Source organism: Aquarana catesbeiana, linkage group LG03 (assembly GCF_042186555.1).
Source record: "Aquarana catesbeiana isolate 2022-GZ linkage group LG03, ASM4218655v1, whole genome shotgun sequence".
NCBI lineage: Eukaryota > Metazoa > Chordata > Amphibia > Anura > Ranidae > Aquarana > Aquarana catesbeiana.
Window position 1 is genome coordinate 18,122,159 of NC_133326.1, and position 119,908 is coordinate 18,242,066.

At 43.8% G+C, this 119,908-nt stretch overlaps 1 protein-coding gene across 1 annotated transcript; it reads right to left on the reverse strand.

Annotated features, from left to right (window-relative positions):
* Positions 1-56,478: 56,478 nt before the first annotated feature.
* On the reverse strand, positions 56,479-109,908 carry UBAP1L (ubiquitin associated protein 1 like). Its single transcript, XM_073618342.1, has 5 exons — positions 109,712-109,908; positions 103,144-103,875; positions 102,147-102,329; positions 97,890-97,991; positions 56,479-57,553 (listed from the first exon to the last, which is right to left on the reverse strand). Exons 1-5 carry the CDS (start codon positions 109,841-109,843, stop codon positions 57,419-57,421), a joined length of 1,284 nt encoding a protein of 427 aa, XP_073474443.1. The 5' UTR covers positions 109,844-109,908; the 3' UTR covers positions 56,479-57,418.
* Positions 109,909-119,908: the final 10,000 nt, after the last annotated feature.

The following is a 119,908-nucleotide window of genomic DNA, read 5'->3' on the forward strand; positions in this document are numbered from 1 at the left end:
AGTCCTTATTATACACTTCTAGGAAACCTAAGGACAATACAACCACACGCATTATAACCCGATATTGTGGCCAGCACTCACAGGTAAGGAGAATCATGGAAAAATATTGGCACCTCCTAAGTATGGACCCTGAGATTGGGCCACATGTTTCAGACCAACCGTCTATTACATATAAGAGGGCCAAATCGATAAAGGACCAACTGGTCCATACTGAGTTTGCAGTTGGTGGTAGAAAAGATCCATGTAAATACCCCGGTACCTTCCGTTGCGGGGGATGTAATTATTGTCAGTTTATGCAAACAGAAAAACGAGTACGCTTACCGAACGGTACTATTTTCAAACGTAGGCAAAACGCCAACTGGAGAACACAGGGAGTTGCATATCTCCTTACCTGTGAGTTTGGCTTTTTCTACGTGGGTAAAACCATACAGGAATTTTGGAAGCACGTCTACAGACATATTTTGAGCACGGAAGCATGCAACCCAGAACTACCATGGGGAAGACATGTTAGAGATGCCCATAATGAGAAATTCTCTCTGATTTAATTGCTCATACTGGATAGAGTACTAAAAAATGACTCCAATCCGAACTAAGATGGATTTTCGTCAAGATTTTCGTCTTGGAGCCACATCACCCCCAGGGTTGAATGGGGCCACCAATTTTAAACCCTTTCTAGAGGGTTTTACCTCGGGGGGTTGACAAAGATTAGATTTGGGGTAATCATCCACTATGTGCAATGTATGAAGTTTAGGACCACAGTAACTTTGTTTGTATTATGACAGCAGCTTCAACTCTGCCCGATTCTAAATTGGTTCATTCTACACGTATATTTGTTCATCTCAACACCTATACATGTATTTCATACTCTTACGCCTTCCTTTTCTTTCTCTATCTTTTCTGGTTTCTCCTCTCTTTTTTTTTTGTCTTCACTCTCCGTTTTTGGTTTTTCCAAATGAATATTGCCCATCCATTTAATCAATTATATTTTGATTAATGTACTTTATAATATTCACTAATTTTATTTTTTTTTTCCTGTGTGTTGCCTTTTAAGAATAGGTTGCATGTATCCTGCATGATCCAAGGATCGGTTTTTAAATATGTAATTTATTCCAGTATGCTCCATCCGGGGTCCACCCTTCCCATATCCGCTCCGATCCCTCGGCTCTTCTGGGCTCCCACCCAGTGCACCCAGGCCACCCATGCAGCATCTTTGTTTACTGAGCTCAGACTTGCAATATAATTTCCATGGTCACATCTATACATCCATGTTCTGCTTATTGTAGCAATCATGGTATATACATGTTATATATATTTATTTTCATCTTGGTTATTTGGCATACTTACTTCGGCTAGTGGAAAATTCTTCTTTTGACTGATGATTCAATATCTGTGCAAGTAGCATTTTTGGCTGTATTTTAAGTTGTTGTCCCATATAATCTACATATACACCTGCTTCTTTGCCCAGCAGCCACACCATTCAGAATCGAAGGACTTCTCTGCTGCACCTCAGGCCTGCTAAGTCCGTTCCACTTTCTGACCTCACTGGGCGTCCTTCTGTTGAACCCCGGTGATGGTAAGTGGTCTTTGGCGCATGGGGTACCCCTGGATGGACTTGCCTGTTTTTAGTTGGTACAGCTCTATGTGGCTAATATGTGATCTTCCATCGTCAACACGTAAGTCAGTTTTTGGGCTTGGTTTCTACAATAGACAAAGACCATAATGTTTTTATGTTGATATGCTCTATCTGTTTATGTAATAATCCATTTAAAACTTTATTCATTTGCATTTTTAGTATGAATGCTTTCATCCATTGATACACCCCTGAAGAAGGAAGCAATTTCTGAAACGCGTTGGGTGTGGCGCCTACACTTCATCTCTACTACGTGGTGTCTTAGGACCCCTTACAGCGTTCAGCCATTGTGCCAGGTTGATGTGTAACTGTATTAGCCACGTTGTTCTCAGCAATAATTTATTGTTTGTCATTTATCTTTGAACTACATATAGTATAATAAATTTCTATTTTTGTATATAATACGCATATTGTTTATTGGTGATTTATCACCATCTGGGCCTTTAAAATCCCTCAAGGGGGAACCTTGCTCTTTGTATCCCAGAAGAGTTGAAGCTGCTATAGCTGCAAAGGTTGAGCCAACTTAGTATTGGACCCTATGTACTAGGACTGTGATGCCAACCTGGGGGTCCTAGTAAATGATAGGCTCAGCAATGACAAGCTGCTGCTAACAAAGCAAACAGAATATTGGCATTAAAAAGGGGATCAACTCCAGAGATAAAACGATAATTCTCCCACTCTACAAGACTCTGGTCCGGCCGCACCTGGAGTATGCTGTCCAGTTCTGGGCACCAGTCCTCAGAAAGGATGTACTGGAAATGGAGCGAGTACAAAGAAGGGCAACAAAGCTAATAAAGGGTCTGGAGGATATTAGTTGTGAGGAAAGGTTGCGAGCACTGAACTTATTCTCTCTGGAGAAGAGACGCTTGAGAGGGGATATGATTTCAATATACAAATACTGTACTGGTGACCCCACAATAGGGATAAAACTTTTTGGTGGAAGGGAGTTTAACAAGACACGCGGCCACTCATTAAAATTAGAAGAAAAGAGGTTTCACCTTGAACTACGTAGAGGGTTCTTTACTGTAAGAGCGGCAAGGATGTGGAATTCCCTTCCACAGGCGGTGGTCTCAGCGGCGGTGGAGCATCAATCGTTTAAAAAAACTATTAGATAAGCACCTGAACGACCGCAACATACAGGGATATACAATGTAATACTGACATATAATCACACACAGAGGTTGGACTTGTGTCTTTTTTCGACCTCACCTACTACCCTGTTTCCCCAAAAATAAGACCTAGCGTGATTGTCGGTGATGGCTGCAATATAAGCCCTACCCCCAAAATAAGCCCTAGTTAAAGTCCTTGTAGGTCTTTTTTTCAGGGTAGGGCTTATTTTCGGGGAAACAGGGTAGGGCTTATTTGGGGGGGGGGGGCTTATATTGCAGCCATCACCGACAATCACGCTAGGTCTTATTTTCGGGGAAACAGGGTATATAACTATGTGGATGTAAAGACAGGCATCCCAATACTTTTGACAATATAGTGTATATATTTTTTTATTTGATATTTTTTTCCCCCACGAAAGAGTACCCTTTCGTAATCTTATTTTTTGAATGTAAAGAATGCTTATTTATCAACATGCTGTTACATTTCATAAATGATAATGTATTTGGAGAATGCAAACCTTCTATATGGCCCAGCAGCTGACTATTCATCACTGCAGTCCATCCTCCCCCCCCCTCCCTATCCATCACTACTAAAATAACATCCAATGGCGTGCCTTTGATCCCGCCACCAAGGTCATATGTCTTCTTGCTGGATCTCCTTCAGCTCAGTGAAACCTAATAACATCAATTCAGGAGGAGGCGGCTGACTTTAAAACTTTACAAACACTTTTTGAAGTTGCCTGTTACTGCGGTTTTCGCTGTGCCAGATAGCAATGTATCAGATGACTTGGGTTATCATACAATTGTATTTTACTGCGTGATCCAGAGCTGGGATAGGCCACCATCTGGTTTCTATTAAAAGCTGGAGATTGTGTGCCCCATAAGGGGTTAAATGGATCAATGTCAATGACGCCGTGGGTTTCCCAGGCCCGTCTATTCTCAGAGGGACACAAACAAATATATCTGTGAACAGCATTCCCCCCGTCCTCACCCAGTCCTGTTGGTCCCCGTTTCTTTACTTCCTAAGAAGAAGACTTTTGCTGGTATGGGCCAAATCTAGTTGTGCAAATGAAAATTAAAGCCAGATTTATTTTTTTATTTTTTTAGGTCACTCTTTCTGCTGCACTACATTAAATACTTTAATGCGTGCGATTAATAAAAAAATCAAAAATTTGATATCCTGTTTTTTTAATTCACTCACGTTTGTTTTCTTCATTCCAGAGCGCTTCCATCTTCACTGTGGGCATGCGAAGCCCACTAGGAGTCTGTTCCGGGATAAGGTGCTGCTGGCTACCCAGCATGCACCTCCCGATCTCACGCGTGCGCAGTGTGTACACAGGGCGATTATCTTGTTGCCATAACAGCGGGCGTCGACGGAGTGCCCGCCCCGTTGTTATGGCAACGAAGATAATCTAATGCCGCGTACACACGGTCGGACTTTTCATCTACAAAAGTCCGACGGACGCCGACGGACTAAAGCTGGCTGACAATCCGATCGTGTGTGGGCTTCCCCAGACTTTCAGTGGACTTTTCCAGCCGCAAATCTGACGGACTTTAGATTTGAAACATGCTTCAAATCTTTACGTCGTAACCGGACCCAGAAATCCGCTCGTCTGTGTGCTAGTCCGACGGGCAAAAACCCAAGCTAGGGCAGCTATTGGCTACTGGCTATCAACTTCCTTATTTTAGTCCGGTGTACGTCATCACGTACGAATCCGTCTGACTTTAGTGTGATCGTATGTAGGCAAGTCCGTTCGTAAGAAAGTCTGCCGCAAGTCTGCCAAAAGTCCGCCAAAAGTCTGACAAAAGTCCGTCGAAAGTCTGTCGGACAGGCTGTCGGACTTTTGTAGCCGAAAAGTCCAACCGTGTGTACGCGGCATTACACCACGCGATGCCCACTGACTCCTGGGAGCGATGACAAACATCTCCCAGGAGCCAAGGCGCGGCAGGATATGACCTACGGCGCTGCGGCCGAGGAGGCAGGAAATGTACCAAAAGTTCTGGACAGCCGCACACCGGGAGAAATTTCAAGTGTCTTTAGTAAAGGAACTGAATCAGGAAGTACACAGGACACCACAGCGAGAAAGTACAGGAAAGCATCTGACGCGTTTCACACTTATGCTAAGTGCTTACTCATAGCCTTGGCCGAGAAGAGGCAGATTACAAGGGAGACCCTAGCAACAAGGCAAAAAAGCAACAAGGCACACACAGTAAGTTAAAAAAAAAAAAAAAAAAGACAAATGTTGTTAGACTTACAGCAAGGGACTCATTCAGATCTTGTTCAAAATATGGGCGGAACTCGGCTTTAAAGTGGTTAAAAACCCTTAAATCTACCCAGTAAAGTGACTTCCTACATAATCTGTATCTGTCTATCTGCAGTCTTCTCTTCTCTATATCTGTTCAAAGTCCAGAATTTCTAAAGCTTGTCTCAGCTGTCAGAAAAAAAGGGGGTGCAGAGCTTAATTTACACACTACACAGCTCAGTGAAAAGAGCTCTGGGAGCTGATTGGAGGAAGGAGACATACCCTCCTTCACACAGCAGGAACAGAGCTGAGGCTGTCATTTACAAGCTGTGTGCTGGAGCTCCCTCCCCCGTCATCTTTTTTTTTCTCTTGGTGTCAGGAAAACTTATCAGAAGTGACTCATGCAGATAGCAGAGGAAGGAGGCAGCAGACATAAATGACACTTAGTGCTCTGGACTGAGACAAGTACACACTATAGAGGGATAAGCTTTGTTCATATTTCATATCTGAGGTTTACAACCTCTTTAACCACCTCCCGCCCACCGTATTGTAAAATGATAGGTGCAAGGTGGTCATATGATGTCCCACTCTTGCGCGGCGATCAGTGGTGCGCTCTGTCCCTGGGGACACAGCGCATCACCAATCTTGGTAAAGAGCCAATGACGAGGCTCTTTATCCATGTGATCAGCTGTGTCCAATCACAGCGTGTGAGAAGGGGAGAGGCGATCAGCGACATCTCCACACAGGGGAGAACTGTACAGATATTCAGGGCACTGATCATCAGTGCAGCCCCAACAGGGCCCATCAATGATGCCAATTAGTTCTGCCTTTCAGTGATCATCAGTGCCTGCTCCTCAGTGCACATTAGTGCCGCCAATCAGTGCCCATCAGTGATGCCAGTCAGTGCTGCCTTTCAGTGCCCATCAGTGCCTGCTCATCAGTGCCCATTAGTGCCGCCAATCAGTGCCACCTATCAGTGCCACCTATCAGTGCCCATCAGTGCCACCTATCAGTGCCACCTCATCAGTGCCCTTCAGTGGCGTCTCGTCAGTGCCACCTCATCAGTGCCCATCAGTGCTGCCTCATCAGTGCACATCAGTGAAGGAGAAAAATGACTTATTTACAAAATTTTATACCAGGAATTAAGAAAAACGTTTTGTTTTTTTTTTAGCAAAAAATAAAAAACCCAGTGGTGATTAAATACCACCAAAAGAAAGCTCTATCTGTCTAAAAAAAAAACTATAAAAATTTTGTGGGTACAGTGTTGCATGACCAGGCAATTGCCATTCAAAGTGCGACAGCGCTGAAAGCTGAAAGTTGGCCTGGGCAGGAAGAAGGTAAAAGTGCCCGGTAGGCAAGTAGTTAAAGTAGAATTCCAGCTTTAATATCACTTTGGATGGTTTGTTCTGTCCAAGCTGGCCTAAATTAATTATTTCCATTACATAATGATGTGGCCTCGGTGTGCACACTGCATTAGCTACCTACAGTAAGTGGCGTTGTGTTTCCGGCACCAGTACAGGCAATTTCCCGCCTGCTGACGGATATAAAGAGAGTTGCGCCAAGTGCTTCTCCACCATTCAGGAGAAGTGTTATATTTTTATTATTGAGTACAAGGCTTCCTCTGATTGGCCGAGGTGGAAATCGTGGCATCATCCAGTCACCTCTCCACTGCAGCCAATTAGAGGAAGGCTTGTAGCCCTTAAAATATATACAAGCCGCTTGGTAATTTGGGTTCTCTATTCTGCGCGTTTACTTCAAGAACAATCTCAGTCCCTCTGACACACCTGGTCGAGTGAAAGTTACTGCACTCACTTATAGGAATACATGTGTAGATACCTTTAACTTGGCTGTGAATTAGCAGTCGGAAATAGATACAAGACCCTTTAGTGATAAATAAACTCAATGTATTGGTACAGGTTAGAATTAATGGGGGTTTGAGCATAAATGAACAAAAGGTAGGTTCAGACACAGTCCCCTAGACAGTTTATTCACTATGCCAAAGTAACTTAGAATAGAGTTCTGTACCACTGGACTGGGATTAACACATGAATCATCAATAAACAGTGCATATAAGCATTAGCTGCAATGTGAGTAATAATACTATAACTAGTCCAGAGTGCACTCTAGGAGAATGGCTAAGATATTGTACAATTTCCAGTGAAAGGACCTCTTTGCATTAGCAATAGGTGAGGGTCTCTGTGTAACAGCTGTAAAGTGACAGTCTTAATTTTTTTTAGCCGGCTAGTGTTGGGGCCCAGTTGTACCATTGGTGCACATAAGAATAGTCCCTGCCGGCAGCAGCAAGGCTGCTAGATGGCTGTATGGTCAGTTCCTAAAGTGGTCAGTCTCTCCCCACAGAATATCCCCACAGCACCAGCTCACCACTCCCAGCGATGTTGCAGCTCACCTTCCGGTCACCCACTGTGATTACTCCATTCTCTTCTCTGCACCCAGGTGACTCTGGCTGTCAGAACACCTGGACTCAGCACTCCAGATCCTGCTCAGGCTGCTGATAGTCAGCAATGATGGTGTCATGAGAATAACCAAAAGGAGAACAGGCAATATTGCTGCCTGATTACTTTTGTATGACCCCGGCTTGTTCCTTTTCCTGCTATTTGCCTCCGCTCCTGACTGATCAACCATGCATGACCCCTGGCCTGGTTTCTGATCCTATTTCCTGTCTTGCCCTGCTGCCAAGTAGGCCTGGGACTTCTGAGCGCCACCTGCCCTGTAGTGCATCCTGCTTGTTACTGCCATTATCCAGGTTCCATTTACTCAGCTCTTCAGGCTACCACAGCTGGCAACCCATGATTCTTTGGGTACTGCATTACCTTTATTACCCTCAGGGGTCCTCTGCACTCAGCCGCTAGGGGAGCCCTCTCAGCACTTTGGCCTTCAACCAGGTATGTGACTAATGGTGCACAGTGGACAGTGATGTGCACTCTCTGGGCTTCCTTATGTCAAGAGGAAGCTGTGTTCTGTACAGCATGAGAAAATGCAGCTCTTTCCCCTTATCCTGGCAATCTCCTTCTGGGAAATGCAGTTCAGAAGCTCTTGATTACAATAGAGTCTCTCCTCTGGACTACAGTTCCCACAGTGCAGTGTTGCCTGACACAGTCTATTGAACTCTTCCTGCTCAGCAGCTCCCTCCTCTGGCTGATATAGCGGTTAACCAGTTTAGCACCGCAAGACAGAGATCAGCTGCAGCCAGTGTTTCTCTCACTCTCCACTCTTAGCCACACACCTGGCTACACATATGTAAACCTTGTAATTCTGTTTCTATGCATATATTGGTCTATTGCCTGATTTTCAAAATAAAGAGTTAAAAAAAAAAGTAAAATGTTTTAATATAAAAAATCTTGGCCATGCAGTGGCAATCATAATTGTGCTGGAGTGTGCAGTGGCAAAAATAAATATCTGATCCCCTGCAGATTTTGTTAAGTTTGCCTACTTACAAAGAAATAAAGGATCTATAATTTTTTATCACAGGTATATTTTAAATGATAGAGACAGAATATCGACCAAAAATGCAGAAAAAAAAAAAAAAACACATGATACAAATGTTATAAATTGAGTTGCAGTTCAGTGAGTAAAATAAGTATTTGATCCCTGTAACGAAACCCCGAGTATGAAAGAGGTTAAAGCCATTTAGGACATTCCATTTCCGAACACAAAGGCAGCTACCGAACACTCCAAACACTCAACCCCCCACCCTTGGAAAACAGGGAGGGTTAAACCGTCCAATGACAAGGGACACACAGGTCAGGTGTGTATAACTTCTCATCAGTAAACAGTCTTATCAGCAGGGAGAGCTGTTGGAGGAATCCCCCCCCCCCCCTCCCTCCATAGAGATACACATCCTATGATATCCAAGGCAGACAGACACAATATAACATTGGAATACAGCCCCACCCCAAACTAGCACAGCAAATAGTACACAACACAATGAGACAGCACACATTATATATACATATATACAGCATTGAGTCTGACTAGCACAGATCATAGTGGGGTTCTCATTCTCATTCACCCTGTGCCCCTATTAGTGACTCCCGTAACAATCCCCTACCAACCAACAATAATTCTGGCTCCCACAGACTGGCTACAGTAGGTGCTCATGTGGTACACAGATTAGTAGACATGTGCACAGCCAAAAAATTTGTTCTTTTTTGTTTTCGTTTCATTAGTTTATTATTTTTTTCCTTTTTTGGGTCATTCGTTATGATCGCGATTCGTAAATTTGTTCATTCGTAAATTCGTAAATGCGTTCATTCGTACATTCGTAAATTTGAACATTCGGTCATTCGTACATTCGTACATTTTTACATTTGTACATTCATAAATTCGTAAATTCGTAAAATCGTACATTTGTAAATTAGAAAATTTGTAAATTCGAAGTTTGAAAATCCAAAAACCCCAAAAATTCAAAAATCTGAAATAGTAATTAACTACTAAATTATAGGTATTTTAATTTCCTTTCAAATTTGACTGTCAGTGAACGTAACAAATACGAATTTATCCGAAGTTACGAATTATCCAAAACAAATGCTGCATCTAAACAAATGGAACGGAACAAATTAATAATAAATAATAATATTAAAATGTTGTTATTATTATTATTGTTATTTATTATTATTAATTCATTACGTTCCATTCCGTTTTTTCGGATCATTCATAACTTCGGATAAATTTGTATGTGTTACGTTCACTAACAGCCAAATTTGAAAGGAAATTACAATACCTATAATTTAATAGTTACTAGTAATTACTAATAGTTAAATTATTATTAGTTAACTATTATTTCAGATTTCCGAATTTTCGAATTTACAAATTTACAAATTCACTAATTTACTAATGTACGAATGTAAGAATGTACATTCGTAAATTGCGAATGTACGAATGTACGAATGCCCGAATTTACGAATGTCCAATTTTATCGAATTCACGAATATTCAGAAAAATTTGTTAAACGGGTTTTCGTTAATTCGGATATTCCCGAATTAACAAATTTGTCGAAATTTGTTAAAAAACTAATTCGGAACGAAACAAATTGCACATGCCTACAGATTAGTCCTGTCAGTTTAGGAAGGTGCTCCTAATGACAACTCGTTATGTGTTGTATCTCTTTCTTCCATTCAAACCTCACCATCGTGAGCAAGACCTGTCAAAGGACAATAAAGGACAAGATTGTAGACCTGCACAAGGCTGGAATGGGTTTCAAGACCATCAGCAAGAAACTTGGTGAGGAGAAAACTGTTGGAGCGATTATTTGCAAATGGAAGAAATACAAAAAAAACATCTGTCACCCTCAGTCTGGAGCTCCATGCAAGATTTCATCTCATGGGGTAAGGATGATCATGAGAAAAGTGAGGGCTCAGCCCAGAACTACACGGGAGGAACTTGTGAATGATCTCAAGACAGTTGGGACAACAGTCACCAAACAAACCATTGGTAACACAATACGCCGCCATGGATTGAAATCCTGCAGCGCCCGCAAGGTCCCCCTCCTCAGGAAGTTACATGTACAGCCCATCTGAAGTTTGCCAATGAACATCTAAATGATTCAGAGAAGGATTGGGAGAAAGTGCTGTGGTCAGATGAGACCAAAAATTGAGCTCTTTGGCATTAACTCAACTCACTGTGTTTGGAGGAAGAAAAATGCTGAGTGTGACCCTAAGAGCGCCATCCCTACAGGCAAGCCTGGAGGTAGATACATTGTACTTTGGGGCTGTTTCTCTTCTAAAGGTACAGGCTACATTGAGGGGCCAATGGATGGGGCCTTGTATTGTATAATCTTGGATGAGAACCTTCTTCCCTCAGCCAGAACACTGAGGGTTGTGGATGGGTCTTCCAGTGTGACAATGACCCAAAACATATTGCCAAGGCAACAAAGGAGTGGCTAAAGAAGAAGCACATTAAGGTCGTAGAGTGGCCAAGCCAGTCTCCAGACCTTAATCCTATAGAAAATTGATGGAGGGAGTTGAAACTTTGAGTTGCCAAGAAACCTTAGGAATTTAGAGAAGATCTGTAGAGAAGAGAGGACCAAAATCCCTCCTGAGATGTGTGCAAACCTGGTCACCAACTACAAGAAACGTCTGACCTCTGTCCTTCCCAACAAGGATTTCTCCACCAAGTACTAAGTCATGTTTTGCTTGGGGATCAAATACTTTTTTTACTCACTGAACTGCAACTCAATTTATAACATTTGTATCATGTTTTTTTCTGGATTTTTGGTTGATATTCTGTCTCTAGCATTTTAAATAAACCTAGGAAAAAAATTAGACCCTTAATTTTTTTTGTAAGTGGGCAAACTTAAAAAATCTGCAGGGGATCAAATAATTATTTTCCCCCACTGTATATAATACGTCTACTGGTAGCACGATGTTACTGGAACACAGTCAATATAAAACATATGCATCATTTAGCACGGTAGAATTGCAACAGACCTGCGTTTATGACATTCAATGAGTTCTTAAATCTGGCTCGGAGATTTGGAAGCTTGACATTCCAGAGGAAGTTACTGATAGGTCAGTCAGCAGGAGAGAGGTCGTGGGAATTATCATTTTTGTGCCATCATATTGCATGTTTATTTAGGTTCCTAAAGCATGTAAGTATATTAAAACATATTTAGGATTTGCAGCATTGATATAGGGTATCTCATTCCCCTAAACAAATCCCCAAACAATTTTAAACTGATAAAAGAAGGTTTTATATTTTTGGAAATTATTACATTGACTTGGGTAGTCCTACTGCACTTATACAAAGAGGAAGGAATGCCCAAGGGACTTTGTGAGACACAGTAGAAAATATACAAAATGTGCGGAACATTTAATTACTTTTGATACATACTATTAAAAATAATTCTTGTAGACATAGGTACATACACATGTACATGGGGTTACATAAATCAAGGTATAACTGACAGTCCAAGGTGTAAATGTATATATGATAAATTTCTCTACGCGCTTTGTGAGACAATGCTCGCTTCCTCAGGAGATACATATATAAACGTCTGCAATTAAAGACAAGGTTGTTAAAGTGGAGTTCCACACAAAAATGGAACTTCCGCTTTTCGGAACCCTCCCCCCCTCTGGTGTCACATTTGGCACCTTTCAGGGGGGAGGGGGGTGCAGATACCTGTCTAAGACAGGTATTTGCACCCACTTCCACGGGAGTCTATGCCTCTTCCTGTCCCTCCGCGCTGTCTCCTGGGAAACACACAGGTCCCAGGAGATAGCGGGGACCAGTTACGATGCGCAGCGCGACTCACGCATGCGCAGTAGGGTACCGGGAAGTGAAGCCGCAACGCTTCACTTCCTGATTCCCTCACCTAGGATGGCGGGGGCAGCTGCCGAGAACCGAGCGGGTTCTTGGCGTCGGCTGCCGACATCGCTGGACCCTGGGACAGGTAAGTGGCCATTTATTAAAAGTCAGCAGCTGCAGTATTTGTAGCTGCTGGCTTTTAATATTTTTTTTTTTAGGCGGTTTAGGTGGACTCCCTCTTTAAGGATCAGAGCAGGAAGGGAAAGGAAGGAGGAAAGGGGAAGGGAAAAGGTGATGGGAGGGAGAAAAAACGGAGGAAGGGGAGAGGAAACAGGCAAAGAAGGGAAAGGGAAAACCAAAACTTACAATTGTGTATATTAGTCCCTTTTTTATAGTTCTTTTTTTATAGTTCTTTATTGAGATTCAATATACCGGTAATAAAGAAATGTCACCAGCAGTTGAATACAGTAATGAAAATACACATTAATGCGATACATACAATGTTTAAATATATATAACCATCTCAAACATTTTATCCAATATATATTAGCCCGACAAAGTAGACAAAAGGAAAAAACAAATACCAAAACACAAAAAAAAAAAAAAAGAAAAGGAGAAGAGAATAAAAGAAAATTCCCAAGCATCCCCCCTCATGTGTTACTCGTGGACCCCCCCTTTCTATATTTTAATTAATACTATTTGCTGCTTATTTACATATTCTATACTAATAGATAACATGAAAAAAAAAGGCTACCCATCCCAATACGCATTTTCAATCGATTACTTAACCCCCCAAGATGCACCAGTGCTATACTCTGAAGTGGACCATATCCACCGTGAAGAAGATCAAAGGGCGCTTATCCCCCCCGAATAAAAAAAGAGAAACAAAAAAGAGCGTATAGTGCTTCCACTTACTGTACAAATCAAGTGGAGCACTACACACAAAGTGTAATTAGGTTTCCCCCCTGAGTGCAAAAAATTAATAATAAAAAATCCCTTTATTTATATCCACTCTTATGACACAAGAAACACATTAAAAATAAATAAATAAAAAAACCAAAAACCCCCAAACAATTTTGTAAATTGTGAACAAGGTGAGGAGTTCCTCAGGCTCTACGTGAGGGGAAAAAAAAAAAACTCCACCACAAATATCAGGTACATTTATAAAGCGAGTATACAGATTTACAAAATATCTTAAATTAATAAACAGCAGTAAAGGCCTCTAATCCATGGAGATCTCTGCCAAGTAATACATCCAACCTTCCCATATGTTTTTAAACCTTGTTGGTCTCTAATGCCTTTTACACTCGATAGGATTTTCCGACAACAAAATCCATGTTTTTTTTCCGACGGATGTTGGCTCAAACTTGTCTTGCATACACACGGGTCACACAAATGTTGGTAAGACATTTCCGAACGTCAAGAACGCGGTGACATACAACACATACGACGAGTTGAGAAAAATGAAGTTCAATAGCCAGCGCGACTCTTCTGCTTGATTCCGAGCATGCGTGGAACTCTGTGCGTCGGAATTGTGTATACACGATCGGAATTACCGACAACGGATTTTGTTGGCGGAAAATTTGAGAACCAGATCTCAAATTTTGTGTGACGGAAATTCTGATGGAAAATGTCCGATGGAGCCTACACATGGTCGGAATTTCCGACAACAAGCTCCTATCAAACATTTTCTGTTGGAAAATTCTATCGTGTGTATGGGGCATAACTGTAATGCCGCATACACATGATCGGATTTTCCGAAAACAAATGTTGTATGTGAGCTTGTTGGCGGAAAGTCCGCCCGTGTGTGCGCTCCATCGGACATTCCGACAACAACAAATGTTGGCTAGCAGGTTCTCAAATTTTCCGTCAACAAATTTTTGTTGTCGGACTTTCCGATTGTGTGTACACAAGTCCGTCGGACAAAAGTCCAAAGTACAAACACGCATGCTCGGAATCAATGCCCACCAAACACCACATTAGCAGAAGGAGCCCAAAGGGTGGCGCATGACTATTGAACTTCCTTTTTATCGGCTCGTCGTACGTCTTGTACGTCACTACGTTCGTAATTGTTGGCCAACATTTGTGTGACCGTGTGTATGCAAGACAAGTTGGAGCCAACATCCTTCGAACAAAATTCCACGGTTGTCGGAAAGTCCGATGGTGTGTACGGGGCATAACAATCCACCGTTTAGCCTCCAAAAGTACATTAACTTCTCTTTTCCAGTCCATCAAGGTATGACACATGGTCTGTATCCAAAACCTAGGTATTAAGATTTTCGCTGCGTTTAATAAGTGTGGAGTAATACTTTTTTTTTAATTTAATGGAGGGGGGCATCCCATGAAATAGAAAGTGTAAGGGTGAATTTTCTATGGGTCTAAGAGTCATCCACGGGGCTATCGCCTCCCAAAAAAGGTTTGATCTCAAGACACAACCAGCATACCCTGTTTCCCCGAAAATAAGACCTAGCGTGATTGTCGGTGATGGCTGCAATATAAGACATACCCCCCAAATAAGCCCTAGTTAAAGTCCTTGTAGGTCTTATTTTCAGGGTAGGGCTTATTTTCGGGGAAACAGGGTAGGGCTTATTTGGGGGGTAGGGCTTATATTGCAGCCATCACTGACAATTACGCTAGGTCTTATTTTTGGGGAAACAGGGTAGATGGAGGAATGTGCCCCGTTGCCCACAGCCCCTCCAGCAGTTTACATCTGCTGTTGGGTACATCTGTGCTATTTGGACAGGTGTCCGATACCATCTAGAAACAAATTTATAAGACATCTCTTGTATGTGAGAACCTATAGAGGTGAAGTGAGTTGATTTAATCAGTCTTAGTATGACCCATCTCTCTCTCCTATTCTCTAATAAAATAGGGAACTGAGGTATCCTGGGCACAACGCACCAGTCCATACATTCAAGATAGCAAATGTTTAGATTCTGGAATATAGACACAGAGGGACTCAAAAGTAGTGAGAGAGCTTAAGGGCCTCACTCATGGTTTTAGTCTATTGAAGAAATCTGCCAATTGCCGATATCTCCAAGAGATTAATGATATGTTTCCAAATTGCAAAATCAGCTCCACGAGAGGAGACAGAGTGCCCAGTGGAGCAAACACATGTGGTGTTCCCATCAGAGCCCCATGTGCCCAAAAAGCCAGACTCTTCCCCGGGGAGAAATCAAGGATACCCTCCCAGTGGGGCCAGAGGAGATGTGTGAGGCGCGTATTTACCCAGTATATTCAGCCTGTCTCATAGAGACAAGGATGTCCGAGTTAATGGGGATGTCCATTCTGAAAGACCCCTAAAAGCTATAGGGATCCAGGGTGCCCCTGCCAAATTCCCACCGCCAAAGTTTTCTCCAAGGGGACCCACAATGTACTCGACTGATCATGACACCAATTCACAATACGCACTAAGGACATAGCCCTTTAATATAAGGCAATGTCCGGGAGTCCTACCCCCCCCCCCCGTCCGATTTATGTCTACACAGAATATCATGAGCCAGTCTAGGATGTTTTCCATGCAATGATCAGGAATGCCCTACATATGTGTATAATAGTCCTAATGGACTTCCAAACCAGGGTAAACAGTCAAGTGGATTCTTGGTTTCCATAAGTCTCCCCATTGGGAAGGAAAACAAAAGAAGATCCCCAAACGGTCCATATAGTTCTCCCCGGGGGCTGTGGATGGGAGAGGGCCATCCAGACAGGCCAAGGTCTAAGGAAATGACCAGGTTTCACGATGGTCAGGGATGTACAGATACTGAAAGTTGGAAAACAGCAACAGTAAACCTCAGTGAAAGGGGGCAATTGTACTTGTTCCAAGTAGCAAACTCCTAAACATCACACCTCACGTGTGATAGTGTAAAAAAACAACCCGGTGTAGGCACATGCAAATACATAAAAAAGAAAAAAAATGTGTGACAAAAGTGGCTAATGGTAAAAGTATAAACTCCAAACAAAAAAAGGGAAATGGGGCACTTTCCCAGAGGGGGATTGTGCATGGGTGTGATGGATGATATGTGGACCTCATCAGGCGTCTACCTTGGGGTGGAATTCATATAAATATTTAAAAAAAATGAATAAAATGAGTGATGTATTTAAAAAAGGAGACAAATAAATGTCCATTATTAAGAAATAGAGTGGAATTGGTGGCCATCAAATGACCCATTAGTGAGTGAAGCAAGCTGGAAAATCCATCATGAAAGTAATATTGCCCTAATAATGTGCAGATATTGGTGGTAAAATACCATGCAATAATAAAAAACAGATACCCAAACAGTGAAGAAAATAAACAAAACCAAACCCAAGTTGCGTTTTTGGTGTGGTTTTTTTAGTTACATGTCTTTTTTATAGTTGACCACCCACCCCTTCACTCCTTTAGCCTCTGAGACTCTACTCTTTCGTGGTTCTCCTTCTGCCCTTCTCAGTGCACCTTCAGTGTCACCTACAATGCCATCTCCTCTTCCTCACTTTCTGGAGGGGTCCCCAAGAGTCTGTCTTCAGACCCCTTCTATTCTTCATCTGCACTTCCTTCCTGGGTCATTGGATAACCTCCCATGGCTTTCAGTACATCCCCTATGCCAGTTTACTATCCTTAAGACTTTACTGGACTGTGCCCAGTGGGAGTAAACAATGCCCGATCTTTGGTATTAGGGGGAGAAATAGTTGGTGTCAGTTGGAGGAATAGTGCCCCATATGTGTTGTCAGTGGAAGGAATTATGCCCCATTGTTGGTATCAGTGGTAGCAATAATTCCTAAAGGGCTGGATAAAGGCAAGCAAAGGGCTGCAGTTTGGAGACCACTGCTCTATGCCAATGACACCTAGATCTATTTCTCTACTACTCAGCTCACCCCTTCAGTCTCCTCATGCATCATTCATTCCATATCACTAAGGGTGTCACACCACTTCCTCAAACGTAATCCTTCAAAAACTGAGCTCATAATATTTGCTCTTTCTCGTGTCCCCTACTCCGACTTTACAGTTGAGATCAGTAGTATAACTAAGAGTCTCTCTGCTCCACAGGCCAGGGTACTAGGTGTAATCTTAGAGTCTGACCTATCTTTCAGGCCCCACACATATAATCGCTGTCAAAATCTTGACAATAACCTCTGCACATATTCAAAACTTTGGCCCTTCTAAGAGAAAAAAAAATGACACCGCAAAGCTACTAATCCACTCCCTGGTTATCTCTCACCTTGACTATTGCACCTCCCTTCTCATTGACCTACCTTTACACAGGCTACCTTTGTACAGGCTGTCACTAGCTACATCCCCAACCTCATCGCAAAATATCACCCAACTTGCATTCCTCTCTTCTCCTTCTCCCTAGGTTCCTCATTGACTCCTCCCATGCTCACCTCTAGGACTTCTCCAAAGCCTCTCCCATTCTCTAGAACTCCGTAACCCAAACTGTCCAGCTATGTCCTACTCTGTCCACCTTAGGTCAAAGCCTGAAAACTCATCTCTATCGAGAAGCCTATCCCACATCCACCTTAAAACTGTTTTGCTCCTTTTTCCATCAGCTCATCCCTCACAGTTATTACCTTTTGTATCACTTGCCCTTCCCTTTTAGATTGTAAGCTCTCGCCAGCAAGGACCCTCCTGATCCTCTTGTAAAGAATTATAATATAACTGGACTGTGTCCCCTTAACTTTGTAAAGCACTTCACTGTTTCCTCCAGGTACTCCGGATTCCTCCAACACTCCAAAGACAGTCTGGTAGGTAATTGGCTCCTGTCTAAATTGGGCCTAACATGTGTATGTATGAATGTGAGTTAGGAACCTTAGATTGTAAGCTCCTTGAGGGCAGGGACTGATGTGAATGTATAATATATGTAAAGTGCTGTGTAAATTGATGGCACTATCAGGGGTGGCCCATGCATTGTGGGCACAGGGGCGACGCCCCCCCAACCCCTGCCGCCGCCTCCCTATCCATGCGTCCGGCCCCTTTCAGGATGCCGGATGCATGTTCTCCTATGGCAGCATTGGAGGGTTTTTTTTTTTTTTAAGCACCTTGATTAGAGTCTGAAGCTCTAATAGGCTTAAAAAAGGGTGGGCTCGGGGCGCAGAGAGTGCTCCCTGATCCCACCCTGTTATGTGACCATAGCAAATAAATTTTCGCTATTTTTTACACCACAGTGCCTCCCCGCCAATCAGGAGGCAGGTCAGAAAGACCTGTTTCCCGACTGGCCAAAGCACCGGGCATCCTATTGGATGCCCGGCGCTTTGGTGGAAGAGACACACAGGGGAGGAAGCTGGAGGATCGGACTCCTCCGCCGCCACTGCTGACACAGGAGACACAGGAGGAGAGGACCCAACAGCCCGAAATGGAGGAGGAGACGCACGGGAACCATGGAGGATGCAGGAGCCATCGCCTGCCCATCCCACAGCTCACTGCCGTCACCCGGATGGGGTAAGTGCCAGTCTGATGGCGGGCGAGCGGGGGGGGTCACAGTGGCTGTATATTATGGGCACAGAAGCTGCATATGGTGGGAACAGAAGCTGCACATGGTGGGCACAAAAGATACATATGATTGGCACAGAAGCTGCATATAGTGAGCACAAAAGCTGCATATGGTGGACACAGAAGCTGCACATGATGGGCACAATGGCTACATATGATAGGCACAGAGGTTGAATATGATGGGCACAGAAGCTGCATATGGTGGGCACAGAAGCTGCATATAATGGGCACAGAGGCTGCATATGATGAACACAGAAGCTGCATATGGTGGGCACAGAAGCTGCATATGATGGGCACAGAGGCTGCATATGATGGGCACAGAAGCTGCATATGGTGGGCACAGAGGCTGCATATGATGGGCACAGTGGTTGCATATGATGGGCACAGTGGTTGCATATGGTGGGCACAGTGGCTGCATTTTATGGGCACAGTGGCTTCAATTGATGGCACAGTGAGGCTGCAATTGATGGGTTTTTTTCAGTGTTTTTCAGAGTTTTTCAGTTTGTTTGTGCCCCCCCCCCCCCCCCAAATTTTGAGCACCAGCCGTCACTGGGCACTATATAAATACCTGAAATAAATAAATAAATAATGGCCTTTGCTGAGTAACTGAAGGAATATGTTAAAACATCCAGACTGCAGCTTGAGCGCAGTGGAGGATGGAAAGCAGAACAGTTATAAACTTTTCTATTTTAAATTCTAAAGGAGAAGTACAGCCAAATCTCGTTTGGCTGTACTTCTCCTGTGGATTACAGGAGTGCAGTTCGTTCTACACTCCTGTGACCCGTTTTCAGCAGACAGCGGGCTTCAGCTGGTCCAGGCTTGGGAAAGATCGCGACCATATAGTCGTGATCCGCCCACATGACTGGACTTGCACGTGGCTCAACCTGAGAGCCTGAGCCGGCTGTTCCTGCCCCCTCCACAGCCCAGCGCTCCAGTGAGTGGGGGGGGGGGGAGGGCAGAGAGCCGGTGGCTGGCAGTGTTAGAGCTGGCGGTGGGCCAATGCTGCATCCATCTAGGTAAGTATGATTAAAAAAAAAAAAAAAAACAACCCGATACTTCTCTTTTAAAGGATATTACTATTAAGCTTTCAGCGCTGTTTTACATATACAATTGCGCGGTCGTGCTACACTAAATGTACCCAAACAAAATTTTTATTATTTTGTTCCCACAAAAGCTTTCTTTTGGTGGTATTTGAACACTGCTGGGGTTTTTATTTTTTGCTAAACAAATAAAAAAAGACCGACAGTTTTGAAGGAAAAAAAAGTTTTTTTAGTTTCTGTTATAAAATGTTGTAAATAAGTACATTTTCTCCTTCACTGGTGGGCACTTATGAGGCTGCACTGACGGGCACTGATAAGGTGGCACTGATGAGCATAGATGAGGTGGCACCAATGAGGTGGCACTGATGATAGGCACTGATATGCGACACTGATAGGCGGCGCTGTTGGGCACTGATAGGTGGCACTGATATGCAGCACTGATGGGCACTCATAGGTGGCAACGATGGGCACTGAAATGCTGCACTGATGGGTACTTATGGGTGGCACTAATGGGCACTGATGGGCATGGATGGGCACTGATAGGTGGCACTGATGGGCTCTGATTAGTGGCACTAATTAAATGGCACTGATGGGCATTGCTACTATTGAGGCACTGGCAGGTATTGCTGGTGGGCACTGATTGGCACTGATTGGCATCATGTGTGGGCACACATTGTCACCCATGGCCACCAGAGGTGCCATACCTGGTAGTCATCAGCCGTGGCCATCCCTGGTGGTCCTGAGTGAGCATCCGCGCGCGCGGGGGGGGGGGGGGGGGCTGCGCTGATAAACAATCAGCACAGACCCCCCCTGTCAGGAGAGCAGCCGATCGTCTCTCTTCTACTTGCGTCTGTCAGACGCGAGTGAGGAAAAACTGATAAACATCTCTTCCTTTTTACATCATGATCAGCCGTGATTGGACACGGCTGATCACGTGGTAAAGAGTCTCCGTCAGAGACTCTTTATCTAGATCGGAGTTGCGGTGTGTCAGACTGACATGCCGCATCAACAATCGCTGCGATGTGCGCCCCCCCCGGGGGCGCGCGACGGCTAGTTATCCTGATCACGTCATATGACGTCCGGTCAGGATATCGCAACCACTTTGCCGTCGTCATTCTGCTATATGGCGGGCGGCGAGTGGTTAAAGGAAGGACACATTCATTAACCATGTGAATATCTGACTTCCCGTCCTAGGGTGGCAACTCTCACTTACTCCACTGTATCGATGGCGGAAACCATGATTGTCACCTGAGGACAGAACTGCCAACCAGGGGCGTTGCTAGGTCTACAAAAGATCTGGGGCTAGAGCCCATAGCAGCGTAGTAAAGAAAGTCATACGCTTGGGCGGGCATACACATGTATATAATATACGTGTGTGTGTGTATATATCCCCAGAGAGCCCCCCCTTACAGGAGGGTCCTCAGAGAGCCTCCCCCTTGCATCAGGGTCCCCAGAGAGCCCCCCTTACATTAGGGTCCCCAGAGAGCCTCCCCCTTGCATCAGGGTCCCCAGAGAGCCCCCCTTACATTAGGGTCCCCAGAGAGCCTCCCCCTTAAATCAGGGTCCCCAGAGAGCCACCCATTTACATCAGGGTCCCCAGAGAGCCTCCCCTCCCCTCCCCTTGGGGACCCCTGCAGAGACTCAGGGCTATGGGCCCTAGATTCGGGGCTATAGCCCCAAAAGCCACCCCCTAGCGACGCCACTGCTGCCAATACATCTAGCACTCTTTATTTTATGGTGGGAGATGGATGGTACAGAAGATAGCTTAGAGGGGGGGATAGCATTGTTGTATCAGTTTAATTCACAGAAAGCTATAAAGACGCTGCATTTCGGGCAGAACACAAAGTATTTTCTGTACAAGCCTGAAAAACAAAAACGAATAGACACGTGCGATTCATTTTGCTACGAATAGAAATACGGACGAAACTTTCGTTATTCGGAGATTTGGATGTATCCAAATTTCTCACTCACAAAAGTAACGAATTTTAACTTATCTGAAATAAATTATAACGAAACAAATTAATGTAACCAAATAACAAATTTTAAAAATTTGAAAATTAATTTGAATTCAAAATGGAAACATATTGCAATAAATACAGTAAGGGATAACAGTAAAATAAGATGAAGATAAGAATGGAAAAGAATAGAATAGAAAAAAAATAGAGCAGAATAAAACAAATATAGCTGTCTTCCGAAATTCGAAAATTGATTAGAAAATAAGGAATATACTAAACAAATCTCAAAACACAAAATAAATCTGAAAATATGAGACAAATTCCAAAAATTAATATTTATAATATAACCAGTGGCGTAGCGTGGGGGGTGCGAGGGGGGCGTAGGCCCCGGGCGCAACATTTGGAGGGGGCGACATCCTGCTCCAGTATGTGTCACCCTCTCTCCATACAGCTAAATCCTATGTTCTGTGACCCCGCGCTCCGGCCGCCATGATAATTCTCAGGCCGGCCCCTGGCGCCCTGTGATTGGGCGAAAGGGGTCATGTACAGTAGGTGGGGCTGGCCTGTCCTCAATCGCGGTGGAGTGGGGCTGGCCTTCGTTGTGGCCGTCGTCTTCTCCTGCTCCTCCTCTCTGGCCCGGGTCACCAATCATGTCGGCCGTCGCGGAAGGCAGTCTGTGGCCGCTGTCTTCTCCTCCTCTCCTCCTCCTCCTCTCCGGCCCGGGTCACTGATCATCATGACCCCGTCGGCCGTCGCGGCAGGCAGTCTGTGGCCGCTGTCTTCTCCTCCTCTCCTCCTCCTCCTCTCCGGCCTGGGTCAATGATCATCATGTCCCCGCTGGGGCAGGCAGTGTGACAGTCAGCGGCGCAGAGGCAGAGCAGATGGAAGAAAAAAAGGTAAGAGACTCACTCGGCCCGGGGGGAGTAGATATGGTCTGGGGAGAGGGAGCAGCCAGAAAGTAAGTGTATAGTGTAATGTATAGTGTTGTAGGTAGTGTATAATGTATTGTGTGTAGTGTATTGGTCTGTGGGTAGAGTGTTGTGTAGCAGTCAGTATGTAGTGTATTGAGTAGTAGTGGTCTGTGGGTAGTGTATTGTGTAGTGGTCAGTGTGGTGTGTGGTCAGTGTGTAGTGTAGTGTAGTGTAGTGGTCAGTGTGTAGTGTAGTGGAGTGTAGTGGTCAGTGTGGTGTGTGGTTGGTGTGTAGTGTAGTGGTGTGTAGTGGTCAGTGTGGTGTGTAGTGGTTAGTGGTGTGTAGTGGTTAGTGGTGGTCAGTGTGTGGTGTGGTGATGTGTGGTTAGTGGTGGTCAGTGTGTAGTGGTCAGTGTGGTGTGTAGTGGTCAGTGTTGTGTGTGTGGCGGCAACCAGGTGAGGAGTACAAAGACAAGTGTGTCTTGTCTACAGTCAAGCATGGTGATGGGAGTGTCATGGTCTGGGGTTGCATGAGTGCTGCCGGCACTGGGGAGCTACAGTTCATTGAGGGAACCATGAATGCCAACATGTACTGTGACATAGTGAAGCAGTGCATAGTTACATAGTTACATAGTAGGTGAGGTTGAAAAAAGAAACAAATCCATCAAGTCCAACCTATGTGTGTGGTTATATGTCAGTATTACATTGTATATCCCTGTATGTTGTGGTCGTTCAGGTGCTTATCCAATAGTTTTTTGAAACTATTGATGCTCCCCGCTGAGACCACCGCCTGTGGAAGGGAATTCCACATCCTTGCTGCTCTTACAGTAAAGAAAAACCTTAAACCTCTTTTCCTCTAATTGTAATGAGTGGCCACGTGTCTTGTTAAACTCCCTTCCGCAAAAAAGTTTTATCCCTACTGGGTCACCAGTACGGTATTTATAAATTGAAATCATATCCCCTCTCAAGTGTCTCTCAAGCATGATCCCCTCCCTTCAGAGACTGGGCTGCAGGGCAGTATTCCAACATGATAACGACCCCAAACACACCTCCAAGACGACCACTTCCTTGCCAAAGAATCTGAGGGTAAAGGTGATGGACTGGCCAAGCATGTCTCCAGACCTAAACCCTATTGATCATCTGTGGGACATCCTCAAATGGAAGGAGCAGGAGCGCAAGGTCTCCAACATCCACCAGCTCCGTGATGTCCTCATGGAGGAGTGGAAGAGGACTCCAGTGGCAACCTGTGAAGCTCTGGTGAACTCCATGCCCAAGAGGGTTAAGGCAGTGCAGGAAAATAATGGTGGCCACACAAAATATTGACACTTTGGGCCCAATTTGGACATTTTCACTTAGGGGTGTACTCACTTTTGTTGCCAGCGGTTTAGACATTAATGGCTGTGTGTTGAGTTATTTTGAGGGGGCAGCAAATGTATATAATTCATTTCAGTCAGACTATAAGATTTTCACAGTGCTTCATAAAGGGATTGCAACCTCATATGCCATAACGTGTTGTGCAACCTCCCTCTCATGCTCGGTTGTTTGTTAGCAGGACTGCATTTGGCTCAGGGAGAGAGTGGCATTCAGAATCCAGGAACACCTGACCTGACTTTTCTGTAGGCACAGATCCAGGGATATTCAGAAGATGGGGTGTTGGGAACTGTAGGGATTTCACTTGAGGGTCAGTAAGGAGGTGAATGCCAGGATGAAATATTAACCGCTTCCCGACCAGCCGCCATCATTATACTGCGGCAGATCGGCGCGAATCTTCGTAGCTGTATGCGGACTCCTTTAAGCGGGATAGCAGGCGTGCGCTGCACTGCGGGGGGGGGTGCCAATGCTCGTGACCACGCGCGATTGCGGGCACGAGAGGCAGAACAGGGACATATCCCTGTTCTGTTCTGTGAGGAGAGGAGATGCAAATCGTGAGTTCCTAATAGCTAGGAACCGTGATCTCTCATCTCCTATAGTCAGTCGGGAGTCACACTGAGGGAACACACTGAACCCCTTGATCGCCCCCTAGTGTTAACCCCTTCCCTGCCAGTGACATTTACACAGTAATCAGTGCATTTTTATAGCACTGATCGCTGTATAATTGTCAATGGACCAAAAAATGCATCAAAAGTGTCCAATGTGTCCGCCATAATGTCTCAGTCTTAATAAAAATCACAGATCGCCGCCATTACTAGTAAAAAAAAAAAAATAATAATAAAAATGCAATAAATCTATCCCCTATTTTGTGGACGCTATAACTTTTGCGCAAACCAATCAATATACGCTTTGTGTGATTTATATTACAAAAAATATGTAGAAAAATACATATCGGCCTAACAAAAGAAAAAAATTACCTTTTTTTTAAAAAAAAATGGGGATATTTATTATAGCAAAAAGTACAAAATGTTGCGTTTTTTTTTCAAAATTCTCACTCTTTTTTTGTTTATAGCACAAAAAATAAAAACCGCAGAGGTGATCAAATACCACCAAAAGAAAGCTCTATTTGTGGGAAAAAAAGGATGTCAATTTTGTTTGGGTGCAACGTCGCATGACCGCACAATTGTCAGTTAAAGCGACGTAGTTCCAGATCGCAAAAAATGGCCTGGTCATTAAGGGGGAAAATCTTTCGGGGCTGAAGTGGTTAAACCACACATTTTCCTGTTAGACTAAAGTGTAACTTTCCTTCCCCTCTGTAGGCTGGAGGTAACGTATACTCCCTATAGTACAATCTTGTAGTCCCTAGAAAGAAACGGTAATCTCTTTGGCCTCAGGCAGACATATACGCTAGCAATGACGTACCGAGCCATGAATGTGCTGCTTTGATTTTCTTTTGTATATAATCTCTCTCAGTCTCTGTATATATAAATCAGGGGTCTATGTATACTTAGATTAGAAGAACTGTGTAGGGAGGATAAGGACCAGATTTGAGGGATTTCCTGATGTGATTGTGCAGGAAGCCACACTTCACTATGTACAAGGTACTTTAATCTTTATTAGTTTAGTGTCAGGAGGGTATAACTGGCTTTTTTTGCATATTGCAATTATTCAACATTCAGACATTCAAATATAAAGTGCATCCGGAAGTATTCACAGCGCTTCACTTTTTCCACAATTTGTTATGTTACAGCCTTATTTCAAAATGGATGAAATTCATTATTTTCCTCAAAATTCTACAAACAATACCCCATAATGGAAAAAGTGTAGCATGTATCTCACTCTAGCAGCTGCTCCAGTTTGATGTACGTGTTCCACTAGCGCTGTATTTTTTCCTATACACAATACCCCATAATGACAACATGAAAGAAGTATTGTTTTAAATCTTTGCAAATTTATTTTAAAAAATAAATAAAAAATCACATGTACATAAGTATTCAAAGCCTTTGCGCAATACTTTGTTGAAGCACCAATTACAGCCTCTAGTCTTTTTGAGTATGATGCTACAAGCTCGGCACACCTATTTTTGGGCAGTTTCTTCCATTCTTCTTTGCAGGACCTCTCAAGCTCCATCAGGTTGGATGGGGAGCGTCGGTGCACAGCCATTTTCAGATCTCTCCAGAGATGTTCATTTGGGCCCTGGCTGGGCCACTCAAGGACATTCACAGAGTTGTCCTGTAGCCACTTGTTTGCTATCTTGGCTGTGTGCTTAAGGTCGTTGTCCTGTTGGTGGATGAACCTTTGCCCCAGTTTGCTGTACAGAGCGCTCTGGAGCAGGTTTTCATCAAAGATGTCTTTGGACGTTGCTGCATTCATCTTTCCCTCGATCTAGTCTCCAAGTCCCTGCCACCGAAAAACAATACCACAGCATAATGCTGCCACCACCATGCTTCACTGTAGGGATGGTATTGGCCAGGTGATGAGCGGTGCCTGGTTTCCTCCAGACATGACGTTTGCCATTCAGGTTAAAAAGCTTAATCTTTGTTTCATCAGACCAGAGAATTTTGTTTCTCATGCTCTGAGAGTCCTTCAGGTGCCTTTTGGCAAACTCCAGGCAGGCTGTCATGTGCCTTTTACTGAGGAGTGGCTCCGTCTGGCCACTCTACCATACAGGCCTGATTAGTGGAGTGCTGCAGAGATGGTGGTTCTTCTGGAAGGTTCTCCTCTCCCCACAGAGAAACGCTGGAGCTCTGTCACCACGGGTTCTTGGTCACCTCCCTGACTAAGGTTCTTCTCCCCTGATCGCTCAGTTTGGCCGGGTGGCCCGCTCTAGGAAGAGTCCTGGTGGTTCAAAAATTCTTTCTGTTAAGGATGATGGAGGCCACTGTGCTCATTGGGACCTTCAATGCTGCAGAAATGTTCCTGTACCCTTCCCCAGATCTGTACCTCAATACAATCTTGTCTTGGAGGTCTACAGACAATTCTTTGGACTTCATGGCTTGGTTTGTGCTCTGACATGCACTGTTAACTGTGGGACCTTATATAGACAGGTGTGTGCCTTTACAAATCATGTCCAATCAACTGAATTTACCACAAGTAGACTCCAATCAAGTTGTAGAAACATCTCAGGCCGGGTTCACACTGGTGCGACACGACAGCCGTCCTACTTTGGATCCGACTTTGCCCTGCGACTTGAAGCCGACATACGTCCTACTTTCAGTGAACGGGGATCCAACTTGGATCCCCGCCACTACCAGGCACTGTGTTTGGTATGAATCCTGAGGGGGAACTCCACGCCAAATTTTAAATAAAAAACCGGCATGGGTTCCCCCTCCAAAAGCATACCAGGCCCTTCGGTCCGGTATGGATTTTAAGGGGCACCCCGTACGCCAAAAAAACGGCGTGGGGGTCCCCCCCAAATCCATACCAGACCCTTATCCGAGCACGCAGCCCGGCCTGTCAGGAAAAGGGGTGGGGACGAGCAAGCGCCCCCCTCCTGAACCGTACCAGGCCGCACGCCCTCAACATGGGGGGGTGCTTTGGGGCAGGGGGGCACCCTGTGGCCGCCCCCACCCCGAAGCACCTTGTCCTCATGTTGATGAGGACAAGGGCCTCCTCCCGACAACCCTAGCCGTTGGGTGTTGGGGTCTGCGGGCGGGGGGCTTATCGGAATCCGGGAGCCCCCTTTAATAAGGGGGCCCCCAGATCCCGGGCCGCCACCCCATGTGAATGAGTATGGGGTACATCGTACCCCTACCCATTCACCTAGGAAAAAAGTGTCAATAAAAAAAAACACACTACACAGGTTTTTAAAGTAATTTATTAGACAGCTCCGTGGGTCTTCTTCCGACTTCGGGGATCTCTTCCTTCTTCTCCGCACTCTCCAGCCTCTTCTCCGCGCTCTCCAGTTCTTCTCCCGCTCTCCGGTGCCTTCTGCCGGGCTCCTCTGCTATCTTCTGCTCTTTTGCCGGCTCTTTTGCTAACGGTGGCCCAGTTTTCTCCGCCGTCTTCTTCCCTCTTCTATTCTTCCAATGTTGACACGACGCTCTCTCCCACTGTAACTTCATGTGCGCGGTCCGCAACGACTTATATAGGGATGGGGCGTGGTCACCGGGTGACATCACCCGGTGACCACGCCCCTTATGACGTCACAGTCCTGGGGAATGATGGGACTGCTTATACTTTTATTTTTATTAAATTTGCAAAGATTTCAATCAAACATCTTTCATGTTGCCATTATGGGCTATTGTTTGTAGAATTTTGAGGAAAATAATACATTTAATCCATTTTGGAATAAGGCTGTAACATAACAAAATGTGGAAAAGGTGAAGCGCTGTAAATACTTTCCGGATGCACTGTATATCAACCCAGATCATTTTTTTAATTTTAGATTTGAGTAAGGAATCATATAGTTACATAGTTACATAGTAGGTGAGGTTGAAAAAAGACACAAGTCCATCAAGTCCAACCTATGTGTGTGATTATGTGTCAGTATTACCTTACATATCCCTGTATGTTGCGGTCATTCAGGTGATTATCAAATAGTTTCTTGAAGCTATCAATGCTCCCCGCTGAGACCACCGCCTGTGGAAGGGAATTCCACATCCTTACCGCTCTTACAGTAAAGAACCCTCTACGTAGTTTAAGGTTAAACCTCTTTTCTTCTAATTGTAATGAGTGGCCCCGAGTCTTATTAAACTCTCTTCTGCGAAAAAGTTTTATCCCTATTGTGGGGTCACCAGTACAGTATTTTTAAACTGAAATCATATCCCCTCTCAAGCGTCCCTTCTCCAGAGAGAATAAGTTCAACGCTCGCAACCTTTCCTCATAACTAAGATCCTCCAGACCCTTTATTAGCTTTGTTGCCCTTCTTTGTACTCGCTCCATTTCCAGTACATCCTTCCTGAGGACTGATGCCCAGAACTGGACAGCATACTCCAGGTGCGGCCGGACCAGAGTCTTGTAGAGCGGGAGAATTATCGTTTTATCTCTGGAGTTGATCCCCCTTTTAATACATGCCAATATTCTGTTTGCTTTATTAGCAGCAGCTTGGCATTGCATGCCATTGCTGAGCCTATCATCCACTAGGACCCCCAGGTCCTTTTCCATCCTAGATTCCCCCAGAGGTTCTCCCCCCAGTGTATAGATTGCATTCATATTTTTGCCACCCAAATGCATTATTTTACATTTTTCTACATTGAACCTCATTTGCCATGTAGTCGTCCACCCCATTAATTTGTTCAGGTCTTTTTGCAAGGTTTCCACATCCTGCGGAGAAGTTATTGCCCTGCTTAGCTTAGTATCGTCTGCAAATACAGAGATTGAACTGTTTATCCTATCCTCCAGATCGTTTACAAACAAATTAAATAGGATTGGTCCCAGCACAGAACCCTGGGGAACCCCACTACCCACCCCTGACCATTCTGAGTACTCCCCATTTATCACCACCCTCTGAACACGCCCTTGTAGCCAGTTTTCAATCCAGGTACTCACCCTATGGTCCATGCCAACGGACCCTATTTTGTACAGTAAACGTTTATGGGGAACTGTGTCAAATGCTTTTGCAAAATCCAGATACACCACGTCTACGGGCCTTCCTTTATCTAGATGGCAACTCACCTCCTCATAGAAGGTTAATAGATTGGTTTGGCAAGAACGATTCTTCATGAATCCATGCTGATTACTGCTAATGATACCGTTCTTATTACTAAAATCTTGCATATAGTCCCTTATCATCCCCTCCAAGATTTTACATACTATTGATGTTAGGCTAACTGGTCTGTAATTCCCAGGGATGTTTTTTGGGCCCTTTTTAAATATTGGTGCTACATTGGCTTTTCTCCAATCAGCTGGTACCATTCCAGTCAATAGACTGTCTGTAAAAATTAGGAACAACGGTCTGGCAATCACCTGACTGAGTTCCCTAAGTACCCTCGGATGCAAGCCATCAAATCGATAAAACCCCTACCAGGTTTTTGTTTTTGCTTCCTGGACCCTGATGGAGAGATTTCCCTTTACTTCCTATCCCGGAAACACAACAGTAAATACAAGGATATTTGTACCAAATTTGAACCAAATTCCCATCTTAGAGAGTTGTCATAAGAACAGGTTAAGGATTGCACTGATAGCAACTCAAAACTTTTGGATTTTCCATAACTTTCTATTTCAGTGACAATGGTCAGAATAGAGAGGGAAGATAAATTTCCCTGGTAGGGACACAGGCTCTATAAATCTATAAATCTATAAAATCTAACAAACGATTTGTTGGTTCGATAGCACCACATACAGCTTTAGACACATCTCTCAAGTTTAACCACCTCAACAATACCAGACACTTTTTACCACTGTCACACTTTGTATGATAATTGCGCAATCATGTGACACTGTAACCAATTGACATTTTTAGTTTTTTTTTTCTTTTTAGACAGATTGAGACGAAAATTTAGAAAAAAACAAAACTTTTTTTCTTAATTTCCATTATAACATCTTGCAAATAAATAAAAAATGTACTTAATAAAAAATCTTTCTTTATAAATTTAGGCCAAAATGTATTCTACTACATCTATTCATCCAAATCAGGGTTTATTATTTAGTCTGTGAAGTAAAAAAAAAGAGACAAAGATAAATTATTTCAGAATTTTTTCCACCTTTAATGTGACCTATAAACTGTACAACTCAGTTGAAAAACAAACTAAAATCTTTTAGGGGCTTGTGGTTGCATAAGTGTGCACACCCCCTTATAACTGGGGATGTAGCTGTGTTCTGAATTAAAGTGTAAGTAAACCCCCCTATCGTTTTCAGCCAAGGAAGCTGCCATCTTGGCCTCTGTTTAGTCTACAACTTCCATGATGCTGCACATGTGATCAGTTATGACACCAGCCATTGGATGGTTTGACAGTTTGGTTGAGAGCACAACCAATGGGAGTGTAACATGTTCGAAGTGTGCCGGAAACTGTTTTATGGATGGGTTTACTTCCGCTTTAAGCAATCCCATTCAAACTCATATTAAATAGGAGTCAGTACACATCTGCCATCATTTATAGTGCCTCTGATTAACCCCAAATAAAGTTCCGCTGTTCTAGTAGGTCTTTCCTGACATTTTCTTAGTTGCATCCTACAGCAAAAGCCACGGACCGCAGAGAGCTTCCAAAGCATCAGAGTCATCTCATTGTTAAAAGGTATCAGTCAGGAGAAGGGTACAAAAGAACTTTCAAGGCATTAGATATACAATGGAACACGGTGAAGATAGTCATCATCAAGTGGAGAAAATATGGCACAACAGGGACATTACCAAGAACTGGATGTCCCTCCAAAATTGATGAAAAGACAAGAAGAAAACTGGTCAGGGAGGCTGCCAAGAGGCCTACAGCAACATTAAAGGAGTTGCAGGAATATCTGGCAAGTACTGGCTGTGTGGTACATGTGACAACAATCTCCCGTATTCTGCATATGTCTGGGCTATGGGATAGAGTGGCAAGACGGAAGCCTTTTCTTACCAAGAATCCAAGCCCCATTAAATTTTGCAAAAACACATCTGAAGACTCCCAAAAGCATGTGGGAAAATGTGTTATGGTCTGATGAAACCAAGGTTGAACTTTTTGGCAATAATTCCAAAAGATATGTTTGGCGCAAAAAACAACACTACACATCACCAAAAGAACACCATACCCACTGTGAAGCATGGTGGTGGCAGCATTATGCTTTGGGTATGTTTTTCTTCAGCTGAAACAGGGGCCTTAGTCAAGGTAGAGGGAATTATGAACAGTTCCAAATACCAGTCAATATTGGCACAAAACCTTCAGGCTTCTGCTAGAAAGCTGAACATGAAGAGGAACTTCATCTTTCAGCATGACAACGACCCAAAGCATACATCCAAATCAACAAAGGAATGGCTTCACCAGAAGAAAATTAAAGTTTTGGAATGGCCCAACAAGAGCCCAGACCTGAATCCGATTGAAAATCTGTGGTGTGATCTGAAGAGGGCTGTTCGATTTTCAAATATATATATATTTGAAAATCGATCAATCCTGATGTACTGACAACATTTCTTGAGGCCCTAAAATGTCAGGACAGTACAAATATCCCCCCCAAATGACACTTTTTGGAAAGTAGTTTTTTGAAGTTGTATTTTTTTGTCACTTTTTTGGAAAATAAATAAATAAATAAAAAAAAAATCACCATTTTTTTTAACATACTACCACAAGTGCAGTACAGCATCATCATATGACTGGTGTGGTGGTGATCAGGGAGAGTGACAGGTGACAACATGTAAAAAAAAAACAAGAAATGTAAAAAAAAAAAAAAAAAGATTTTTTTTTTTTTTACAAGTTTTTTCTTTTTTATTACAATTATAATTTTTTTTTTTACATCCTGTGACCAGAGCAGTACAGTGTTACCATAAGGACACCGTGCTACTCTGGGGAGGTGATCAGGGTTTTATTTTTTTATTTTTGCACACTGTGATTGCTTATAACAGTGATAATAACTGTTATAAGCAATCATTTTTACAATTGTACCATGTGATCACTGTGACTGTGGAAGCCATTTATTGTGCACAACAGCTGTGATTGATCATAGTGAACACATGGTACCACCAGCGGTACACTGATTTGTCATTCGGTGTGTCAGGTGGACACATTAGGTGACAGATCGCGCTGCAGCGTCGCTCGTGGGGTGGTCCTGGGAGGAGGTCATATGGTGTCCACCCAGCGTGGCAACGCTCCCATTCTGCCCTCATTGTACTATGGGCCGGGCAGGAAGTGGTATGGTAATGGTAAACATGCGCAATTTGTTTCGTTCCAAATGAGTTTTTTAACGAATTTCGACAAATTCGTTAATTCGCAAATATCCGAATAAACGAAAACCCATTTTTACCGAATATTCCAAAATTTTGAAATTCGTAAATTCAAAAATTCGAAAATCTAAAATAATTAACTAATAATAACTTAACTAATACTAACTATTAAATTATAGGTATTGGAATTTTCTTTCAAATTTGACTGAACGTAACGAATACGAATTTATCCGAAGTTACGAATTATCCGAAATAACGAATGCTGTAGCTAAACGAATGGAACGTAATGAATTAATGATAATAAACAACAACAATAAAAACGTTTTATTATTATTATTATTATTATTTTTATTGATTATTAATTTGTTCCGTTCCATTTATTTAGATGCGGCATTCGTTATTTCGGATAATTCGTACCTATAATTTAATACTTAGCTATTATTAGTTCAAAAATAGAAAACTGTGTCACCGGCGCAAAAATTTAAAATAATTAATAAAAAAAATTAAATAAAATAAATAAAATAATGATCTGCTGCAGTTAAAAAGTCCTATACCATAGATTAGGACATTTTTGGATTTTCTTTCTTATTTTCGGATTTTCGAATTTTCTAAATTATGAATTGAGATCATAACAAATGACCCGAAAAGAAACCAAGAAAAAAACGAATGAAATGCAAACTAAAACGCACACATTTTTTAGAAGTGCAAATGTCTAGGTAATGGTAATTTAGAACTAAATGGCTTGGTTTGTTAAATGTCTCCCATAGCAGCGCCTAGTTCCTTATGCCCATTTTTGAACTATAGTTTGCCTGCTGGGCAGAATTTAGTAACAAGCACCCCCCAACCACCCCCCAACCACATAGACATAGACATGGGATTCTCTGCTAAGCTTGAGGTCCTTGAATTTTGAACAGGATTCAACAAACCCCAAGCAAATTGAACCCAGGATGATTCACCCATGATCCCTAGTAATTATAAAATTATCATTTCACAAACAGTAAAAATAGATTCACAAACTGCTGTCCTAAATTCCCTAAAACATTTTGTTAAGATTTAGACTTTAGAATACTTGGTCCATTCATTGGGAAAACATGCAGAGGACATCTGGTGACCTGAAACGTTCTGCTTGTTACTGTGGGACTCAGCTTCCTCTAGATCCTGGGAAATAATGCTTTAAAGGGAACATACTTCCCAATCTCCAAAGGTTTACCTTCACTTTTTTCTTTCCAGCAAGGGATAAGAATATTTTGGCTGCTGTATAATATACTTGTTTTGCAATTGGAAATTAGATATGTACAGAGTGCAGGATTGAGGGGTGAGACATGTACGGAGAGTAGGATTAAGGCGTGCGCTATGTACGGAGTGCAGGGTTCAGGGGTTAGCTGTGTATGAAGTGCAGGGTTTAGGGGTGAGCTGTGTATAGAGTGCAGGATTGAGAGGTGAGCTGTGTATAGAGTGAAGTGTTTAGGGGTGTGTTGTGTATGGAGTGCAGAGTTTAGGGGTGAGCTGTGTATGGAGTGCACGGTTTAGGGGTGTGCTGTGTATGGTGTGCAGGGTTTAGGGGTGAGCTGTGTATAGAGTGAAGGGTTTAGGGGTGATGCGTGTATGGAGTGCAGGGTTTAAGGGTGTGTTGTGTATTGAGTGCAGGGTTTCAGGGTGAGTTGTGTTAGGGGTGAGCTGTGTACGGAGTGCAGGGTTTAGGGGTGAGCTGTGTACGGAGTGCAGGGTTTAGGGGTGAGCTGTTTAAGGAGTGCAGTGTTTAGGGCTGAGCTGTGTACGGAGTGCAGGGTTTAGGGGTGAGCTGTGTACAGAGTGCAGGGTTTAGGGGTGAGCTGTGTACAGAGTGCAGGGTTTAGGTGTGAGCTGTGTAGGGAGTGCAGGGTTTAGGGGTGAGCTGTGTACGGAGTGCAGGGTTTAGGGGTGAGCTGTGTACGAAGTGCAGGGTTTAGGATGAGCTGCGTATGGAGTGCAGGGTTTAGGGGTAAGCTGCGTAAGGAGTGCAGGGTTTAAGGGTGAGCTGTGTACAGAGTACAGGGTTTAGGGGTGAGCTGTGTAAGGAGTGCAGGGTTTAGGAGTGAGCTGTGTAAGGAGTGCAGGGTTTAGGGGTGTGGTGTGTATGGAGTGCAGGGTTTAGGGTTGAGCTGTGTACGGAGTGCAGGGTACAGGGTTGAGCTGTGTAAGAAGTGCAGGGTTTAGGGGTGTGTTGTGTACATCCAAGTTGCCCCCCCCAGTACAGAGCTCTCCTCCCCCCAGATTCCAATTTGGAGCTCACCCCCCATTAATAGACAGCATTCCTCTGGCATCAATCCCCCTTTTTCAATACACCGGATTCCAAGTCCTCACCACCAGCTAAAAAACACCAGAGTGGAGCTTAAAGAAGAGCAGCTGCAACTTACTGCAAGTCCGTGGCTTGGAGCAGCTTTTGCCCGTGTACATCCCCCAACCCCTCCCCTTTCTGCTCTCTCCTCTCTCTCTGCTCTGTATAGAGATCGAGGGTATGTTTTGTAGAGCAGGGAGGGATGTGTACGGCCGCCGGGAGGAGAGTGCTGTCACTTGTTAAATACAGAAGCAGCACTTCTGTATTTACAAGTGACAGTAGCAAGCAGCTCAGCAACCAGCGCCAGATCCCGGAGGTGGAGGAACTCGGCTCAAATATAGCTGGTGGGCAGCTGCTTTGGACCCCTCAACAATGGCGGGGCCCTGGGCAGATGCCCCTTTTGCGTTAAAGCCCATGATGTGTAAACACATATCAATGCTAGTGGAAAAAGGTCACCTTGAGGACTGCTGGGATATATATATATATATATATATATATATATATATATATATATATATATATATATATATTGCTGTCCCCTCAAAATAACTCAATACACAGCCATTAATGTCTAAACCGCTGGCAACAAAAGTGAGTACACCCCTAAGTGAAAATGTCCAAATTGGGCCCAATTAGCCATTTTCCTTCCCTGGTGTCATGTGTCTCGTTAGTGTTACAAGGTCTCAGGTGTGAATGGGGAGCAGGTGTGTTAAATTTGGTGTTATCGCTCTCACTCTCTCATACTGGTCACTGGAAGTTCAACATGGCACCTCATGGCAAAGAACTCTCTGAGGATCTGAAGAAAAGAATTGTTGCTCTACATGAAGATGGCCTAGGCTGTAAGAAGATTTCCAAGACCCTGAAACTGAGCTGCAGCACGGTGGTCAAGACCATACAGCGGTATAACAGGACAGGTTCCACTCAGAACAGGCCTTGTCATGGTCCACCAAAGAAGTTGAGGTCACGTGCTCAGCGTCATATCCAGAGGTTGTCTTTGGGAAATAGACGTATGAGTGCTGCCAGCATTGCTGCAGAGGTTGAAGGGGTGGGGGGTCAGCCTGTCAGTGCTCAGACCATACGCCGCACACTGCATCAAATTGGTCTGCATGGCTGTCATCCCAGAAGGAAGCCTCTTCTAAAGATGATGCACAAGAAAGCCAGCAAACAGTTTGCTGAAGACAAGCAGACTAAGGACATGGATTACTGAAACCATGTCCTGTGGTCTGATGAGACCAAGATAAATTTATTTGGTTCAGATGGTGTCAAGCGTGTGTGGGGGCAACCAGGTGAGGAGTACAAAGACAAGTGTGCCTTGCCTACAGTCAAGCATGGTGGTGGGAGTGTCATGGTCTGGAGCTGCATGAGTGCTGCCGACACTGGGGAGCTACAGTTCATTGAGGGAACCATGAATGCCAACATGTACTGTGACATACTGAAGAAAAGCATGATCCCCTCCCTTCGGAGACTGGACCGCAGGGGAGTATTCCAACATGATAACGACCCCAAATACACCTCCAAGACGACCACTGCCTTGCTAAAGAAGCTGAGGGTAAAGGTGATGGACTGGCCAAGCATGTCTCCAGACCTAAACCCTATTGAGCATCTGTGGGACATCCTCAAACGAAGGTGGAGGAGCGCAAGATCTCTAACATCCACCAGCTCTGTGATGTCATCATGGAAAAGTGTTAGAGGACTCCAGTGGCAACCTGTGAAGCTCTGGTGAACTCCATGCCAGTGGTGGTGCGTCCATAAGGATGCATGGGCGCTGCCCCCTCTCTCCAGCCACCCCCCTCTGTGTAGAATGGATAGATTCATGCATTGCATGAATCTATTCATGGCCGCTGTAGACACCCCCTATTTAGGTGTCCGGACAATTTTTGGTCACCGGCACCTGAATTATAGTGGCGGGGGGGTGTTTTTGATGTACCTGAGTAGAGCCATATGCTCTAATATGTAACACTGAAACGCCTCTCAGTCAGTCAGGAGGAGCGGATCTAATACCCGTCACCTGATTGGCTGAAGGCACAGGCGTCCTGATTGGATGCGAGCAGAGGAACGGAAGAGGAGAGGACAGAGAGCCATGGAGGACACAGGAGCTCACTGCCGTCACCTGTTGCATGTCCCATAGCTCGCTGCCATCATCCGTCACCAGGATGGGGTAAGTGTGTGCCAGTCAGACGGCGAGCGGGGCGGTGGGGTCACAGAGGCTGCATATGATGGGCACACAGGCTACATATGATGGGCACACAGGCTACATATGATGGACACAGAGGCTACAGATGATGGACACAGAGGCTACAGATGATGGGCACACAGGCTACATATGATGGGAACACAGGCTGCATATGATGAGCACAAAGGCTACATATGATGGGTCACAGAGGCTGCATATGATGGGCACAGGCGCTGCAATTGATGGGCACACAGGCTACCTGTGATGGGCACACAGGCTACATATGATGGGCACAGGCACTGCAATTGATGGGCACAGTGGCTGCATTAGATGGCACAGTGAGGCTGCAATTTATGTTTTTTTTTCTCAATTTTTCAGTTTGTTTGCACCCCCCAAAAATTTGGAGCACCAGCCGCCACTGCTCCATGCCCAAGAGGGTTAAGGCAGTGCTGGAAAATAATGGAGGCCACACAAAATATTAACACTTTGGGCCCAATTTGGACATTTTCACTTAGGAGTGTACTCACTTTTGTTGCCAGTGGCTTAGACATTAATGGCTGTGTGTTGAGTTATTTTGAGGGGACAGCAAATTTACACCGTTATACAAGCTGTACACTCACTACTTTACATTGTAGCAAAGTGTCATTTCTTCAGTGTTGTCACATGAAAAGATATAATACAATATGTACAAAAATGTGAGGGGTATACTGACTTTTGTGAGATACTGTATAGACAGTAAATTTTTTTTCCCCCCATTTATCTTTCTTTTTTACTATTTATCTTTCCACAGACATTTTAAATTCATGGCTAGGTATAAAATGACATTTGGAATAGAATCATATGGCTGGTTTTTGCTGTTTTTGCAGCAAATAGATGATTTGGGGGCTCTGTTAATATGAGAGGGCATTCGAGGTAAGCAGGAAACATAGTAAGACATGGGGATTATTGTGCTGCTTGTGTCATTGGGAAGTCATTGGCGCTGCACAGAGGCTGCATTCATTGTAGTGCTGAAGAGGCACACAGCCCTGCACTGGGAATGCGGCCTCTATATTTAGCACGGAGGACTGACCTATTCCGGGCGAGAAGGTTCACTGCACAACTGAAACTCCACTGACACACACAGCTCCATCGCTCCCTGCTCTGCCCCATTTCCATGGACATTCTCAGGTCCTGGATACCTCTTCCTGGATTTTCCTCCTCCATAAAAATATTTTAGACCAAATCTATCATTTTTCTTTTTCATTTGCTCAGTCTTTATTTCACTCAGTCAATTATTTTAATTGTTTACGATAAATGCAGAACAGAATTAATGTTTTTTAGTAGTAATATTTAACTATTTTGCTGCCTGAGATATACAGTAGGGACGGAAAGTATTCAGACCCCCTTACATTTTTCACTCTTTGTTATATTGCTAAAATCATTTTTTTTCCTCATTAATGTACACACAGCACCCCATATTGACAGAAAAACACAGAATTGTTGACATTTTTGCAGATTTATTAAAAAAGAAAAACTGAAATATCACATGGTCCTAAGTATTCAGACCCTTTGCTGTGACACTCATATATTTAACTCAGGCGCTGTCCATTTCTTCTGATCATCCTTGAGATGGTTCTACACCTTCATTTCAGTCCAGCTATGTTTGATTATACTGATTGGACTTGATTAGGAAAGCCACACACCTGTCTATATAAGACCTTACAGCTCACAGTGCATGTCAGAGCAAATGAGAATCATGAGGTCAAAGGAACTGCCTGAAGAGCTCAGAGACAGAATTGTGGCAAGGCACAGATCTGGCCAAGGTTACAAAAATAATTCTGCTGCACTTAAGGTTGTAGAAAGTTGTAGAAAATCAGCCATCACTGCAGCCTTCCACCAGTCGGGGCTTTATGGCAGAGTGGCCCGACGGAAACCTCTCCTCAGTGCAAGACACATGAAAGCCCCCATGGAGTTTGCAAAAAAACACCTGAAGACGTCCAAGATGGTGAGAAATAAGATTCTTTGGTCTGATAAGACCAAGATAGTATTTTTGGCCTTAATTCTAAGCGGTATGTGTGGAGAAAACCAGGCACTGCTCATCAACTGTCCAATACAGTCCCAACAGTGAAGCATGGTGGTGGCAGCATCATGCTCTGGGGTGTTTTTCAGCTGCAGGGACAGGAGGACTGGTTGCAATCGAGGGAAAGATGAATGGCAGGTGTGTGGCTTTCCTAATCAAGTCCAATCAGTATAATCAAACACAGCTGGACTCAAATGAAGGTGTAGAACCATCTCAAGGATGATCAGAAGAAATGGACAGCACCTGAGTTAAATATATGAGTGTCACAGCAAAGGGTCTGAATACTTAGGACCATGTGATATTTCAGTTTTTCTTTTTTAATAAATCTGCAAAAATGTCAACAATTCTGTGTTTTTCTGTCAATATGGGGTGCTGTGTGTACATTAATGAGGAAAAAAATGAACTTAAATGATTTTAGCAAATGGCTACAATATAACAAAGAGTGAAAAATTTAAGGGGGTCTGAATACTTTCCGTCCCCACTGTATTTTTTTTTTTTTTTTTTGCACACATGTTAAAATGCACATTTTAGGCCTGAAGATTAGGTAAAACCCCACAACTGTATATATTTTGTGAAAGAAGAGACCCCTGAAAATGGTAGTAGTTCCAATTTTTTGCAAAACAGTTCAAGTATGGAGGGTTGCTTAACCACTTAAGAACCGAGCCTCTTTCTGAGATTTGTTGTTTACAAGTTAAAAACTATTTTTTTTGCTAGAAAATTACTTAGAACTCCCAAACATTATACTTTTTTTTTCTAACACCCTAGAGAATAAATTGGCGGTCATTGCAACACTGTCTGTCACACCGTATTTGCGCAGTGGTCTTACAAGCGCACTTTTTTTGGAAAAAACACACTTTTTTGAATTAAAAAAAAAGACAACAGTAAAGTTAGATCATTTTTTTTTATATTGTGAAAGACAATGTTACGCCGAGTAAATTGATACCCAACATGTCGTGCTTCAAAATTGCGCCCGTTCGTGGAATGGCGACAAACTTTTACCCTTAAAAATGTCCATAGGCGACGTTTAAAAAATTCTACAGGTTGCATGTTTAAACTAACAGAGGAGGCCTAGGGCTAGAATTATTGCTCTCGCTCTACCGAATGCGGTGATACCTCACATGTGTGGTTTGAACACCGCTTTCATATGTGGGCGCTACTCATGTATGCATTTGCTTCTGCACGCAAGCTCATCGGGACTGGGTGCGTTTAAATTTATTTCTTATTTTTACACTGTTCTTTAAGAAATAAAAAAAGTGTCACTTTTATTCCTATTACAAGGAATGTAAACATCCCTTGTAATAGGAAAAAAGCATGACAGGACCTATTAAATATGAGATCTGGGGTCAAAAAGACCTCAGATCTCATATTTACACTAAAATGCAATAAAAAAAATAAAATAAAATTTTGTCATTTAAAAAAGTACAAAAAAAAATGTCCCTTTAAGAGCTATGGGCGGAAGTGACGTTTTGACGTCTCTTCCACCCTGCATTGATATGGAGATGGGTGGGGGCCATCTTCCCCTCACTCGTCTCCATGTCACACAAGAGCGAAGATCCAATTGCCTCTGCCACTGCCGACGACTCCGGGGTGTGCTAGGAGAGGAGATTGGAGGGGGGGGTTGGAGCAAGGTTTGTGCTAGGAGTGGGGATTTGGGAGCAGGGGGGTTTGTGTTAGGAAGGGGAATTTGGGGAGTTTGTGCTAGGAGGTGGGATTTCAGGGGTTTGTGTTAGGAGAGGGATGTGCTAGGAGTGGGGATTGGGGGGGTTGGAGTGGGGTTTGTGCTAGAAGTGGGAAGGAGTGTGCTAGGAGAAGGAAATGGGGGGGGGGTTGTGCAAGGAGGGGGGATTTGGGGGGGTTGGAGTGGGGTTTGTGCTAGGAGTGGGGATTTAGGGAGGTTGTGCTAGGAGAAAGAAGTTGGGGGGGGGGGGTTGTGCTAGGAGGGGGGATTTGGGGGGGGTTGGAGTGGGGTTTGTGCTAGGAGAGGACATTTGGGAGAAGGGGGGTTTGTGCTAGGAGTGGGGATTTGGGGGGGTTTGGAGTGAACTGATGGTAAAAATGAAAATACAGTGGTTAGGTGGGGGTAGGATAGTCTTCTCTGAAGAGGAGGGTTCTCAGGGATCGTCTAAAAGCTAATAGAGTAGGAAATAATCCGACAGGTTGGGATAAGGAGTTCCAAAGGATTGGATAGGCTCTGAAAAAGTCCTGGAGGCGAGCATGGGAGGTGGTAATGAGGGAGCTAGACAGCAGTAGGTCTTGAGAGGAATGAAGAGATTAGATTGGTATTTTGAGACTAGGCTAGTGATGTAGCTGGGGGCAAAATTGTAGGTTGTTGTTAGTATTTTGAATTTAATTTGGTGAGCGGAAGCCAGTGGAGGGATTGACAGAGAGGGGTAGCAGAGACAGAGCGATTGGTAAGGTGGATGAATCTGGCAGGAGCATTCATGATGGATTGAAGAGGTGATAGACTATGTAGAGGTAAGCCAATGAGGAGGGAGTTGCAGTAGTCGAGGCGAGAGATGACCAGCGAGTGAATAAGGAGCTTTGTTGTGTCATTAGTTAGAAAGGGGCCTATTTTGGAGATGTGTTGCTCAATTTTTTCCATGCTCTGTGGAGCCGGTTCACATATCTCCGCTGCGGCTCCGGTGCAAATTTGGACAAGGGTCCTCTGCGTCTTTTGGTCCAATTCAGGTCCGAATTCAGCCCAAAAATTTGCGCTGAAATCGGACCTGAAACGGTGAACGAGGACGCTCCGGACCCCTCCTGTGAGCCGCATGCTCTAATAGTGTGAACCCAGCTTGAGGGAATGATTGCAAGACAACAGAGATAAGGGCTTCTTCTGTGTTGCTCTCTTTCGTCCATGCTGTGTACAATATTGACCCCAAAGAAAGGAGTGTACCCATTCCCAAACTTCAAAGGCTGGATAAGGCCTGGACTGTTATATATCCTATGTTTTTGATAAGCATTCAGAGTCCTCTGTGCTGTTTTTCTGCCTTAGAGGCTTCTGATGATGTCTCTAAGACAATGAAGAAGAGGACCTCTTCTGTGTTGCTTGCTTTTGGCCTTGCTGTGTGCAGTATTGACCCCAAAAGGAACGGGCGTGGCCATTCCCAACCTTCATAGGCTGGATAGGGTCTGGACTGTTATATAGCCTATGTTTTTGATAAGCATTTGGAGTCTTCTGCACTGCTTTCCTGCCCTAGAGGCTTCATGGAAGAACCTGGGCATATTTAGCAATAAATGACACTATCACCGATGCAATGGGGTATCAAATTGTATATTAAAAACCATTTTAGCTGGTCTTCTGTTTTATGGGTGTCAAAGAGTGAACGTTCATCTCTGGAGGGCAAAATGGGCTGCTCTATATACCAAATAATTGCAAGACAACAGAGTAGAGGACCTCTTCTGTGTTGCTCATCTTTTGCCCATGCCGTGTTTTTGACCCCAGAGAAAGGAGTGTACCCATTCCCAATCTTCATAGACTGGATAGGGTCTGGATTTTTATATATCCTATGCTTTTGGTAAGCATTTAGAGTCCTCTGTGGTGTTTCCTGCCCTAGAGGCTTCTGATGATGTCTTCAAGACAGTACTGAGCCCCTAGACAGGAGTGTACCCATTTCCAACCTTCATGGGCTGGATAGGGCCTGGATTGTTATATATGTAGCGCTGGTAGATTTTTTAATCTTGTGGGTTACTTGTTAGAGGAAGTTAGATTTGCCTCTGTTCCAGCTTGGCTGAGTTGCATGTGGTTCCACACTGTGCCGGTGGGTGTTGTTGTCACCATCGGCTGGTGTTGGAAAAGCAACGTTTTGAAGCGTATGAGTGCTCCTCTGTCCCGGAGACAACTCGGTGGAGGTGGTCCTCCGGGTTGCATTCTGGGAGAGGGTAGTTATGGGACAGACGCCATGTTCAGGGGTTCGTTTTCAGCCACCTGCTGGCCCTCCTGGCCGACAGGTATGTGTTAAGAGTACCACCTCATGGTCCTCCGTTCCGGAGGCCCACGTCGCTGCGGCGTGTGGGTGGGCCCAGAAGCCTGTCTGGGGCTTACCACAGCAGCAGAGGAATGGTTCTGAGCTGTCTATCCTGAGTGAAGAAGCTGGACAACCGAGAAGATCCCAGGGGAGGACCCGTCATGGAAGGATCATGCAGAGTGCTGGTCTGGAGAGGGGCCTGGTGACTGGGTTGGAGGACGTATCCTGAAGTGATCTTACTGCATAGTACTGCCGGGTTGGCTTAAAGGTTCAAGTACTGTGTCTGACATTCATTGCAAACCAATACATCCTGTGGCAGAGGAACGTATGGGTTTCATTCCAAACAAGTCTGTGGCAGAGACTTTTGTTCGTGCTGCGTACTGGCTGCTAGGCAAGTAAGAGAGGCCTATCCAGGCGGGCAAAGATTGGGTCCCACAAGGGGGAACGCATTCAACCATTCAACCGCAAGTGTTCAATTCCAGAGAACGTTCTAAAGAATACTAAGGAAAGGTATTTGAGCTTCCCTGCAACTTTCCTTCTGCCTCTTTCCTGCTACTTCCTTTATTATCTGTTCATTAAAGCATTGGAAAATCTACTCAAGTGTTAGTGTCTACTTCGTCCAGAGGTAAACTCAACGCAACCCTTGACCCGGTGCCGGTGAGGTGTCAGGAGTGAAGGTAACAGCCCGCTTTAAACCAGCAGCTCCACCAAGAGTTAGTGCTACATGTGGGGGCTCGTCCGGGATTTGTTAGCCATCAGTTCTTGTAACCTGGAGAAGTGTTTCACCGAGAGTTTTCGGTGAGAGCTGGACTTTGTCATTTTCTCAGGAGAAGAAGAGGTTAAAAGTTGCAGGACTTTATTTCTGGCGGGCGCCAGTAAAAGCCCGGGAGCTACGTGATCAGAAGAACAAGCGGGAGGAGCCTACCCTACTTGATACCGCGTGAGACGCGTGTATGTGTTTGGCGCCAGAGAAGAAGAGAGGCCTCGTGATCGGGCTGAGAAGATCAGAGTGTGGCCATGTCTTTTCCAGCGATGCAGCCAATTATGGGACCAAGAATGTTCCCTGCGAGCACCGTGTCGAGTACTGTGCTGACCAGAACTCTGCTTACAGATACCGGTATTCGTCTGAAGCCGCAGGGGAGGTTTGTTCTCTATACCGTCGGAGATATCGAAGGGCTGGGCATGATTTGCCACAAATGTGAAGGACTGGCCGTACATCTCCGTCCATTTGGTCGCTGCCCGCAGTGTGGAGAGTATTTGTTTGTGGTGGAGCAACCTACCATGTCGCCCCGTGCTTACCGTATGGACTGGGCTACAGGTGTTGCCACAGTAGAAGCTGCTACTCCTGCTGAAAGAGAACGGCAGGCCGTGACTTTGCCTGTTGTTGCTGAGAATGTTCCGGAGAGAGACATTGCTGTTACTGATTCATCAGCGGACATTGCTTTGATTTCCGCATCCACTACGCCTATCTCTGTTGTACCTGTCCAGAGGAAGGTGGGATATTTGAAGGCTTCCCGTGGCCGTGGCCGAGGCCTACCCCAGAGACTACCCGAACCGGATCCAACAAAGTCCACGACAGGAACGGGTGAGCAATTAACGGGGAATGTATCTGGGACTGCAAATAAATATCTGCCAGCAGAAGAGCTGGGAGATTCGGAGATCGAATCCATGTCGGATCTCTCCGGTGATGATGAGCTATTTGAGACTGTCACAAGAACTGTTATGGGCCCAAGGCGAGGATGTCGCCTCTGCTTTGACTTTCCCTGAATGGACAGCCCTGAGTTCTGGGAAGACATACAAAAACCATGATAGTGCAAGGGCCTGCCGGATTGCATACAAATAGAAACTCTTAAGGTTTGACCTCATATTATATGGTTTTGGTAAATCTGAAGACAAAAATTGGCAGAAAATCTAATAGTGTGTATGGGGCTTCAATCTTGTTAGACCTTGATGGCAAGATCCTCTGCTGAATCCACTTGCTCAAGACTTTTTGAGATGGTTTTGCTACCATTGTGAGATTCTTTCTTAATTTTTTTACCGCAAATAGTGCAGCAGGGGTATTGAGACTCCCGTTTTTAACTGCTGCTGCAGGTCTTGAGCTGAGAACTTTGACAGAGAACTGCTGCTAAGTTTTGTTCCTTCATCGGAGCAGTCTACCATCACATGTGTCTCTGGTCTGTTACATTCCAGCCTTGCACCACCAGTATGTTGAAACTTGGTGTTAATATGTTTTACGTCTGACAAGTGTTTATACCATATAAAATAGCAGCAGATATTCCTATTTACTGCCCAGTTCACTGAAAAGTCTAGGCCGAACAGCCCGCTTCGTTTTCAGGTGGGAAAGAGGTCAGGCTGCATTTGCTGTGCTTCAAGCTTCTGCAATCTTAGAGTTCATACAATGAAGTAGTGACTTCATCCTGGCAAGAGGGATGCAGAGACTGGACTGGCCATATAAGGATCCATTATCCTTAAAATAACATTCTTATTATGGGCTAATGTACTGTACTTAAGCACGACCCATCATCAACATAATCACCTTCAAATATTAACTCTAGCCTTGCAGTATAGGATATGTTCTTGTGTATAATACATCCATTTCAGATGCCCAGCCTCCAACATCTGGTGTAAATGCTGGGCTATTTAGCATAAATTCCCATATTATACAGATTATAGTGTTATTGAAAAAAGTAAAAATGTGCATATATTATTTGTTTTTGCACTGGAGCCTGCAAAGCATTGCAACCATGATCAGAAGATTGTGCATGCAATGTACAGGCTCCTGCAGACTGTCCCTCCAGCTCCAGATCTATATTAAGTATGGACCTTCAGTTCCGGAACTAAGCAGTGGACAACAAGTGCGTTGATGTCACCAAACTTGTGATCTTGTGATTGGCTGGGAGACAGCAGGTATATTGTGGTTGGCTGGGTATTAGCTGGTATGTTTTGGTTTGCTGGGTTACAGCGGGTATGTTGTTATTGGCTGGGTGACAGCTGGTATCTTGTGGTTGGCTGGGTAATAGCAGTATCTTGATGTTGGCTGGGTGTTAGCTGGTATGTTTTTGTTGATTGGGTTGCAGCGGGTATGTTGTGGTTGGCTGGGTGTTAGCTGGTATCTTGTGGTTGGCTGGGTGACAGCGGATATCTTGTGATTGGCTAGGTAATAGGGGATATCTTGTGATTGGCTGGGTAATAGTGGGTATCTTGTGGCTGGCGTATGTTGTTATTGGCTGGGAGACAGTGGGTATCTTGTGATTGGCTGGGAGACAGCCGGTGTCTTGTGATTGGCTGGGAGACAGCGGGTATCTTGTGGTTGGCTGGGTGTTAGCTGGTATGTTGTGTTTAACTGGGTGAAAGCGGATATCTTGTGATTGGCTGGGTAATAGTGGGTATCTTTTGGTTGGCTGGGTGTTAGCTGGTATGTTGTGGTTGGCTGGGTGACAGCGGGTATCTTGTGATTGGCTGGGAGACAGTGGGTATTCCTTAATTGGCTGGGTAATAGTGGGTATCTTGTTGTTGGCTGGGTGTTAGCTGGTATGTTGTTGTGGTTGGCTGGGTGACAGCGGGTATCTTGTGTTTGGCTGGGTGACAGCGGGTATCTTGTGTTTGGCTGGGTGACAGCAGGTATCTTGTGATTGACAGGGAAACAGTGGGTATCTTATGATTGGCTGGGAAACAGTGAGTATCTTGTGGTTGGCTGAGTGACAGCAGGTATCTTGTGATTGGCTGGGTAATAGTGGGTATCTTGTAGTTGAATGGGTGTTAGCTGGTATCTTGTGGTTGGCAGGGTGACAGTGGGTATCTTGTGGTAGGCTGGGTGACAGCCGGTGTCTTGTGATTGGCTGGGAGACAGTGGGTATCTTGTGGTTGGCTGGGTGTTAGCTGGTATGTTGTTTTTGACTGGGTGACAGAGGGTATCTTGTTATTGGCTGGGAGACAGTGGGTATCTTGTGATTGGCTGGGTAATAGTGGGTATCTTGTGGTTGGCTGGGTGTTAGCTGGTATGTTGTGGTTGGCTGGGTGACAGCAGGTATCTTGTGATTGACAGGGAAACAGCGGGTGTCTTATGATTGGCTGGGAGACAGCGAGTATCTTGTGGTTGGCTGAGTGATAGCAGGTATCTTGTGATTGGCTGGGTAATAGTGGGTATCTTGTGGTTGACTTTGTGTTAGCTGGTATCTTGTGGTTTCTCAGGATGACAGTGGGTATCCTGTGATTGGCTGGGAGACAGCGGGTATCTTATGATTGGCTGGGAGACAGCGAGTATCTTGTGGTTGGCTGGGTGACAGCAGATATCTTGTGATTGGCTGGGTAATCGTGGGTATCTTGTGATTGGCTGGGTGTTAGCTGGTATCTTGGGGTTGGCTGGGTGACAGCTCATTTGCCCCTCTTTCCGGTTTGATGTATAGACCCTTATAAAGAAGCGTACTATACATCCAATCACTAAATCATTGAATTCACTAATTTAAAAAGTCAACATTAAGAACACTAGTGGTAAAAAAAAAGAAAAACCTTGCAGGCTACAACAATCATTTTTTGCATATCAGCACTTCCTGGTCCACATAATTGGTGCATCACAAGAATGTGTCCTTTGTCTACTGTATATACTTTACACTGAAAGGTGTTCCTCTTTCTCATCTTAGAAAGTTGGCAGGTTTGCCATGAAAGAGGAAAACAGAAATGGTGTCCACAGTGGACTTGTAGCTGCTATGGGCATCCTCAGATATATCTCAGAGTATACAACTCATCCTTTAGTTTAGAGGTCCCCAACCCCCAGGCCCTGGACTGGCACCGGTCCGTGGCCTGTTAGGAACTGGGCCACACAGCAGGAGGTGAGTGGCGGGCAAGCGAGCAAAGCTTCATCTGTATTTATAGCCAATCCCCATTGCTCGCATTACAGCCTGAGCTCTGATTCCTGTCAGATCCATGGCAGCATTAGATTCTCGTAGGAGAGCGAATCTAACTGTAAACTGCGCATGCTAGGGATTTAGATTTTGCGCTCCTTATGGGAATCTAATGCTTGATGATCTGAGGTGGAGCTGAGGCGTTGATGAAAGTGTTGGGGGAGCAGCTGCAAATACACATTATCGTTTGTGAATAAGTCAGGTGAATCGGCTTAGCCTGTGCTAGAAGAGGATCAACTGCTTCAGTTCGGAAATGATGGTGGCCTTAAAAGTATGTCTGAGACAATTTCAAATCTCCATATGTTCTGTATTAAGGTCAAGGTGGAATATCCTGAGATTGCCAGTCAGCAACATGGGTACAGGAACAAGCCAAGTCTGAATATGGAAGTACACAGGATCAAGTCACAGGCAGAAGGAACTGACGCCCACTCAGCAATGATTCAGAACCCTGTATGGCTTTAAATAGGCCACTGGGCGCCAAACATGCTTGCTCACGTTCATGGCCTTAAAAAAACATGGGAGCTAGAAACTTGCATGCATCTTACATACTAAGGAGGAGAACAGCTAAGGGAGAAGGATCTGGGTGTTCTGGTAGATCGTAGACCTAATAATAGCATGCAATGCCAAGCTGCAGTTTCCAAAGCGAACAAAGTCCTTTCTTGTATTAGGAGAGGTATGGGCAGCAGAGAGAGAGACATAATTTTGCCCCCCCTGTACAAATCATTAGTAAGACTGGAATATGCAATTCAGTTTTGGGCAGCGGTTCTTAAAAGGGATATCGGGAAACTGGAGAAAGTGCAGAGAAGGGCAACCAAACTGATAAGAGACATGGAGGAGCTCAGCTATGAGGAAAGATTAGAGGAACTGAATTTATTCTCTCTTGAGAAGAGGAGATTAAGGGGGTACGTGGTCACCATCTACAAATCCATATATGGTCCATATAGTGAACTTGGTGTTGAGTTATTCACTTTAAGGTCATCACAGAGGACAAGGGGGCACTCTTTATGTCTGGAGGAAAAGAGATTTTATCTCCAAATACGAAAAGACTTGTTCACAGTAAGAGCTGTGAAAATGTGGAATAGACTCCCTCCAGAGGTGGATCTGGCCAGCTCAGTAGATTGTTTTAAGAAAGGCCTGGATTCTTTCCTAAATGTACATAGTATAACTAGATACTAACATTTATACGTAAATTTGATCCAGGGGACATCAGTTTGTCTCTTGGGGGACCAGGAAGGATTTTTTTCCCCTGCTGGAGCAAATTGGGTCATGCTTTATTGGGGTTTTTTTTGCCTTCCTCTGGATCAATTGTGGGTATAGGATTGTATCATTTTTTTTCCCCTTGTATTGGTTGAACTGGATGGACTTGTGTCTTTTTTTCAACTAGACTAACTATGTAACTATGAGCATGTGCAGCACGCTAATGCTCATGCGCACATGCTCATATAGATGCTTGCAGAGCCCTAATTCTGTGCACAGTTCTATGGATCGTTTTGCGTGCCTTGCCCATTCCTTTGGGCATGGGCTTGAGCATGGTTTTTCTGACACAACCCCCCCCCCATCACCCAGAACACCCAAATTCTTCTCCAGCGTTGACTCCCTCAGTTGTACTCCCCCTAGTATGTAAAATGCGTGCATGTTTCTAGCTCCCATGTTTTTTTAAGGCCCAATAACGTAAATGAATAAAGCAAAGCAGTTTCATTTTATTAAAAGAAAGCAGTGATTGCCCCATATCACTCTTGATTACAATAAAGCAAATGGTGGTGGGCTGTGTTCATCTGGTGGGACAGGATGTGTGTTGACATCAGTAATAACTTCCCAGAAAGCTTCTGTCACTTACCATGAGATCTGTCATAGAGATGAAGATCACAGCTGAACAACTTAATGTTTCACATGCTTAACTTGACAGACAGTAACTGAATATCATTATTTATTTTGCATTAAGGACCGAGTTCATTTAAATAGCACACGAAAAACACTTATTTACAGTGAGTTACATATAGTTACATAGTAGGTGATGTTGAAAAAAGACACAAGTCCATCAAGTCCATCCTATGTGTGTGATTATATGTAAGTATTACATTATATATCCCTGTATGTTGCGGTCATTCAGGTGCTTATCTAATAGTTTTTTGAAACTATCGATGCCCCCCCGCTGAGACCATCGCCTGTGGAAGGGAATTCCCCATCCTTGCCGCTCTTACAGTAAAGAACCCTCTACATAGTTTAAGGTTAAACCTCTTTTCTTCTAATTTTAATGAGTGGCCACGTGTCTTGTTAAACTCCCTTCCAGGAAAAAGTGTTATACCTATTGTGGGGTCACCAGTACGGTATTTGTATATTGAAATCATATCCCCTCTCAAGCGTCTCTTCTCCAAAAAGAATAAGTTCAGAGCTCGCAACCTTTCCTCATAACTAATGTCCTCCAGACCCTTTATTAGCTTTGTTGCCCTTCTTTGTACTCGCTCCATTTCCAGTACATCCTTCCTGAGGACTGGTGCCCAGAACTGGACAGCATACTCCAGGTGCGGCCGGACCAGAGTCTTGTAGAGCGGGAGAATTATCATTTTATCTCTGGAGTTGATCCCCTTTTTAATGCATGCCAATATTCTGTTTGCTTTGTTAGCAGCAGCTTGGCATTGCATGCCATTGCTGAGCCTATCATCTACTAGGACCTCCAGGACCTTTTTCATCCTAGATTCCCCCAGAGGTTCTCCCCCCAGTGTATAGATTGCATTCATATTTTTGCCACCCAAATGCATTATTTTACATTTTTCTACATTAAACCTCATTTGCCATGTAGTTGCCCACCCTATTAATTGTTCAGATCTTTTTGCAAGGTTTCCACATCCTGCGGAGAAGTTATTGCCCTGCTTAGCTTAGTATTGTCCGTAAATATAGATACTGAACTGTTTACCCCATCCTCCAGGTCATTTATGAACAAATTAAACAGGATTGTTCCCAGCACAGAACCCTGGGGGACCCCCACTACCCATCCCTGACCATTCCGAGTATTCCCTATTTATCACCACCCTCTGAACTCGCCCTTGTAGCCAGTTTTAAATCCATGTACTCACCCTATGGTCCATGCCAACGAGCCCTATTGTGGACAGTAAACGTTTATGGGGAACTGTGTCAATTGCTTTTGCAAAATCCAGATACACCACGTCTACGGGCCTTCCTTTATCAAGATGGCAACTCTCCTCCTCATAGAAGGTTAATAGAATAGGTTTGGCAAGAACAATTCTTCATGAATCCATGCTGATTACTGCTAATGATACCGTTCTCATGACTAAAATCTTGTATATAGTCCCTTATCATCCCCTCCAAGAGCTTGCATACTATTGATGTTAGGCTAACTGGTCTGTAATTCCCAGGGATGCATTTTGGGCCCTTTTTAAATATTGGTGCTACATTGGCTTTTCTCCAATCCGCTGGTACCTTTCCAGTCAGTAGACTGTCAGTAAAACCTAGAAACAATGGTCTGGCAATTGCTTGACTGAGTTCCCTAAATACCCTCAGATGCAAGCCACCTGGTCCCGGTGATTTATCAATGTTAAGTTTCCCAAGACTAATTTTAATTCTGTTCTCTGTTAACCATGGAGGTGCTTCCTGTAATGTGTCATAAGGATAAACACTGCAGTTTTGGTTACTGAAGCCCCCCGATTCCCTTGTGAAGACTGAGGAGCAGAATAGTTTCAATACCTTCGCCATCTCCCCATCCTTTGTAACCAGATGTCCTTCCTCATTCTTTATGGGGCCAATATGGTCTGTCCTCCCTTTTTTACTGTTTACATACTTAAAGAATTTCTTGGGATTTTTTTGCTCTCCTCCACTATGTGTCTTTAGTGTTCTATCTTAGCCGCCCTAATTGCACCCTTACATTTCTTGTTGCATTCTTTATAAAGTCTCAAGTAGGGGCCAGCTCCTCAACCAAGCCCAGCAAGCAGACTCGAATGGAGGGGGAAAGGTTCTGTCCGGAGACCCATTGTATAACCGAACCACATCCTCCCAGTATTGTGCAATGGTTGGGCAAGACCAAAAAAATGTGAATGAAATCACCTCTAGAGTGAGAGCATCTCCAACAGTCTGGAGGTGCGTTTGGAGCCATTTTGTGTACCCTGTGTGGCATATAATATGCTCCATGTACAATTTGAAATTGGATAAGGCGGTCTCTGAGGGAGACAAGTTGTCTAAATACGAAATCCCACATATTCGACCAGTTGTCCCCATCAAGATCTGGTATATCTACCAACCATTTATTCCATAGAGCTTACAATTCATTGAGTGCAACATAGCAGAGGTGGTTGTAGAGGAATGACATAGGTTTCGATGAGCAGTCAGTTTGCACAGTCTCCTCGAGAGTTGACATAGAGTGTTGCACTGAAGGGTCAGAACATTGGCTACTAAAGTCATGGGATAATTGCCAATATCTAAAATAGTAGGAGGATGGAACATTATATCTCAAACAGATAGAAGGAAATTAAAGCAGTTTACCTTGCTCCACAATGTGCGACAATGTTTTTATTTGTAATTTGGTCCAGGAATGGGGATCCGGGAGAGAATATAAGTGGGGTAAGGGAACTCCATCATTAGTGTTACTTCTTCCAGTGTGATTTTAAGCACAGGTCTTGTCAGCAGCTGGTCTGTGCTTGTAATCACGTTGAAGAAATACCATTAAAAGGAGCAGTTCCCTTTTTGTTAATGTACATTGTTTTCAATCCCAAGCTCTGATGAAGGTAACATTTTTGGACCCATGAAGCGTGTTGGCTACTCTTTTGATTGTCTCCGAGGCCTTTATTGGGAAAAAAGTTATATCTGGGCCTTTTAGCTGCCCGTCCCAGGTCCAGATCACCTATATCAGATATTGCAAACCTTGGCACCCCAGATGTTTTAGAACTACATTTCCCATGATGCTAATGCCGGCTGCAGTGTAGGTGAGCATCATGGGAAATGTAGTTCCAAAACATCTGGGGTGCCAAGGTTCGCCATCACTGACCGATATCAACATTAATACCTTAAACAAGATAGCAATACCAATAAAAAATTTTACAGGTTGCTATTTTTCAATTTACCTAGCTAGGCAATTATAAGCTTAACATAGGTTTTTTTTTTGTTAATCTTTATTTATGTTTTACGTACATACAGGAAAAAGAAAAATACAGTACAGAACAATGAACGCATAGCCTGAATGTAAAAATACACATAAACGTAGTGTTTTCTGATACATGCGTACAAAATAAGGGCATTTTATGGAGCAAGAAAAGGAGCTCAGAGGATACAGGCAATGGGACGTCTGACATAGAGCAGGACCTGCGCTTCAGCATAAATCTATCTTGCACAGGACTTAGCATTTCCTCCAATTCCCCTCCCACCTTGGGGAAATCAGTTGGATAAACTGTTACAGGTGGTGTCCATATACTGATCTCGAGACCTTACCCAGTGGTAATATCCAGTATATATAAATTCCACAAGCTGCCATTTATCTGGATTCAGGCTCCTCAATATAGGCTTTTTTTACCATCCTCTGAACTCCTTTTCTTGCTCCACCTTGCTATTTTTTTGTTCCATGATGGTGCAATGCAGTACAGATTGGGCCCCTCTGTGTTTAATGGATGCTCCCCCCCCCCTTTTTTCATCATGTACCAATAGGATCCCCTGAAAAAGCTAAAGGCGAAACGCGTAGCGATCCATTGGCATTGAAATTTCGTATGCTTGGCCTTTAGCCAGAAGGGATCTTCCAGGACTAGCTGGCTTACCAGTCTCTAGGCCACCCGATTTCCCTGTTTCAGCTTCCTTATCTGTTCTCTTGCATGAGACTGAGAGTGAGAGAGTGTACTTTTTCAGACCTGTTCTTGTATTTATTTTTTTCTTACTACCATGTGTGTTTTTAATGTGATTTAACCACTTCAGCCCCGGAAGGATTTACCCCCTTCCTGACCAGAGCACTTTTTTGTGATACGGCACTGCGTCGCTTTAACGGACAATTGCGCGGTCGTGCGACGTTGCACCCAAACAAAAGTGACGTCCTTTTTCCCCCACAAATAGAGCTTTTCTTTTGGTGGTATTTGATCACCTCTGCGGTTTTTATTTTTTGCGCTATAAACAAAAAAAGAGCGATAATTTTGAAAAAAAAAAAAAAAAGCAATATTTTTTATTTTTGCTATAATAAATGTCCCCAAAAAATATATAAAAAAACTTTTTTTTTCTCAGTTTAGGCCGATATGTATTCTTCTAAATATTTTTGGTACAAAAAAAAATCACAATAAGCGTATATTGTATTGGATTGCGCAAAAGTTATAGGGTCTACAAAATAGGGGATAGATTTATAGCATTTTTATTATTAATTTTTTTTATTAGTAACAGAGGCGATCTGCGATTTTTATCGTGACTGTGACATTATGGCGGACACATCGGACATTTTTGACACCATTTTGGGACCATTGTCATTTATACAGCGATCAGTGCTATAAAAATGCACTGATTACTGTGTAAATGACAATGGCAGGGAAGGGGGTTAAACACTATGGGGCGATCAAGGGGTTAAGTGTGTCCTAGGGAGGTGTTCTAACTGTGGGGGGGAGGGGCTTCCACTGACATGACAGCAATCACCGCTCCCGATGACAGAGAATAGTAGATCCCTGTCATATCACTAGGCAGAATGGGGAAATGCCTTGTTTACAAAGGCATCTCCCCGTCACGATCGCGGGCCCCCCAGCGGACATCGAGTCCGTGGGACCCGCGGGCACGGTCACAGAGCACGCGGCACGCCCACAATGCCGCGATTTAAAAGGGATGCACCTGTACGCCCATTTGCCCAGCCGTGCCATTGTGCCGACGTACATCGTCGTGCGCTGGTCAGCTAGTGGTTAAATAAATGATATATTTTTACCATAGTACAAATAGGGTGAAATGTGCAGCGCTTATGTGATCATATAAACCATGACAAATAATATTAGTACAGAAAACTTGAATAATAAATGATGTGCTCAAAAATACTCCAAGCAGTCCTCTATTATGACATGTGATGTCTATAAACAGAGTAACTGGACGTGTGATGTCCAAAAAAGAAAAAAGTCAGTGACAAGCTTCAGTCATGTGTGATGATAATCCTCAACCACATGTGGATATAATATAGTGACAGTCTTTAACTTCAAATAAGTATGATGTAATAACAGTTAATAGTGGGTCCACCACCAAAGACACCAGAAGCTGCTTACCAGAGGGATTGAACTCAAATAGGTGTACACCTAGTGAGTCAATCAAGCTTTGTGGTATAATATACCAAGGGGATCAGATGCTCTATCCAGATATGACCTCCAGATGGACCTCCGAACAAGTGTAAGGTATGGATGGACTCAGTAGATATAGGCAGTCAGCCCCATAATTAAAAGAAAGAGGAAGGCATATAGTGTAACTCCGTATGGAAATTTTAATACATAAAAAGCAAAGAAAATACACTCACGTGTTAAGCAGTAAAATCAAGCGCTTGTATAAAAGAAGACAGTGGTCTCAGCATATCCTTCCGACGCGTTTCGACTTAGAAGTCATCATCTGGGGTGAAACGCGTCGGAAGGATATGCTGAGACCACTGTCTTCTTTTATACAAGCGCTTGATTTTACTGCTTAACACGTGAGTGTATTTTCTTTGCTTTTTATGTATTAAAATTTCCATACGGAGTTACACTATATGCCTTCCTCTTTCTTTTAATTATGGGGCTGACTGCCTATATCTACTGAGTCCATCCATACCTTACACTTGTTCGGAGGTCCATCTGGAGGTCATATCTGGATAGAGCATCTGATCCCCTTGGTATATTATACCACAAAGCTTGATTGACTCACTAGGTGTACACCTATTTGAGTTCAATCCCTCTGGTAAGCAGCTTCTGGTGTCTTTGGTGGTGGACCCACTATTAACTGTTATTACATCATACTTATTTGAAGTTAAAGACTGTCACTATATTATATCCACATGTGGTTGAGGATTATCATCACACATGACTGAAGCTTGTCACTGACTTTTTTCTTTTTTGGACATCACACGTCCAGTTACTCTGTTTATAGACATCACATGTCATAATAGAGGACTGCTTGGAGTATTTTTGAGCACATCATTTATTATTCAAGTTTTCTGTACTAATATTATTTGTCATGGTTTATATGATCACATAAGCGCTGCACATTTCACCCTATTTGTCATTTTTGCAACTTTATCCACTGCTGTGCTGGCTGCTTTAGTTTTTTTTTTTTTTTTTTGAGACAGCGCGGTATATATTTGTTTATAACCATAGTACAAGACCATTCCTTTTTCCTATTTGGGATCATAGTGGCAACCTTTAAAGTCCGTTTTCCTCTTTTTTCTTCTTTTTTTTCTGTTTTTGCTCAATCATTATTGGATGTGGTGCCACGCGCTGCAATATATGTCTCAAACCTCTTTCGTTCTTTATGGGACCACCAGTGTAGTCATAGGCAGGGGCATCGCTAGGGGGTGGCTTTTGGGGCTATAGCCCCGAATCTGGAGCCAATAGCCCCGAGTCTCTGCAGGGGTCCCCAAGGGGAGGGGAGGCTCTCTGGGGACCCTGATGCAAGGGGTAGGCTCTCTGAGGACCCTAATGTAATGGGAGCTCTCTGGGAACCCTGATGTAAGTGGGGGGCCCTCTGGGTACCCTGACGTAAGGGGGAGGCTCTCTGAGGACTCTGATGTAAGGAGGAGGCTCCCTGGGGAACCTGATATAAGGAGGCTCTCTGGGGACCCTGATGTAAGGGGGCTCTCTGGGGACCCTGATGTAAGTGGGGGGCTCTCTGGGGATATATATACACACACACACACGTATATTACTGTATATACATGTGTATGCTCGCCCAAGCGTATGACTTTCTTTACTACGCTGCTATGGGCTCTAGCCCCAGATCTTTTGTAGACCTAGCAACGCCCCTGGTCATAGGTATCACTCTTTGACCATGTATATGGTACAGTAGGAATATATGCTATTGTGGGTCACCCATGTTTTTCTCCATGTGCATCCGAATGTAGTCAAATGCTTTCCATGTTTATCGTTGGGATGTGGAAATGCTCCTACAAGTTCAGCTAGATGCATCTCTTTATAATTTTAAGCCTAAAACTTTTTGTAACACACCATTTTAGAGGTTTCTGAGCTAGAAATACAAAATAGAGTCTATTCCGGTGACCGGTATACCTCTCTTAGGCTACACCTTGTTTTGCTTTCACTGTGCTCTCATCATGAGTTCCTCTAGGGATCGATCTCTGTGATTGTCATAAACTAAGAGAACTTCCTTGATGTCTTCCTGCTGAAATCCCATGTCATGGAACTGAAGTAAGAGGCGGAGGTATTCAGCAGCCTGCGGAAGACACAAATCAGACATTTGTAAGGTTTTTGTGGCAGCTTACATCCATCTGTATTACTGACCTAAAAGATCTTTCATGACTATTGGTAAGACAGATGCAAGCTGGCCTCATACCTTTGCACATACCCTACTATTATGTTTACCATCTCAAATAACCAGACCCGTTTGGAGTAAACTTGGCCGTACCGGCCATTTTATTAACAATAAACCATAAACATATTATTTGCAAACAATACTTTTTCAGATCAATCGTAACCATGTTGTAGATCTTTGAAGGCACTGAAAAGACCCCAAATTTATATCGTATCAGTGTGACACACCAGGTCCCCGGTTGCAGCAGGCCGACTCGGGGACAATACCAACTCTTCAACTTCCAACGCTGATACCCATATCCAAATACCCAGTTAAACCTCAGTTAACTGGCATCTTCCCGAGGATCCCATACCAAGATGGTTCCCCACTATGCCATACTGGTCTTCATTTTAGAAGACCTCCAAAGATCTCAACCGCCATAACTTACAACAATAAATGCCAAATGTTCCAAATATAATAATACAGACAACAGGGCGGGAGGGTGTGAGCTGTTTCTTCGTCCGGTGACCTCCAACTGACCACCGGGCACTGGACCCTCCCTAACTATGCTGCATACTATTCTGGCCACCCCCTCTATGCTGACCAACTCAAAACACCCATTGAACCCTTAATTGGCAAGCTGGTCCTGCTACTCTGTCCTGCACCTATTCCTGCGTCTTTTGCTACGGGCTTCTCTTTGTTGAGTGGAGCCATGTGCAGAAAGCTACAAAGTTGTCCAATTTATTTCCAAGACTTTCAGGATAGGCTGGAGTTCTGTTCTACAAGTTAGCCAACTAATAAAAAAACTGCCGCAGGAACCGGTGTTGTTCACAGTTGCTGGTGAGCATTTAACATTCGTCCACACTTGTGCGATTTGTTGCACGTTTGCTGAAGCGCAACAACACCGCGCAATAAGCCATTTCTTATTCTGTTCTATGGGGCCCGTTCACACTTATGCGCTTGTCTGCAGTACAATTTTGGAAGAGCTGCAGGCACTACTTTAAGTGCAGGATGGGCCCATAGATGTAGCACCCTATTCCGCAGCTGAATAATCATACAGCCCTGGCCAATCCCTGGGGGAGAGGTGCCCAGATGGTGACTGGGAGTCTGTATAAATACTCAAACTTGGAGCAGCCTGGTCTTTTTCCCTGAGGAGATCACAGCCTAGGGGCGCTGTTAGCCTCCTGGGCCATTCTGCCATGTGCCTGCTGGTTATCGAGGCATCTGTTGGGCTACCTGGAGGCCTGTTTTGCTGAGAGATGCTGAAGCTGACTGAGGGGCTGTTGTCTGAGAATCTAGTTTGGTACCACGGGGTGAAAGTGTCTGGAAGGAGGCGACCAATAATCCAAGGACATTAGTGAGTACAGACTGGTGAGAGAGATCCTAGAGACTGTGTGCAGTTGCCATCCCTCTTAGGCAGGCCATTGACGGTGGGAATTTCTTTATTGCAACCACGAGTTGCAGGAAAGAAAATCGACACGACTCCCCCATCAACACAGACAGTGCTGACAGGGGAATCCCTCCTGCCGGTGACATTGTATTCTCCTGGTGGGGATGGGGGTGGGGGGCGGCCACCCCTGCCGGGAGAAGACAGCGATTATTGCTAGTGGCTATAGCAGCCGCTAGCGATAATCGCAAGTGAAATCGGCAGTCTGGTTGGACGCAAGTTGATCGATCGATCAATTTTTGTACATTCAATCTGCCCATACATGGTTCGAACCGTCTATGGCCGGCCTTATGCTAGACCGGGTTTAACCACTTCAGCCCAGGAAGGATTTACCCCCTTCCTGACCAGAGCACTTTTTGCGATTCGGCGATGCGTCACTTTAACTGACAATTGCGCGGTCGTGCAACGTTGTACCCAAACAAAATTGACGTCCTTTTTTCCCCACAAATAGAGGTTTCTTTTTGAGGTATTTGATCACCTCTGCGGTTTTTATTTTTTGTGCTATAAACAAAAAAAGAGCGCCAATTTTGAAAAAAAAAAGCAAGATTTTTTACTTTTTGCTATAATAAATATCCCCAAAAAATATATAAAAAAACAAATTTCTTCATCAGTTTAGGCCGATATGTATTCTTCTACATATTTTTGGTAAAAAAAAAAAAATCGCAATAAACGTATATTGATTGGTTTACGCAAAAGTTATAGCGTCTACAAAATAGGGGATAGTTTTATGGCATTTTTATTGTTTTTTTTTATTATAAATGGCGGCGATCTGCGATTTTTATCATGACTGCGACATTATGGCGGACACATCGGACACTTTTGACACCATTTTGGGACCATTGTTATTTATACAGCGATCGGTGCTATAAAAATGCACTGATTACTGTGTAAATGACACTGGCAGGGAAGGGGTTAAACATTAGGGGGCGATCAAGGGGTTAAGTGTGTCCTAGGGAGTGATTCTAACTGTGGGGGGGTGGGCTACCACTGACATGACAGCGATCACTGCTCCCGATCACAGGAAGCAGTAGATCTCTGCCATGTCACTAGGCAGAAAGTGGGAAATACATTGTTTACATAGGCATCTCCCCGTTCTTCCGCTTCGTGACACGATCGTGGGCACCCGGCGGACATCGAGTCCATGGGACCCGCGGGCACTGAGCATACGGCGGGCGCGCGTGCCCACAATGCCGCAATTTAAAGGGACGTACCTGTAAGCCCATTTGCCCAGCCGTGCCATTGTGTCGACTTACATCGCTGTGCGTTGGTCGGCTAGTGATTAAAGGTGACGTTGTGTCCCATGTCCTGAAGAGCTCAGTCTATTTAATTCTTGGTGACAGGACTTTGCTCAGATGTCCAAATAGGAAGATTAATCTCCTTAAGTTGCTACTGCGGGGTTCAGCCCATCCTTTACTTGTGCAAGGACTTGGCTAAAGTTCAGTGGTAGGGCATTGGAGTATCCTACCATTACCCACTACCTATCCAAGTTCTTATTAAAGCATCAGAAAAAGGTTTGCCTTTAGTTCTACTTTAACCACTTGCCGACCAGCCGCCGTCATTATACTGCGGCAGGTTGGCACGGCTGAGTGAATCGCCGTAGGTGTACGTCGGCCGCTTTAAGAGCGATAGGAGCGATGCGTGTGGCCGGCGGCCGTGATGTCCGCCGGCCACCCGCGAACGCTCCTCAGAGAGCCAGAAGGATCTGTGTATGTAAACAGACAGATCCCCGTTCTGACAGGGGAGTAGAGAGAGATCTGCTGTTCCTAGTGATCAGGAACAGCGATCTCTCTCTCCTCCTCCAGTCAGCCCCCTCCCCCCCCACAGTTAGAAACACCTCCCTAGGGAACACTTAACCCCTTGATCGCCCCCCTAGTGTTAACCCCTTCCCTGCCAGTGATATTTATACAGTAATCAATGGCTATTTTTAGCTCTGTATAAAATGTCACTGGTCCCAAAAAAGTGTCAAAAATGTCAGATCTGTCCGCCGCATTGCAGTCCCGCTAAAAATCGCTGATCGCCGCCATTACTAGTAAAAAACAAATAAATAATAAAAATGCCATAAATCTATCCCCTATTTTGTAGACGCTATAACAATCAATATACGCCTATTGCAATGTTTTAAATATTTTTTTAACTTTTTAAAAAATATGTAGAAGAATACATATTGGCCTAAACTGATGAAGAAATTTTTTTTTTTGGATATTTATTATGGCAAAAGGTAAAAAATATTGTTTTTTTCTTTCAAAATTGTCACTCTTTTTTTTGTTTATAGCGCAAAAAAATTAAAATACCACCAAAAGAAAGCTCTATTTGTGGGAAAAAAAGGACCTCAATTTTGTTTGGGTACAGCGTCGCACGACCGCGCAACTGTCAGTTAAAGCGACGCAGTGCCGTATCACAAAAAATGGCCTGGTCATTAAGGGGGCAAATCCTTCTGGTCCTTAAAGTGAAATAAAAAAAAATAAAAAAAATAACAAACATATCATACTTATCTCCACTGTGCAGCTCGTTTTGCACAGAGTGTCCCCGAACCTCCTCTTCTGGGGTTCCCCGGCGGATCTCGCAGCTCCTCTCCACATCTAATAACCCCCTCAGAGAAGCGCTTCCCCGAGGGGGTTACCTTGCGGGCCCGCTCCCGAATCCAGCATTTGCTTCCATAGAGGCCGAATGCAGAACTCGGCCCCGCCTCCCCCGGCGCTCGCATAATTGGGTTTGATTGACAGCAGCGGGAGCCAATGGCTGCGCTGCTATCAATCTATCCAATCAGCAGCCGAGAACCCCGGGCAGAGAGACAGCGTGTCCCCGCCAGGTCAAGTTCCAGGGCTCAAGTAAGTAAAATAGGATGCATTAAGGTGAAAAACATGAGAAAAACATGAAGGTTGCTTAACCACTTAAAGGGGTTGTGAGGTTTACAACCCCTTTAAGTGGTTAAACAGGGAAATAAAATATTGGCCAGATTACGGTTGAAATAATTAGCCAGGATTAGAACAAAAAGGATATTTTTATGCATACAGTTATAAAATGTAACAATTATATGTCATATTTATCTCTTTATAAAGGAGAGTAGAGTTTTCCCTTACATTGTACCTTAAAAACAAGCAGAAAAAAAAAAAAAAGCAAACAGTGTGCACTCCGAGTATCCCGCTGTTCCATATTCCCAGCTTTTTCCATCTTAAGACATTAAACATTCAGATTGAAGCCGTGCCTCATATTTGAACGCGGCCCAAGTTACCCCCACCGCCCCTACCGCCCCCCCCCCTGCACACTATTTTAAGGCACCCTGCTAAAAGCTCTGTCTGGAAGGATTTCGCTCCAGAGAGATTATCTGCTTTGTTGTGTAACTTATTAAATCAAGATGAGGACTAGACAGTTAACTCTTTTAAGTGCTACATGGTTATACTGACTACAAAACTAAAACCAGACCTCGCTGGGGTGCAAATAATGGCACATACTGGTTAAAAAAAAGACTGTCAGTCACACACACAGAGGAGCGCTAAGATGGTGCAAGTACCATTAAAATAGAACTATAGGCTAAAACTTTTTTACATTTTGCATAGAGTAAGGGAGGGTTATAACCCCTGTCAGATTTTTTTTTTTTTGCCATCTGTGTCCCATTGTGGAGATTTCCCTTCACTTCCTGTGCCATAGCCAAACAGGAAGTGAGAGATAATCCCTACAAATAGAGGGAATTCCTTGGGGACCCCCAGATAACCAAGACTAGTGTCCCCATTGGAAGATTCCCCCTCTATTACTTTTCTGGGGACAACTCAAAATTTGGGATTTTCTTTTACATTCAGTTTTAACCACTTGCCGACCACACGCCGCAGATGCATAGCTCCCAACTGTCCCTGATTTGGAGCAATGTCCCTCTGTCCCTCATTCCTCCTCATTTGTTCCTCATTTTGCTCTGATCCATATAGTTGTATATAAAATGCATTTATTTTATCTTTCAAAAAGTGTTTCCCAGTGCTAAACCTTTCATCCAAATTCTAAATTGCTGCATTTGTAGATTTTAAAAAGCCAATATAAAGGAATAGTAGTGGTAAAAAAAAAAAAAGCCCTTGTGTATTTAGTTAACCGTTTGTTTTTTTTAGCTAATTCTCCTTTAAGGGGGTGTGGCAGGGGGTGTGTCCAATGCCAAAATACATTTGCTAGTAGGTGTCCCTCATTCCCATCTCAAAATGTTGGGAGGTATGCAGATGTACTGCGACAAGGTGGCTCGGCTGCGCAAATCGCCGTACCGGTACGACGATTCGTGCACTAGCTTTCTTGGGGTTGCGCGCACACTCTGATTGGCCAGCGGGGGAGCCAGTCAGTGGGGTCCGGCAGACTCGATGTCCGCCAGCCACCCACGATCGTTCCCAGCAGAGACAGAACGGGGATCTGCCGAAGTCAATGCCGTCTTTAAGGCAGGGCAAAAGGGGCAGCTGCCCTAGGCCCTGTCATTGTTGTGGGGCCCAAAGCAGTTGCCTCATACTTGCCAACTACCACAGTTTAAATTCCCTTGTCCCTTGAAGTTTTAGTCCTGTGCTGTGTCCAGATATCTCAGTGTGAAGTGCTGCTACTAATGCTGTCCAGCTCTGCCCTATTGTGTACAGATGACCCACCTGCAAACCCTGTGTTTACATGTAAATAACCATCATTCATATGTAAATAGCGGCAGCATTTTATTGTAAATAACTGAGGCTGGCGGCATTGATATGTAAATAAAGGCGGCATTCATATGTATATCATGTCCCTCTGCAGTGAGAAGATGATGTGCTGTAACCTCTAGCAACCAATCAGTGAGCAGTATTACTGTACAGTAATCTTTAGCAACCAATCAACAAGCAGAAATCATGTGCTGTAACCTCTAGCAACCAGTTAGTTATAATGATATGCTGTAACCTCTGGCAACCCATCACAATCGCTGCCTGATCTGATACAGTAAACTGATTTTAAGTCTAGCTGATATTTTTTTGTATGTCTCAGAGCAGGTGGAGAGCAAAATTGCATGGGGGGGGGCCCAAGAAAATTTTTGCCCAGGGTCCAATCAATATCAACGATGGCCCTGGCCGAAGTAAACAAGGCAGATCTCCGTTCTCTCAGGGGATGACACTAAGACGGATCTGTGTGTTTCCCCAGGCAGCCCATCCCCCATACAGTTATAAAACACAAACAGGGAACATATTTAACTCCTTGATCTCCCCTGATGGTAAACCCCTTCCCTGCCAGTGTCATTAGTACAGTGACAGTGCATATTTTTTAGCACTGATCACTGTAATAGTGTCACTGGTTCCCAAAAAAGTGTCAAAAATGTCAGTTAGGTGTCCGATCTGTCCGCCGCAATGTCGCAGTCCTGCTAAAAAAAAAAAATCACTGATCGCCGTTATTACTAGTAAAAAAATAAATAAATAAAAATGCCATAAATCTATCCCCTATAACTTTTGCGCAAACCAATCAATATATACGCTTACTGGGAATACATAGTAGAATACATATTGGCCTAAACTCATGAATACATTTTTTTATTATTATTTTTTTTTTTTGGGATATGTATTATAGAAGTAAAACATATTGGTTCTTTTTTTTTCCAAAATTGGCAGCCTTTTTTTGCGATTTTTTTTTTTTACCAAAAATATGTAGAAGAATACATATTGGCCTAAACTGATGAAGACATTTTTTTAAATATATATATATATATTTATTATAGCAAAAAGTAAAAAATATTGGGTTTTTTTTTCAACATTGAAGCTCTTTTTTTGTTTATAGCGCAAAAAAAAAAAAAAAAAAAAAAAAAAAACGCAGAGGTAATCAAATACCAACAAAAGAAAGCTCTATTTGTGGGGGGGGAAAAAAGGAAGTCAATTTTGTTTTGGGTACAACGTCGCACGACCACGCAATTGTCAGTTAAAATAACGCAGTGCCGTATCGCAAAAAAAAGGGCCTGGTCATTAAGGGGGTAAATCCTTCCGGGGCTGACGTGGTTAATGATAATGGTAAACAGGACACATAGAGGGTGAATCTCCTTAACAGGGGCGCACACAGCAATAAAAACCCAACAGGTGTTCTAATCCCTCTGCATTCTATCCAAAATTGTAAAAAAAAAAAAAAAAATTTCCTTAAGAGCCCTTGCACACTGGGGCGGTTTGCAGGCGCTATTGCGCTAATAATAGCGCCTGCAAACCGCCCCGAAAGTGCCGCTGCTTTCATTCCAGTGTGAAAGCCCCCGAGGGCTTGCACACTGGAGCGATGCGCTGGCAGGACGGTAATAAAAGTCCTGCCAGCAGCATCTTCGGAGCGGTGAAGGAGCGGTGTGTATACCGCTCCTTTACCGCTCCTGCCCATTGAAATCAATGGGACGGCGCGACTATACAGAGGCGCTTTGCGGTGGTTTTTAACCCTTTCTCGGCCGCTAGCGGGGGGTAAAACCGCCCCGCTAGCGGCCGCATACCGACGGTAAAACGCCGCTATTAATAGCGGCGTTTTACCGCCGACGCCGCCCCCCGCCCCAGTGTGCAAGGGCTCTTAGTTATACTTTAAATTCCCAATAAATCTCTTTCTTATCAGGACTTAAAGGTCTCCATGATTAAGATCAAAGCTTGGAAATCAAAATACATTAGTCTGATTTAGTGCATGACCACTGATCTGCCAGTCTGCAATGTATGAACAGGTATGTGCCAGGTCCCAGTCACTGACAGCTCAGGGTCTCTCTCTCTGCCCGTGTACAAGTGTGCCTGATGATGTCTATCCCTAGAAGATGCCTCCTGACCAAACTCAAATAGGAGTCTCCGTATCCAATACACCTAGGCAGGGCTTTTTTTCAGCGGGAACGCGGGGGGAACGTAGTTCCGGCACCTCCAGCACTGAATGTATGTAATAGCATAGGGTGTGGGGTGTGCTGGAGGGTCGATTGATGTTGGCTGCTAGGGGGATCTATTGTCACTGGTGGGGATCTGATTTTGTGTGAGGGTCTATTGTTGCTGATGGGGGATCTATTGTTGCTGGGGGGTCTTATGTTGCTGGAAGAGATCTACTGTTGAGGGAGAGGTCTATTTTTACTTGCTGCCGGAGGATCTTTTGATGCTGGCTGCTGGGAGATCTGTTGTTGCTGCTGGGGGGGGGGGTCTAATGTTGCTTGGGTGGATATTTTATTACTGGGTGTGATATTTTGTTGTGGGTGGTTCACTGTTGCTGCAGGGAATCTATTGTTGTTGGGGTGGAGTCCATTGTTGCTGGGGGAGTCTATTGGTGTGTGGGGATCTATTGCTGGGATTCTATTGTTGCTGGCTGCAGGGGATCTATTTTACTTCTTTTCTTTTTATCATCAACATGTTCCATACAAATGATTTAGCACCACAAAACGATACATGGTTCTGTATTCTCTAAAAGGGGCAGTACTGGTAGGTGGGTAGGGGGTGGAATCAAGGGACGGTGGTCAGAGGTGGGTAGGGGGCGGAGGCAAGGGGTGACCCAGACGGGGGGAGTTCCTGCACCTATTCTCCGAGAAAAAAAGCCCTGCACCTAGGGCTGCCACCTCATCCCTTTAAACCCGATCACATATTGATTACACAGGTTCTGTGGCTGATTAACCAGTTGCCAACCGCCGCACGACGATGTACGTCGACAGAGCGGCACGGGCAGGCAAAAGGACTTACATGTACGTCCTTGCCTGCCCGCGGGTGGGGGGTCCGATCGGACCCCCCCCCCCCCCCCGGTGCCTGCGGCGGTCGGCAAATCTCCCCCGGCGATCGGTGGTGAGGCCATCCATTCGTGGCCCCCCCCCTCGCGATCGCTCTCAGCCAATGGGATCATTTCCCTGCCTCTGTATTGTACACAGAGGCAGAGGAAATGATGTCATCTCTCCTCGGCTCGGTATTTTCCGTTCCGGGCCGAGGAGAGAAGACTGTAATGTGAGTGCACCAAACACACACACACAGTAGAACATGCCAGGCACACAAAACACCCCGATCCCCCCCCCCCGATCCCCCCTGATCCCCCCCAATCACCCCCCCCGTCACAAACTGACACCAAGCAGGTTTTTTTTTTTTTTTTCTGATTACTGCATTGGTGTCAGTTTGTGACAGTTACAGTGTTGGGACAGTGAGTATTAGCCCCCTTTAGGTCTAGGATACCCCCCTAACCCCCCCTAATAAAGTTTTAACCCCTTGATCATCCCCCGTCACCAGTGTCGCTAAGCGATCATTTTTCTGATCGCTGTATTAGTGTCGCTGGTGACGCTAGTCAGGGACGTAAATATTTAGGTTCGCCGTCAGCGTTTTATAGCGTCAGGGACCCCCATATACTACCTAATAAATGTTTTAACCCCTTGATTGCCCCCTAGTTAACCCTTTCACCACTGATCACCGTATAACCGTTACGGGTGACGCTGGTTAGTTCGTTTATTTTTTATAGTGTCAGGGCACCCGCCGTTTATTACCGAATAAAGGTTTAGCCCCCTGATCGCCCGGCGGTGATATGCGTCTACCCAGGCAGCGTCAGATTAGCGCCAGTACCGCTAACACCCACGCACGCAGCATACACCTCCCTTAGTGGTATAGTATCTGATCGGATCAATATCTGATCCGATCAGATCTATACTAGCGTCCCCAGCAGTTTAGGGTTCCCAAAAACGCAGTGTTAGCGGGATCAGCCCAGATACCTGCTAGCACCTGCGTTTTGCCTCTCCGCCCGGCCCAGCCCAGCCCACCCAAGTGCAGTATCGATCGATCACTGTCACTTACAAAACACTAAACACATAACTGCAGCGTTCGCAGAGTCAGGCCTGATCCCTGCGACCGTTAACAGTTTTTTTGGTAGCGTTTTGGTAAACTGGCAAGCACCAGCGGCCTAGTACACCCCGGTCGTAGTCAAACCAGCACTGCAGTAACACTTGGTGACGTGGCGAGTCCCATAAGTGCAGTTCAAGCTGGTGAGGTGGCAAGCACAAGTAGTGTCCCGCTGCCACCAAGAAGAAGACAAACAAGCCCGTCGTGCCCATAGTGCCCTTCCTGCTGCATTCGCCAATCCTAATTGGGAACCCACCACTTCTGCAGCGCCCGTACTTCCCCCATTCACATCCCCAACCAAATGCAGTCGGCTGCATGAGAGGCATTTTCTTTATGTCCTCCCGAGTACCCCTACCCAACGAACCCCCCAAAAAAGATGTTGTGTCTGCAGCAAGCGCGGATATAGGCGTGACACCCGCTATTATTGTCCCTCCTGTCCTGACAATCCTGGTCTTTGCATTGGTGAATGTTTTGAACGCTACCATTCACTAGTTGAGTATTAGCGTAGGGTACAGCATTGCACAGACTAGGCACACTTTCACAGGGTCTCCCAAGATGCCATCGCATTTTGAGAGACCCGAACCTGGAACCGTTTAGAGTTATAAAAGTTACAGTTACAAAAAAAGTGTAAAAAAAAAAAAAAAAAAAACACAAACAAAAATATAAAATAAAAAATAATAGTTGTCGTTTTATTGTTCTCTCTCTATTCTCTCTCTATTGTTCTGCTCTTTTTTACTGTATTCTATTCTGCAATGTTTTATTGTTATTATGTTTTATCATGTTTGCTTTTCAGGTATGCAATTTTTTATACTTTACCGTTTACTGTGCTTTATTGTTAACCATTTTTTTGTCTTCAGGTACACCATTCACGACTTTGAGTGGTTATACCAGAATGATGCTTGCAGGTTTAGGTATCATCTTGGTATCATTCTTTTCAGCCAGCGGTCGGCTTTCATGTAAAAGCAATCCTAGCGGCTAATTAGCCTCTAGACTGCTTTTACAAGCAGTGGGAGAGAATGCACCGTCTTCCGTGTTTTTCTCTGGCTCTCCTGTCTCAACAAGGAACCTGAGAATGCAGCCGGTGATTCAGCCAGCTGACCATAGAGCTGATCAGAGACCAGAGTGGCTCCAAACATCTCTATGGCCTAAGAAACCGGAAGCTACGAGCATTTCATGATTTCGCCGGATGTAAACAGCGCCATTGGGAAAGCATTTTATCACACCGATCTTGGTGTGGTCAGATGCTTTGAGGGCAGAGGAGAGATCTAGGGTCTAATAGACCCCAATTTTATCAAAAAAGAGTACCTGTCACTACCTATTGCTATCATAGGGGATATTTACATTCCCTGAGATAACAATAAAAATTATTAAAAAAAAAATGAAAGGAACAGTTTAAAAATAAGATAAAAAAGCAAAAAAATAATAAAGGAAAAAAAAAAAAAAAGCACCCCTGTCCCCCCCTGCTCTCACGCTAAGGCGAACGCAAGCGTCGGTCTGGCGTCAAATGTAAACAGCAATTACACCATGCATGTGAGGTGTCACCGCGAAGGTCAGATCGAGGGCAGTAATTTTAGCAGTAGACCTCCTCTGTAAATCTAAAGTGGTAACCTGTAAAGGCTTTTAAAGGCTTTTAAAAATGTATTCATTTTGTTGCCACTGCACGTTTGTGCGCAATTGTAAAGCATGTCATGTTTGGTATCCATGTACTCGGCCTAAGATCATCTTTTTTATTACATCAAACAATTGGGCAATATAGTGTGTTTTAGTGCATTAAAATGTAAAAAAGTGTGTTTTTTCCCCAAAAAATGCGTTTGAAAAATCGCTGCGCAAATACTGTGTGAAAAAAAAAAATGAAACACCCACCATTTTAATCTGTAGGGCATTTGCTTTAAAAAAATATATAATGTGTGGGGGTTCAAAGTAATTTTCTTGCAAAAAAAAAAAAATGTTTTCATGTAATCAAAAAGTGTCAGAAAGGGCTTTGTCTTCAAGTGGTTAGAAGAGTGGGTGATGTGTGACATAAGCTTCTAAATGTTGTGCATAAAATGCCAGGACAGTTCAAACCCCCCCCCAAATGACCCCATTTTGGAAAGTAGACACCCCAAGCTATTTGCTGAGAGGCATGTCGAGTCCATGGAATATTTTATATTGTGACACAAGTTGCGGGAAAGAGACAAATTTTTTTTTTTTGCACAAAGTTGTCACTAAATGATATATTGCTCAAACATGCCATGGGAATATGTGAAATTACACCCCAAAATACATTCTGTTGCTTCTCCTGAGTATGGGGATACCACATGTGTGAGACTTTTTGGGAGCCTAGCCGCGTATGGGACCCTGAAAACCAAGCACCGCCTTCAGGCTTTCTAAGGGCGTAAATTTTTGATTTCACTCTTCACTGCCTATCACAGTCTCGGAGGCCATGGAATGCCCAGGTGGCACAAAACCCCCCCAAATGACCCCATTTTGGAAAGTAGACAACCAAAGCTATTTGCTGAGCTGTATAGTGAGTATTTTGCAGACCTTACTTTTTGTCACAAAGTTTTGAAAATTAAAAAAAGAAAAAAAAAAAATTTTTTTTTTGTCTTTCTTCATTTTCAAAAACAAATGAGAGCTGCAAAATACTCACCATGCCTCTCAGCAAATAGCTTGGGGTGTCTACTTTCCAAAATGGGGTCATTTGGGGGGGGTTTGTGCCACCTGGGCATTCCATGACCTCCGAAACTGTGATAGGCAGTGAAGAGTGAAATCAAAAATGTACACCCTTAGAAATCCTGAAGGCGGTGATTGGTTTTCGGGGCCCCGTACGCGGCTAGGCTCCTAAAAAGTCCCACACATGTGGTATTCCCGTACTCAAGAGAAGCAGCAGAATGTATTTTAGGGTGCAATTCCACATATGCATGACCTGTGTGAGCAATATATCATTTAGTGACAACTTTGTGCAAAAAATAAATAAATAAATTGTCACTTTCCCGCAACTTGTATCAAAATATAAAATATTCCATGGACTCAACATGCCTCTCAGCAAATAGCTTTGGGTGTCTACTTTCCAAAATGGGGTCATTTGGGGGGGGGGGGTTTGTGCCATCTGGGCATTTTATGGCCTTCAAAACTGTGATAGGTAGTGAGGAGTAAAATCAAAAATGTACGCCCTTAGAAATCCTGAAGGCAGTGATTGGTTTTCGGGGCCCCGTATGCGGCTAGGCTCCCAAAAATTCCCACACATGTGGTATCCCCGTACTCAGGAGAAGCAGCTAAATGTATTTTGGGGTGCAATTCCACATATGCCCATGGCCTGTGTGAGCAATATATCATTTAGTGACAACTTTTTGTAATTTTTTTTTTTTTTTTGTCATTATTCAATCACTTGGGACAAAAAAAAAAAAGAATATTCAATGGGCTCAACATGCCTCTCAGCAATTTCCTTGGGGTGTCTACTTTCCAAAATGGGGTAATTTGTGGGGGTTTTGTACTGCCCTGCCATTTTAGCACCTCAAGAAACGACATAGGCAGTCATAAATTAAAGGCTGTGTGAATTCCAGAAAATGTACCCTAGTTTGTAGGCGCTATAACGTTTGCGCAAACCAATAAATATACGCTTATTGACATTTTTTTTACCAAAGACATGTGGCCAAATACATTTTGGCCTAAATGTATGACTAAAATTGAGTTTATTGGATTTTTTTTAGAACAAAAAGTAGAAAATATCATTTTTTTTCAAAATTTTCGGTCTTTTTCCGTGTATAGCGCAAAAAATAAAAACGGCAGAGGTGATCAAATACCATCAAAAGAAAGCTCTATTTGTGGGAAGAAAAGGACGCAAATTTAGTTTGGGTACAGCATTGCATGACCGCGCAATTAGCAGTTAAAGCGACGCAGTGCCAAATTGGAAAAAGTGCTCTGGTCAGGAAGGGGCTAAATCCTTCCGGGGCTGAAGTGGTTAAAGTGGTAATTAAACTCGCTTGGTGCCTTATCTGCATTTAATTAGCCTCAGAACCTGTGTAATTCAAAGGTGTTCGGGTTTAAAAGGATGAGGTGGCAACTCTATATACAACCAGGCACCAAACTTCTATGGTCTGTACATCTGTCCAACACACAGTCTGACTGATTCCAATATTGAGGTACATTTGCTGGTGAACAGGTGATAGGGGCTTAGGGCCGGGACAAGGGGTGGGCAGGACGGGCAGCTGCCTTGGGCACAGCGGAGCAAGGGGGCCAAGAAGGCAGTAAAACCCTTTTCTACGGGATGCCTTAACAGTGGAGGAGGGGGTGCAATTCCACATTCTTATTCTCCCTGGGCACCAGACAGAGCTGTCCTGGTACTGCATGGGCTGCTGGACAGGTGCTGCAGGCCCAAGTTCAGTCAACCCAAGACTAGACGCTGATTGGTTATACCAATACAGCATCCTTCAGGAAAATAATGGTTTGACAATATTCTTATTTATCTTTGCTAGACTGACACCATAACTACTGGACATAAATAAGCCCAGCCGGACAGAAGTTAAAATACCTTAGCTGGACAGGTCACATGCGTATTTCTGCATTGTATTTCAACAGTTGATAAGAATTATTATCATTATACTCCATGCAGTGTATCTTGCAACCCTTTTGCCACTTTGGGCATGCAGCATAGCGGCTTTATATTATCAAGCCTATTAGGACTCTGAACTTAAAGCGGAGTTTCACCCTGAATTTTTTTTCTATATTCAGACTTCTTTAAACCTATAAAGAAACATGTGGAAGAAAAAATATTTTCATACTTACCAGAAACTCCCTGTTGCTATGTAGTCCCTCTAATCTGCCACTTCCTGGTCCGCGGTGCTCCTCGTCACTTCCTCCCTCGCCTGTGCTCCTGGGAAATGACGTGTCATCATTTCCCATGAGTCTGTGCGCAGTAATGTGATCAGGGGCAGACTGAAAACTCATGGGGCCCCCGGGCAATAGGAAATTATGGGGCCCCCGGGCAATAGGAGAAGATTATGGGGCCCCCGGGCAATAGGAGATTATGGGGCCCCCGGGCAATAGGAGATTATGGGGCCACACAGTATACATACACACATAGAGTATACACACACAGAATACACATACACACACTGAAAAGGTACTGGAGAGGCGGGGCAGCTATATTCTTGTGATTTTTAAAAAAACACAGATTTTTACATACTGTCCCTGGTTTTATTGAGGCTGGCAACCCTGATGGGGCCCCTTAGGGCATGGGGCCCTCGGGCAGTGCCCGAGTGCCCAAATGGTCAGTCCGCCCCTGACTGTGATCAAAAATTGCGTTATTTCCTGACAGGAAATGGCTCGATTTAGGGCGATCACAGCGCCGAGATGCGTTTATCTATGTTGCTATAACAACAGGGCTGGACCTTCCTTTTGTCGCCGCCCGTTGTTATGGCAGCTTTAGAAACAATCGGCGCAGCGAGCGCCGGTGAATCGCGCATGCGCGAGATCGAGAGGTGCATGTTGGTTACCCAGCATGCACTTCTCCAAAGCTTTTCCAGGAAGAGGTATCGATTGGGCTTCACATGCCCACAATCATGATGGCAACGGCCACAACACGAGGGAGAAAATAGTGGCTATGAAATTTTTATTTTTGCAACATCCAAAATGAGCCGCGTATACTCGTTTTTTTATTTAATTATTTATAACGCTAGGGTCAATTAAAAAAAAAATTTGGTCGGAGCTCCGATTTCAAAAACATCAAAACTAATGTAGACTCTATGATGCACTCCACAAGGATGGTGTGATCAAGTATGAATTCTCTGTTTGTTTTGAACTTCTTTTTGCTTTCATTTTTATTATTGTGTTCTGTATCTCAGGGTACAAAGTACAATGTAGTAGCAAGTGTTTGGAGGGTGAGAAAAGTACCATTTATCAAAGAAGCTATCTCCTTGCTAGCTGCGTTGTCGGACAGCCATGGTGGGGGGGGAGGAGTGCCCTGTCTGACCTCACAGCTAAGGTAGCTTTTGCTTTTAAAGAAGTCTCAACTTCATTTTATTGATGGGTTCCATTTCCCAGGGGACAAAAGTATATGTACAGTGGGGATCGAAAGTTTGGGCACCCCAGATAAAAATGTGTATTAATGTGCATAATGAAGCCAAGGAAAGATTGAAAAATCTCCAAATGGCATCAAATTACAGATTAGCATTCTTATAATATTTTAAAAAAAGTCAGATTTTATTTCCATCATTTACACTTTCAAAATTACAGAAAACAACAAAATTGCATCTGCAAAAGTTTGGGCACCCTGCAGAATTTATAGCAGAATTTATTATTTGCAAAGCTGAGACCTGCCAGTGTCATGGATTGTTCTCAATCATCATCTGGGAAGACCAGGTGATGTCAATCTCAAAGGTTTTAAATGGCCAGACTCATCTGACCTTGCCCCAACAATCAGCACCATGGGTTCTTCTAAGCAGTTGTCTAGAAAACTGAAACTGAAAATAGTTGACGCTCACAAAGCTGGAGAAGGCTATAAGAAGATAGCAAAGCGTTTTCAGATGTCAATATCCTCTGTTCGGAATGTAATTAAGAAATGGCAGTCATCAGGAACAGTGGAAGTTAAAGCAAGATCTGGAAGACCAAGAAAAATATCAGACAGAACAGCTCGCAGGATTGTGAGAAAAGCAATTCAAAACCCACGTTTGACTGCACGATCCCTCCAGAAAGATCTGGCAGACACTGGAGTTGTGGTACACTATTCCACTATAAAGAGATACTTGTACAAATATGGTCTTCATGGAAGAGTCATCAGAAGAAAACCTCTTCTACGTCCTCACCACAAAAATCAGCGTTTGAACTTTGCAAATGAACATATAGACAAGCCTGAGGCATTTTGGAAACAAGTTCTGTGGACCGATGAGGTTAAAATAGAAATTTTTGGCCAGAATGAGCAAAGGTACGTTTGGAGAAGAAAGGGAACAGAATTTAATGAAAAGAACCTCTGTCCAACTGTTAAGCATGGGGGTGGATCAATCATGCTTTGGGGTTGTATTGCAGTCAATGGCACAGGGAACATTTCACGAGTAGAAGGAAAAATGGATTCAATAAAATTTCAGCAAATTTTGGATGGTAACTTGATGCCATCTGTGAAAAAGCTGAAGTTAAAGAGAGGATGGCTTCTACAAATGGATAATGATCCTAAACACACCTCAAAATCCACGGGGGATTACATCAAGAGGCGTAAACTGAAGGTTTTGCCATGTCCTTCACAATCTCCTGACCTCAACATTATTGAAAATCTATGGATAGACCTTTAAAGGCAGTGCGTGACAGACAGCCCAGAAATCTCAAAGAACTTGAAGACTTTTTAAAGGAAGAATGGGCAAAGATACCTCAAACAAGAATTGAAAGACTCTTGGCTGGCTACAAAAAGCATTTACAAGCTGTGATACTTGCCAAAGGGGGCAGTACAAGATATTAACTCTGCAGGGTGCCCAAACTTTTGCAGACGCCATTTTTTTGTTTTCTGTCATTTTGAAAGTGTAAATGATGGAAATAAAATCTAACTTTTTTTGACATATTATAAGAATGTCTAATCTGTAATTTGATGCCATTTGGAGATTTTTCCATCTTTCCTTGGCTTTGTTATGCACATTTATGCACATTTTTACCTGGGGTGCCCAAACTTTCGATCCCCACTGTAGTACTTTGTCCCTTCTTTCCACGTGCTCTTTAAGGCCTAGCTGTGAAATCAGACAGGGCGCCCCTCCTCCCTCCACGGCTGCCTGACAACACAACTAGCAAGGAGACATATGCTTTTACAGACGGCACTTTTCTTTGTTCGCCAAGCACTTGCCCGCTTGCCTGGAACATTTTTAGCCAACAAGCCCCCCTTGCCCTGTGTTCCTCGAGCCAGGTCTTGGAGACAAAGGAAGAAAAGTACCATTTATCAAAGCAGTCATCTCCTTCCTAACCGTGTTGTCGGATGGCCATGGAGGGAAGACGAGTCCCGTGCCCAACCTCTCAGCTAGCCTGACGCCGCGTACACACGATCGGATTTTCCAACGGGAAATGTTGGACGCGAGCTTGTTGGCGGTAAGTCCGACCGTGTGTACGCTCCACCGGACAATTGTTGTCGGACTTTCCGCCAACAAATGTTGGCTAGCACGTCTTCAAATTTTCCGCTAACAAAATGTGTGTTGTCGGATTTTCCGATCGTGTGTACTCAAGTCCGTCGGACAAAAGTCCAAAGTACAAACACGCATGCTCGGAAGCAAAAGCGGTCTTGTAAATTAGCGTTCGTAATGGAGAAGTCACATTTGTGACGCGGCAAATTATGAAATCTCCAAATTCAGCGCGCAATTCTCTTCTTCTTTACTGGGATAATAATAGCCATGTGCGCCGTCAATAAATTCATTTTGTTTCGTATTAGAATTAATTCGTATTTCGTGTCCGAAATTCGATTTAAATTCGTACGAAATACGAATTTTCGTTAGGTTCGTTAACTTTTCGTAACAATTACGAATGTTCATTATGATGAATTTATCATTATGAGGGGCTCCCACCATCCCTGTGCTGCGCTGACTTCCTGGCTTTTTAACTTTTAGGTTCGTTAACTTTTTGTAACAATTAAGAATGTTCGTTAGGAATTTGGATCCGAAATTCGTAAACTAAATTTCGTATTTCGTACAAAATTCGGAAGCATAGCAATTCGTATTTCCGATCCGAATGTACGAATTTACGTAAATTTGTACGAAACTAATCGCACATGTCTAGATAATAATGAAGCTGCTTTGCTGGTGATACTGATGGAGTTATTGCAAACTAATTTTTAAAGGCTTTTTTTTTTAGTGATATCAAGAATAATAATATTATGGGTTTTTTTTAAATTTGGGCAAGTTACCACAACACAATTATCCCGTAGTTTTTAAGATCAAAGATACAACTATGTTGGTGTCCCTTGTCAATTTTACATTGTATTTTTTAAAATGTAACTGCCGACTCCCAAACTGTCATTTGAAGTAAAACACATAGCCAAGTATTATTCTACACTATTTTTTAATTTTTTAATAATTTAATTTAAAAAAAAAAAATTAGACATGATATCTGCCAATAGAACTTAACCAAAAAGTGCATTCTATGCATCCAAAAATATAGAAAATATAACAAATCAAATCATTATTATTCAACCAAAAAAAAAAAATGTCAAAGCAATAACTCCAAGACCAATAATAAATAACACTTTATCTCCTCCGATTCCGCAACATGTCTGGTTGACGAACGGCCGTTCAGAAACGAACTGAAAAGCGCTAAATGCAAAACGCGAAAAGAAAAGCGTGAATCAACACTCACCAAACTTCTACTAACACGAAATTAGCAGAAGGAGCCCAAAGGGTGGCGCTAAAGGGCTGAAAAACCACGTAGTGCGTCACTACGTTCGTAATTGTTGGACAACATTTGTGTGACCGTGTGTATGCAAGACAAGTTTGGGCCAACGCCCTTCGGACAAAATTCCACGGTTTTGTTGTCGGAAAGTCCGATTGTGTGTACGGGGCTTTAGACTGCACACAGGAAGACGGGACAAAAAAGGAACAGAACGCAATAATAAAAACAGAAATGAGACTTCTTCTTTAAAAGTAGAATATTCATAACACGAGCCCCCATAATGATTCTCATGGGTCATGATTAGGATAATACATTTGCCAAAACATGAACTCATTTCAAGGTATATTTTGCAGCTGAAGCATTATACCCAAACTGCAATCCCGTCTCTGCAAGTAGGACACGAAAGTTCCATTGCGATCGGTTCGATTTTAAATAGTGTTATTAAAAAAAAATTATTTTATATTAAATACAGAAGGCCAAAATAATATGAATCAGCATCAAGAAATGCATGGCAGAATTAAAAATAAATCTAGGAATTTATTGCAGTCTGGGGACATTTCCAGGGTAAAATCTACAAAATCTGGAGGCTTCTTTTGAATTTAGATACACCTCCTAAAACAAAGCAAAAAAATAACAGCCAATATATTATAAAAAAAATAAATAGTAGGGATTGGGTAAAGTGTTGCTAAACACAAATGCTGCCAGGGATGAGGCTCCAAAAAGCTCAAACTGTCTCCGGCAATCAGACATTTGGCAAGTATAGACCTAGATTTCTAAGAAGGCAGAATAGGAACTCTCTAGCAGCTGGAAAGACTTGGCTTCCTCATATCAATGATGTGTCTCTAATCTTTGGTGAACTAGCAGTGTGGCTAAAGACTGGATCCACAGAAAGGTTTCTTTGATGCATATGAGTAACAGGGATCCTTTAAACCTCACGCCACGACATGGGCATAGCATAAGGGGTTGCAGGGGTCACAATCGCAACCCCGCCCCTAGCTCCAGCCACCCTGTCATATTTTCATATCCTCCACAAAATCCAGCTCCGATCTGCCCTAGGGCTCCACAGCCATGCTCCAGTACTGGGCTTCTACTTTGCCTTCTACAGTCCAGACCCCTCTATTCCCATTGGCTGGGGAGAAGCTGAATGGAGAGGAGCATCAGGTGAGAACAGCCCAGGATGGGGAAGTGTCTGTGCTGATTTCAGCCCTGTGTAGTGTGGGGGGGAGGGAGCTGTATACAGTGCTGGGATGGGAAAAGAGCTCTGCCAAGTGACCTGCCAGGGGTCCCTGTCCTCTGATTCTCAAGTGGTAACCCCTGTCCTCTGATGTAAGGAGGAACTCTGGGAACTCAAAACTCTTAAGCCACTTTGAATATCTTGGTGTGCGGTGGATGTATCTGCACGCACGTTGGAGGTAGTGGGGGGGGGGCCTAGGTCAGCATCGGGGGCCCACAAGCTTCAAGCTACGCCTCTGCGTCACGACATGCAAACATTTTTTTCATTTCATAGACATGAGTTTGCTCCATGTTGGCCCAAGAAAGATTTGTCATCCTCATACCAATGTTGTGTCTCTACTCTTTAGTGACCTAGCAGTGTAGCTAAAGACTGGACCCACAGAATGGTTTCTCTCATGCATATGGGTAACAGGGACCCTACAAACCTCAAGACTTGCAAACATTTTCTCAATTCCATAGACACGAGTTTGCCAAGTGTTGGACCAAGAAAGACTTGGCTTCCTCATACCAATGCTGTGTCTCTAGTCATTATTGAGCTAGTAGTATGGTTTGTCTCATGCGTATGGTTAACAGGGACCCTTTAAAGCTCATGACCGGCAAACGTTTTCCCCATTGCACAGACATGTGTTTGCTAAGAAAGACATGGCTTCCTCATACCAATGCCCCATCTCTAGTCTTTAGTGCGCAAGCAGTGTAACTAAAGATTGGACATACAGAATGGCTTCTCTGTTGCATATGGTTAACAGGGACCCTTTAAAACCTCAAGACCAGGAAACATTGTCTCCATTCCATAGACATGGGTTTTGCAGAGTGTTGGCCCAAGACTTGGCTTCCTCATACCAATGCTGCGTCTCCAGCAGCAGCGGTCCATCCATAAGGTTACACCGCGTCATCGCGTTACTTCCGCCCACGCGAAACTACCCGGGAATCGTGCTGAACGCCGCAAACGGCGGCTTTTCCTATCAGGGCCGATTACCCTTAATAATCACCTGCTACACACGCCGGGTGCCAGGACTATAAGGCACTTTTAAATGTGAGTAAATTATTTTCATTTGTGTATTTAGTAAACCCGGTTTTACGGCATTGCGCAATGAAGGTTCTCCTTTGTCATTTCCATCCATACTTATGAGGTGCATTCATGCATTGGACGTCATTTCAACAGGCTCCCTAGGGGTATCCCCCCATGTCTAAGCGACCATACTAGCGATAGTTGGTCAACATCCAGGGTGAGTGAACATCTATGTGGGGCACCCAGTCTGAACACCATTGCACAGGAGATGTCAATTTAAGCACAAGCACTTTATTTCATCACCTAATGGGACTTTATTGATTTTTTTTTATATTCTCTCTTTGCTTCTTTGCCATTTGCTTATTAGTGAGTTTTTTACTGCAGCTGGAGTTTGATGATCAATTCTTTTATCCAAAAGCGCTAAGGTTTATAATTTTTTGGTCCATCCATAAGGAGGGGCACAGGGGTGCTGCCCCCCAATCCATGCCCCCGGTTCCTAATCTACACGCAGGGTGCCAGACGCATGGATTTCAATGTTTTTTGGTTTTTTTGAAGCACATGATTAGAGCCAGAGGCTCTAATTGGCTTCAAAAAAGGGTGGGCTCGGGGCGCAGCGAATTAATATTCCTTATTGTCTTCCTGATTCTCCTCCTGGTGTCAGGGCTGGGCTCAGCCCTTCCTTCTCAAAGCTGGCCGCCCAGCTGTCGGCTAATTGTCAGCTCCTATCTCTCCACAGTGACTCACCTGTTGATGATATCCTGCTCGTCAGTCCTGCCTACTTAAGCCGTCCAGCTCTAGAGACGCTGTCCTGCGTTCCTGTTAAAGACTTGCTTGGCTGACATTCCTTCTGGCTCCAGATCCTGCTTGCTGTTCTATTACGCTCATCTCTGGCTCCCTGACATTTTGGCTTGTCTGACTATCCGTTCCGGTTCCGGAACTCTGGCTATGTTTTGACTACGTTTACTCTGTTTAATAATAGTAAAAAAAGTAAACAAGTGAGATTTAACTGTACTTCTATCTCAGTCTGATGAATGGTTTCTGACACCTGGCCAATCAGGAAGCAGGTCCTGAGACCCGATTGGCCAGGGAGCTTAGGCCAATCGGGACTCAGGACCCACTTCCTGTTCAGCCGGGAGGAGAAGCAACGGCCCCGGAGCGAGGTCTCCTCACCTTGGAAGATTGAAGCCATCAGGGTGAGTCAGAGAACAGCTCAGCCAGTGACACGGTCTTCTCCAGCTTGGAGCCATAATTCAGTGGATCAGCATCAGATCCTCCTAGGTAGAAGAAGCACGACCAACTTTATCCAGACTCGGCTCACTCTTCCAGGGCCGACTCACCCACAGCCACATCCAGCACACCATCCAGGAGCTCCACTGTATACTGTCCATCCTGGAAAGCAGCAGCCCTACCCCGGATCCTCGTCATCTGCCTCCTAAGGTAAGGAGGCCTCTGATCGCCGCCTTCCCATTCATCTCCCGCGGGGGGGGGCTTTGGTTTTCCAATCCCCCCCTCCAAATATTGAGCACCAGCCACCACAGTGAGCTAGTAGTGCAACTAAAGGTTTGACCTACAGAATGGTTTCTCTCATTCGTATGGTTAACAGGGACCTTTTAAACCTCAAGACCGGAATGTTTTCTCCATTCTGTAGACATGAGTTTGCTATGTGTTGGCCCAAGAAAGACGTGGCTTCCCCATACCAATGTCATGTCTCTAGTGAATTAACAATGTGACTAAGGATTGGACCCACAGAATAGTTTCTCTGATGTGTACGGCTAAGAGGGAAACCTAAACCTCACAACAGGCAAACGTTTTCCTTATTCCATAGACATGAGTTTGCTCTTTGTTGGCCCAGGAAAGACTTGGCATCCTCATATCAGTGCTGTGTCTCTAGTCTTTAGTGAGCTAGCGGTGTAACTAAAGATTGGATCTACAGAATGGTTTCTTTCATGCATATGGTTAACAGGGACCATTTAAACCTCACGACCAGCAAACCTTTTCTCCATTCCATAGACATGAGTTTGCTAAGTGTTGGCTCAAGAAAGACTTGGCTTCCTCATACCAATGCCAGGTCATTCGTGTTTAGTGAATTAGCAGTGTAACTAAAGACTGGTCCCACAGAATGATTGCTCTGATGCGTATGGTTAACAGGGACCCCTAAATCTCACAACAGGCAAGCCTTTTCTCGATTCCATAGAAATTAGTTTGCTCAATGTTGGCCCATGAAAGATTTGGCTTCCTCATACCAATGTTGTGTCTACTCTCTAGGTGAGCCAGCAGTGGAACTAAAGATGGACCCACAGAATGGTTTCTCTCATGTGTATGGATAACAGGTACCCTTTAAATCTCAAGACCGACAAAAGTTTTCTTCATTCCATTATTATGAGTTTGCTCCGTGATGGCCCAAGCTCCTTGGTTTAGTTCTAATGATTTTCCTGATTAATGGTCTCTTTATAATACGTTAAGTCCGCTTCTAATAACAGCACTGACTGAGAGATATTTAAATTCTGACTCATCCTGCATAGCATTTCACTTTTTCACTCATAACCTACTAAATCATAATTCCCTCACAGTATTATTTAGCAAAGAAACATTTACACAGAGCAGGCCTAATACAGGAAAAGTGTTCTTCTTCTCCATAGCAACAGCTAAGCTTTCAAAGTTTGATTATTTGCTAAGGGAAACAAGCTGACTTTTTTTAATGCACATGGCTAATAAAAAGAAAACGTATGTATTTAAACCACGTATGAAGCTTTCCGAGGGGTTATAATATCCAGTCTGGGAGGATTAGCTCAAGGTAGCGCTTCCAAGGACTCGGCCACTCACCAGTTCTTCCTTTTAGGACTTTCCTTGCCCACTTTTATTAACCACTTCACTATCGGGGCGATTTTTTTAATTTTTTGCACACATTAAAAAAAAAAATCAAAATTTTTTTGCTACAAATTACTGTAACCCCCTAAAAAATATATATATTTTTTGAAAGCAAATACATTGGAGAATCAAATAATAGTAGTTGCAATTTTGTATGCTGCACGATATTTGCGCAGCTATTTATTAAATGCTAGTTTTCAGAAAAAAAGATACAATAAAATGAATTTCAGTGCAAACACACACAAGATTATACCCAGTGTTTGGTAAAATATGAAAGACTGGGTTGCATCGAGTAAACACATACCAAACATGTCAATTCTAAAAATTGCTCAAGCCCGTACACAGAATTTCTGTTGGCAATGGTTTAAAAGCTTTTACAGGTTAGTGAGGGAAAAAAGTATTTGATCCCCTACTGAATTTGTACGTTTGCCCACTGACAAAGAAATGATCAGTCTATAATTTTAATGGTAGGTTTATTTTAACAGTGAGAGACAGAATAACAAAAATATCCAGAAAAACGCATTTCCAAAAAGTTATAAATTGATTTGCGTTTTAATGAGTGAAATAAGTATTTGATCCCCCTATCAATCAGTGAGATTTCTGGCTCCCAGGTGTCTTCTATGCAGGTAACGAGCTGAGATTAGGAGCACTCGCTTAAAGGGAGTACTCCTAATCTCAGCTTGTTACCTGTATAAAAGACACCTGTCCACAGAAGCAATCAATCAATCAATCAGATTCCAATCTCTCCACCATGGCCAAGACCAAAGAGCTGTCCAAGGATGTCGGGGACAAGATTGTAGATCTACACAAGGCTGGAATAGGCAACAAGACCATCGCCAAGCAGCTTGGTGAGAGGGTGACAACAGTTGGTGCGATTATTCGCAAATGGAAGAAACACAAAATAACTGTCAATCTCCCTCAGTCTGGGGCTCCATGCAAGATCTCACCTTTGTGGAGTTTCAATGATGATGAGAACGGTGAGGAATCAGCCCAGAACTACACTGGAGAATCTTGTCAATGATCTCAAGGCAGCTGGGACCATAGTCACCGAGAAAACAATTGGTAACACACTTCACTGTGAAGGACTGAAATCCTGCAGCACCTCCAAGGTCCCCCTGCTCAAGAAAGCACATGTACAGGCCCGTCTGACATTTGCTAATGAACATCTGAATGATTCAGAGGAGAACTGGGTGAAAGTGTTGTGGTCAGATGAGAGCAAAATCGAGCTCTTTGGCATCAACTCAACTCGCCGTGTTTGGAGGGTGAGGAATGCTGCCTATGACCCCAAGAACACCATCCCCACCGTCAAACATGGAGGTGGAAACATTATGCTTTGGGGGGGTTTTTCTGTTAAGGAGACAGGACAACTTCACCGCATCAAAGGAACAATGGACAGGGCCATGTACCATCAAATTTTGGGTGAGAACCTCCTTTCCTCAGCATTGAAAATGGGTTGTGGATGGGTATTCCAGCATGACAATGACCCAAAACACACGACCAAGGCAACAAAGGAGCGGCTCAAAAAGAAAAACATTAGGGTCCTGGAGTGGCCCAGCTAGTCTCCAGACCTTAATGCCATAGAAAATATGTGGAGGGAGCTGAAGATTCGAGTTACCAAACTTCAGCCTCGAAACCTTAATGACTTGGAGAGGATCTGCAAAGAGGAGTGGGACAAAATCCCTTCTGAGAGGTGTGCAAACCTGGTGGACAACTACAAGAAACGTCTGACCTCTGTGATTGCCAACCTAGGGTTTTGCCACCAAGTGCCAAGTCATATTTTGGGAAGGGGTCAAATACTTCTTTCACTCATTAAAATGCAAATCATCTTATAACCTTTTGGAAATGCAATTTTCTGGATATTTTTGTTGTTATTCTGTCTCTCACTGTTGAAATAAAACGACCATTAAAATTATAGACTGATCATTTATTTGTCAGTGGGCAAACATACAAAATAAGCAGGGGGTCAAATACTTCTTTCCCTCACTGTTATCAGTTTAGAGTTAACCGGTGATTATGGCTTTAGATGTAGTGCTTTCACTATGATGTTTAAGACGATAAGTCACATGTGTGGCCCTATGCTGCGCTTTTTATATAGGGTGTGTATGGGGGTGACCGGGGTGCTCTTTAAAAAAACAAATAAATAAAATTAATTTTATTTTATAGATTTTTTTTTTTTACACTTTATTTATTTGGCTACTTTCCCATCACAACTTGACTAACAAGCCACCTATGTGATAGCAAGGGGCAAATGACTGGTCCTTTTTATGGAGACATGGGAGGTCCATTAGAAGTAGGGTGCACTGTGATGTAAGGGAGGGTGAGGGACTCTTGACCTCTGATGGTGGGGGGGCTTTTGACATCCTATGTAAAGGGGAGGGGGGGAGGTGCTCTGGACACCTAGTCTTACAGATACAACTGGCCCTTTGAGGGCAACCATAAGGCTGATGCGGCCCGCAAAGGAAATTGAGTTTGACACCCTTGCTCTAGACTGATTCATACCTCCCAACATTTTGAGATGGGAATGAGGGACACCTACTAGCAAACGTATGTAGGCAAAGGACACGCCCCCTGCCACGTCCCCCTTAAAGGAGAATTAACCAAAAAAAAGGTTAATTAAATGCACAAGGGCTTTTTTTTTAACCACTACTATTTCTTTATATTGGCTTTTAAAATTTCCAAATGCAGCAATTTACAAATTGGATGAAAGGTTTAGCACTGGGAAACACTTTTTAAAGGATAAAAAGTGAATTTTATATACAACTATATGGATCAGACCAAAATGAGGGATAAATGAGGAGGAATGAGGGACAGAGGGACATTGCTCCAAATCAGGGACAGTCCCTCGAAATCAGGGACAGTTGGAAGCTATAGTGATTAGTGAGCTAGAGTGAGTGAATTGTTGCTGTGTGCCTGGCTACCTCTGCACTAATCTTGGGAAAGACTCCTATGGGGGTAGCGCTACATATAGAATGCTGTGAGTTAACTGCATGCGAAAACAAGATAAAAAAGATCCATAGAGAGGCACAATTTGTCTCTGACCCTGTGACGAGGACCAGTCTGCACCCTTAGGAGTGGGACGTGGCCTTTCTCACAGTCTCTGTCTGATCTCTGATTTGGCTTCGTGCAAACAGGAAATGAACAATTTTCCCAGCATAGAAATCAGTCCTAGCTCGGCCGGCGTAGCACAGAACAACCAAGCTGTAAGGGAATTTTGTATCTGGAAGACGGGTCTTTATAATGTATAAAAGGAATGTTATATACACATCCATGCATGGTATATTCATTCACATGTTAGAACATCCGTGGCTTCCTGGCCTGGGCTACATTCCCAACATCTGGAAAGATGCTTAAAGTAGATGTAAGCCCCTGAATGAAATGCATTGGGGGGGGCCCCATTCACACCAGGTGCTTTGGGACCTCGCCGGACAGCCTTGCCCGGCGCGGTCCCAACACATTACAAAGCAAAAAGCTTTATTTTCTATCAGGCTAGTGAGGTGGTGTGCGCTGAAATACATTACGACACGCAGCACTTTTGCTCAGCACATCTCAACGCTATCCACCACATCTCCCCACACTGCGGCCCATAGAACTCAAACTGGAACTTTAGTCAGGAGGTGAGAGAGTAATGCCCCGTACACACGCTCAAACTTTCCGACATAAAATGTGCGATCGGAGATTGTTATCAGAAATTCCGACCGTGTGTAGGCTCCACCGGACAGTTTCCATTGGAATTTCCATCGCACAGAATTTTAGATCTGGTTCTCAAATTTTCCGACAACAAAATTCGTTCGCGCAAATTTCGATCGTGTGTACACAATTCCGACGCACAAAGTGCCACGCATGCTCGGAATCAAGCAGGAAGAGCCGCACTGGCTATTGGACTTCATTTTTCTCGGCTCGACATACGTGTTGTACGTCACCGCGTTCTTGACATTCGGAATTTCCGACCAACTTTGTGTGACCGTGTGTATGTAAGACAAGTTTGAGCCAACATCCGTCTGAAAAAATCCATGGATTTTGTTGTCGGATTGTCCGATTGTGTGTACGCGGCATAACTCCAGTTTTGTTGCGAAAAAAAAAACACTCCCCTCTGGGTGATCTAGTTTTATTAATATTATACACGATTTATATAGCGCCAACAGTTTACGCAGAGCTTTACAATGTATAGGGGGGGCAGCACAATTACAGTACAGTTCAATACAGAAGGGACAGGAGGGCCCGGCTCGTAGAGCTTACATTCTAAAGGGAGGGGGTGGTGGTACAAAAGGTAATAGGTGGGGGGAATGATTTGATGGGGGTGGCTCGGGGACAGTTGTTATGTGGGTGTGGGATAGGCTTCCCTGAATAAGTGCGTTTTCAGGGATCTCCTAAAGGTGGACAGGTTAGGGGCTGATCGGACATACTGGGGGCAGGGAATTCCAGAGGATGGGAGAGGCTCTGAAGAAGTCCTGAAGGCGAGCATGAGAGGAGGTAACAAGGGAGCTAGAGAGCAGGAGGTCCTGGGAGGAGCGGAGGGGACGATTTGGGCGATATCTGCAGATGAGGTTGGCGATTTAGATGGGGGCGATGTTGCGGATGGCCTTGTATGTAGTAGTTAGCATTTTGAATTTAATACAGTGGAAGGGGAAGCCAGTGAAGGGATTGGCAGAGAGGGGCAGCAGTCACGGATCGATTAGTGATGTGTATTAGTCTAGCAGCAGCATTCATAAGAGACTGAAGGGGGGATAACCTGCTTAAGGGTAGGCCATTAAGGAGAGAGTTGCAGTGGTCAAGGCGAGAAATAATCAAGGAGTGAATAAGTTGCTTTGTGGTGTCATTAGTCAGGAAGGGTCGTATTCTGGAGATGTTGCGGAGGTTAAGGCGGCAGGATTTAGCCAGTGATTGGATATGGGGGGATGAAGGAGAGGTCAGAGTCAAGGATTACACCCAGGAACCTGACATGTGTGGAGGGACCAATGGTTGTGTTGTTGATATTAATGGTGAAGTCATAGGGGGGGGGGAGAATATAACAAGCTCAGTTTTAGAAAGATTGAGTTTGAGAAAGTGGTGTGACATCCATACCGATATGTCATTCAGTAAGTTTGAGATCCGTGAGGAGAACGAGGGGGTGAGTTGAGGAGTGGAGAGATAGATCTGTGTGTCATCGGCGTAGAGGTGGAATTGGAAGCCATGGGAGGTTATCAACTGGCTCAGGAAATCCATATATATATATATATATATATATATATATATATATATATATATATATATATATATATATATATAGCGAGAATAGGAGGGGCCCAAGGACGGAGCCTTGGGGTACCCCAACAGGAAGAGGAGCGGGGGGAGATGGAGTTGTAAGTGACACTGAAAGTGCGCTGAGATAGGTAGAAGGAGAACCAGGATAAAGCAGAAAACATTGCAGAGAATTTAACAAACTTTTTAGCAGATTCCGACCTTTTGCTATTCTGAAGAAACAGCTGTTTGTGTTCAGAATGACTCTGTATGGGAGTGACTTTATTAGTGGTGCACCCAAATGAAAATTCTGGACCAAAACTGAAAATGCAGGATGCACTTGGCCGAAAACCGAAACTGAAATGGACCGTTTTTTAAAAATATATATTTCATATATATGTAATTGTATCATATTCGACTTTTTAAGACCCCTTTCACATTGGGGCAGTTTTCAGGTGTTTTAGCGCTAGAATTAGTCTCTGCAAAGCGCCAGAAAACCGCCTCCCATTTATTGCAGTGTGTCTTTTCACACCGGGGCGGTGCGCTTGCGGGACATTCCGAAAAGTCCTGCAAGCAGCATCTTTGGGGCGGATTGAGAGCGCTGTATTTAGGGCTCCCAAAATGCTCTGCGCATTGGAATGAATGGGCAGCGCTTTCAAAGCGCCTTAAAAGCGCGTTGAAAGTGCAGCAAAACTGGAGTTTTTACCCTTTTTTGGGGGAAAGTGCGCAAAAGGGGAAGTTCCACTTTAAGGACTCGTTCCCCGCTCCTCTTAAACAATTGCCACTTTTGTGAAGCGGGGGGAGGGGCAGGTACCCGATTTTGAAAGGTACCCCTTCCCACCTCTGTTCCGAGCTCGGAAATGGAATTTCTCCTCTCTCCCGCCCCCCTCCCCCCCTTCTTCTTACCTAAACCCGATCGTTCCAGTAACGGGGGCGGCGGGCACAGGAGCTCCAGCCACTGTCTCTGTCCTCATTGGATAGATTGATTGATAGCAGCAGGAGCCATTGGCTCCCCCTGCTGTCAATCAAATCCAGTGACACGGGAGCCGGGGGGGCGTGGCCGAGTCCTGCTGTCTGTGTCAATGGACGCAGCAGCAGGACTCGGTAGCGTGCCCGCACGAGTGGCCCCATGGAAAGCGCCTCTTTGTGGGGGCACTTGAGAAGCAGTGTTAATTTTGTCGACTAAAACGACTAAAACATTTTAGTCGACTAAATGAAAAGTATTTTAGTCGACTAAAATACGACTAAAACTAAAACCATTGAGATGACTAAAATGGGACTAAAACTAAAATGGCATTTTAGTCGAAAGACTTATGCCCCATACAAGCGAGCGGATTTTCCGTCGGAAAAAACTTGGATGATTTTTCCGACGGAATTCCGCTCAAGCTTGGCTTGCATACACACGGTCACACAAAAGTTCTCTGAACTTTCGACCGTCAAGAACGCGGTGATGTACAACACTACGACGAGCCGAAAAAATGAAGTTCAATGCTTCCGAGCATGCGTCGAATTGTTTCCGAATTTTGCGTGTCGGAATTTGTACAGACGATCGGAATTTCCAACCGGAACTTTTTCCGACCGAAAAATTGGGAACCTGCTCTCAATCTTTTGCTGGCCGAAATTCCGCCAGCAGAAGTCCGATGGAGCGTACACACGGTCGTATTTTCCGACCAAAATCTCTCATCGGACTTTTGCTGGCGGAACTTCCGATCGTGTGTACGGGGCATAAGACTAAAACTAAATTGAACTTTGACTTCAAAATTAACACTGGTCTGTAGTGCATGTTCATGCCTCACTACCTTAAATAATATATGAGATTTTTCACTCCAGCAGTGTATAATGAGTTTGGAAATTGTAGAGAAATGCTAACTAATGCATTACAATTTAATTACACCCATTAGATTTTAGATGACTAAAATGAGTTTTAGTCGACTAAAATGTACTGGCGATTTAGTCGACTAAATACGACTAAAACTAGAACAATTGCAGAAGACTAAAATGGGACTAAAACTAAAATGCCATTTTAGTCCTAAGACTAAGACTAAAACGAAATCGAAATTGGCTGCCAAAACTAACACTGTTGAGAAGAGGAGGAGCCAGGAGCGCCGCGGGGGACCGCAGAAAAGGAGATTTGGGGCCACTCTGTGCAAAACCCTTGCACAGAGGTGGCAAGTATAACATGTTTGTTATTTAAAAAAACAAAACAAAAACAAAAAAAAACGACCTTTACAAGAATAGCAGAAAAATGATGGCAACAATGAAAAAAAATGACCTAACATGCAAGCGTAAACAATAAATAAATACAATAAATAAATAAATAAATAAAACATAGTTGTACAGAATGCTTATAAAGACGTATCCCAGTTCCATAGTGGGGGGGTGGAGGGATATTCCCCTATAAGGATTGCTAGTATACAAATAAAAAACATAAGTGAGCATAGAGACGTAATAAAAAAATAAATGACATGACTGAGGAAGGTTACTAGAGTGCAAATCAAAAGAAATAAATATAAGATTAAATTTGTAGCTTATGAGAAAGGAAGATGTTGACAAGACGCCTAGAAAATACTGCGCACAATATTGTTACAGCCGACCATGGGGCTTAGCAGGGGGTCTTAAAGTGATATTAAACCCAAAAGGAAACATTTATTATATATTTTTATTTATTACATTTATTATATTGCAGCTTACCAATTCTTATATGTGATGGCTGCATTTGTTTTGTTTTTTTAGGTGCTTTATTTTCACCTGGTGATCTGGCCAGTAAGTCAACAGAACAAGCTCTCCCGCAAATATAGCGATTAACACTGCAGAGACAAACCATTTACCATTGACAGGGGTGCTTGCAACGATCAGCTTTTATTCATTCATTTATAAACTTTATCCCAAAAGGGAAAAAAAAAAACTGTTGCTGTAACTGCTTGTGTAAACCGAAAAGTAAGCTGGAGTTTCGCTTCAGTTTGTTAGTGTATTTAAATCTGCTAGTACATTGAACACTCCCCCTCCGCCCAGCTTGACAGTGTTGCTGTTCAAATGTGCCCCCTGTGCTCCTTCATCCAGAATGGGGGGGGGGGGGGCTCTAATACAGGAGGGGTGTTACCGGCCAGATCACCAGGTGAAAACAGACGGTAAAAGCCTAAAAAAAAAAGGAAAACTAATGGAGCCACTGCATCTAATGATTGGTGAGCTGCAATATATTTAAAAAAAAATTTGTTTGGGGTTTAATATCGCTTTAACTATGGAACTGTAAAGCCCGTACACACTTGGCCAAATGTTGGGGGACAGCAGCTGGTTCAAATAAAAGAGTCTGACATTTGGCCCGTGTGTATGTCGGTCTGTCCGACAGAAGCCATCTGTTGGACGTGCATGCTGGAAAACCAGCAGCCGAATGAGTCCCAATCAGCCAATGGCAGAGAGCACTGATCAGGGTGATCTGGCGGGAGGGAGGCGGGGGGGCCCTGGAAGCGGATTGGTTTCTATGGAGAGCTGCACTAGATTTTGCACCCTCCAGTTTTAGTAAATCAACCCCTCTGTTCAAGAGGGAACTGCTGCCCAAAGCCCGCAATCCACCCATCTCTGTGGTTTCAAGTGCCGGCCAATTAGGGTTGTCACCTGGATTCACCCGGACAGTCCGGGTTTTGAATCATGTGTCCGGGTTTCAGACAGACTGAATCCCAGACACATTATTCACACCGGGTTGTGGCTCCCCAAGTCACCAAGATAGTCACACAAATCTGTTGCCGTCCAGGAGCTGTGGGCAGCTGTCTGGGGGGCAGGGGGGCAGGTTCGGCATCACTGGGGTGCAGGGTGATGATGTCAGCAAGAGCAATTTGGCCACACCCATGTTTTGCTGCGGCACGCTATGTGCACCTCATTACTACTCTCCGCAGGGCACACAATGGTGTCCCAGGCCGCTAAAGTGTTCGGGTTTGGCTTGAAGAAAAGGCAGCAACCCTACGGCCAATGCAACCCATAAATACTCCCCAAATAGAATGAACATAACTACAAACACACTTCAATGACATCAACCTTCACGAAATCACAGCAGGGTCCTTGCAGACTGATGGAGGAATTTCGTATTTCCTTATTATTATTGGCTCACCAATACATAAGAATGCATTCTAAGCCTGGTTACCTTAGACGACTTCATACTATAGAAATGCCATTACCAACTGACCAAATGACCAAGTCCCCTCAGGAATGTGTGCCATCTTCCTTTAAGGGCAATACCACTTTCCAAAGGGTTACAATTATTCGTTACTTACCCACAAGTCCCTTATATACAGTGAGGAGGGAAAAAGTATTTGCTCCCCTGCTGATTTTGTACATTTGCCCACTCACAAAGAAATAATCAGTCTATAATTTTAATGGTCGGTTTATTTTAACAGTGAGAGACAAAATAACAACAAAAATATTCAAAAAAAAAAACGTATTTCAAAAAAGTTATTAATTGATTTGCATTTTAATGAGTGAAATTAGTATTTGATCCCCTATAAATCAGCAAGATATCTGGCTCCCAGGTGTCTTCTATACAGGTAACGAGCTGAGATTTGGAGCACTCCTAAAGGGAGTGCTCCTAATCTCAGCTTGTTAGCTATATAAAAGACACCTGTCCACAGAAGCAATCAATCAGATTCCAATCTCTCCACCATGGGCCAACACCAAAGAGCTGTCCAAGGATGTCGGGGACAAGATTGTAGACCTACACAAGGCTGGAATGGGCTACAAGACCATCGCCAAGCAGCTTGGTGAGAGGGTGACAACAGTTGGTGCGATTACTCGCAAATGGAAGAAACACAAAATAACTGTCAATCTCCCTCGGTCTGGGGATCCATACAAGATCTCACCTCGTGGAGTTTCAATGATCGTGAGAACGGTGAGGAATCATCCCAGAACTACACGGGAAAATCTTGTCAATGATCTCAAGGCAGCTGGGACCATAGTCACCAAGAAAACAATTGGTAACATACTACGCCGTGAAGGACTGAAATCCTGCAGTGCCCGCAAGGTCCCCCTGCTCAAGAAAGCACATGTACAGTCCTGTCTGAAGTTTGCTAATGAACACCTGAATGATTCAGAGGAGAACTGGGTGAAAGTGTTGTCGTCAGATGAGACCAAAATTGAGCTCTTTGACATCAACTCAACTGTTTGGAGGAGGAGGAATGCTGCTTATGACCACAAGAACACCATCCCCACCGTCAAACATGGAGGTGGAAACATTATGCTTTGGGGGCGTTTTTCTGCTAAGGGGACAGGACAACTTCACCGCATCAAAGTTATGATGTACGGGGCCATGTACTGCCAAATCTTGGGTGAGAACCTCCTTCCCTCAGCCAGGGCATTGAAAATGGGTCGTGGATGGGTATTCCAGCATGAAAATGACCCAAAACACACGGCCAAGGCAACAAAGGAGTGGGTCAAGAAGAAGCACATTAAGGTCCTGGAGTGGCTTAGTCAGTCTCCAAACATTAATCCCATAGAAAATATGTGGAGGGAGCTGAAGGTTCGAGTTACTAAACGTCAGCCTCGAACCTTAATGACTTGGAGAGGATCTGCAAAGAGGAGTGGGAAAAAAATCCCTTCTGAGATGTGTGCAAACCTGGTGGACAACTACAAGAAACGTCTGACCTCTGATATTGCCAACAAGGGTTTCGCCACCAAGTACTAAGTCATGTTTTAAGAAGGGGTCAGATTCTTCTTTCACTCATTAAAATGCGAATCAATTTATAACTTTTTTGAAATGCGTTTTTCTGTATATTTTTGTTGTTATTCTGTCTCTCTCTGTTAAAATAAACCGACCGTTAAAATTGTAGACTGATCGTTTCTTTTGTCAGTGGGCAAACGTACAAAATCAGCAGGGGAGCAAATACTTTTTCCCTCACTGTACCACAGCCAAAATTGGAATAAACTAGTCTCTGACCAGAGCTGCATTATGCACAGGTCTGGTTTGATCACCGTGCCAAGCCGTAAAGACGGGGGGGGGGGGGGGGGACTCCTTGGTGAAAGGCATCTATAGCTATGTATTCTTGTTCCATTTTGCAATATTATTGCATTTGTTATCTTTATCTGTTAATACTTAATTAAAGGTGATATACAGTTTGATTTTTACCTACAAGTGTTTGTGTGATCTCTCTTTGCACATCCCGAAAAACCCCAAGAATGTAAACTATCGCGTAACCATAAAACACAGACCGAGCCTCATTCTGACATGTTTCGCCCAAAAAGGGCTTAATCATAGCATATTGGTGCGCCCTATGATCTCTATGATTAACCACAATGGATGGTCACATAAGTGTGCTGTACTGCCTGTGTTACAAAAAACAGCGCTCCTGGTGGCCTATTTCAGTAATGAAATGCCGCATTTCCCTCCTCCCTCCTTCCCAGTCCCCCTATCCTGACTATTCTATGCTCCCCCTATTCCCCCCCCCCTCCCTTTTTTTTCTTCTTTCTCCTCTTATCTTTCTTTTTGTCCCTCCTCATATCAGCTTAAGCTGGCCATACATGGATTGAATCTCGGGCATTGCAGCAAGGACTGAACAAGATTCGAGCCATCTATGGGCAGGCTGGTGGTACTGAAGCTGATCCATTGATTGACTTCAGTACCACCAGCCTGTGGTATTTTTTTTTGCATGCGATGACTGCTGTCAGCTATAGCCGCCAGCAGTGAGCACTGTGTTCTGCCGGGAAAGCTCCCCTTGCTCCCCACCGGCAGAACACAATAGTGCTGCGGTAAGGATTTCTCCATCAGCACTTTCCTGCTTTAGCCTGCTTTAGAGTTACTTCAGCATTTTCTTAGTTGAACCAACCTACGTCCCTCGCTAGGAGCAATCCTTCTGATGAAGCCATTAGGCTGCATTCACACCAGAACGTCTTTGAGTGTTTTTCCAGCCTTATTTGTGAGTTTTTATGTGCGTTTTTGGTGCGATTTGAGCTTTTTTGCAGCGTTTTTGAGCTTTGGTGCTTTTTCTATTAGCCAATAGAGAAAACTATCATCTGTTGCATCATTTGTTGCTAGGTTTTTCAGCTTTTTATAGCTTTTTCCATCAGCTTTTATTTCTCTTTTTATTATTATTTATTCATTATTTTTTTTTGTTGTTGTTAGGGTAAGGGGTTAGCGTTAAGGTTAGGATTAAGGGTTGGGGTTAGGGTTATTTATTGTTTTATTTTTTTAAATTTTGTTAGGGTTAGGGTGTTAATAACTACTAATGCTACTAATAATAATAAATTAATAAATAAATGTAAAGATAAATGCACAAATCAAGAAAAATAATCAGAAATAAATACAATAACTTAATAGTATGTAACAATAAATAAATAACTAACCCCTAACCTTAACCCCTAACTCTTAAAAAATAAATAAATGATATAAATTATTATTATTATTATTATTATTAATGTGTTTTCTTGTTTGGGTTTGGGCGTTTAATTTTTATTATTATATTATTATTAATATGGCGTGTTTCCATTTATTTCTATGGGAATAAAAACAAGCCAAAAACATGCAAATCTGCCCAATCTGAGCTACATAAAAAGCTCCGGAACTTTCAGGCATTTAGCTTCAGGAAGAGATGTGAACTGTCTCCATAGAGAATAATAATGTTTTTTTTTTTTCTTGATGGGCACTGGTGAGGCTGCATTGAAGAGTACTGATCAAGTTGCATTGATGGGCACTGGTGAGGCTGCTTTGAAGGGTACTGGTCAAGCTGCATTAATGGGCACTGGTCAGGCTGCATTGATGGGCACTGGTGAGGCAGCACCGATGGGCACTGGTGAGGCTGCACTGATGGGCACTGGTAAGGCTGCATTGATGGGCACTGGTAAGGCTGCATTGATGGGCACTGGTGAGGCTGCATTGATGGGCACTGGTGAGGCTGCATTGATGGGCACTGGTGAGGCTGCTTTGAAGGGTACTGGTCAAGCTGCATTAATGGGCACTGGTCAGGCTGCACTGATGGGCACTGGTCAGGCTGCACTGATGGGCACTGGTAAGGCTGCATTGATGGGCACTGGTGAGTCCGCATTGATGGGCACTGGTGAGTCCGCATTGATGGGCACTGGTGAGGCTGCATTGCTGGACACTGGTAAGGCTGCATTTGATGGGCACTGATCAGGCTGTATTTGATGGGCACTATTTAGGCTGTATTTGATGAGCACTGATTAGGCTGCATTTGATGGACGCTGGTAAGGCTGCATTTGATGGGCACTGATCAGGCTGCATTCATGGGCACTGAGGAGTGAGCGGCCCTAGGCCCGGGCCCCACTTTGCACAATCAATACAGGCAGCCTAAGGAGAGGGGCCCCGGGCCGGCACACTCGGCTCTCCCCGCCTCACTCTTCTGCACAGACCAACACATGTGTGCGGACACCTTGGGGCAGGAGGGGCCCCACATATCAGAGCCTGCATAGAAACATGGAGAGGCCCCCAGACCTCAGAAAGGCCCTGCATAGAGACATAGTGTAGAAGGGGCGCCCAGTCATTGTAACTTGTTTTAGAAATTCCCTGCGAGGGAACCATTGTCACACATTGTGGTGTTTGTTTTTGTTAGTATAGCATACAGGTTTAATTATTTTGTTGTTGCATCTGTTCTATATTTATTTGTTTAATGCACGTGGATTTCGAAAGGCTGGCACTTTACAATAAATGTTGCACTTTATTTGTTAAAAAAGGAGTACGTATTATATATTTATATAATTTTGAGGTGGGGGGAATCTTTTTTTTTTCCCTAGGACCTGACCCCTGCTTTGATGCATCACCTGCATTTCAACTGGATTTTGTGTATTGCTCTGGTTAGATCTTCTATGTCACACCAACCATATTTGACACTTGGTACATTGGAATTGTTTCACATTGACGTTGCATCCTTCTGATTCTTCAATGAAGCTTTTATGGGAAAAAAATAGCACATGCACCATATTTGGTGCAATTTGGCACATTAAGCAGCCCATTCAAAAGAATTCACAATGTTTATGCAACACGTAACGTTGATGCACTGCGACAGTGTGAATCCAGCTCAAGTAGGGTTATCACACATGAAAATGTATGCTAGTGAGCGTAGCAATAAAAGTAAATGTGAACATTCAGCATGTTAAAGCTGAACTCCAGGTATGATTTTTATTGCATAATTACATCCAGCTTGAACTAATGTAAGTATGCATCTCTTATACCTGAAAGCTGGCAATGACTGTAGTAGTTGGCACTACTACAGTGATTACCGTGATCTTCTGGGTCCACTGTTCCACTGCATACTGACCACAGGGGGTGGCTGCAATTCACAGAATGCCTTGTATTTCTGTTTTTCAATGAACACAACGCGTTCTCTGGTTGGACAAGATGGAGAGGGGGGGCGGGGAGATGACCACCTTGTCCAATCAAAACGTTCGACCTGGATGATTATTGCAATTACTGTAGTAGCGCCGACTACTAAAGTGATTATCAGCTTCCCCAAAGGTCCCTCAGGTATGATATATGCATATTTACATTGTGCCAAGCTGGACCAATGAATGCATTGAATTAATATCATACATGGAGTTCAGTTTTAAAGTATAAATAAAGGCAAAACTTTTATTTTCCGTTTTGGATAAAGCAGAGAGGGATTAGAGCCCCTGTCAGTTTTTATTGCTGTCTGTGCCTCCCCCCATTGGGGAGATTCCCCCTCTCTATTTGTCCTGTTTACCATTATCATTGAAAGTGAAAGTAAAAGAAAATCCCACATTTTAGGTTGTCCCCTGGAGAAGTAATAGAGGCGAAATATTCCAATAGGGACACCATAGTTCTGATGAGCTTGGGGGGTCCCTAAGGGTTTACCTTAATTTGCAGGGATTTCCTCACACTTCCTGTTTGGCTATGGGACAGGAAGTAAAGGTAAATCTCCCCAATGGGGCACAGATGGTGGGGGGGGGGGGGGAATCAGACAGGGGTTATAACCCTCCCTTACGCTATCCAAAATGAAAAAAAAAAAAAAGTTCTGCCTATAGTTCTACTTTAATGTCTACTTAGCTTCATTTCTTTCAGTTACTCGTAAAAAAAAAAGTTCTGTTGTCATCTTAGTCACTAATCACAGAATGGCAAAGATGGCAATAACAGCCTGTAATTAAAGTGGAAGTAAACCTTCCTATCGTTTTCAGCCAAGGAAGCTGCCATCTTGGACTTTGTTTAATCTACAACTGCCATGCTGCACATGTGATCAGTTATGACACCAGCCATTGGATGGTTTGGCAGTCTGGTTGAGAGCACAACCAATGGGAGGGTTACATTCCCGGCACGTGCCGGAAATGTAACTTATTTGAAATGGTTAAATGGATGGGTTTACTTCCGCTTTAAGCTGAACGGGCCTACTTTGTATTTTAAAAAAATTTAATTATCAGAATTTTTCTAAATAAATCTACCTTTATCTCCGAGTTTTGGAACATCTCCATGGCCTCTTCCACCAGCGCCTCCTCATATCCAAGTTTACAAAGTCGATCTGTGGCTCCCAGATAACCCAAGACCTGTTGTAAGTGACAGAAAAAACTGCAATGAGAAGATACTGGTCTGTATGGAGAAAAATGAGCATTGCACATGGAATAAAGCTGATGAGATGTTTTTCCTAGGTGGATGGTTTAAAAAAAAAGCCCAAAAATCCATATTAAACCTGGGAATAGATTCAGTCCCATCTCATACTAGACTAGTGCTTACTCACGTCTTAATGGCGGCGCACTGGAAGACCACTGTTATTCCATCACTCCCAGACACTATTGACCTGATTCAAACCGCATTGCACTTATGGGAAGGGCACCTACCAGCAATCTTATAAAGCTCGGTATCCTTGGATTAGATGGTATAGGAAATACACTATATTACCAAAAGTATTAGGACGCCTGCCTTTACACGCACATGAACTTTAATGGCATCCCAGTCTTAGTCCGTAGGGTTCAATATTGAGTTGGCCCACCCTTTACAGCTATAACAGCTTCAACTCTTCTGGGAAGGCCGTCCACAAGGTTTAGGAGTGTGTCTATGGGAATGTTTGACCATTCTTCCAGAAGCGCATTTGTGAGGTCAGGCACTGATGTTGGACAAGAAGGCCTGGCTCCCCACTCCACAAAATGATTTGAACCAGTGCACAAAGCCAGGAATTGATTAAAACTGTTTGTTTCAGTTGCATTAACTCTTTGGCTGCATTAGATCTGTGTGTCCATTATTCATATCTGCCTTATGGTGGGCTGAGACAACGGTGATGACATCTTTGAATAATAAAGGCTACTGCAGGGAGGTCGTCTGTCAGTACACAAAGTAAACCACAGTTTGCCAATGGTGGGAATTACCGTACCGCCATCCAGAGGAAGGATCTTTGTATAAATATTGGAGATATTCTGTACTGATGTCAAATTTTTAGAGACAGACCCAATTTTTTAAACCTTTTCTTAGGAAATGATTGGCCTTTGCTTTCAGTACTGACCAACTGCACTATAAAATGATTCTTTCTTTCTCTGTATATACAGACTGATATACGGTGCCTTGAAAAAGTATTCATATCCCTTGACATTTTCCCTATTTTGTCATGTTACAACCAAAAACGTAAATGTATTTTATTGGGATTTATGTGATAGACCAACACAAAGTGGCACATAATTGTGAAGTGGAAGGAAAATGATAAATGGTTTTCAAACATTTTTACGAATAAATATCTGAATAGTGTGACGTGCATTTGTATTCAGCCCCCTTTACTCTGATACCCCTAACTAAACTCTAGTGGAACCAATTGGCTTCAGAAGTCACCTAATTAGTAAACAGCATCATTAAGGCCAAGGAACACATCCGACAGGTCGGGGATAAAGTTTTGGGAGAAGTTTAAAGCAGGGTTAGGTTATAAAAAAACTTTCTCATGGAGCACTGTTCATTCCATCATCTGAAAATGTAAAGAGTATGATACAACTGCAAACCTACCAAGACATGGCCGTCCACCTAAACAGACAGGCTGGACAAGGAGAGCATTCATCAGAGAAGCAGCCAAGAGGCCCATGGTAACTCTGGAGGAGCTGCAGAGATCCACAGCTCAGATGGGAGAATCTGTGTTAGAATGGCCCAGTCAAAGTCCAGACCTAAATCCAATTGAGAATCTGTGGCAAGACTTGAAAATTGCTGTTCACAGGCCCTCTCCATCCAATCTGACAGAGCTTGAGATATTTTGCATAGAAGAATGGGCAAAAATGTCCCTCTCTAGATGTGCAAAGCTGGTAGAGACATCCCCAAAAAGACTTGCAGCTGTTATTGCAGAAAGAGGCGGTTCTACAAAGTATTGACTCCGGGGGGCGCCATACAAATGCCCCCCCACACTTTTCACATTATTATTTGTAAAACATTCTGAAAACCATTTATCATTTTCCTTCCACTTCACAATTAGTTGCCACTTTGTGTTGGTCTATCACATAAAATCCCAATAAAATACATTTATGTTTTTGGTTGTAACATAACAAAATGTGGAAAATTTCAAGAGGTATGAATACTTTTTCAAGGCACTGTACATATTAATTTGGGTTGATTAATTTTATTAGAGCACGCAGTAGTCTTTGACTCTTCGATAATCAGCCAATTCTTATTGCATTAACATTTTTCCTTACTATAAAAAATGCCGTTCATATGAAATGGAAGCATATTGCAATAAATACAGTAAGGTATAAAAGTGAAATAAGATGATTCCTACTTATTGTCTTTGGGTTGGATGGAGGTGGATCCCTCCATCCAACCCAACATAACAAAAGAATACAAAATTAATTTTGTTCCATTTGTTACTTTTATGCCCCGTAAACACACGGTCGGACATTGATCGGACATTCCGACAACAAAATCCTAGGATTTTTTCCAACAGATGTTGGCTCAAACTTGTCTTGCATACACACGGTCACACAAAGTTGTCGGAAAATCCGATCGCTCTAAACGCGGTGACGTAAAACACGTACGTCGGGACTATAAACGGGGCAGTGGCCAATAGCTTTCATCTCTTTATTTATTCTGAGCAGGCGTGGCACTTTGTCCGTCGGATTTGTGTACACACAATTGGAATTTCCGACAACGGATTTTGTTGTCGGAAGATTTTATATCCTGCTCTCAAACTTTGTGTGTCGGAAAATCCGATGGAAAATGTCCGATGGAGCCCACACACGGTCGGAATTTCCGACAACACGCTCCGATCGGACATTTTCCATCGGAAAATCCGACCGTGTGTACGGGGCATTAGATGCACACGACTCCAGTTCAATCAGCTTTTTCCATTTCTCTTTGTAGTTTGAACTAGCAGGAATAACTCAGATACATAAGTGATCTCCCGAAATAATGAATTAACGCGTTAGAATGAATATAGCCAATATTCCGAAATAACGTTCGAAACAACGAATTGATTTTAAACAACGAATATACGAAACAAATCCAAATATACAAAATGAATTATTCTAACATAATGAATATGATGAAACAAAATTATGTATTTACCAAATTAATCCAAAAATGAAACAAAACCCATTTTTCCATCATGCAAACCTTTAGTGTCTAGATTGGTAACTGTAGAAACAATAAGGTCTATATAAAGAAGATATTTTCACTTGTCATTTGCAGTCCTCTGTTTATTAACTTCCCCAGCAAAGCTGAGTACATCAAGGCTACTTTGCCAATTCGCACACTCCTCACCTAGGGTAAAAAATAACATAAGCTCCATGACCTGGATGATACCCACACTGTTCTTCCTATGTGGCTGTATTTACTGCAATGATTTTGGCAGGAGTATCAATTTTTCCATCTTCCCTCCCTTGGCCGCTGGACATATGTGCAGAAATCTGATGGTGGAAAGGGAGTTTTGAGGTGCCTGATGCAGAACCTAATGAGAGTAGAAGTCATGCAACATACGCAGAGCCAACACTCATACACTCCAACACAGCCACCATGAGGACATCCACACACACTGCAGTAAATTAGGAGTTTGAGTTCCTCAGAGTGCTCCTTTTACCACATGAGGGTTTCTTCAGTAGTGATCAACAGACCACTATGGTGAGGTGCTACTGCCTCCTCCTAATATACTACACAGTTGGTCGGAACATCCTTGCAGCTGCCCCTCATTCCCTATAGCTTCTTCGAACTCCCATTCTGGAACCTTCCACAACTGCTATTGCTCCTGTCTTCTCTACTTGTCAGTACCTGATTAGTATCTTGAGGAAAAAAAAAAAGTCTCCTTAGCCAGGGCCTCCTTGGTATTTTCTTGAAGATCACTTCCTTCAGCCTCAAGGTTTAGTTCACTTGTGGTGTCTGCTAGTGGGTCATAGGGTTACCACCATGACAGACTTTATTAGTCCTAATGGGACCCAAAATGGAGGTCTTCAAAGTCTACGACCTCACTCTTTTAAATTCTTAATTCAACATTTTATTTATAAAAAATACAGAAGAGAAAAAGGGATGAGATTACAAATGTTCGAAGCTCCGTGACTTCACTTGACACCGAGAAAATTCTTCTGAGGTGGAGACCACCTAAGGTTAATAATGACACTCTTGAGCCTGCATGGCATGTCCCTTCTCTGCCTTGGTTTTAGGCTGTTATCTCTGGAATAAGTTATATGACTTTTCTCCAATTTAGGTTATGTTCAGGCAAACTTGGATAAATCTGAGGATCAGCTTACCTGTTCTAGGCTTTGTCCTCCCATTTTCTGGAGTGCAATCAAAGCTCTGCGCACAGGGTATCCCATGGAAGTCACAGCCTCAATGACATCTTGCTCTTCTTGGCTAAGAGCTTGAAGAACATCCCCTGAGGAGTCTGAGTAATTTTGTCTTGTAGGTGGAAGGCAGGAATATGGGCTCAAAGACTGAAGGGACAAAAGCAAAAGGTCCTGTAAGACAATTGTTTTTTTGGTGACATAATAATGTTGTAGAATGTCAAGTTTTACCACAGCGAGCTTTAAAAGGCAGACATTTAGATTTCTATATGGAGAGAAAATGGAGCTTTAGGCTGGGTTCACAAATGAGCCGCATGCAGCTCACAGCAGGGGTCCGGTGTGTCCTGGTTCACCGTTTCAGGTCTGATTTCACCCCGAATTTTGGCCTGAATTCGGACCTGAAACGGACCAAAAGACGCACCGGACCCACTGCAGAGATATGTGAACCAGCTCCATAGAGAGCTGGTCAAAATCTCCTGCTGTTGCGAATTCGCAATGGTGTGAACCCAGCCTCCAACAGAGGAGCATTTTAACAGAACAGGTTAAGCTCACAGATAATAAATAACAAATCCATAAACAAGAATTTATATTTTAGTGGAAGGTGATGGACCAGCTTATGTTTGACATTTATTTGCCTTTGCTGCCCAGATATAAAGTTTTACCACCATTATGTTCCCACATTGATTTCCTCTGTTTGTTCCTCACATGTCCAGTTGTTGAAATAAATAATCCATGCCATGTTGGTTTCATATTATTAATGGACCTTCTTTCTAGATAATCTGATCAATTTTTATTTCCTGAGAAATATTCTCAAGCAGCAGACTTTGAGATCTGCTACTTGAGGATATTTATCCTAAATTGTCTATTACCGATATGATGATATGTATTTAATTTGTTTTCTTATAGTTTTAGCATGTGTTAATCTGCTTCCTATTACATCATGTGGTAAACAATCAAACCTTACCATGTTGGTGGGCTTGTGGCAGCGTATTGGTGGGATGGAACCAGCGCTGTGTGGTCTCTTCGGACAGCAACATGTTGAAGTTGGAGGTGGTGTAGGGCTCAAAGCACATCCACAACGGTTGCTTCTCTGGTGCTGGCCCTGTGGAGATCCTCTACCTTCAGAGCTTCCCTTATGGGGATGAACCAGTGCTGTAATTCTCTTGTTTGCTGCTTCCACCTCACTCCTAAAACTATGTGGAGGCGTCAAGGACATTCTCTTTTTAACGTGGGATGGTGGAGATTCAGTATGAGAGCAGCGGCATTTGGGTGGAGGGCTTGGCAGGAGGGGAGAAGTACGGGGCCTAGGAGTCCACTGTGGCTGAGGGCTTCTACACAAACGAGACCTGACTTCTCTCTGCCGAGCATCTATCTCACTTTCCTCTGAAGAAGAGTATTCATCATCCTCAGAGTAACCATCTTCCTCAAAGATTCTTTCATTTTTTTCAGTGTTCTCTGTTGCTCCCCGGCTGCTTCGTGGGCGACTAACGTGGACATCAGGTATGCTTAGGCTTCTACTCCTCCGCATAGGCACAGAAGGTCTCTGGGGACTGTTACGTCTGGTCTTAGGAACTCCTTTTCCATCATGCACCATCCAGTATGAAGGAGCTGTGGGCCGGATATTAGATGTGGAGGTTTTTCGACCATACATTTTTTCTACCCAATCCAGGACCTTCCTCTCTACAGAGAAATCGTGCTGCAGCGAAAGATAGAATACAAGGATTGCATGACTTACCTTAAGAAAATAATTTTCTTTTTTCTTTTTTTTTTACTTTAGCTTAGACACTTATGAAAGTGCATGAGGATACTTCTGATCAATCAGAAGACTCAAAAGACTCCTTTAAAGCGGGGGTTCACCCACACCGCCAAAAAAAAAAAAATATTAAAAGCCAGCAGCTACAAATACTGCAGCTGCTGACTTTTAATACATGGCCACTTACCTGTCCCGTGGTCCAGCGATGTCGGCAGGGGACGCCGAGAACCCGCTCGGTTCTCGGCAGCTGCCGCCGCCATCCTAGGTGAGGGAATCAGGAAGTGAAGCATTACGGCTTCACTTCCCGGTTTCCTACTACGCATGCGCGAGTCACGCTGCGCGTCCCAAGTGGTCCCCGCTCTCTCCTGGGAGCTGTGTGTTCCCAGGAGACAGCACAGTGGGGACGGGAAGAGGCATAGACTCCCATGGGAGTCTATGCCGGAAGTGGGTGCAAATACCTGTCTTAGACAGGTATCTGCACCCCCCTCCCCCCTGAAAGGTGCCAAATGTGACACCGGAGGGGGGGAGGGTTCCGAAAAGCGGAAGTTCCATTTTTGTGTGGAACTCCGCTTTATTAATTCGAAAGCCTAGACTGAAAATAATGAATGATGGAATCTGATTGGTTGTGATGGGGTAACAGATGTTTTATTTTCTTATATGCTAAATCAGTGGTCACCAAAGTGTGGCCCTTTGATTGCCTTTATCTGGCCCTTGGGAACTATTCCTCCCACTGATATGAGGCACTATCCATTACACTGACAACAACGATAAGGCATCATTCCTCCCACTGACACCACTCATGGGGCACTATTCCTGCCACTGACATCACCAGGACACCATTCCTCCAACTGACACCAATGATGGTTCACCATTCCTTACAATGATATACAGTAAATGTTGGAACACTATTCCTCCCACCGTCACCAATGATGGGGTACTATTTCTCCCACTGACACCAACAATGGAGCACTATTGCTCCCACTGACACCAACAATGGGGCGGTATTCCCCTGATTGATTCCAACAATGGGGCACTATTCCTCCCACTGACACTAATGATGGTTCACCATTCCTCTCACTAATATAAATGTTGGAACACTATTCTTCGCACTGACACCAACAAAGTGAACACTATTCCTTCCACTGACACTGATAGGGTAACTATTCGTCCCACTGACACCAATGATGGGGCACTATTCCTCCCACTGATGCCAATGATGGGGCACTATTCCTCCCACTGACACCAATGATGAGGCACTATTCCTCCCACTGACACCAATGATGAGGCACTATTCCTCCCACTGACACCAATGATGAAACACTGTGACGGAGTCACTTTGGGCAGGGGGCTTGTGGAACCCAGCTTACCTTAGAGAGCCCTGGAAACTCCTTGTCCAGCTCCCCCCGGCCCCCTCCTATGTGCAAGTCACCCTGTGTCTATTAGGAGTACAGGGTGACTGAGAACCCCAGTCTGATCTGCACTAATCAGACTCACTGTACAACCACACCGGACTCAGCATTTCGTATTGCCCCTGTTATCCTGGGTCTTATATGTGTGGTTTGTGATGAAAGAATGAGGGGGGTTTTTCACTTGGGACAGTAATATTTCTGAACAATATCCCTCAAGAAAATACGAAGATAAATTCCACATTTCCAGCTGCTGGAGCGTTGTGTGGGCTTAGCCTCATGGACTGTTGTGGACTTTTTACTAGATCGTTTGAGGTATGGCTGTATCCCATTGTTCTATTGTTTCTATCTGCCTTGGGAGCAAAGTATTATGGGATGTATATGCTTATGTGGATTAACTTACATGTTAATGAAACTGTTGTTAGCTATTAGAGGCTAGAGGGTAGGGGAGGGGGGGGGGGGGGCATGGTTCTCCAGCAGCCACTCCTAAAGGCGGTCTACTGTTGAAAAGTTGAATGTACCTGTGTGTCTCTTGTTACTGGAGGAGGTAAAGTTTACCCCGCCCTGTGTCATCATGCAAAGAGGGTGCATTGTCCCCTGAGTTTATATCTTTGTGCCTGTGTTTGAATAAAGAGTCTGATGTTTTCCACCCTACACTAATGTCCCAATAAGTGACTGGGTGGGCAAAGGGGTCTTGGATCTTGCTGGTACCAGACAAAGTAAGCGTATATGGTGGACAGACTCTTCTCGAGTACGGTGCTCTGTGACAAGACACTATTCCTCCCACTGACACGGCACTATTCCTTCCACTGACTCCAATGATGGGGCACTATTCCTCCTCCAACTAACCACAAACATTGTTTATTGACACTGGGGCATTTTCTACTCCTACTGGCCACAGTCCAGTCCTCCAAAAAATCTGAAGAATGGTCCCTTTGTTTGGAAAGTTTGAAGACCCCTGTACTAAATGAAGCACACTGCTGTTAAGTGAATGTTGCAATGTTTTTAGAGGGAATACAAGACCTTCTAATTTACCACAAAGAAATATAACTACTGATATGGAACACAGGTTCCCGGGGAATCTATATATTGTTCTTACATTGGACTGGCTCGGGGTTTGCTTATTCTCTTGTCAGCTCCTTCTCTAAAAAAGCTTGATTCCCCATGTTATACCATGTTTTCCCAATAGACATATGTGGGTGAGATTTTATTTTTTAAACAATGTTATTGAAAGTTATTAAATAACAAAACAAATGGTCATTTACTTTAGTCATATGTATATCCAACTTAGTTACATTGATTTAAAAAGGTTTTGCGTAAGTATATAATGCGTGATATCCTGTACCAGTCTACCTCTAATGGGTTCAAAGTGTAGGCATGGACAGGCCACCAAATTAACTAGATAGTTGGGTTCAAAAAATTAAAACGGAAGCAAAACTTGCAAATCAGATTGAAAAGGTAGGTCCAGGATGCTAGACTACATCAAAGATATGCACATATATGGCTTAAAGGTACTTCAAACTTAAGGATAAGTTACAAGTTACACTCTTTTAAGTAGTTGGATGCTCTAGGATGGGATAGACAGGTATTCCCTTTTTTTTTAATGTGATGGTGGAGTAGTTTTTATAAGCAAGCATAAGTTCGTACTGAGCTTGAATATTTAGTCTGGCTATAGCTGTCGATGAATTGGGTGTGTCCCTGGATTTCCATAGGCTGGTTATAGTGAGCCTTGCCGCCATTAGTGTATGGACTACTATTGTTCTAAATGTTGTAGGGTATATGTCCAAATTTAGGCCGAGTAAGGCTGTGGCCGGAGTAAGTTCGGTTAGATTTCCCGTAAGGTCTGCTATAAATGATGCTATTGAGTTCCAGAAGCTTTGCAAGTTTTTACAGCTCCATTAGATGTACAGAAGGTTACCTGTCTGTTCGTTACATCTCCAACATATGTCAGATGTAGAGGGATACATTTTTGATCATTTGTATTGGGTCAAATACCATCTATTCAGTATTTTTTGTGCATTATCCCAATGTTCGATACACACGGAAGATTTTTTACTGGATATATGAATGGCTTTTTTCCATTGGTATATGTGGGTGAGATTTAAGACTTTTTATTTTACTGACCAACAACGTAAATTTACTGCTGTGGAAAGTGCAATAATCCATAGCAACTTATCTTTCTACTGAAGTCTGCTCTCTGACTGATTGATATTAGACTGGACTTACTGAATAAGCACCTTACTGAATAAGCTTGTGTGATGCAGTGTTCCTATGCTATGTCATTGCTAATTGTTTTTTATGTCTATTGAGGAAGGATATGTATAAAATTAGAAAGTTCCCATGCAGAGAACATGGTTTAAGTTGGTTAATGTTTAAACAAATGCATGGAGTCAAATTTCCACTAGATGTGAATTTCGATGCAATCATGAGACAGTTGTGAGGGTAACAGAAAAGATCAAAACAGATAGGAGCCCATCAACTGCACGTTATTTAGCAGTAGTTGTATGAGCTAAAAGGAGGCCTCAAATGCAGAGCCTGACATCACTAAAAGGCCCCAGATAATGTTCAATATATATATATTGAGAAGACTGTCAGAGACTGCAGACCTAATAGAGGAGTGGAGGGTCAGAGAGTGTGGACAGCAGTGGCGGCCCGTCCATTAGGGGCACACGGGCACCGCCCACCCATCCATGCATCCGGCCCCCTGATCTACATGCAGGGCGCCGGATGCATGGATTCCAATGGGGGGGGGGTTTTGAAGCACGTGATTAGAGCCAGAGGCTGCGCCCCGAGCCCACCCAGTTGTGTGACAATAGCGAATGCATATGCGCTATTTTTACACTGATTCTTCTGAGACCCGTTTCCCAATTGACCGAAAGGAGAAGCTTTACGAGTGGCTGAGAGAGGAGGAGGGAAGAGACGGAAGCCGCCCGTGATGCTGAGGAGGAGAGCAGGGGAAGGATAAGCCACCGCCCGTCGCCTGGTTGAAGCGCTGCTCACCATAGATGGGGTAAGTGCTCTGGTGCTCCTGGTGACCCGACCAACCGGAACGGGGGGGTATGGGTTACCCCAACCAACCAGAGGGGGGGTGGCTGTGGGTGTACTGTTTGCCGCCGTCCCAAAAAAAAATGTACCACCAGCCGCCACTGGTGAAGAATATATATTGTTGGCTGCAGAAGACAATAGGAAACTGGAAACATGTTAGATAAGGCTGGTATAGATCAATACTATTACCCTAATCCATAGTTGCCAACATTCTCAAAAAAATGTTAAGGGACACTTTTTCTGTCGGCGGAGAATTATTTTAATTAGGGGTGGGGCATTAATTTGTGGGTGTGGTCTAGTAGGAGTGAAAAAATGCAACGACCAATGGGCATAGTTTCAATTACAAAAGAAAGAGAAAGAGAGAGCTGGAGAGAAAAAAACAAAGAGAGAGGGAGAGAGAAAAAAAGAAAGCAAAGAAGAGAGAGGGGGAGAGAAAAAAAGAAAGAGAAAGCGGGATGGAAGGAGAGAGAGGGAGACGGGGGAGAGAAAGAGAAAGAAAAAGAAAGAAAGAAAGAAAGAAAGAAAGAGGGAGAGGGAAAGATTCTAGCACTATGTTCTTCATCACCACAATCACTAATGCAGCTTCTTTCCACAGCAGATCAATGCCACAACACGGGCAGTAATGGAAAGCACACCCATTGGCTGGGACGTGGTGCAGCCCGCCTCCTGCTACCTCCTCAGCCAATAGCTAGCTGAAGTTTTCTGTTACATCCCTCCCTCTCTCTCCATCACCCAGTCCCGACTCCCAGCCCACCCAGCTTACTATGTGTGCAGCCTGAGATGACACCTCTGCCAACCATCCGACCATGCTTGCACCACAATGGGTGACGGCAGAGTGGTGTGGCCTTTTTATGGGGAATCAGACCCCCCGGCCCAGTCCGCCCCTGCCAAAGCCTAGTTTTTGGGATTCAGCCTGGGACAGGCTCAGACTGGGACACAGGTCTGATTTCCGTGAATGTCCCATCAAATCGGGGGCTGTTGACAACTACGCTAACCAATGTTCCCACTACAGACTGCTGAGGTCCGAGGGCCGCACATCATATACCAAAGGGCCCTCATGTTGAGCACCAGAGTTATAGAGGCAAGCTAGAAAACCTTTGGAGATTCCTTTGATATCTCATTAGGGGTAGGTTATGTCATGCACATGGCTGTATGGGGATTTTTTCTGACATACACTACCCCATACATGCACATTGGGTGTAAAATCATTGAGGGATCTAATCATTCCTGATTAAATAGATCTTATATTGTGTACCATGTTGCCACAATCCAGCAGAATGTACCATACATCACTATTAATACACCTGCTGTATGCCTCTCTGACTTACCAGAGTACACATCAATATCTCACTGCAGTCTGGGACATTGACATCTGAGAGGTTAGGGGTCCCATCGCTGGAAGAGGAGAGAGGTATGAATCCGTCATAGAATTTGAAGGGCACGTCATCCAGGTAACTCATTACTCTGGGGATTCCAATGGGTGAAGCCTAAACAATGATAAATAAATTAATGTCTTCTGGTAGAAGGGTATGATTCTTATTCATCGCGTAATAACTGGACTGTTCATGATTGTGTATTTTTCATCATTCTTTTATGAAATGACAGCAACAAAAAAAAAAAAGCCCCCTCTTACTCCATCATATCCTAGGGCAGTGGTGGTCAACTTTCTTAATAAGGGAGCCTCAAGTGCGGCCCCTGACATCACCAAAGGGCCACACATAGAATTCAATGAGTATTCAGTGTCAGAGACAGCAGACACACAACAGGATATAGTTAAAGACTATGGGCATTAAATAAGAGATGGTCAAAGACTATGGGCATGATACAAGAGATGGCCAGAGACTGCAGACGTGATACAAGAGATGGTCAGAGACTGCAGACAGGATACAAGAGATGGTCAGAGACTGCAGACAGGATACAAGAGATGGTCAGAGACTGCAGACATAGTACAGGAGATGGTCAGAGACTGCAGACAGGTTACAAGAGATGGTCAGAGACTGCAGACAGGATACAAGAGATGGTCAGAGACTGCAGACATAGTACAGGAGATGGTCAGAGACTGCAGACAGGTTACAAGAGATGGTCAAAGAGTGCAGATATGATAAAGGGGATCATTGGAGACTGCAGATATAACACTGAAGATGGTCAGAGACTGTAGACATATTACTGGAGAGGGCCAGAGACTGCAGAAATGATACAGAAGATCAGAGACTGCAGATATAATACAGAAGATGGTCGGAGACTGTAGACATGATACAGGAGATGGTCAGAGACTGTAGACATGATACAGGAGATGGTCAGAGACTGTAGACATGATATAGGAGATGATCGGAGACTGCAGATATGAAACAAGAGAAGATCGGAGACTGCAGACATGATACAGGAGATGGTCAGAGACCTGCAGACATGATGCAATAGATGGTCAGAGACTGCAGACAGGATGCAAGAGATGATCAGGGACTATGGACATGCTGTAGGACAAGGGTGTTTAAACCCGTGGCACACGGAGCCCTCAATCCAGGGAAGCACATGCCTATGCTCTGGGATGGTCGGTCAGGAAGCCCAGATTGCGATCAAAAGGTTGCCAACCCGCCACCCCCAGAGCATCAGAGGGCATGGAGCCAGCGCTGGTAGCGGAAGATGCTTCATCTGTCCCAGGCTGAGTGATACCAAATGCACTTTGCTTGGGACCTTTCTAGCAGCCTGGAGAGCGATGTCAGCAGAGGATGCAAGATGATAAGGTAAGTGCATTAACCACTTGCTGACCACTCACAGTACATTTACTGCAGGCGGGCGGCATGTACAGACAAAGCAACGTAACCCTAGGTTATTTTGCCTGTACAGCCTCAGGGGGGGCACCGCGCGACCACCCCACCACGCTACCGCTGTATACACTGGACACAGCGGAATGCGGATCCTGGTACTAATTTGAAAATGAATAAATAAAGAATCAATGACCTATTATAGTAGAATAATCAGGTAGTATAAGTTTACATACCCTGGCAGAATTTATGATTTCTTGGCCATTTTTCAGAGAATATGAATGATAACACAAACTTTTCTATCACTCATGGTTAGTGTTTGGCTGAAGCCATTTATTATCAATCAACTGTGTTGACTCTTTTTAAATTCTAATGGCCACAGAAACTACCCAAATGACCCTGATCAAAAGTTTACATACCCCCAGTTCTTAAAGCGGAGTTCCACCCATTTAAAAGTCAGCAGCTACAAAAAGTGTAGCTGCAGACTTTTAATAATCAGACACTCACCTGTCCCACGGTCCAGCGATGGGGGCGCAGGAAGCCCTGCTCCTCTCCCCTCCGCGGCGCCGACATTCTAACTGCGGGCGCCTGGCTGTGGCTTCACAGCCGGGCCGCGCGTTGCGCACTCATGAGCCGCACTGCCACGCGCGAGCCGCACTGCACGCTGTGAATGGCCGGGGCAATCTTCTGGGACCTGTGACGTGTCCCAGAAGATTTCAGGGAGGGAGGGGGGGAGAGGTGATCTCCCTCCGGTGCCGCAGCGTCAGGGGAAGAAGTGGGAGCTGGGTGCCTGTAAAAACAGGGAAACCCGCCCCCCCCCCCCCCCAAGAAAAATTACATGCCAAATGTGGCATGTCAGGGGGTCACCAGCACTTAAAGCTGAAGTTTTATTTTTGGGTGGAACTCCGCTTTAATACCGTGTATTGATGTATAAAAGAGTGCAGCGCGGGATAATATACCAATGGTTTTTCCAAAATATGATATGGGAAAATTTAAGTGACATATGTATCATAATCAAAAAATATCATATAAAATAAAACCAAGTTGTGAACTCAGGTGAAAAATAGTGTGTGAAACCAAGTAGTGAACTCAAGTGAAAAAATAATTAAAAAATGAGAAAAAACCATACATAAATATACGTGTTAAAAAATAGGTGCATTAATATGGCAAACAAAGTTCATAAGTGAAGGTGTCCTAATGGAGAAAACTTCAATACAGGAACCAGGGTCTATGTTCTCCTCTTGTGCTGCCCGTTACCTTATAGTAAACAATGGAGGCTTACCGGAAAAGCCTGCGACCGCCCTTCTCAGGGGGGGTCAAAACAGGCTTAGTAGAAAATGCAGGAACACTGTTAGGGATTCCAGGTAACCAGCTGGCATCAGTCAGGAGAAACTTCCATGGTTCATTGGCAGGAAATCGATGCTGCACACCAAATGGATGACCAAAGAGGCAAAAGCGCACCAATGGGCGACCGTTGTGACAGGAACTGCGCACCAATGGATGACGATTTTCTTGTGTTAATCCATGAATCCAGACGTTTCCATTAGTAATGTCATTAGACAGTAAGACATTACTAATGGAAAGGTCTGGATTCATGAATTAACACAAGAAAATCATCATCCATTGGTGCGCAGTTCCTGTCACAATGGTCGCCCATTGGTGCGCCCATTGAAGTTTCTCCATTAGGACACCTTCACTTATGGACTTTTGGTTTGCCATATTAATGCACCTATTTTGTAACACATATATTTATGTATGGTTTTTCTCATTATTTTTTAATTATTTTTTCACTTGAGTTCACTACTTGGTTTCACACATTATTTTTCACCTGAGTTCACAACTTGGTTTATTTTATATGACATTTTTTGATTATGATACATATGTCACTTTAATTTTCACATATCATATTTTGGAAAAACCATTGGTATATTATCCCACGCTGCACTCTTTTATACATCTACCTTTTGTGCCCCATATCAGGGTTATAGAGCTTAGCAGCAGGATATCCTTCACGGTTTCATTTTTCAGTTACTTATATGTTTTTTACTTATCACACACCTAGTGCAATTTCTTTCCCTTAATTTTAATACCATGTATTGCCCCCCTTTAACATCAATGACAGCTTGAAGTCTTTTGTGGCATTTGTGGATGAGGCTCTTTATCTTCTCAGATGGTAAAGCTGCCCATTCTTCTTGGCAAAAAGCCTCCAGTTCCAGGAAATTCTTGGGCTGTCTTGCATGAACAGCACATTTGAGATCTCCCCAGAGTGGCTCAATGATATTGAGGTCAGGAGACTGAGATGGCCACTCCAGAACCTTCACTTTATTCTGCTGTAGCCAATGACGGGTCAACTTGGCCTTGTGTTTTGGATCGTCATGTCGGAATGTCCAAGTACATCCCATGCGCAGCTTCCTGGCTGATGAATCCAAATGTTCCTCCAGTATTTTTTGATAACATACTGCATTCATCTTGCCACCAATTGTGACCAAATTTCCTGTGTCTTTGTAGCTCACACATCTCCAAAACATCAGCGATCCACCTCCGTGTTTCACAGTAGGAATGGTGGACCTTTCATCATAGGCCTTGTTGACTCCTCTCCAAATGAAGTGTTTATGGTTGTGGCCAAAAAGAACAATTTTGGTCTCATCACTCCAAATCATTGTAATTGTAATGTAAGCGGGATACTTTGTGGCATTTGTGTAGTAATGGCTTTCTTTTGGTGACTCGACCATGCCGCCCATCTTTCTTCAAGTGCCTCCTTTTTGTGCATCTTGAAACAGTCACACCACATGTTTTCAGAGAGTCCTGTATTTCACCTGAAGTTTTTGTGGGTTTCTCTTTGCATCCCAAAAAATTTTCCTGGCAGTTGTGGCTGAAATTTTAGTTGGTCTACCTGACCGTGGTTTGGTTTCAACAGAACCCCTCATTTTTCACTTCTTGATTAGAGTTTGAACACTGTTGGTTGGCATTCTCAATTCCTTGGATATCTGTTTATATCCCTTTCCTGTTTTATACAGTTCAACTACCTTTTCCTACAGATCTTGTGACAATTCTTTTGCTATCCCCATGACTCAGAATCCAGAAACGTCAGTGCAGCACTGGAGGAAAGATGCAAGGGTCTGTCAGGAGTCCGGAAACTCATTGACCTTTTATACACACACATTGATTACAAGCAAACAGACCACATGTGAGGATGGTTACCTTTATTAGCCATTCAAACCCCTTTGTGTCAATTTATGTGCATGTTATCATGCCAAAATCACCAGGGTATGTAAACTTTTGATCAGGGTCATTTGGTAGTTTCTGTTGTCATTATGATTTAAAAAGAGTAAACACAGTTGATTGATAATAAATGGCTTCAGCCAAACACTAACCATGAGTGAAAGAAAAGTTTTTGTGTTATCATTCATATTCTCTGAAAAATGGCCAAGAAATCATAAATTCTGCCAGGGTATGTAAACTTATGTGCACAACTGTATATGTGTATGTGTATGTATATATATATATATATATATATATATATATATACCTGTAGATTAGAAATTATTGTTCCCATTTGTGCATAGTGGTACATCCAGCCCTAACTGTGTTTACTCTGCACAGCGGGACTGCTTGGCATCGGACATAATCCAATACAGATCTCTTATTGTACTGTCAGATGTTCCTGGCAGGATTGCTGCTGAAATAATGATTTTTTTTTTTTTTTTTTTTTATTGAATCCTCCTGTTATGTTTCAGAACACCTTACCTAATTATTTAATGACAGCAAGAGAGTAAACAGTGTTTGCAACATTTGCTTTAATTACAAACACAGGGTACACCAAAAGAAAAATGCAAAGACAAGACTATAATGCTTAACCACTTACAGGCCGGAAGATTTTCCCCCTTCATGACCAGGCCATTTTTTGCTTTACGGCACTGCGTCGATTTAACTGAAAATTGCACAGTCGTGCGACGCTGTACCCAAACAAATTGATGTCCTTTTTTTTCCCACAAATAGAGCTTTCTTTTGGTGGTATTTAATCACCTCTGCAGTTTTTATTTTTTGCGCTATAAACGAAAAAAAGAGCGACAATGTTGAAAAAAAACAATATTTTTTAATTTTTGCTATAATAAATCCCCCCCACCACCCCCCCCCCACCCCCCCAAAAAAAAAAAATTTTCCTCAGTTTAGGCCAATATGTATTCTTCTACATGTTTGTAAAAAACCCGCCCCCTCCTGAAACCCTTATTTCTATTACAAGGGATGTTTACATTTCTTGTAATAGGAATAAAAGTGATTAAAAAAAAAATAGACAGTGTAAAAAAAAAAAAAAAAGATAATAATAAAAAACAATTAAATTGTCCCAGTCCCCTCGTGCTCCCACGCAGAAGCCATTTTTCCCTCTGGAAAGCAGAGATCGATGTTTTATTATTTTTTTTTATCTTATGCTTTCCAGGGTAGAGGAGATATCTGGGGTATTATTGACCCCAGATCTCTCCATAAAGAGGACCTGTCATGCCTTATTCCTTTTTATAAGGATGTTTAAATTTCTTTTAATAGGAATAAAAGTGATAAAAAAAAATTAGACAGTGTAAAAAAAAATAAAAATAAAATAAATAATAAAAAAATCTAAAGCATCCCCGTCCCGTCTAGCACTATACCACCTCTAACTCTAAACTGAAAACCTGTAAAAAAAATTTAAAGCGTCACCCTTTGGAGATTTTTAAGTACCGTAGTTTTGCACCATTCCACGAGTGCATGCAATTCTAAAGCGTATATATATATATATTTATATTGTTGTTTGGGGGATCTGAGTATTTTTATGCCAAAAAAAATTATGATTTCTACATGTAGCAGAAAAATGCCAGAATTGGCTCGGATGGGAAATGGTTAATGTGTATTTTTGACTGCTTGTAATGTTCTCCATGAGCTTCCAAACCTCTCCTTTTCTCCCTCACTTCTGCTAGTTTGGAACGACCAGTGCACAATAGTTGCGGACAGCGCAGTACTATATTAAGGCATTATGGACCTCATTTATTTTATACAATACAACCTGACTGTACAAGCTCCCGCAGGTTTACAAAACACCAATGTAATGTGAGTGCCTAACTCAACAATCTGTACAGAATCGGGCAAGTCCTTTTATTACAAAGTTGAGAGTAAAGCTAAAGGAGACTTCCTCCTCCTATGCGTCTTGTTTTTTTTAATGAATTTCTATTTTTGCAGTCGAACAACAAGGGGTGCATTTATAAAAATAAAAAATAAAGTAGAATAGCAATTCACCCAGAGAAATTGCCTGTACATTCCTTCTGTGAGAGAGAAACAGGGAAAAAAAAATAAATGTTGTTAGGTCCTACATTTGTGGCTTTTTAAAACACAATTAGTGTCTGTGTATAAATAGTCCAATGAGTTTGTTAGCTCTCACATGGATGCACTAAGCAGGCTAGATACTAAGCCATGAGGAGGTAGAAAAGAACAGTCAAAAGACCTGCGTAACAAGGTAATGGATAAATAAAGCAAACAGTGTGGCGCTAGATGTTGTCTGTTATTGCACAAAAACCTCACCAGAATGGAAATCTGGAGGCAGGCAGATTTAAAACATAAAGATGGAAAAGAATATAAAAAGATACCCAAAGCCTTGAATATGCCAGTCAGTACTGTTTAACCACTTGCCGACCGCCTCGCGACGATATACGTCGGCCAGAATGGCACGGACACCCCCCCCCCCGTGCCCGAGGCGGTCGGCGTTTGTCCCCTGGCGATCGGAGGTGGGGGGGAGGCCATCCATTCGTGCCCCCCCCCCCCTCGCGATCGCTCCCGGCCAATCAGATCATTCCTCTGCTGCTGTATGCTAAACAGCAGCAGAGGAAATGATGTCATCTCTCCTCGGCTCGGTATTTTCCGCTCCGGCGCCGAGGAGAGAAGACTGCAATGTGAGTGCACAAACACTACACACATAGTAGAACATGCCAGGCACACATTACACCCCCCCTTTACCCCCCGATCCCCCTCGATTACCCCCCCAATCACCCTCCCCCCCACACACACACTGACACCAAGCAGTTATTTTTTTTTTTTTTCTGATTACTGCATGGTGTCAGTTTGTGACAGTTAGTGTGGTAGGGCAGTTAGTATTAGCCCCCTTTAGGTCTAGGATAACCCCCTAACCCCCCCCTAATAAAGTTTTAACCCCTTGATCACCCCCCCGTCACCAGTGTCACTAAGCGATCATTTTTCTGATCGCTGTATTAGTGTCACAGGTGACGCTAGTTAGGGAGGTAAATATTTAGGTTCGCCGTCAGCGTTTTATAGCGTCAGGGACCCCCATATACTACCTAATAAAGGTTTTAACCCCTTGATTGCCCCCTAGTTAACACTTTCACCACTGATCACCGTATAACTGTTACGGGTGACGCTGGTTAGTTCGTTTATTTTTTATAGTGTCAGGGCACCCGCCGTTTATTACCGAATAAAGGTTTAGCCCCCTGATCGCCCGACGGTGATATGCGTCTACCCAGGCAGCGTCAGATTAGCGCCAGTACCGCTAACACCCACGCACGCAGCATACGCCTCCCTTAGCGGTATAGTATCTGATCCGATCAGATCTATACTAGCGTCCCCAGCAGATTAGGGTTCCCAAAAACGCAGTGTTAGCAGGATACCTGCTAGCACCTGCATTGGAACTGGTTACAGTTATAAAAGTTATAGTTACAAAAAAAAAGTGTAAAAAAAAATAAATATATAAAATAAAAAAAAAATAGTTGTTTTATTGTTCTCTCTCTCTATTCTCTCTCTATTGTTCTGCTCTTTTTTACTGTATTCTATTCTGCTTCATGTTTTATTGTTATTATGTTTTATCATGTTTGCTTTTCAGGTATGCAATTTTTTATACTTTACCGTTTACTGTGTTTTATTGTTAACCATTTTTTTGTCTTCAGGTACGCAATTCACGACTTTGAGTGGTTATATCCAGTGGCGTAGCGTGGGTTGTCAGCACCCGGGGCAAGGCAAGTAATTTGCGCCCCCCCCCCCCACCTGCGGACTTTTAGCTATCCCTGAGTCCCTTCAAATACAATAGTACTGACCTACCTGATTCCTATACTGACCACTACACTGAGAACTACACTGTCCACTACACTACATTGTCCACTACACTGACCACTATACTATACTCGCCACCATACTACACTGACCACTATACTAAACTGTCCACTATACTGACCACTATACTACACTACACTGTCCACTATACTACACTACACTTGACCACCATACTACACTGACCACCATACTACACTGACCACCATACTACACTGTCCACCATACTAGGTGGGCACTGCACAGCAATTTATATGATGGGCACTGCACATGACATGGTGGGCACTGTATGACACAGCACATTACATGGTGGGTACAGCGCATTACATGGTGGGCACTGCATGGCACAGCACATGACGTGGTGGGCACAGCACATTACATGGTGGGCACTGAATAGCACATAACATTACATGGTGGGCACAACACATTACATGGTGGGCACTGCATGGCATAGCACGTTTCATGGTGGGAAATGCAACTGCACATTACATGTTAGGAACTGCACATGACATGGTGGGCACTGTTGAACAGCACAGCACATTACACAGTGGGCACAACACACTACATGCTGGGCACAGCACATGGCAGGGTGGGCACAGCATAGCACATGACATGGTGGGAAGTGCACATAACATGGTGGGCGCTGCACATTACACGGTGGGCACTGCACATTACATGGTGGGATCACTGTATGGCACAGCACATGACATGGTGGACACTGCAAATTACATAGCGGGCATTGCAAGGCACAGCCATGACATGGTGGGCATTGCACATGACATGGTTGGCACTGGATGGCACATCACATGACATGGTGGCACTGCACATTACATGGTGGGCAATGCAAGGCACAGCACATGACATGGTGGGCACTGCACATTACATGGTGGGCACTGCAAGGCACAGCATGACATAGTGGGCACTGCACATCACATGAAGGGCAATGTAATGCACAGCACATGACATGGTCAGCACAGCGCATTACATGGTGGGCACTGCAATGTACAGCAAATGACATACTGGACACAGCACATTACATGGGGGGCACTGCAAGGCACATGACATGGTGGGCACAGCGCATTACATGGTGGGCACTGAATGGCACATAACATTACATGGTGGGCACAACACATTACATGGTGGGCACTGCATGGCATAGCACGTTTCATGGTGGGAAATGCAACTGCACATTACATGTTAGGAACTGCACATGACATGGTGGGCACTGCAAGGCACAGCATGACATAGTGGGCACTGCACATCACATGAAGGGCAATGCAATGCACAGCACATGACATTGTTCAGCACAGCGCATTACATGGTGGGCACTGCAACGTACAGCAAATGACATACTGGACACAGCACATTACATGGGGGGCACTGCAAGGCACATGACATGGTGGGCACAGCACATACATGGGGGGCACTGCAAGGCACATGACATGACATTGTGGGCACAGCACATTACATGGGGGGGCACTGCAAGGCACATGACATGACATGGTGGGCACAGAACATTACATGGGGACACTGCAAGGCACATGACATGACATGGTGGGCACAGCACATTACATGGGGGGCACTGCAATGCACATGACATGGTGGGCACAGCACATTACATAGGGGCACTGCAATGCACATGACAGGACATGGTGGGGCACAGCACATTACATGGGGGGCACT

Bases quoted from the DNA above. Each gene is read 5' to 3' on its own strand.
- UBAP1L (XM_073618342.1), bottom strand. From the start codon at position 109,843: ATGAGTTACCTGGATGACGTGCCCTTCAAATTCTATGACGGATTCATA. The intron at 102,330-103,143 runs GTAAGGTTTGAT...TTGTCCCTTCAG, and splicing joins GCCACAAGCCCACCAACATG to TCTTTGAGCCCATATTCCTG. The intron at 57,554-97,889 runs GTAGATTTATTT...TGTCTTCCGCAG, and splicing joins TCCAAAACTCGGAGATAAAG to GCTGCTGAATACCTCCGCCT.